Genomic DNA, 118,175 nt, shown 5'->3' with positions numbered 1-118,175 from the left:
CACAAGCACCGTGCCTGTTTGCATAAGGCGTCTGTCGAGGGCATAGATGCCAGAAATGGTACAGAGTGGCAGTGGGACTTCCATCCTGCGGACGCACCCCACAGAAACGGGGCAGCCAAGGCAGCGGTTAAGCTCATTAAAAGAGCCCTCAACAGCCTCCGTGGAATGACTGGTGTTACACCTGGGGGGAGTTCCAGACCCTTCTATACTCGGCAGCTAACTTGACTAACGATCGACCCATTGACGCCAAGGCGCAAGAGGATGCAGTGGAGTACTTGACTCCCAACTCTCTTATCCTGGGACGCACTGGACAGGGAGGAGACATGCACGGGATCGACATGGAGACCTATCCTTGGCTGAGGCTAAGAGCTGTCCAGGCTGGAGTGGACAAGTTCTGGTCGAAGTGGAGCGAATTGGCAGGCCCAAACCTGTTCATCCGGCACAAGTGGCACAGAACAGAGAGAAGCGTCAAGGTTGGAGACGTGGTCTGGTTAGCAGATCAAAATGCTTTGAGGGGACAGTTTCGGCTCGGCCGAGTCGTCGCTACATATCCTGACAAGAGGGGGATCGTCCGTGACGTGGACTTGCATGGGTCTTCCTGGCCCTTTTGTGTCCAGTGTCCAGAGAGAGAACGCTGACTTACCTACAACCATTGTCCTTCGCAGGGATGTGCGGAGGCTGGTGGTCTTGATTCCAGTTGAGGACCAACAGAAGTAGTATAAGTCCTTGCTAGAGGTTACCTAAGAGACTGGACTGTTTAGTTAGTAGGTAACCTTGGGAGGCAACTGAGTGATTAGTGGGCAAACCTGCACTCAGTAGGAGGCAAGGTGGTGGTGCCTACCTCCTTAGTTAGCTTTGTGTTTATGTTGTCCTAAGTGGCAGAAACATTTGGACTCATGAAGAGTACCTTCCCTTGAAGGGCACTTTCTTTTGAAAGACACTGAGAGACTTTAACAACCGTTATGTTAATTGTGTCCTCTTTGGATCTTTGATCAATCGGCCAAGTGGGAGGTGTCAACACTTTAGTTATTTAATCTTTATTTGTGAATCTAACAATTTTATTTTAAGAGTTTGCACTCTGCTTTTATTTTGAAAAAGGCCGCATGACTTCCGGTGTTATCATTTATGGCAGTTGTATTGGGTATTCTGACAGAAGCACACGGCCCATTGGTAAGCTGTAGCTAAAGAAACAGCCTGCTAACAATGTGTAACATGTAAATATATTGTGTTGGCATTTATTTCATTGCTAGGCAGTCGTAGAAGAGTGATATGAGACTGTTGAGTGTGAGATAATGTGGTTGACTACTCCCGATTAGCGCCGCTCGCTCGCGGTTAGCATCGCCGGTTAGCATCGCCGGTTAGCATTTAAGCTAACGCTGTTAGCCTTCTAAGCTAGCATTTGGCTGGCCGTTGTTAGCATTTAGCCTAAAATGTTAGTTGCTAATGTTTATACTGTGATTAATCGTTTGGGTTTGATGTGTGTATTTCAGTTCATGACTTTAATTCATAGAAGTATATTTGATTGATAAATATTAAAAAGTCTATGTTTGCTTCCGTTAAAAGGTATTAGTAAAAGGTAAAAAAAAAATAGTTATTTAAATAAATAAACACTGCCATATGTAACATGTTATTTTTGATTAACCATTCCAGGTTTATGACCTGTATTGCCTGTGACAATTGTGTCGCCTGAGGTCCCTTTGTAATAAAATAAAAGAAGACAAAGGATAACACGAGTTGTACCCACTGTGTGCTTCCTGTCAAGCCTTTTCGGAGGGCTAAGAACTTAAAAGTCCGAACACTGGGACAGTTAAGATGGAGCCTGACCATGTAGAGCTTTGTAAGTAAGGAGGAGGATTTTAAATTCAGTTCTGGATTTTACAGGGAGCCAGTGCAGAGAAGCTTAAACTGGAGAAATATGATCCCTTTTCTTGGTTCCTGTATACATGCATTAGCGTTCCGCACCAGTTGGAGAGACTTCAGAGATTTGTTGGGGAAACTGGATAATAGGGAGTTACAGTAATCCAGCCTAGAAATAACAAATGTGTGTACTAATTTTTTTGTGTCTGTTTAAGATAGGATACGTCTAATTTTTGCAATGTTATGCAAGTGAAAGAAAGCAGTCCTTGAAGTTTGTTTTATATGGGAGGCAAAAGATAAATCTTGATCGAATATAACTCCGAGGTTCCTTACAGTTGTGCTAGAGCAGTGGTTCTCAAATGGGGGTACGCGTACCCCTGGGGGTACGTGGAGGTACTGCAGGGGGTACGTGAAGCTTTTCAAAATATCTTTAAAAAATCAGTAGGCTCATCCTAATAATAAGTCTTGGGGAAAATTATTTTGTAAAAAGTACGATAAAATATAAAATATATTCAGTATTTAGTTTCAATATCCTTTAAAATAAAACTGACCCCCCCACCAAGTTAGTTTGACCCACTGACCCAGTGCACTCGTCAACGACCTGTCGTTACTGGATAACACTGTAACTATGGAGACGTGGCTAAAGCGCAGCAGCAATGCTGCTGAAAGTACAGATAAACAAGTGAAAAAGAAGGCAAAACCAGAGCTGACGAAGTACAGAAAGTACATGGAAGATCATGTTTTAATGGGATTTACGTCCACGAGCTCTGACCCACCCCAGGCACTGTGTTTTTTTTGCGGGGAGAAATTAGCCAACGCTAGCATGAAGCCGGCACATCTCCAGCGGCATCTCACCACAAAACATGGATGTCACGTTGGTAAGCCACCAGAGTTCTTCAGGAGAAAACTTTCTGACTTCAAGTCATCCCAAGCCACAATGCGAAAAGCCTCCACTACATCAGCCAAAGCCCTGGAGGCTTCTTACGCGGTGTCTTTGCTCGTTGCTAAAGCCAAAAAAACGTTCACCATAGCGGAAGACCTACTGCTCCCCGCCGCTGTTGTATTGGCCGAAACTATGCTGGACAAAAAATCAGCGGATACATTAAAAACTGTGCCTCTGTCTAATGACACCGTTTGCCGCAGAATAGATAACATGGGCACGGACATTGTCGAACAAGTTGTGGGGAAACTTGGCGACTCATTTTCACTGCAGCTGGATGAATCCACAGATGTGAGTGGAAATGCGCAACTTGTTGCATTTGTAAGATACGTTGACACGGACGACATCTGTGAACAGGAGGAGCGAACAACCGGAGAGGACATTTTTAATGTCGTTAACATGTTTTTCACTGAAAACGCTATCAGCTGGAAATCCTGCAGCAGCGTCTGCACAGATGCGGCTGCATCAATAACGGGCAGCGTGAAAGGGCTCATAGCGCGGATTAAAAAAGAAAATCCCGACATCAAGTGGACGCACTGTGTGATACACAGGGAAGCGCTAGCGTCCAAGAAAATGAGCCCTGTGTTGCACGATGTTTTGAACGACAGCATTAAAGTTATAAACTTCATCAAGTCAAGGCCACTTAACGCACGTTTGTTCCGCAGCCTCTGTGAAAATACGGGAGCTGAACACACAGAACTGCTCCTGCATACTGAAGTGCGCTGGCTGTCTCGTGGAAGAATACTGAACAGGCTGTTTGAGTTGCGAGCTGAAGTGCACACCTTCCTGACAGAGCACGGATCTCCCCATGCCACCTTGTTTGAGAACACGGACTGGCTTGCAAAGCTTTGCTATCTGGCAGATATATTCAGGAAACTGAATGAACTGAATATGTCCCTGCAGGGCAAGGACACCAGCATCCTGAACCTGTATGACAAGGTGGGTGGTTTCCTGAAGAAAGCAGAGATGTGGAAAAGGGCATGTGATCAGGAGGATTTCACCTGCTTTCCTCAACTGGATGCTTTTCTCTCCAATGAGGATGTGGCGACAGCTCCGGTGAAGTTAGTCATAGTGGGACATTTGGCTAACTTGATCAGTGGTTTTCACTCCTACTTTGCTGACATGGATGAGAAATCTGCACAGCTGGATTGGGTGAGAAACCCATTTCTCTTGTATGAAGCAAACAGAAGCAAGCTTCCTGTCACTCATCAGGAAAAACTGATGGAAGTAGCATCTGACCGTGGCCTGCAGATGAAGTTTGGTGCATCCACTCTCACACAGTTTTGGGTGTGTGTGAGGCAGGAGCACCCTGAGCTGGGACAGAAAGCTTTGGAGCAGCTGCTACCCTTTGCATCCACATATTTATGTGAGGCCTCCTTGTCAGCAATGATGCTGATCAAAACAAAGCAAAGAAACAGACTGTGCCTGGAGAAGAGCTTGATCACTGCAGTTGCCTCCCTGCCACCAAGAATGACAAAGATCCTCAGTGAGGTGCAAGCCCATATTTCTCACTAAAATGTACTGAGTACATTTTTTTCCTGTTCATAAATCACTGCGTTACATGCTGTTCAAATCAAATCAAATATTCAATGCAAAGTGATTAAAGTGCAATCTTCTGTTTTTGATCCTAAAAGAGGTAACGTTAATTATTTTTTGTGAGCAAATCTTTATTTATTAAGTTAATTTATTTTTTAAACAAAATATTATTTATTTATAATTAAGTTATAGATGTATTTCTGTGAACACATTTTTGTTATTTATGTATATTTTTTATTTTGTACCATTACAGAGACCAATATAAATTAGCAGCATTTTGCATATTTGAGTTTTGACGGTGACCACCTTCCTGGTCTTCTGTTTTTCTTTTTTGTTTCTACATGCAATGTTTGCAATATGAATGTATTTGTCAGGTTCACTGACATAAGTTGTTTGGCTTTAATAAATCAGACACTGATTTTACAGCACTGTACCTCTTTTTTCTTCCAAAAATGTTTTGCTCATGTCAGGGGGTACTTGACTAAAAATATATTTCTAAGGGGGTACATCACTGAAAAAAGTTTGAGAACCACTGTGCTAGAGGCCAAGGTAATGCCATCAAGACAAATTACATCCTTAGAAAGGACTGGTCCAAGCACAGAACCTTGTGGTCAGCCTGATGAACCTGACAGGTCTATCTGGCTGACCAACAAAGAAAATAAACCAAAAGAACGAAAAACAAAACACATGCAAAAAGCCGAAAACAACCTCAAAGACATAGTGACCATACCATATATCCTGGGGATAACAGAACCAATACAAAGGGTCATGGAAAAACACGAGGGGGGCGTGGTCAGATTGATAGACCGGTCAGGTCCGTCAGGCTGACCACGCCTGGGAAGAACAGCTGATAAGGACACATCACAGCAGTCAGGTGTTGAAGACTGCAGTTGTTAGTCGAAACATGTCAAGGTAAAAAAACAACATCTCCTAAAATTTTTGAAACAGAACAAAAAATGAAAAACTGTCGATGAGCAGACAATACAACTATTGTTTTTTACAAAATACAGTTATGTTAAAAGCTATCAGTTGTCATGTTGCATTCTGTTCCGTATCAGTCTAACTTATTAAAAATGGGATATTTTTGCTTTGAAGGATAGGGTGAATGATTTGGTTGAAATATGTGGTTTTTCCACAAAAGTTGTCATATCTATAAAACTCAACCAATGAAATGGACCCAAAAGCAGACTCAGACAAGGCTGTGAAAGTTCAATTAATCAGTTCTTTTAATGAAAGCTAGGTAAGATCAGTCAGCTGGGCAGAGGTACAAAATCAGCACACCAAAATAAAAAAAAAAAAAGCAGCAGCATTGGTCAAAAACTTCATTCAGAAAAACTCACACAAATGCTAGGACGCTGTCACAGGGGAACAAGAAGAACATGAAGAGAACAAAGAGAATAAATACTCTAAAGGTGGGGAGACAACGAGATACAGGTGTAACACATTAGGGCGGGGCAGATAATCACACAGAAGGGAAACATTAAATGGCATGAAATGGAAGACCTTAAACAAGACAAGAGATGAGTATTTGGAAACCTTGGGTCCTGGAATTTACCTGGATGGTACCCCCTCATGACAACGATACTTCCTTATGGCAGTGGCTTCCCAGCAGGACAGTGCACAATATCATGCACGTGATGTTGGAGTATCTGTGGGATGTCCCCCCAGAAGTACCCCTGACCCTCTGTGGGGCCTGTCAAGGCATGGACGCAAGTCCTCTAGGGGTTTCCTGTGGTGTCTGGAACCCGAGGTGTTGGCAGTGAAGAGTCCTGTGGATTGCGAGGTTGGGTACTAGCACATTGCACAATTTCTCAGTCAGATTGAGATCTGGGTCATTTAGAGGCCAGGTCGATGCCTTGAACCCTTTGTCAGAGTCCTCAGGCCATTCAGGTATGGCATGACGCATTGGTCTGCTGGGGGGCTACTGCCATTAAGAAGTGCCAAAGCCATGGGGGGGTTGGGGTACTCAGTCTGCAACTGTGCTTGGGTGAGTAGAGTGCCTCAGGCGGCATCCACATAAATGCTAGGACCCAAGGTTTCCCAGCAGAATACTGCATTGTAGCAAGATGATCAGTGTTTCACATCATCTGTCGGTGGTGTTAATGTTTTGGCTGATTGGTGTATAAGGAGAACAAAAAAGGGAAGCTTCACGATAGTGAGACGTAACAGTATCATTATTGGGTATTAAAGTATGCAAAAATGAAGATGAAAAGGAAGACATAAATTTTATCCAATGATTGAAGAAATTAAAAAGAAATGTGATATTTGGTAATAGAGAGGTATAATTAAAACGTTGTGCGTTGTTATCAAAAAGTTAAGGTTCATCAAAGTTGGTATATATTGTAATTGTTTTTGGATGTTCCACAAGTGATAGTCAAACAGATTGACTCACATCTTTTCTATTTCTTTTGGAGAAATAAACCAGATTATTAATAAAAGTAGTTATAAAAGCCTCTATAGTACCAGCAGGTACAGTTGAGGCCTGCAGCTATGAGCAGGATGACCAGCAGGGTGATGAACAGGCCGAAGCCGATGATGGTGGCAGTGATGGCCCAGACTAATGTCCTCTTGGACATATCGATCAGGGGTGACTTAAGGGCCATCCGCACCCTTCGTGCCCGCCGACGGTCTTGAGGAGGGTACCGGGCCAGGTTGACACTCTCCATGCCCAGAGAGCGGACCAGGCACGCCCTCTGGTGGCTCAGTTGGTCAAAGGTGTGTTTACCGTGGTAGCGGCCCATACCACTCTGACCTGGAGGGGTCACAAACAATTCTGTAGTCAAGCATTTTCATTTTTAAAAAACTGCATGTTTGATATTCTACTATATGGGGAGACTGCTAATGTTCAGTACTCATAAGTGTAATATGTGTGAGTTCAAAACACATGGAGATACTCTTAGACAGGTACCTTATACATGCACTAATTGTGCATCAGATTGAATAAAGCTGCACTAATTAATGTTTTTTTTATATCAACTATGAGTAAGTCAGTAAGACAAGTTTTATTTAAGTAGCACAGGTGTCTCTTGTACTGATGGACAGACAGATAATTATCACCAACAATGCAGTTCCCTTGAGCTCTACAAAGCTTTTTAGTGCATTTTAGCTCATTCTTTTGCTTTTACAGCTGTTTTGGTCTAATCTCATTTCCAGCAGCAAGCAGCGTTTTTCATTAAAAAAGCTCTGTGCACCATCTGCTAGGTATAATGCAGAAACAAATTTAGAGACCAGAGTGTGAGCATAGTGAAGGATTTAGCCTCTATGAAAGCTTTTTATTCCTCAGGAGTTGAAGACCAAAAACAGAGCGAAAAGGAGAGGTAACAAAAATGTTTTTGTCAGTTGAAAACAAATGATAATATTGGTCTGTTTCTGCTGCTAAATAAACTTGACCCCCCCACCAAGTTAGGGTTAGGGTTAGGGTTAGGGTTGCTAAATAAACTGTTTTCTTATCTTGTCAATGTTATTTTTACAGATTATTCCACCCACATGAAATGGCAAAGCTTTAAAAAAAAAGGAATAACATTGTTATGAGCTGGTGTCATGGTGGGGGATCATGTTTTGAGGTTTTTCTGCACCCTAGTGGCCAGAAATCCATTAATGCAGCTTTGAGTGAATTTCTGAACAGTTGGACAGAAAACAAAAAGGCAAATCCATATGAGCTGACAATCTGCTCCCATCTACTACTGTTATGTAAATATTGTGAAATGGTTGCACGTTTGCTTAATCAAAACAGCGTGTAACTTTTATGCATCGTGCATTCGGTTATTGCCTCCCACCAACAGAATCCTGAGATGTGGAGCAGCTGGACTCAGGCAAAATGCCTTGAATAAAATAACATTGTGTTTACCGAATGGGCAGAAAAAAAGTCAAGTCAGTTCAATTTTAGTTATAAAGCCCATTATCACAAAACACAGTTTGCCTCAGAGGGCTTTACAGCATACCACATCCCTCTGCCTTAGACCCTTACATCACCTAAGGAAAAACTCTCACGGCAGAGGATGATGAGGGATCCCTCTTCCAGGATGGATAGATGTGCAATTGATGTCATAAATAACAATGGAATTACAATTATGACAAAAAAAAACTGTAAATCACATAATAAAACCAAGGATCCAACTAAGACCAATCATCTAGTCACCAAGCATCCACTAGAGTTTTGTTAAGCTTGTGTACAGTGAATGAAGAAGAATCCTAATCAATGACGCTCTGATACTACAATTCACCATGGCAACAGGTCATTAAAAGAGCCAGAGTAGGAGTGGGTAAAAACTTTAACACAATGAAGCTTCATTCAGTGTGGTCCACAATTTCATCATTTAGGCCATAGCTTAAATAACATTTTATGCATATTTATTTCAGCTTTAGTTTTGTTGCATTATCTTCAGTATCAGTCAAATTTTAGATATTAAAAACATGGGATCTTTTTGCTTTGAATGATAGGGTGAATGATTTGGTTTAAGTATGTGGTATTCCCATAAAAGATGTTGTGTCTGTAACACTGAACCAATGACCTGGACCCTTAAGCAAACTCAAACAAGACAGTAAAAGTTCAAACAATCAGTCCTTTTAATGAAAGCTAGGTAGGTACACAGGAGATCAGTCAGCAAGGGAGGGGTACAGTTCAGCACACAGGGTCAAAAAAGGCAGAAACTGGTCAGAAACTTAGAGTCAGAAAAACTTGCACAAAAGAGAGACTAAATACTTTAAGGGGGGGGGCAATGAGACAGGTGCAACACATTAGGGTTGGGCAGCTTATCATACAGGAGGGAAACATACAATGGCAGGAAATGGAAGACCTTAAACAAGAGAAGAGATGAGTATCAAAATAAAATGAAAGAACAAAGCAATAAATTACCAGGAAAACAAAAAAAGGGAACTTAACTATCCTGGACAAGACGTCACAGAATCATACTTTGGTATTAAAGTATGAAAAATGAAGATGAAAGGATGGACAATCCATTGATTGAAAAAAAATTAAAAAGAAATGTGATATTTGGTAATCAAGAGATTTATCGGTAAATGGTTGTTCTGTTTCATTTCTCCCTGACTTCCAATGGTAGTAAACAAAGTGGATCTGTTCCCTTTGAGCTACGTTAACAAGGCCATACAGCTGGAGGCATACCATCCCCCCCCACCCCGCCCCCCCTTAGATCCGAAAGGAGAGGGCCAATATATTGTGTCCAGTTCGGGCGTTGTGACTGTTCACGGCAGCAGCGCAGACCTTCAGACACTCAGAGCAGTTGTTTGTCTGCTTCAGCAGAAATAATAAGGGACTGTCCAAACAACAGCTCTCCCACTGGTTGGTTTAGACAGTGAAACAATTAAACAGGCGTATGAGGTAGCAGATTAACCTGCCCACTCCGATGTCATCTGTCACTCGAAAAGGGGTGCAGGGCTGAGCTGCAATGAGGGGAATGCCGCTGTCTGAAATTTCTGCAGCAGCATCCTGGATGGTGCCTTGTGCCTTCTCAAGGTTTTATAGCCTCAGTGTGGCTTCTGGATCCACACTGGCGCCAGCTTTAATGCCACTAGAATCTGCAATTTACAAGTAGGCAGGTGTCTGTTTCAATGTGACCCTGCTGGTAAGAGTCATCCACTTTATCAACTGCCATTGGCTGTCCAACCCGTTCTCACTCAGAACTTATCAAATATGTCCGCTCTGTCAATGCTTTCAGCGTTCGTGATACCAAAAGCCACTTTCTGCATCCATCCGGAACACGGCTGAATATTGTAGAGACAAAAATCATATATATGTGTGTGTGTGTGTGTGTGTGTGTGTGTGTGTGTGTGTATATTCACTTTATTGGGTTTATAGGCCTGAAGTTAACTTTTATCAGAATCATCTGACTAACTGTCCTTGGAAGTTTCATTTGTGTGTGAGAAAAAAGACAAATGTTCCTTGTTTCAGTACTCATCTCAGTTAACCTGCCTTAGTTTCCTAACACCGTGTTTCTTCTTGGTCAGACTCACGCAGTACGCTCTAGGTGTCTGTGTTCTGTCCTTTCAGCTGAAATAATCAACTCTGTTAAACCTACTTTTTTCAAAATTCTATTTTCTGACTTCATTAAATTACACAAAAGACAGCTACTTTTGTTTTATCATTATTTGTTCACTTCTCTGAATGGACATAAGATGATTTCCACCACAAGTAGCGTCAGATGAGAACGCGCTCAGATGGAACCAGTAGCATTGTTGTTATATGCCTGTGGATGGCCAGACAGCAATGGGCGTGTCCACATGCAATGTGCAGGGACAGCGTCACTTAAGAATCTGGCCGGATGAAACACTGACAGACAGCATCAGGTAGTAACACTGCCAGTAACAATGTTATATAAGGTGTGCAAGTGTGCTTATAGAGCAGGCGGGTGGAGAGGTGGATAGGTCCCACAAACAACCAACTGGTGGAAGTCCAGAGTTTGTTTCCATTGTGGAGTGAGTGAGTTTTTTTTATTTGCACTTACCATAAGCCTCTTTTGCCTAAACCTAACCATCCATGACTTTGTTGCCTAATCCTAACCATTGTGATGGTCTGCACTGGTTGCCAATGTGCTGTTATGTAAACATAATGACTGTGGAGTGTCATTCCACCAGCTGCATTTGTTTGGCATCCCAGTAACAGGCTTCATTATCCCACCTTGTGCATCTGTTGACATCATGGTAAGGATACCTAAAACATCATAAGTAGATGCAGAAAGTCACTGACAGAGCAGCACATTGTGATCAGTTGGGATGAGATTGTTAAGGCAGTCAGGAAGGAATGGGACAGCACGAAAGTTACAAAGTTAACAATGGTTCTGTGAATTCCTGTATGACTTCAGTTATGCCAGAAAGAAGATTATGAGAGGCCGAATGCAGGCTATATGTAATATTCATAGCAGGTAACTTACACGTCACTCACATGACTGTTTAGGTTAGGACCTTTGTGAAGTACAAGGAGACATATCCATTTTGTTTACTACCACTGGCAGTCATCCGGGAATTCACAGAACCATAGTTACTTTCATAACATCCGTGTGGTGTTCTCAAAATGTGAAGGGATATAACAGTTGGTATATACTGCAATGGTTTTTGGATGTTCAACAAGCAATAGTCAACAGATTGACACAAAGCTTTTTCGTTTCTGTTGGAGAAATAAGCCCTATAATTTATAAACATATTTATAAGTAGTAATAAAAGCCTCTTGAGTACCAGCAGGTACAGTTGAGGCCTGCAGCTATGAGCAGGATGACCAGCAGGGTGATGAACAGGCCGAAGCCGATGATGGTGGCAGTAATGGCCCAGACTAATGTCCTCTTGGACATGTCAATCAGGGGTGACTTAAGGGCCATCCGCACCTTGCGTGCCCGCCGGCGGTCCTGAGGAGGGTACCGGGCCAGGTTGACTCTCTCCATGCCCAGAGAGCGGACCAGGCACGCCCTTTGGTTGCTCAGTTGGTCAAAGGTGTGTTTACCGTGGTAGCAGCCCATACCACTCTGACCTGGAGGGGTCACAAACAACTGTGCAGTCAAGCCAGTGAAAAACCGTATGTTTAATATTTTTCTATATGGAGAGACTGCTAGTATACTGCAATATGTGTGTGAGTACATTTCTCACACAGTACACTCATGTCTTCTTCATACAAAAAGACAGCCTAAGAGAGAAGGCTAGAGATGTGAAAGACATACTCAGCATACATTTAGTTTGTTATGGGGTTTTTTACATTTAAGCGTTGATTTGTGACCCAACTTGAAACCAGTTTTATTTGGAATTTACAGCAGGTCTACATTCCTCTGTACTACAGTCCTTATTACTGTTAACTATAAAAACTTGGGTGGGGGCATTTGATGAGGGGAGAGAGGCAGGGACCTATAAGGCATTTGAACATGCAAGGACATGGTCATGCTGGATATCATTTGATTCCAGTGGACCTCAACATTCTATCTGGCTTAGCCACTTTCAACTAAACCACACAGTATTCACACTATTGCTTTGTAAAAGTTTCTACAACTTGCTGACACTCTCTAAACATTGTGCATGATTGCATAACAACACTGCAGATAACTTTTACTTCACACTATCCACCCAAACAATCCCTCAAAAAGCTTATGATTCCAGCAGTGTATCTCACAGCACTGTACAACTGTACTCATGGCGCAGATCATCAAAGTACCAAAAAACAAACTCCCCTTCTTACATTTGTAACAGCAGATTGTGTCTTACTTGCGCTGTTTTGTGGTAGAACTTGTGTCTGGTCACATAAAACTGCTAAAAATGATTAATCCACACTTCTTCGCCTCTTATCAGTCCATGCTGGTCAAAAACATTGTGCCTAAGCATGGAGAGCTGTGACATCATCATCTCTCTTATAGGGAGAAGCTGTGTATTTCCATCTGCTGGTTGAATCGGTTAAGTACATCCTTAGAGTGTATTGTGGCCTTGTGACTCCATTACAGGCTTACTCAGTGCATTTATTATGGTTATCTATGAGTGGAATCATGTATAGAGGTCTGATTAAATGATATTTCGAAATAAAGCCAAAAACTTGTTTTGATAGGCTCAATAATTTTAATGACATCGAAGTTAAAATGAGTTTTATTGTTTTCTGGGAGAAAAAAAGGGTGCACAAATGGACCTAAAAATGCCAATTTCAATATCTCGCCTCAGAATTTCTTTACTTAAGGCTCTCCATTGTGTCCTGCTACATTTTATAAGCATCTATCTCTGCACAGATGACTTTTGGGCAAATGCATCATACAGGGTTCCCAAGACCATGGAAAAGCTTGAGAAGTCACGAAATTGAACTGATTTAGAGATTTAGAGACCTGCTTGTGAGTATCGAAGAGCATTTAGTCACTAGGAAGCCTGATTTTTTTTTTGTGGTTTCTTGTCACTGTATTGCTGTTAAACCTCACTTTCACATCCTGCAGCTGCACCACCATCCTGCTCACTCAGAAATATTAAAATATAATCTCAATATTAAAGGAATTGCAGTTCGTTCCATTAAGGTTAAATGGTACAAGGTAGATTTATTGTCATATTTCTTAAACATGGTTTGAGAAAAAATGAAATTAAAGTGGCACCAGTCACATCATTAGTCATCTATTCATTGATCCAAACTTTTACACCAATTTTTACTATTTAAACTGAGATGACACATTATGTGCACCAAACATTTTGTGAATATGTAAATAGACTTGATGCTGTGTGATTTAAATGTGAGGTCAAAAAACACAGTTGAACCAACGACTGACAGTTCATAAAATTGAATTAAATGGTCCCAAGTAACAAACTAATATCCAACCGGGATTCTGATTCTGATAAACTGTAAACTTCCACTAATTAATACGCTTCAATACTGAATCAAAGAGGAAATGAAACAGAGTGTGGGTCTCTGACAGAGGGAGGAGACTGAGAGAAACTTAGAGTTTGTTGCAGAAAACCTGTAAGCGAGCATGCTTGGTTTACAGAGTATGTTGCCATGGTAACATGTTTCAGTTATTACAGTAACTGACCCAAAGCTTAAGTTACCCCTCTTTTTGGAACAGAAAATCCAAAATTTCCCTCATCTCAAAGATTTCACTAAACCCATTTTCTGAATGAACGCAGGTGGAGAAAAGGCCAGAGAAGCTCAGGTAAGGGAAAAGGGGGATTAGGTAGGAAGCTGATTGGCTGGAAAAAAACTGTGGAGCAGGGATGGACCAATTAGGCAGATGCAGGGCACAGAGGGGCTAATGAGGGAAAAGCAGCATAGAAACACAAGAGAGGAAAGCACACAGCAAACTGAACCCCAGAAATACAGAAAACACAATCCTCTTCATAATAAACCAACCCGAGTGAAAACAAAGATAGACTGCCTAATAAGGGCAACTGAAGTGATTCTAGAGTCAATTACAGATACAAGTCAGTTCAGCCTTCCTCCAAGTCTGAGGGCGTGAGGACACAGAGCAGACTGTGACAAAACCTTACTTACTTTTTTCTTTCTAACAGGATTTAATCTACACTGCTCCATGGTGAAGTCTACATGAGTAAATATACAGACAATAATATACTTTGAGTCAGTCTTACCAACACCGCCAAACGGGAGCGAGCTGAGTGTGTAGTGCATCATGACGTCATTGACTGTCACTCCTCCACTTGTGGTCTCCTCAATCATCCTTTTTGTTGCCTGTGAGAGACCAGAGGAGAGGAAACCAGAAAGATGAAGACCATTAAGAATTAAAACATGTTTATCAGTTCCTCCAGGATCCCGTGGGCAATTTTTGTTATTGTTGCCACCTGAAATGACTAATTACTCAACAGGTTTTCTTAAAAATTGCGATGCATGTCCTGGTCACTTTAAATGTTTTTTTCTGTCATGATAAGATTTTTTGTTAAGTTCTTATTATAATGAAATGTTATTATTCATTATAAAAAATTTAATATGTTATTATAAACTTGGATATGTATCATGATATATAAACACATTCTCATCCAAAGACGACACATGGCAACATGTGTCGTGTTTGGATGAGAATGTGTTTATTATATGTTAATTTTATGACACATGCCATGACACATGCTTCTTATATTACATTGTTACTGAGAGCGTTTTGACTTGACACCATTCTTCCACCTGTCATGCACACACAACACGTTCCGTCTGGCAGTGTTCTCAAGTGACACCCCGACCAATTCTGTGCAGGTTCTCAACTAATGCCTTCCAGCAACATTTCATGATCACGCGAAAGGTACCTTTTGGCATCACGCACTAAAGTGGCGGTATTTTACAAGTTTGGAATGAAATAGGCTGGACATGATGCATTTTCAGTCAATATTGGTGTAAAATAAAACAAATACTAAAAAAATCTTTGCTGATTGATTCAAAGTCTTATTTGTGATGTGTCAGAGTCAGTCAGAAATATTTAGAAGGCAACAGCAAGAACCGCAATGATGAAATGGGTTACCTAATTGGAAACACAGTGATTGACAGGAAGAATAGGTTCAATGACAGAGGAGGCAGACACCTCAGTAGTGTCTAGTGTTAGCATCAGATGAGAGAGAGACCATCGCCATGTAACACTAACAGTTAACCTGTCACTGTGAGTGACTCTGTCACAGGAGCAGTCTCATGATATACAAAGAGAGTGGAGGAGAGGGGCTGAGCGATCAATAGGCTGATGATAGCTCTACAATGAAATGAGATGTTACGCTTTTTAAATTGTTAAATTTGGAGTTAAGTTGTGGTGATTGGACAAAATTGCAAGGTCACACAAATATTGCAGGGATTGGCTTTATTTGCATTCATTGTTGCAATCACAATATCGCAAAATCCTGAAGGGACTGGTTTCTAAATCACCTCTTACCTTCTTATCAGAGCAGAAGATGTAGAGGGCCAGGGGTTTCTCTCTCTCATTGATGAAGCGGATAGCATCGTCCATGTCACTCACAGTCACTATGGGCAGCAGAGGGCCAAAAATTTCCTCCTGCATCAGCCTGGAGTGAGGGGGTGTGTCCTTCAGCACTGTTGGAGCTGCATGCCCAATGTCAGAAATATAAATTTCAACACAACACCGAGAGTATATTTCTTGACTGTATCACTGTTCCTTCTTACCAATGTAGCGCTGCGAAGCGTCACTCTGTCCTCCCACTACAGGGGTGTAACCCTCCATCAGACTCATGATTCTGTTGAAATGACGCTGGTTGATGATTCGGCCGTAGTCTGGAGAGCATTTGGGATCAGCACCATAAAATTCCTGGAATGGATTAAAAGGTATTGATGAAACTCCAAACTGTATAGTTTGATTGAATTAATGTAAACTCAGGCAGGTTTGAAGGATGGTACCAGTAGAGTTTGTCGGATGCATTCCACCACTCGACCCTGGATGCAGGGTTCACACAGGATGAAGTCTGGAGCAATGCACGTCTGACCACAGTTAACAAACTTCCCCCATGTTATACGACTGCAAACAAACCAGATATGGAAGAACACATTTACAGTGATGATCACTTTCATTTACACTTAAACAAATGAACAGTGTGTTTCAGGGTTTGAAGGCTTTAAGAAAGGTACATTAAGTTAACTTAGGCATGTGTAGCTAGGGTTGGGGAGTAGCTGAATACAAGGAATTAAGTACTGTCTTTAAAAATAGATTACTTGAAGGGATTACTTTATTTGCTTTGTTTATTTGCTATTCCATTGTGCCTGACTGAATGCAGCGAGCTTCAGTTTAAGCTTCCTGCTTTGCTTCAGTGCAGACGCTCTTCTTGCTTGCTCTCTGCTACGCTTTTATTTTTCCTAGTTTTTTCCTTTTTTTTCCTTCTTGTCACAAACTCCAAGGAGTTTAAGGAGGTTTCCTACAACAATTAAGCCATTTGGAGGATAATCTTTGCCGTTTTTGCATTGGGATTATCTACTCTTCATGTTGATTCAGAACAGAACTGCAGCTCTGTCTGTGTGTGAGTGAAAGAGGCAGTGAAACACACACTGGACACTATACAAGTTAACTCTGTACACTTGAAGCTGGAAGAGGAGTTTTCCTGCTCTGCTGGTTGCAAACTGGGACCTTTATAGAGGAGTACCGCTTATTTTAAAGCCGTTCACTCCGAGCTTCAAGATGCCTCCACTATCTGCAGACGACTACGCCAAACTTCTACAGAAAATTGCCGTGCTGGAGACTAAAATTCACCGCCTAGAAGTTAATGTGGAGGTAAACAGGCTAGGTGGGAATGACACCACCTTACCCCTGCCTCAAATCAGTGGACAGGAGCTAGCTAACACACGGCTAATGAGCACAGACAAAGCTACCGCGAAACAGGTAGGCTCTGTTCTGTTTAATAAATCTACAAGTAGTAGTCCTCCCTGGAACCACCTTGGAGCAAAGCCAAAGAACAAATCATTTCCCTGGGTAATGGGAGGACGTTTAACAGGCAGAGCACTGCGAGCTGAGGTGTGTGATGAGACCGGCTGGCCTGCACTCCCTCCCAGGCAAAGTGCCTCCTCAACCCCCGCACCTGGAAGGACACAGCTGTAGAAAACTGTAGAAGGGCGGATGAGCAACAAACCTCCGAAACAATCAAGCATTGAGCTGCGGAACAGATACGCTCCACTGATGAAGGACCCTGAATTTCTGTCAGACCGTCCATCCTCAGTCAGCGGGGTAAGGACTGATAGCATGTCGAACAGTAAAAGGCTACAGGGAAAGCTAAAGCCTGGGCCTCAAACTTTGATTGTGGGTGACAATGCTATTAGAGACTTACAGAGGGTGTGCAGTAAAAACACCAAAGTGATCTGCTTCCCCAAGGATGTGGTCTCCAACATGACAGAAAGGATTCTGAGTATTGTGGCTGAACACCCAACTGTGAGGAACATCATAATACACGTAGGGTGGAATGATGTTGCTAAACAACAGTCTGAAGTGTTAAAACAGGACTTCACCGAGCTGTTGAAAACAGTGAGCTCTGTGAAAGCAGATGTGTTTATCAGCGGACCTATACCACCGGTCAGATATGCAGAGGAGAGATTCAGTAGGCTGCGGGCTCTAAGTAAGTGGCTTTCTACTGCATGCACTGCCTATCCAGTAAATTTTATTGAACATTTCCACATCTTTTGTGAGCGAAGACACCTTTTCAAAGGGAATGGACTTTTCTTGAACAAGCCAGGAGTAAAATTGTTGGCCTCTAATCTATTTTACTTCCTGCGTCACCCATCAGTCGCCTCTGCCAAGGACTTTAAACAAGAGGAGCCAGCCAGGATGAAAGACAAAACAAGGCAGATTAAAAACCCAGAGGGAGAGCAACAGTCACCCCCACCCAAGGAGTGCTCTGAGCCAAAGAGGCATCAGAGTGAAGAAGAGGAGGGGTCTCCACAAGCCTCCATCCCCCTTCACAACCACAGCACCTTCGACGGTCCACCTGCCTCACCCCCTGAAACACCCACCAGGTCTCTCTCCTCCTTACCCTCCCTCTCTCCCTCCTCACCCCACCTGGAGTTCACTGACCAGATGAAGGAGCTGGTCAATGCTGGACTAAGATGTACCCCCCGTCCCTCTCCTATCTTCTCTCCCATAAGCACCACACTTCGACCACCACCACCTCCAACACAGGCTCCAAAGACTCGTCGCCCAGTCCTCCCCTCGAGCCATATTAGTAAATGTCTACAGGCCACCTAAATACTGTGCAGACTTTTTCGTTGATTTTAATGAACTGCTGTCGATAATCTGTATTGAATATGACTGTATAATCATTGTTGGTGATTTTAACATTCATGTTGACAGCCCCCAGGACAGAGGGGCTAAAGAACTGTACTGTACTCTTGACAGCTTTGGGCTGAGTCAGCATGTGTCAAAATCCACACATAACAGGGGGCACACTCTGGACCTGCTTATCTCCAAGGGTCTAAACATACACAAGGTTGTTGTGAGTGATGTGGCCCTGTCTGATCACTGTTGTGTTTTCTTTGAGAGCTCTATCTCTGTGCACAGGAGTAATCAGAAAGAAGTTATCAAGAAGCGATGCATTACCGAAAACACCAGTGAAATGTTTAATGTACTTTTTTCTTCTACAGCAACCCTGCCTTGTGGTTCAGTCAATGAGCTAGTGTACAACCTTAATTCTAAAATGTTAAATGTGATAGATGCCATCGCTCCAATTAAGTTGAAGGTTGTCTCTAGCAAGAAAAGATCTCCATGGAGAAATGCCATGGCAGTGAAAAATGAAAAAAGAGAGTGTCGGAAAGCTGAACGCAGGTGGCGAAAATCAAATCTACAGATTCATTTTGACATCTATAAAGAGAAACTTCACACTTATAATCTACAGCTGAGGAATGCAAGGCAGTCTTTCTTCTCAAACATTATCACCAGAAACAAAAATAATGCTCGAGCACTGTTTTCTACTGTTGAGAGACTAACAAACCCCCCTGTGTCAATAGCACCTGAACTTCACTCTGCCAGGGCCTGCAATGACTTTGCTTTTTTCTTTAGAGAGAAAATTCAGAATATTAGATAGGCTGTGAATTCTTCAACACCAGGTTCAGGATCTGTGCTGTGTCTGTCTAAAAACCATTTAAACACCATGATGCAGTTTAATCCAATCAATGACAAAAATCTGGAGGACATTCTACACCAACTGAGCTCTTCCTACTGCTGTCTGGATGTCTTACCCACAGATTTTTTCAAAAAAGTTTCACACGTCATGGTATCTGATCTCTTACAGATTGTAAACATGTCTCTAAGTTCAGGAGTCTTCCCACAGACCCTGAAAACAGCTGTTATTAAGCCCCTCTTAAAAAAGAACAATCTAGAAAAGACCTCAATGAACAACTACAGGCCGATATCAAATCTTCCTTTTTTAGGTAGAATCATTGAAAAGGCTGTGTTCCAACAGCTAAATTACTGTCAACAGCTGCTTTAACGTCTTTCAGTCAGGTTTTAGACCACATCACAGCACTGAGACAGCTCTGGTCAAAGTATTTAATGACATTCGCTTAAACACAGATCATGGCAGATCTTCAGTTTTAGTGTTATTGGACCTCAGTGCTGCATTCGACACAGTCGACCATGATATATTACTTGATCGACTGGAAAATTGGGTGGGACTATCTGGCACAGTTCTTGATTGGTGTGCATCCTACTTAAAGGGCAGGGATTATTTTGTGTCAATAGGTAACTTTAGATCGGAGCAGACCAAAATTACATGTGGAGTCCCCCAAGGCTCCATCCTGGGGCCTCTTCTGTTCAACATCTACATGCTTCCACTTGCTCAGATCATAGAAAAAAACAAAATAGATTACCATAACTATGCTGATGACACCCAGCTCTACATTTCAATGTCCCCAGGTGACCATAGCCCCATACAAGCACTGGGTAAATGCATGGAGCAAATATCTGAATGGATGTGCCATAACTTTCTTCAGTTAAACAAAGGAAAAACTGAGGTAGTTGTTTTTGGACCCAAGGAGGAACGTCTTAAAATCAGCATGCAGCTCCAGTCACTTCAGTTAAAAACCTCAGACCAGGCCAGGAATCTGGGTGTTGTCATGGATTCAGACCTGAATTTTAAAAAACACATACAAACAATTACAAAGCCAGCTTACTATCACCTCAAGAATATTTCTAGGATTAAAGGTCTGATGTCGCAGCAGGACCTTGAAAAACTTGTCCATGCATTTATCTTTAGTCGAGTTGACTACTGTAACAGTATCTTCTCTGGTCTGCCTAAAAAGTCAATCAGACAATTGCAGCTGATCCAGAACGCTGCTGCTCGAGTCCTTACTAAGACCAAGAGAGCGGACCACATCACTCCAGTTCTGAGGTCTCTACACTGGCTCCCTGTCTCTCAGAGAATAGACTTTAAAATTCTTTTGCTAGCATATAAAGCACTGAATGGTTTAGGCCCAAAATACATCAAAGACCTTCTAGTCCAGTATGAACCATCAAGACCACTCAGGTCATCTGGTGCAGGTCTGCTCTGTGCTCCAAAAGTCAGAACTAAACATGGAGAATCAGCATTCAGTTTCTATGCTCCGTATATCTGGAACAAACTACCAGAAAATATCAGGTCTGCTGAGAGTCTGAGTTCTTTTAAGTCAAGGTTAAAGACTCACCTGTTCACTGCTGCCTTTGACTAAAAGGCTTTTTACTTTTTAAATTTTATATTTTACTTCGAAACTCTGCACTGCAACTCTTATTTTAATATATGTGTTTTTATATTTTTGGGTTTTATCTGTTGTTTTCCCACTTGCTGTTTTTAATCACCTTTTACATGCCTCTTTTATAATGTTTTAAATGTGTTTCCTTTCCCCCTGTTGTTGTATTTCAATGTTCTGTGTGAAGCACCTTGAATTGCCTTATTGCTGAAACGTGCTATACAAATAAACTTGCCTTGCCTTGCCTTAATTGTATTGTTTTATATTGAAATGTTCCAACTGGCCACGAGCGATGCAGTGCTGCCGCTCTGAGCTGAATTTTTGTCAGACGCCATGCTTGTAATCATTCCTGTCGCTCGCTTTAAAAGCTCCATAGTGGACGGGAACAGCTGATTCACAAAGTTGAACACCTAGCCATTGTAGCAGATGATGAGGACAACTCTTGATAAGAAGATTTTCAAATGCCTACCCAAAACTTAAACTTCTTTTGGAGATTCCTTAGATGACCCTCAGGGTCATCTAATGGACCTAACTGCCTTGTTGAACTTAACGACTCAAGGAGATACAGGAGATCTCTACATCATAGAAACCGACAATTTATGTCTTTGTTGCACAACCAACACGTGAGACACATCGCCAGACTGTGAGAGAGGACCACACTGACTGATTTTCATATTCAAAGTAAAATGTATCTTGAAATGTTGTGTGGAGGTCTCATACCTACAGAGCTGGAACTTTGCTTACATGCCGATTTTGAGGCCAAACTCACAAACACAAGCTGTGCCTGTGTGTGTGTGGAGGGGTGTGACCTTTCGTAACCCCCTGCCAACAGCATGCTACACACTGAATGGTAAGACTCTTAGTACAAACTTGCATTTTGATATGCATCTCCTTTATCTGTACCTTAATTATCCTTCCTTTACACTGTTATTATGTTAGTATTACACTTACTTATTTTCACACATTTGTTATGTTTGTTAAACATGGTTAATACTGTTTTCCTTAGTTAATGATCTGCCAAATAATTATTTAGTTTTCTCCTAAGTGTTTGGTATTGATCAGCAGAGGAGAGCGTCATGGTTTCAAATATTAAAGATTTGAAGGCCTGTAGTGAACTTTATCAACACTTTAGGAAGAAATTAGATCTAGACAGTTAAAAAGTGATTGAAGGGAGGAGTGTATTTTTTTCCCACTTTGATGGTCAAGCACCACACCCCTTTGTCACGGGAGTTATAACCCCAGTGAAGTCGACAAACTTGGGTCTTTTGGCTCTATGATCTTTCGGGGTTTTTTGGCTCTTTTGGCAAAGGGGGGGGCTGCTTGTGCTGCAGCCCTGAGATGCTGTGAGCTGCTGTTTATCTACCTTGAAAGAGAGAACTTAGGAAACAGCCTGTGCTACACGTGTTCTAAATGACGATTTAGAACCAGAGGACTTTGCACGAGAGAGACTGTGAGACAGAGAGAGACTTCGAATGAGATGAAGCCTGATAAGCTGTAATTGTGATCTCATCTCAGCCACATGAGGTGTCAGAAGATGATCCAGCTGTTCATAGAGAGAGAGAGAGAGAGATGGAGGAAACAAACTCAAGCCGAGTTTGCAACGTTCAAACCGACCGAGGCCAGCCACTGGAAACGCACGAGCATAACCGAGCTGCCCGTCCAGTGTCCTCACAAAGGCCAACTTTCCAGAGTGAACCGTTTCCCCAGCATCGAGACTTCTGAGGAAGGTGAAACGATCTTTCCTGTGCTGTTATGGGGTTGATGCTCTTAAATGATAGGGTCACATATGGGTTATTCTCTGATCAGGACTCTTCTTTATCTTTTCCTCCTATGTTTTATGGGATAGGTTGCCTCTCTGCTGTTGAACGATGCTTGACATTGACTTTTCTTCAATCTTAACTTTTTATCTGCTTGATCATCTTGCACTATTTCAGTGCACCTGATCAAGTCCAGATGTCACACCTAATTCAGTTCCTCACTGGTTTTCATCTCCTAATTTTTATTGTTGCTTCATTTATTAGTTTGTTGTTCATTTAGTCATTTTTTTCACTTTGTTTCTTTGCTGTATTCACTGTTTCATCATTTATCCCTACTTATTCTGAAATTCACTCATTTGTAGTTTTCTAGGAGTAGTTTTGATGTGTAGACAGTAGTTTGATAAATCTTTCATTTATAAAGACACTTGATCTTATGGTGTGTGTGTGTGTGTGTGTGTGTGTGTGTGTAATGTCAGGTCCCTGTACACCTGGAAAAAGAACTCTGTAGCAAACTTCAAATCATGAGACTGAATTAATTTATAAGGCAAAATGGGATATCAACCTTTCTTTTTTAATGGGTGGTGCTCCGATATTTTTAAACTCTAATTTTTAATGTAAACTTATAGCCGAAGTTGAGTCCCATTACTCCACTTCATCTTTATACCAATTCATGTTTCTGAGTCATAATTTTGTATTATGAGTTATAGTTGCGGATTTTGGTATTGATTTATTAATTAATTCATAACTTTAATTAATTGATAATTAATTAATAAATCCCCTATTTAAACCGCTACATTATTCAACTGCAAAAATCTGAATAGGGTGGCAGCTGGCTGGAGAAATATTGCAAGGAAGCAAAATACTTTCTTGATGTTGGCTGTTGTCATTTCAGTTAAATATCACAATGTAAAAAATGCGTTTTATATTTAAAAAGTACAGATGGAGAATGATAGACAGAACTCACACATCTTTTAAGAGTTCATGTCTTCACTTAAGTGCACAGTTGATAAGTAGCCTTCCCCATTTTGACCAAGCAGTCTGGTTCATGTCATTTCAGTTTGGTATTTTTTGTGTTTCCATTATGAAAAGTTGTAGTTGGTATCAATGGTACCAAAAATGGTTCCTTAAAGTCCCCATTTTTCGCCCCCCCTCTGTTTTGGTACCAATGTTGTTTGTTTACTTGACATAACAGACACTCACTTGCTGTTATTAGTACATGCATTTGTCACCTCTAGGCTGGATTACTGTAATTCCCTATTATTTGGTTGCCCAAACAAATCTCTTAGGTCTCTCCAACTGGTGCAGAACGCTGCTGCTCGTGTTTTAACGGGAAGCAAGAAAAGGGATCATATTTCTCCTGTTTTAGCTTCTCTGCACTGGCTCCCTGTGAAATCCAGGATTGAACTTAAAATCCTCCTCCTTACTTACAAAGCTCTAAATGGTCAGGCTCCATCCTATCTGTCACAGCTCATAGTTCCTTACCAACCCTCAAGATCACTGCGCTCTGAAAACGCAGGGTTACTTGTGGTTCCCAAAATTTCCAAAATTAGGTTAGGAACCAGAGCCTTCAGCTACCACGCTCCTCTCCTATGGAACCATCTTCCATTTTCGGTCAGGGAGGCAGACACCGTTTCAACTTTTAAGGGTAGACTTAAGACCTTCCTCTTTGATAAAGCTTATAATTAGGGCTGGCTCAGGCTGCCTGGACCAGCCCATAGTTAGGCTGACATAGGTTTAACCTGCCGGGGGACTTCCTCTGATACGCTGAGCTCCTTTCCTTCTCTCAATGCCGCCATCAGAAATCATGCATGTCTGTTTACTGCATTGCCATGTGGAAGCTTAGCTTAGCTCTGTGATAGCCATGTGGTACTCTCACTACCTGGGGCTCGCGATTACAGAGCCTGGGTCTGTTGAACTGCACTACGCTAATCCTGTTGCCTCTCGGGAGCGTTCCTGCTCCCTTGTTTCCTAGTTTCCCTGGATCCTGGCCGTAACCTTGACTGTGCCTGACCGTGGTGATAGCTGTGCTGATGCCGCGACCCTGCCTTTGGTTGTGCTCGTGCTGTGGCTGTACTGATTCTGTGCGCTCGCCCTGATCGTGGTCTGGTCCTGGTTGCGCCGATGCTGTGATCTTGCCTTTGGACAACCCCCTTTCACATATGCACGAGACTGTTATCATCTCTATCAACATCATCATAGAGAGCAATTACTAATTTCACACCTACCATTATTGTAATATGACATGCATCTGTTTCTATTATTCTGTGCCCCCTCCCTCCCCTCCTCTCTCCCCTCTCCCCCTCTCTTTCTCTTTCCTTTTTTGCCATGATTGTATTTCACTTGCTATTTACGACATCTATTGCTCGTCTGTCCGTCCTGGTAGAGGGATCCCTCACTATCCTCTACCGCTCTTCCTGAGGTTTCTTCCTCTTTTTTTTCCCCGTTACAGGGGTTCTTTTTGGGGAGTTTTTCCTTGGGTGATGTGAGGGTCTAAGGGCAGAGGGATGTCGTACACTGTAAAGCCCTCTGAGGCAAACCGTGTTTTGTGATAATGGGCTATATAAATAAAACTGACTTGACTTGACTTGACTTGTTAGGACACAAAATTCATGGGAGGCATTTCCCATAAACTAATTTTTACAAAGTGTGTGCAGTGTAGGTTCCACACCACAATGTCAGAGGAGATGCAGCCAGGACACTGTTGTTTCTTTTTGCCATGAAAATATAAGACCCAGACCAATGAACTCAGCAAAAAAAATCTGAAGTATTTCAAAAGTAATCCAAAGTAATTATAAGTAATCTGTAGTGGAATACATTTTTAAAGTAACTCTCCCAACACTGTGTGTAGCTGTACGAAAAGAATAAACCAATTGCTAGCAAACTACAAAAGGAATCCATCCAAAGCTGAAAGGTTTATGCCAGTGGTTTGTTCCATCTTCTTAAACCACAGATGTGAATACATCTACATTCTCTTTCAACCCTTTTCCAAACCAGCGTTTAAGTTTTACAACAAATGTCAGAAACAAATGCCTGACAATAAGGTAAGAAATCAATCTTAAATCAAACGTATACTTAAAATTACATTACAGTAAAGTGTATGCCTTTTGTACAACCCCAATTCCAAAAGAGTTGGGATGCTGTGATAATATAAATAAAAAAACAGAGTGCAACGATTTGCAAATCTGTTTGGACCTATATGCAATTAAATATTGTACAAAGACAAGATATTTATTGTTCAAACTGTTACACTTTGTTTTTGTTGTTTGTTTGTTTGTTTTTTTGTAAATTAACACTGAATTTCATGCCTGCAACACATTTCAAAAGGGTTGGGACGGGGAACAAAAGACTGGAAAAGACTGGAAAAGTTGTGGAATATTAAAAAAAAAAAAACACCTGTTTGGAATATTTCTCCAGTAAATTTATTGGCAACAGATTAAAGAATCATGGATGGGTATAAATGGGCATCCAGGGAAGGCTCAGTCATTCACAAGAAGGGATGGCAACAAGTTCACTACTTTGTAAAAAGAAAAAACTGCATGGGCAAACAATCAATACACAATTGCAAAAAAACTAGAGATTTCACCATCTGCAATCCATAATATCACCAAAGATTCAGAGAGTCTGGAAAAAACCTCTGCATGTAATGGGTAAAGCTGAAAACCAGCGTTTAATGCTCTTGGCCTTCAATCCCTAAGGCTGCACTGCATTAAAAACCAATATGATTGTCTGAAGGATATTACTACATGGCCTCGGGAACACTTTCAAAAACAACTGTGAGTAAACACAGTTCATGGCTGCATCTACAAATGCAAGTTAGGACTCTACCATGCAAAGTGAAAGCCAGATATCAACAATATCCAGAACCACGGCTGACTTCTCTGAGTCCACGTTTCAAATTGTTTTTGGAAATCATGGACGTTGTGTCCATCGGGCTAAAGAGGAAAAGGATCATCCTGACTGTTACCAGCTCAAAGTTCAAAGCCAGCATCTGTCATCACAGATGCTGGTATGGGGGGCTGTTAGCATCCATGGCATCATGGGTAACTTCTCTCAACATCTGTGAAGGCACCACAACTGCTGGAAGGTACACACAGGTTTTGGAGCAACATATGCTGCCATCCAGATGATGTCTTTTTCAGGGACATCCCTGCTTATTCCAGTGAGACAATGAGACACATTCTGCATGTGTTCCAACAGCGTGGTTTCGTAGTAAAAGAGTGCAGCTACTAGACTGACCTGTCTGCAGTCCAAACCTGTCTCCCACTGTGTGGAGTACTATAAAGCACAAGATATGACAATGGAGACACAGACTGTTGAGATACTGAAGTTGTATAACAAGAAGGGGGAAGAACTTCACTTTAAAACTTCCACCATTAGTGTTCTCAGTTCTCAAACACATAATGACTGTTGCTAAATGAAACGTGATGTAAACGTGATGGTTAATATGCCCTTGATCCAATTTTGTTTTTATTGAATTGCAAGCATCAAATTTAGAATGAGTGTATATTTCCAAAAAAACAATAGTTTATCAGTTTGAACATTAAATGTCTTGTCTTTGTACTGTATTTAATTGAATATAGGTCAAAACAGATTTTCAAATCATTGCATTCTGTTTTTATTTATGCTTTACACAGCATCCCAACTTTTGTAGAGTTAGGTTTGTGTTAAATTGACTAAAATACAAAAAAAATCAGCATGGCCCTTTAAGTGCTGAAAAGTATAGACCCCAATATCAGCAATATGAATACGAGCACTTTATCATTATCACTTGGTGATAGATGGACTGTTCAGTGAGAGTAGTCTTCATGCTAACACTACACTTATACATGACTGTAGACAGACACACAGCAGCTGTATAGCTGTAATTCAATCTGCCACCTGTACGCCTCTGCAGGGTACCACACTCATCAAGTAAGAGGTGCATAAACCATGATTGCCCAAATAACAAGTGATGTTATGTTGCTCTCAGAGCCAACATGTCATTTGGCTCACTGTGTGACTGCTGGTGATAAGGGCTACTCTGATGGATGGTGTGTTACCGGCAGGCGATTCTGATGTCACAGTTCTTGTCGATGTAGCAGGGACTCTTCCCTCCCAGCTCCAGGGTCACTGGGGTAAGGTGGCGGGCTGCAGCCTCCATCACCACTTTACCCACTGTGCCGCTGCCTGTGTAGAAGATGTGGTCAAACCGGAGCCTCAGCAGCTCCTGAGTCTCTGACACTCCACCTGTTACCACTGGGTATAGATCCTGGAAATAAACAACAAAGTTTCACTGAGGATATCTTAAATTAATCGGCAAATACAAGGGGGAACTAACGGAAATATGAAGCATGTCATAATGGAGGGAGTCCCGTCACAGGGGGTACTTGGCCCTGCTGTTGTCAAACACATCACATGATACATTATTCCATCAACAATAGCAGCTGGTGTTCAGACCTTGTCCAGATAGCGAGGCAGCAGAGCCCGGAGGAGGAGGGATGAGTACTCGCTGAGCTCTGACGGCTTCACCACAGCTGCGTTGCCTGTGGAGAGAGAGCATGGGTTTCTGTGAATGGAATGAGATCACTGAGTGACAGAGAGCCAACAAGTTTGAGGCTGGGAAGAGAGGCAGGGCAGAGGATGCTATCAAACTGAAGGTCAAACCATAGTTTTTATTAAAACTTGTAGTGCTAAACGCAAGTTTGACGTGTGCAAAGTTAATGTATGACATTATTTACCCAAAAGAGTGACAATGGCTAAAAGTTATCTCAAACATACAAAACTGGGAATGTAGCTTCAGCCAAAGTGTTTTCCTAACATACATCACCCAGAGAGGAATAGTGATCCTAATTAATATATATCTATATCTGTACAGATATGACCATATATTCTGAAGAAAAAATGAAGAAATATGAAATCATTTATTGAGAAGAGGATTGAAGTAATCATGTAAAACTGTAATAGAAAACTGTAGAAGTACTAAGACTGTTTCTGTCATAAAACATTAAAGCCTGTTTGTCTCTTTTGTGTGTGTGTGTGTGTGTGTGTGTGTGTGTGCGCAGACCCGTGCCAGAAAAACATAACAAAAGGCTGAACTTCAACTGTAATATAATTTTTTTGTTACACCATTACACCTTTACGATTATGGTTGGTTGGACTACATTAGCAATAATGCACACGTGTACAGAACATTCCAAATCCATTTCAGACTGATAGTGTCACCACAAAAGATTGCAGGAGAATATCTCTACATTGGTTATGGAGGTCTTTATGATTACATTTGAATAAATTATAAAGAGTTAATGAGGGGCTGGACATGGAAAGATTCCCTACCAGCAGCAATAGCTCCAACCAGGGGCAAGAGGGTGACAGCCCAGGGGTAGTTCCAGGCCCCGATGATGAGCACCACTCCCAGAGGCTCCGGCTGGATGTAGACCTCATCTGATATGGTGAGGAGGTTCTTCTCAACCGACCTCGGAGCTGCCCAGTCTGCCAGCTTATCTATAGCCAACTTGATCTCATTCTCAATGCCAGCTAGCTCCAAGAGAGGCGTGTCATACTGGCTCTGCAGGAAACCCAGCATACTCAGCATATTACACAACATGACATGTTACATGCAGAAGCGTGTTGCGTCTCCACTCACCCTGTTGATGTCCTGTTTGAGAGCCGTGGAGATCTCAGTCTCTTTCTCTGTAATCATCCTCTGCAAGGCGTGAAGCTGCTGCAGTCTGAACTCTAGAGGGCGAGTCCTGCCGCTCAGGAAGGCCTCTCTGGCCCGCTGCAGCGCCTGCCTCTCCATACTCACAGCTGGAGGACCACAAAGAGCCTCTGGAACTGCACATACACATACAGCATCTGTCTAGAATATATAGCAGTGACACGCCATGCTCTTTGGAGCACAGTGAGAAGTGTCCTGGAAAAACTTTTTTCTGTACAATGGCTGAAGCCTTTTTGGAGCCCCCCTTTCTCACCACACAGTCATTCTGTCATTTCTTCCTTTAGTTATTTAGTTAGTTAGTTATTGGGATCTCCTTTAGCTGATGCCAATGGCTAAAATTTAGCACATAATATTTATCACACACATGCTGTACACAGGTGTGTGTGTGTGTGTGTGTGTTTGATGTACATCATATTCGTCATAAAAGACACTGTATACAACACAGCGCCTGTGCTACCCTACATTCATCTCATGTGCACCTCAAATTATATACTAAGTTGTCGTAGAAGTTCACTGAAGCATCCATACTGATACACATTCAACAACATTCACAGTGATTAGTCTGGTGATCAGTCCATAAATTACCCTTAAAGGCCATCACCAGAGAACAAGAACAAGTTGTGACCAACACTGGACCATTGATCAGCTGCTTCACAGGATGTGATACAATCCTAAATGAAATCGAAATTAAGATTTACTATTGGACTGGTAGATGTGAAAGGGGGCGTTCCAAATGTCCTTTTTTAAGGCATTAGATTTTGGGCAACATGATTTTGCCATCTGTTGCTGCTCTGATGAAATGATTGTGAAATGTACTTAATGTGGTAACAATTTGGTAGTTACCTACAGAAAAACTTACAGAAAAACATAAATGAGTGCTGATCAGTCTTATTTAAACTCATAAGTAACACCAAAAAATAACCCCAGTGGCCCAGTGCCCACACAACAAACCAGCCATTTAAAAAAGTTACTTGCTCTGTAACCTGGATTTAGATCTTCTATATCTTTGCTGACCTTCCTCTGAATGAATGCAAGTATGCCCGAACAAAAACATCTCAATGATCTTTATCAAAATGCTCAAATTCATATTCACACTTCTGTTTATAAAATGAAGGTAAAAACTATTATATTTGTTTGTTAGATGTCCAAGCAGTGATGTGTGCTGCTGGAGCCGTATTGTTTTTGTTCAGATTATTTTTTATTCCTTTCTTCCTCTTAATTTTCTCCGCTACAAGTGTAAGACAAAAACTCACCAAAATTGGCAGGCTGGTTGCAAATTCCACCCAGGTACAAACAAGGGACACTCAATGACCTCAACCTATTGCACTGGATGGGCAGAGCCATAAGTTCAAACTGAATGATGACATCAGCAGCAACATGCCTGAGCAACAGGATGGAATCTTCATAGTAGCTGGTGATTCTAATCAACTCCTCCTTCAACTCAAAAGATGTAGCAAGACCAAGGACAAAAGCATTTTATTTTTTAAACTTTGTGTAAAAAAATGACCAATAAATCTACCTTCTACTCATTACAATATATATGCATTTGTAGACATTTCACATTACAAACTTCAAAAAATCCCAATAAATCACCAGTTTGTCCTACAGAACTGAAATCTTTTCACAACATCCACTGAACTGTGACAGAAGTTTGCCTTACTGCAATGTATGACCAATTCAGAAGTTTTCTCTATATTTTTAAGAATATGCATAATAAAATCTATATCTCCACAAATCTTCATTCAAATGTTACCAAAGTAGATATTCTTTGGATACTAGTTGTCACTTGTTTCACATGGTGCACGGTGAGCCATCAGTGATATTCAATATGTTGTTTTAATTTGTACTGTATGCACAATCATACAATCATTTCATCTCATTTTTAACCAAATGCCACCAAAGTATTTGACAATACACTCGAAACCAGTAAAATGATGAGACTTTCTCAAAATTTTATCACCCATGCTTGACTCTAATAAGTACTTTAAGCTTAAAAAGAATGAAAAATACCCCAGATTTGCACATGCGACAACATAACCACAAGCAGTTAGACAGTGTAGAGGGAAAAGTTGAGATGTCGTATCCTTTACTACTTTATTAATATCCAGACTAAAACTCCCAGTCTCCAGTGACAAATCTCTAATATCCATCATATTCAATTCTAGTAAAAAAAAACTTCATTCATTTCATAACTCATCCTGTCAAAACCAACTATGACCAACAAGCATCAGCTGATTTGTTCACCATTTGAGTGGTAAGGTGGACATCTCTCAATGCAGAGGTTATGAGTTCTATTTCCACTTGTGCCAACAAGCAGGTGATTTCAATCTTTGTATATTCCATGATAACTTTTGACACTTTCACATAATGGCACAATTGATGTATAAATGGATGTTTAACAAAATCTTTAACAAAATAAGAAATTTCAGAACAAATGTAGTCATGTAACGCACGTTGTGTTTGTGAAAGTCGATTTATGTATGTCAAAAGAGCATCAGCATGTAGTGATGACCACAATGAACATCATACTTTGAATCATATAGTTTTGATGGCATACTATAGCATGTGTTCTTTAATGACATCCACCGTCCACATGGAGATGTTTTCTACGGGCAAATTGAACCTTTTCAACACCATTTGGATATTAGACTCCAGGAAAAGGCTACAGACAGGAAATCAAACCCACGATTCTTGGCCATCCCTGGCACCATACTGTGATGGTAAAATAACATGGGGATCTTTTCTCTGAGCAATCTCTGGTGATTATTTTTATTACCGATACATAAGTATTAAACCTGTTGTAGTTAATTTGCTTGTATCTTGTATTTTCTTAATTCTAGTTTATACACTAGTTTCAATGATTGATTGCTCTTTGCATCATGTATCTTTTATTAACTGTATTTGACTGAGCGGTACTGTGGCAGTGGCGGTACAGTGGTTCTCTTTGGCTGGACATGGCTGGAGTCAAACCTGCGGCCAGTGGTGGAATGTAACGGAGTACAAATACTTCGTTACAGTACTTAAGTACATTTTTCACGTATCTGTACTTTACTTAAGTAAAAAATATAGAGTATACTTTGACTTTTACTCCACTACATTTTACAGCTATTTTCTGTACTTTCTACTCCACTACATTTCCAAAATGCACCACGTTACATTTGATGGTTGATCAGTCACCAAAATGCTGTCTTCACAAAAAATATTGGTTGCGTTTCGGCCTCGGAAGTTTAAACCAATCAGGTGCTGCTATGCCGCCTCCAATGACAGCAGAGCGCGGCGTGCATTTAGAAGCGGCAGTGTGATTTGGACAACAGTCGATATGGACTCGGAGACTGAGACCCCTGAGCCGAGCCATCCTTGGCCATATTTAAAAGAGATGTTCATGTTTACGGGCTCCAGGAATGAATCATTTAAATTCCAGTGTCTCAACTGTCTTCCTCAAAAAAAGGAATTACTGGCTTTCAAGAATTCCCCGTCAAATCTGAAGAAACACATTGAGGTAAGCAGAGCTCTTGCTACGCTAAGTTATTTTCTCGGGCTTATCATGTTAGCCAAGGTTATATTATTTTTGTTTACTGACATCATGTTATAAATGCTCTAATCTAGCAGAGTACACGTTAATTTACAGAAATCGCCAGAAAAGAGTACAACGGTGTTTTCATTATTTAGCTAACCTACATAGGAACGTAAGGTGGTAAGCTAGGTTAGCTTGTAGCACATGCTAGCTCGACGTCATTTACAATGTAATATAGGGTCTTGTTGGGAAATTTGAATGAATGGACAAGTTTGCACTTACACATAGTAACAATTTGAACCTGTCGGTGGTAAAAACAAACACTTTAGTGAAAGTAATTTGTCACAGGCACAAGCTCGTTTGTTTTACTTTAGCCGTTTAGCGGTCGCGGTTACAACGTTCACGTTTAATATGGTCCGGTTCGGTTCCAAGAGTGTTGGTGGGGGGCTGTGAGTTTGCGGACCAACACTGTCCAGTCAATTAATGTAAAACAATGCTGTGCATTTTCTTTTTTTCTGAGTCTGAGCCCACAACTTTTAGCACCACTCCGCTCCGCCATTGGTTTTCCAGACAGACTAAAAGCCACAGCGCCATCTACAGTCTGTATCGGAGCATATAACATCGGCACTAACGGGGCACTTGGAATGAGATGCACAGCTCCAACAATAAAAAGTTATTATGTGGCAGAGAGCGTTTATAATGAATCTATGTGTATGTTTTAAGAAATATATATTTTCTCTTCGTTAGGATATGTTCTACTATATTGTTGATAGAGTGAAAAGAGGTAGAATCATATTTTCAGTGGAGTATTCCTGTAGTACAGGTACTACAGTCACAAAATAATTATACAATGATATATACAATGATATAAATCTTAGATAATATCGCCCAGCCCTAGAATTAAGATTAATTAATTAATTATCATTATTGTTGTTTTATTTTCAGAGAAGGCACAGATCACATCTCCAGCGTTACATGGACCTGACGGCAACGACTACTAAAAGGAAGGGAAGCTTGTCTGTTGGCGAAGGTCCTTCAACTAGTAAGCAGCAGAAACTGGTGGTGGCAGACACAAAGGCTTCTCAGAAGACCACAGATGTTGCAGTAATGAACTTTGTTGTTCAGGGTTTGCACCCTTTTGGAGTAGTGGAGCAACCTGGATTCATATCTTTAATGCAGCATATTCACCCAAATTACACAGTGATGTCACGGACAACTTTAAGAGACAGGATAGAAAAAAAAACAGTGCAAATGAAAGCAAAAGTGAAGAATGCTATGCAGAACATTAAATACATCTCAACAACCACAGATTGTTGGACGGCCCATCGTCAAAGCTTCATAGGTGTTACTGCCCACTGGATCGAGCCAGAAAGCCTGGAGAGATGTTCTGTTGCTCTGGCATGTCGAAGAATGAAAGGATCACATACCTATGATGTACTAGCTGAAGCCCTGAATGACATCCACATGGAATACAATATTCGGGAAAAGATTGTCAGAACTACAACTGACAATGCCTCCAATTTCATCAAGGCTTTTAGGGTTTATGGGTGTGATGAAGAAAGTGCTGCTGATGGGGGGTGTGAAGATGTGAATGATAGTGAGAAGGAAGAAGAAGCTCCAGAAGAAGATCCTGAAGTGGAGACAGAGGCTGTTGAAGTGGAAGCTTTAATGAATGAAGAAGATGACGAGTGTGCCGAATATCAGCTTCCAAAGCATCACCGTTGTGCTTGTCATCTCCTTAACTTGATCTCAACAGTTGATGCCCAAAATGCCAACTCCAACGACATCTACAAGAAAATAAGTCGTGCAGCATTTGCTAAGTGCTCATCACTTTGGAATAGGACCTCTCGCTCCTCTACAGCTGCAGAGGTCATTGAGAGGGAATGCAAGCTGCAACTCATTCGACCAGTTGACACTCGGTGGAATTCTTTCTTTCTTTCTGTTGAACGGATACTGCGAATAATTAGAGAGAGTGGAGAAGGAGCCATCAGAGCAGTGACCACTGCACTTAAAATCCCCATGTAAGTGTGGCTGGGAGCAGATACACATGTACGGGTTGAGTAATATTGTAGTTGACTTACCATCTACCCCTAGTTTCAGGGGCTGCTGTTAAAGTAACTATTATTAACTGCATTGAGATAATTTGGAACATTATCATCTTATCAACCATCTGTTTCATGTTTCTAGAACTAGATCTTAATTTGAGATAGTAGCATTTCATAAGTATAAGTATATTGCACAGCCAAACACATACTCTTATAAAAACATGATTGGTGACATTAATGTTGTTTTCAGATTTATGCTTATAGACTACATGTTGAAATGTTCAATATAGACTACTTTCTGATATCAAAAATGCCAAATCATAATTTCTGCAATATCAACTTGAGAATATTCTAATATACTTAGATTTTTTCAACTATTTTGATCTTTTATTGATATTCTACATTCTGGTGTTTCATCCATGTCTTACAGGTGCAGCCCTGCAGAACTTGCTTTCTTGACTGAATATGTTGCAACCATGGGCCCAATCTCCAAGGCACTGAACATATTGCAGGCAGAGAAGGATGTCCACATGGGATGGCTAGTGCCAACTATAACCCTCCTAAATGTGAAGCTTGACCGCCTGAAGACCTCATCTAGGTTCTGCCAGCCACTGATCACTGCCCTTCAAGAAGGAATACAGCGGCGATTTGGAGACATGCTTTCTGACCCTGAACTTGTTGCTGCTGCCATTTTGCTTCCAAAGTTTCGCACCTCATGGACAAGCAATGCAGACTTGCTGAAATCGGGTAAGTCACTGAGATGGTTCCTCAATTGCTGTTGTACAGGGAGGGTATTATTCATGTATTAAACCTTGTAAAAGGCAGATCCTGATCATAGTAAGATATAACACTGGATCAGAAAATGTGTTAATAGTCACTAAGGAGGAACAGCACAATGACCTAGTTATCATGATAGGCCGTTCTGTATAGTCTATGGTTATATAGTCCATGTTTATTGGTTTCACACATTTCCTTTATTCTGTCTGGAAATTGTTTTTTATAGGCATGGACTACATCAAGGCCCACTTGGATCTAGAGTCAGTCCCATCACCAGGCAGCCATTCAGGGTCAGAGGAGGAGGACTTCTTTGGTCTTATGAAGGGAAACGTTCAAGAAACCACAAGGCAGCTGGACACCTATCTGGCCAGTTCAACGACCTCCATGAATGTCCTCAAGTCAGTGCCCAATGTTCTCAACTTGTCCCTCAAAGTCAACACTCCGCTGCCTGCCTCCGCAGCATGTGAAAGACTTTTTAGCTCAGCCGGGCAGATTTTTTCTTCAAAAAGAGGCAGACTAGGCTCAAAAAACTTTGAAAACCAACTCTTGTTGAAACTGAACAAAAAGTTCTGGTAATGCAAATGACAATGAAACTGCCATTTTAAAACTGTTGTGCAGAGAAAAAAAAACATGTTTATAGATGAGCCTTGCCAGCATTAAGACTTGTTGAGTTCTCATGTTCATGACATGTCAGAAGTTAAAGAAAAGAAAGGTTTAAAAGAAAATTTCACAGTTGAATTGTTGTGTTGATCAGATGTTGATTAGAATAATTGTTGGCTGCATTATAGGACAAAAAATCTGATCAAATAGGCTAACTTATCGAAAGATTATTCAGAGTCTGTTTTGCTTTGAATAGATTTATAATAAAATAAATGATTTTAATATATAACCGTCTTCTTTATTGGTTTTACCTAATGACATTAGAAAATGCAGATGTTACTACTAGTAATTCTTATACCTCTGCAGATGCCATTAGTAATATTTACAAGCAACAACTTTTGTTTATTGTAAAGGTTAGCGTACTTGTGCTTACCCTCTGTGATTCATTTCACACTCTATTTTATAATTCTGTTGTTTATTGTTATCTAACAGGGTAATACAGCTCCATACTATGTTTTTATTGAAATATAGGCCTGAACATTAAGAGACAAAACATTGTGTAAGTACTTTTACTTTTAATACTTAAAGTACATTTAAAAGTAAGTACTTACTTACTTTTACTTAAGTAGGATTGTTATGTAGTACTTGTACTTTTACTTGAGTATATATTTTGCTGGTTATCTGTACTTTTACTTAAGTACTGAGTTTCAGTACTTCCTCCACCACTGCCTGCGGCCACTGCGGGAAGGACATATAACCTTTGTACATGTGATGCCCACTCTATCAGGTGAGCTACTTGGCAGCCTGTTTCACATACTGAATTGCCAGATAGCCTAATCCATAATCATAAACCATCATTTATTAGTTGACTCATATATTGTATGAATAACCTGAACCTACAAAATAACTTAGTAAAGCTGTCAGATCCATGTGGACAAGTAAAAAGTAGGCCTACAAGACTGTCTTCCAAAGTGAGGATGAATCAAAGTGAAAAAAAAATGCATAAAATTGAAATACTCCAATTAATTACAGTGTAAATTTGTACTAAGCCTTTGAAAACTGGAATGACATCACTTTTCTTGTGCTGAGTTCAGACGCCTTTCACAAGTATTAATCTATGAGCCCTGAACATATTGGTTTGAGTTCTTTTGAAAACGGGGAAAGGCAATAAGCTATTTTACAAATTGTCCTGCAATCTGTAAAAGAAAAAACAATAGGGAAAATGTCTTTGTCTGTGATCTTAATTATACATTTGAAATTATTCAAAAGACTTATTATAGTATATAATTTTAAGCCTTTTTTCAGATAATTTTGTCATGTCTCACATGATGGCAGCCCCTCCTTCTCCTCTGTGTGTCAGTTGATCCCGTCTGTCTTATCCTCATGTTTCTCTCCCCTATCTGTGTTCTGTGTGTGTGAGTGGCTTTTCTGTTGCAGGCAGTGCCAGGTGCAACTCATTCCCACAATCAAGACCTGTCCTATAAAGACTCTGGTTTTCCATCCACTCATTGCCAGATTGTTCCGTCAACCAGCATGTCCTGGCTTCTCCCATGTACCTGTGTCGCTGCCTGCCTGCTTGCCTGCCTGTTGCTCCAGCCTGTACTGTGCTCATGCCTGCTACGTTGCCTGCCTGCCTGTGTTCCTGACTGACCATCACCTGTTCCTACCGTGAGTTCCTCTTCATTTGGAAACGCTCTTGGTTGTGAGCCGGCCACATACTTATGCAGGTTCGCCGTTCCACAGGGTTGACACCCAATCAAAGAGACTTTGAACACTTGCCACTGTTGGAGCCTAGGATACCTCATCACCCCTCCCCCCTTGCTCTTTCATTGCTGTATCACAATAAATATTGTCTTAAATCTGCCTCTTGTGATCTGTGTGGTGCTCTTGGGTCCAGTCCCTGTTGAAACCATAACAGAAAAATCTGGCTAATAACATGGACCCACTCGACAGATCCAAGTCTGCAGGTAAAGAATCTCCAACACGCTGCAGCTAATCAGAGAATTATGCTTGACCAACATGACCAGACCCTCCGTGGGATAATGGATTCTCTGTCGGACCTGACTCCTCCACCAAGAACGGTCTCCAATCCCCCCCAGCAGTACCAGTGGGCACTTTTCATCTTGTGAGCCTTTTGTCCCAGCACCGGAATGTTACGAGGGTAATTTAGGCGACTGTAAGTCATTTTTGTTTCAGTGTTCTCTGGTGTTCAAACTGCAACCCTTGACCTACTTTAGCGACAGATCTAAGATAGCCTGCGTGTTAGGTCTGTTAATGGGGAGAGCTAGGTCTTGGGGGACCATTTTTTGGCAAAGCCCAGACACTGCTAATGTTACTTTTGTTGAATTTTCTACTGATATGATGTCTGTTTTTGACCACCCCATCTCCAGCAGTGACACTAGCAACTGTCTGCTTAGACTCCGGCAGGGTTCTCTTGGCGCTTCTAATTACTCGGTTGAATTCCATACTTTAGCTGCTGAGCTGGGGTGGTACGACAGGGCTCTGCAAAGCATTTTCATGAAGGGATTAAACGAAGCCAGGACTTAGTGGGGAGAGACCTGCAGAAGCTAATAGCTTTAGCTATCAAGGGCGATAACAGGTTGAGAGATAGACATAGGGAGAGGGGCAGGGTGCCCAAGCTAACTTCCCTGGTACTGCTGCCGCTACTGGGTCTTCCTACCGGTTTCCTGAGGCCAAACCCACCAGTGTCAGTTCTTCCACTGCACCCCCATGGACCAAGGAACCCATGCAGTTGGGACGGAACCGACTCACCCCCACTGAAAGAAACAGGCGATTTAAGGAAGGACTTCTATTGTGGTGAACCTGGACACCAACTGGATACCTGTCCCCAGCGTTTAAACCGAAGTCGTAACCAGTCACAAACAGGGTTCTGGTGAGTAGCACTGTAGTACAATATTTGCCCCGAAAATGCGTTAATATTGACGCCTGTGTCATGCTAAATAGTAACACGTTTAAACTTGAGGCCCTTGTTGATTTCGGCTCTGATTCTAATCTGCTTGACTCCAACTTTGTTAAACAGGCCCAAATTGCCACTGAACTCATTGACACCCCGCTTGAGGTTAACGCTCTCAGTGGTGACTTACTAGCTCATATTACAGAACAGACCAAGCTGTTACGCCTCCTGTTGGCTGGCAATCACCAGGAGAAGTTAGTGTTCCACGTCGTGCCTTTTACTCACGCACTTCTAGTGCTCGGCCTCCCCTGGCTTCAGATCCACAATCCCGTTATTGATTGGGCCACCGGAAAAATTGTTAGCTGGAGTAATTTCTGCCATTCCTCCTGTCTAAAGTCTGCTCAACCTCTGTGTTCCCTCAAAAAATGTGTTACTCCACCAGAACCCCCGATATCTCCTCTGTGCCTCCAGAGTATCACGACCTTGCTGATGTCTTCAGCAAGCACAGAGCCATGTCATTACCTCCTCACAGACCACATGACTGTTCCATTGACCTGTTGCCTTGGGCCTCTCTTCCCACCAGCAAACTCTACAACCTCTCAGCCCCAGAATGTGAAGCCATGGAGAGCTACATCACTGATCCCTGAACTCAGGTATCATTTGACCCTGTTCCTCACCACTAGGAGTGGGGTTTTTCTTTGTGGACAAGAAAGATAAGACCCCGAGACCGTGCATAGACTTCTGTGGCTTAAATGACATCACCATCAAGAACAAATATCCTCTGCCACTCATTAACTCTGCCTTTGAGCCTCTCCATGATGCTGCCATTTTTACTAAACTGGACCTACGGAACACCTATCATTTGGTCCACATCAGAGAAGGTGATGAGTGGAAAACAGCTTTCAACACCCCATTAGGCCACTTCATGTACCTGGTCATGCCCTTTGGACTCACCAACGCCCCAGCTGTTTTCCAGACATTAGTGATTGATGTATTGAGACTTTTGAACCATTCTGTGTTTGTTTATCTTGATGATATTTTGATTTTCTCCCACAACCTCGAAGAGCACATTGTACATGTGCGGCAGGTTCTTCAGAGGTTGTGTGAGAACAAACTGTTTGTTAAAAGTGAAAAGTGTGAGTTCTATGCCTCCTCAGTCACCTTCCTGGGCTACATTCTGGAGAGCAGGCCGGTGAGGACTGATCCTGCAAAGATCTAAGCAGTCACTGAGTGGCCGGAACCCACTTCACGGAAGAAGCTCCAGAGGTTCCTGGGGTTTGCCAAAATGTACAGATAGTTCTTGAGGAACTACAGCAAGGTAGTAGCACCCCTCACCAAACTAACTTCCCTGTCTGTTCCTTTTGTCTGGTCTCCAGCGGCAGTTGAGGTATTCTGTGAGGCATTCTGTGAGCTCAAGAGGCACTTTTCCACAGCTCCCAGCTGCAGCCTGATCCCCCTTGTCAGTTCGTCGTAGAGGTGGACACCTTTGATATTGGTGTTGGGGCTGTCCTTTTTCAAAGAGCTGCAGGAGACGACAAGCTTTATCCCTGTGCCTTCTTCTCCAAGAAGCTTTCACCTGCGGAAAGAAACTATGATGTCGGCCACAAGAAGTTGCTAGCATTGGAGGAGTGGCACCACTGGCTGGAGGGAGCAGAATCACCATTTACGGTATGGACTGACCACAAGAACCTTGCATACATTCAGAATGCCAAATGTCTCAACTCCCGTCAAGCTCGCTGGGCTCTGTTCTTTGGCCACTTTAAATTTAACCTGACCTATCGGCCAGGTAGTAAAAACACCAAACCCAATGCTCCCTCCAGGCAATTAAATCAGGACACTGACAGGCCCATAGTCCCAGACACCATACTTCCATCGTTGTGCCTCTCTGACATGGGAAATTGAGTCCTTGGTTAGGACATCCCTGCAAAATGACCAAGATCCTGGTGGTGGTCCACCGGATCATCTGTTTATGCCTGTCTCTGCCCGTCCTCAGGTCCTGAAGTGAGGTCACACATCTCGGTTTGCCTGTTACCCTGGGCCCACCATGACTCTTTATACCCGTGAGTATGTTAAGGCCTGTACGGTCTGAGCACGTGGAACACCTCAGGAAGAGCGTTTGCTATTCCCCTCAAACTCCCTCATTCTCTCAGGATACATCCTACTTTCCATGTCTCTCGGCTAGACCAGTCTCTACTAGCTCTCTCTGCCCCATTGCACCCCTGGCTCGATGATGGACACCCTACTTATACAGTCAGTCGGATCCTGAACATTCGCAGCAGGGGGCGGGGCTTCCAATATCTGGCCGACTGGGAGGTAGCGAGGGAGGTTATCCTGGACCCCTCTCTCCGGAGGTGGTTGTTGGGGGGGGGGGGGTACTGTCATGATTCACATCATGGCAGCCCCTCCTTCTCCTCTGTCTGTTGTCTGTTGATCCGTCTCTCATCCTTATGTTTTCCTACGCTGTGTGTGTGTGTGTGTGTATGTGGGCGTGGCTTTTCTGTTGCAGGCAGTGCCAGGTGCAATTCATTCCCACAATCAAGACTGTCCTATAGAGACTCTGGTTTTCCATCCACTCATCGCCAGATTGTTCTGTCAACCAGCATGAACTGGCCTCTCCCGTGTACCCGTGTCGCTGCCTGCCTGCCTGCTTGCCTGCCTGTGCCCACTGTGTCACAATAAATATTGTCTTAAATCTGCCCCTAATGATCTGTGTCATGCTCTTGGGTCCGGTCCCTGTTGAAACTGTATCAAATTTCTTTGTTTTGTTGTGATTTTTTTACTGTCCCATTTTTGTTTGCTTGTTTGGCTAATTTTCAGGGTTTTTTTTTTTTGTTTGTTTGTTTGTTTTTTTTTACTTTTTACTAATTTGGTAAAAAGGGGGTAAATCCTTAAATTGTTCATTGCCTTCTTCCCATGTTTTTTTTAATAAAGCTGAAAAGTTTGTTCAGGTTTCAAAGGGCTAAGTACAATACTTAGATACTAAATATACTTAGTTACATTCCATCACTAAATATTTTCAGAAGACTGGAATACCTCATTTTGTAGCCCAGTAAGCCTCAGTTTAATGTAATAATCTGTATTTGAATTACTTTAGGAATTCATGTCAACAGGAAAGTGATTCTGCTGAGTGATGATATTTGATATTAGTTCAAGCCAAAACTCTCCAAAGGTCATGATTACCATGTTGACAGTCAGCAGGTGTTAACATGAAGACATGTCTTTCAGTTCATATAGATGTCTGTGAGCCGGGCAGAGTGCAGGTCATACATTAACAAGTAGTCAAAATTCTGACAGCGGTGAACTCGTTTTATATGCTGACCTGAGAATCATCTGCGATCTGAACGCGCTTTTATCCAATATCAACATCTATGGCATTATCCGTTTATTCGTTTGATTCGGAAAAAGATAGGAAAGAAGAAAAATAGACTCACGTGTCTCCGGTCAAACACACATCCAGTGGATTCTGTATAAAATATGAGCGTATTAATCCGCCGGTGATCTGATGTGAGAGCAGCTCAGATGTCAGACACGCTGCAGGCTGACTGACTGACTGAGTCTCATTATACACTGTTTATCAGCCCGGCTGCTCTGGGATCAGATTAACCCCGCACGCACGCGCACATACACACAGACACGCGCGCGGTCCCACGTTTTAATCAGTAATTCCACCTCAGCTGTTGTAACTCACTTGGTATGTTTGTGTTTTACAGCCTTTTTATTCTCACTCATCATCACCACGGAGCTCAGTGGAACTTCAGCACAGCAGCATGTCATAAATTACGATAACCTTGGGATCTTGTTAATAATATACCGCTGTTAAGATTTATCAGACTCATAAATCTGTTATGTAAAAAAACACTTTATAAACCCAACAGCAAAACAATTTGAACTTTTTTGTTGATGTTTAATTGTATGAAATGTGGGACACTAAAAACAGAACTGGCATCATTAAAAACAGACATAAAAGAGACAGACATTATAGAATATTTTATAGTTTCAGAGTCTAAAAGTGGAATCTTCATTTTCCAGATTAACCCTTTGAAACCCGAAGCAACATTACTATTCTTTCAGATTTCTCTGAGCAAATTGATGAAATTTCTTTCCAAAATGTTAAGAAAAGGGCAATGAGCAAGCTGGTAAGAAATGTTCCACAAATTGCAAGAAAGTAGATTTAGAGAATTATTTTTTTAAAAGGATTTTAATTTAATTTCATTTAAAAAATCATAATTACATATTTAAAAGTATGTTACAGAATTATTAAGTTTTTTAAGCACTTTTTACAAGTTTTGTTTGCCTTGTTTTTTTGTTTTTCACTTTCTTTTTCTTTTATATTTTCTTTTGAGGTAATTTTTTTTGTACTTTTTACTAATGTCTTGGAAATTTTTGAGTCATTACTCCTTTCATTGCTTACTACATTCTCACCATGTTTTGAAAATAAGAAATAAAGCCAGTTTGCTTAGATTTCAAGGGGCTAGATATGAATATTAGAGCCTATATTGCTACCATACTGGTGTGAAACAATAATACTTCGATAGCAGCTTAACATAAAAACTGAAATGAAAAGGAGCGTCTACATGAGAAATGATATGGACCAGTGGATCACAGGAGTGCTGCAGTTCTCTGCAGGTCAGGAGTCCATGTCGGGACAGGATGGGGTTCAGCTCAGGCCATTGGTTTATGTTCAGTCTCAGCCTCACTGCAGGAACCTCTGCAAGAAGCAGCACACCATGATGGAGGTTAAAGAGACACATCCAAAGAGTGAGACACACGGGGCCAACAGCGAGTGAACTGTTGACAGAATCAAGTGTGGATGTCAACAAAGGTGGTGGGGTGGACCAAAACAAAAGGGGCCATTTATCAGCGGAGAGTAAAGCATGCTGGGTAATTAAAGGGGGGCTGAATAAGGGGGCTTTATGAGGTTAGATTTCCTGGACAACACCACACATTGTCTGCAGGAGACAAAGCCATTGTTGTATGACAGTTCAGGCCTGTGGGATTGTGGGTATGTGTGGGGGAGGAGCTCTCATGTCTGGTTGTCTTGGGAAACATATTTGTCATTATTTAATAAATGGCTGTACATAAAACAGCAAAGTTCAAAACAACAACACGTCCCTCTTCAAATGTGTTTTTTTTTTCATAAAACATAAACTATGCCATCAGTCATTCTGAAGTCACGCCAGCGCTGACCATCACTGTATACAGTCTACAGGTTTAACCTCTGAAAACTGGAACAACAGTTTTCTTGTGCTGCATTCAGATGCCTTTCACATGCATTTAAACATTTAAAACCCAGGCAAATTGGTGCAATTTCTTTTGATAACATGGCTAAAAAGGAAATAAGGACCTTGGCAAGAAATGTCCCACAAAGTGCAAAAACAGAGAGAGAGAGAGATACTGAGAAATTATTAGGAGTTAATAATTTGATCATCTTCTCCAGAGAGCAACATCACTTATCTGTTCTGATGGAAGGGGCCGAACAACAAACAACAAACACATCCTCACATATTGCATTTTTAACGTGTTATCACAGAGAATATTAGGTTCTACATGAAGCACTAATTTGTGCTTGTCATGTCAAAAACGTATTCCATACTGCAATTACATGAAACATGCTTTTCCAGCCTTAAGTGCTGATTCAAATAAATGTTTCTGAAAAATAAAAAAAAAATACAAAAGAAGCAGTCAAGTTAAAAGACAAGCACAAACACACACACATAGACTGAGTTTCATTCTCTGCCCTGTTACATTGGACTCAAACAATCATAGCCTACTTGTTAAAATATGAATGCAGAAAATAATTTTCTCTTTTGAATAGATACGGTTAATATCAGGACAGCACCTGATTTTAATTTTTTTAGTTTGCCACAGAGACAGGCGTGGGCCAGGTGCCCTTCTTCAGTGTGTATAATGGCAATATTGGAAACAAGTTATGCAGGTTGGGTTAAATTAAAAGTGCCATCAGCTAACACAACCAGTCCACCCCAGCAGAGGGAGCCAAAACCTTTCAAGGCACAGAATCTTATACATTAGAGCACAACATATGAAAAACAAATCAAATAGATTCACAGATATATACACTTGAAGGGATATTGACCTTACAAAAAAACAAGAAAATAAAATCTCATTCATCCCATGAAGAATGAAAGTCTCGAAGAAATGTATCAATATGCCTTCCCTTGGACGGTGTTGGTTGGTGATACTTATATTCAATCTCAGCTGCGTACTTCCTCTTTTTCTAATATTGCCAATATAAACATTGAAGGAGAGTATCTGGCCTGCAAGGTCTGTGTGGCAAAATTAAAAATTCAAATGGGCGTCCTTTCCAGATCCTTGCTTTACTGTTAGCCTGCTTCCATTAAGGACTCAGCACCCAGTCTAAGAAAAGTTTCAGCATGAGCGAGCATGTCTTCTTCTGAATTAATACAAATGAACAAAACTGTTTAAGTATCTTTGTGAACACAAAAAAGGACAAATTGCATCTCTAAGCTATTAGGTGATATTATAACCCAGACAGATTTTACTTACTGGGTTTTTCCAAGTGTTTTAGTGAACACAGATTTTCTACTGTATGTTGTTATCTTAGTGGGAGGAATAACACCTCTAATAAGCTGGAGACGTGCACTGAAATACGGTGTCAGTTGCAGCGCACAGCTGACACACGTTCATCAGGAAGATTTACATGTATTTCTTTATCATTTCCATACAGCACATGCATTGGCCTCTCTCTTTGTGCCACTCATGTTGTAACGTGCAGAAGGCGTGCATCCTGGCTGCTGCTTTGTGTGACTGTCAGAGAGGCAGAGGCCGCTACATTCAACTACAGATTGTCACAACACTCACACACGTTTCACACATCTCTAATTCAAAATAAAAGTATGCTATTCATTTAAGGAAGAATCTGAATACAGAATCTAAGAGCTTTTCAGAATCACATTGTTTGTGTACACTTGCATACACAGGACTTTTTTTGCAGTGCCCTCAATGTAACAACAAAAATGAAATGTCAGCTCTACATGCAACAAAAAGTATTTTCTAGATATTGTTATGTTCCCCCAAAAAACAAAATCTCAAGGACATGGGTCGTAGTTTGGGAGACAAACAAAACAATGTGTAGAGGGTACAAGAGGGTGAAGGCAAAATGGGGCCCTTTGGTTTCTAAAAGGTGGCGTGGGAATAAAACCCCTCACAGCTACCCACTGATTCTATCAAACTGATAGACAAACCAAAGAACTGGTCCCAAAACAGGAAGTGAGAGTCACTGATCGGGGGGAAGAAAATGTAGGCCCAAAAGAAGAATCATACTTTCAACATGCACTCAACTCAGATTTCAACTCAAAACAAAAAAAAAACAAACATTCATCAACTGAAGGTGATGAATCTCTATAGACACACAACCAACTGAGCACTCAGCCTCCCGATATAACCTCCCAGCCAGGTCGATTACTGCAGCTAAGGGAGAACATCACAGCTGCACCCAGTAGCTCCTGATTAGCAAGGAGACCTGGGACTTTTTGGATCTCTGTGGATATCCGGCCAGAACAATATAAACAAAGGTGGCACTTTTTTTCACAATTTTCATTCAGCTTTTGCCCCTGTGAGCCAGAAAAGAGCTGCCTGTACTCTGCCCAGTCTGCTCTGAGGGCTGGCGGTCAAATCTTACATACAGTGCTCAGCATAAATGAGTACACCCTAACAGATTTTCAAAGAACACATATCTCTCCTTAGAATAAATACCATCTATGAGATCCTATACACTAAAATATTCGCACTACTCTGGCTTATTGGTTTTAAATGAAATTACTCAGCAACAAAATTCAATTTGGAACTTTTCTAACAAAATGACTTAAGGCCATGGTGCAAAAATGAGTACACCCCAATGATTGTTGTAGGAATAAAACCTGATAAAATTCTAATTAACAGGAATTTATCAACAGATGAGTCTAATCAACCATCAGACGGGTGGCTGCCAGGTACTTGACAATTAAGGGTGATATTTAAGAGAGAGAATTCACTCCCACTCAATGCTGACAAACATGGCATCACATGGAAGAGAAATGTCACAAGACCTAAAAAAGAAGATAATTTCTTTACACAAAAGGCCATGGTTACAAGAAAATTAGCAAAGCATTGCTAATAAGTCAGAATACAATAGCAAAAGTGATCCAAAAATTCAAGAAGGATGGACTTGTGGGAAGCTCGCTTAAACGTCCAGGCCGTCCACAGAAGTTAACACCTTGATAAGAGCATTTTATGATGAGAAGAGTTGAAGAAAATCGGCATGTGAGTTCATCACAATTAGCCAAAACATTAGAGATTTAAACTGGGGTGAGTGTTTCCTGTGACACAATACGATGCACACTGTAGAGGAGCGGCATGCATGGGTGTGGTCCACGAAGGAAACCACTGCTGAAACCCATGCACAAAAAAGCCTATCTAGCATTTGCCAGGGCCAATGCGGACAAAGACGTGGAGTACTGGGTCTCTATACTATGGAGTGACGAGACAAAGATAAATCTTTTTGGCACTGATGGGTTCCACACTGTATGGTGTCAAAAGGGCGAGGAGTACAAGGACAAATGCACGGTACCCACAGTAAAGCAGGGTGGTGGCAGTTTTCTTCTGTGGGGTTGCATGAGTGCTGCAGGTGTCAGGGAGTTGCATTTCATCGATGGTATAATGAAATCACAAATCTACTGCAAAATACTGAAAGAGAAGACGCTACCATCCCTCTGTGAACTGGGTCGCCAGGCCGTCCTCCTACATGATAACGACCCAAAACATACAGCTAAGCTCACTGTTTCATTTCTGAGGAAGAACAGGGTGAAAGTGATTCAGTGGCCACGCATGTCACCAGACCTCAACCCAATAGAGCACTTGTGGGGAGTTCTGAAAAGACCAGGTGAGCATGAGATCTCCATCCAGCATCCAGGACCTGACAAAACTCATTCTCCAAGACTTGAGAAAGTTAGATGATGCAGTATGTTGCCAACTTGTTAATTCAATGTCTAGAAGAGTTGGTGCTGTGCTTAAAACTCAAGGAGGCCATACAAAATGTTGATTTAGGAGGATTTGTTGTAGGGTGTAATTATTTTTGCAACACCTCAGTTGAGTTAAATGTACTATTTTGACTATTTATTGATGGTGACCATCCGTCTATGTTGATACAATAGATGTCTAATGAAACTCAGTTTTGTTAAACTGAGTGAAGACAGTCTGGGATATGTCAGTGATTAGCAGCAACATTGATTGTGACAGTGCACCTAGTGAAAATAGCATGTATTTTCTAAAAATAATATGATTAAAAAAATCACAACAAAAATTATAAATTCAAAGGCAAAAGCCCAGAATGACACCCAGAAATAATACAGTGCATGTTTTTATGCTTTGATGGCTGAGGGATCAAAAACTGCAGTTTGAATGGGCTTCAGTGGAGCATTATTTGACCTTAACATTCTGAATGTAACTATTTCGTTTCCACCGTGTATTTTAGACTTATTGTAGGAACTAAGCTGGAAATTCCAAGATCAAACAAAAATACACAGTCTTGCCAAAATGTATGCCCTATGCATAAACAAACAAAGCCAAAATGATCAAAAAATGAAGAATGAAGTGTGTAAAATGCATCAGATAGTCCCTAAGGGTTAAACTGGATCATGTTCTCAGGGAATCTGGTGGCTTAGTGGATTAAGCAGGCACCCCATGTATATTGGCACTGTCTGTGCCATGGCAGTTGCAGGTTCAAGTCCAGCTCACAGCCCTTTGCTGCATGTCATCCCCTCTCTCTCCCCCTTTCACACTGCTGATCTGTCCTATCTAATAAAGGCAAAAATGCCAAAAAAAAAAAATCTGTAAACTGGATCATGTTTTTGATGTTCTGTCAGTTACTCTCATTTTCCCACATTTAAAACTTACTGACTCACAAGTACTTACTTGCTCAGTAATGTGTGCGTGCATGCATTCTGCATAAACGTCTGCTTGGTTAAGATATGAGCATCCTGATCTTGGATCAGCTGAAGTGAGCACTGAACCTTAAATGTGCATCTCTGGGTTCATACAGAGCTCCACTGGAGGGAAGCACTCCCCACATTTTATAAAGGTGGGTGTTTTGACTCAATACATAAAAAACAAAGGTAGAACAGTGCAGATGTTGCAGCAGGTCAAGCACACACAGGAACACTGCTGCTCACTCTGCTGCTCTTTATGTGGACAAATGTCATGAAAATGACTAAACCCTACAAAGAATTGATGTTAAGTATTGTTTTTATATCCTAAACTCCATGTGAATTAACACTGTGCCATACAGCTTTACTGCTGACTAAAAACACACCATGTGTTTCTCATCAAGGCTGGAAATAGTTATTAAAAATGTGCTGTTAACTTCGGTTTGCTGTTAAGTCGAATGTCCCGCTCTTTTAGAGAATTACTGAGCTTTTCAACAAAGTAACAATAATGTTAGGGCTGTCAGCGTTAACACCATAATCACAATGTGATTAAGGTCCGTACATGACGCATTTATTTTTATTGCTTTAATCGCCAGCATTTCTGTCTTGAAGAGGCAGTGCTGAATTGAGTTTTAGGGGCTGTTTACACAGCAATAGTTCTTGTATGAAACGTTCAACTTTTGTTGCAGTTTGGCCTTTCATTCAAATGACAATGGTAGCGCTATTCCATGCAGTAATTTGCTGTCATTTGATTCCTAATCAAGACAATCTGGTAAGAATTTCTTTACCATGTCAATATGGACTTCAAAAATTATTTATTTATTTTATTTTTTTCAAAATACTTAAATTGAAAACATGATTAAAAAATGCTATTCTCTGTTGAAACTCTGCAGTTTATCACAGTTAACTGTTTGACAGCCCTAGTAACAATATTTATGTATAAAATGTACTCCTGCAGCATGGGTGTAAGAGCCACACACAGAGGAGGGAGTCAGACAGTATTAAGAGACTCACACATTTCTGCTTTTTCCTTCGTCTTTAATACAGCCATGGTGTGGCCCTTGAAAGCAACAGTAGCAGCTGTTGGTGATCCTAATTTAAAAAATGATCAACAAAGCTTTACATTACTGTTGCTGTCTCTGGTGCTTGGTTTCGTTATTAACCAATGGAGTGAGAGAGAGGTTTTATCGTTGGACACTGCTGTGGGAATCTCGTTACACGATACAATGGCAAAACATTTTAAGGTTGAGTAATCTTAAACTATTAATGGATTTTCAATCTGCGTTTCATTATTTTCATACTCTTACAAAACCATAAAAACTAATTTATTGCATTGTATACATGTGTTTTAAAAATAGATTATGGTGATGTGTTATTTTACAGGTCATATTTTCCTTAAAAAAAGAACTGACTGTAGCTGTAAAAATCATGACATAACTTATAATTGGGTTTAAATGCTGATGATTCACAACTCACAGAAATGCCTCAGATATGTAATATTGCTGTTATTACAGTGGCACAAAATAGTTTTCTGGGAGACTTCTTAGGAAACTACAGACGTGTCAAAAAATATAATGCAGATACCAAAGCAAAACCTTTAATTCCTCTTTGGACTGGAGTATGTTTTGGTTCCTTTACCTGCACCACAAACGCTGCCAGGCCAGCCATGGCGGCCAGCAGCAGAGCCATGCGCCGCAGCCTGCTCACATTGACCTGTTTGAGCAGAAAAAATCGAGCCCATCCCAGCTTCTTGGCTGTGTGAGGCGGGTAACGCATGCTGTTCACGCCCTCCATCTTCAGCTGCTTGATCAGACAGCTGCGCAGGTGGCTGAGCTGGTCGAAGCTGTGGCGGCCATGGTAACAGCCCATACCACTGTTACCTGAGCAACAAGAGGGAGAAAAGGTCAGCTAGGAATGTGTGTCAGCTTTATTCCTCTGAATCTGCATGAGGGTAAATATCTGCAGGTTGGTCTGATTGTTAAACACTCACCGACTCCTCCGAAGGGCAGAGCGCTCACGGTAAAGTGTACCAGACAGTCGTTAGCCAGCAGGGCACCACTGGACGTCTCAGCGATCATCCTTTTGATCAGCTGTTTGTCAGACAGGAACGGTCTAATCAACATCACAGCATTTCAAAATCACAGAGACAACTACAATTACAACCACGGGCTTGTATGCCTCCACACAGCCGTAAAGTCGGCAGCACATAGGATCTCTACAAACTGCACAGTTTCAACATGTGCATCCAAGAAATGTGTCACCAAGTCAGTATGTGACTAAATGTGCTCTGATATCAATTACAGTCATGGCCAGAGAACTGTTGTTGCAGAACATTATAATGTCACAGTAAAGTTGACCTTTGACCTCTTGGATATAAAGTGTCACTTCATCATTATATCCTGTTAGACATTTGTGGGAAATTTGATTGTATGAATTCTTGAGTTATGGCCAAAAGCATGTTTTATAATGTCACAGTGACCTTCACCTTCGACTTTCAACCACCAGAATCTAATTTCTTCATTCTTGAGTCCAAGTGGGAGTTTGTGCCAAATTTAAGGAAACTTTCTCAAAGCCTTGAGTTCATGTGAAATGAGACTGATGCAAAGTCACAGTGACCATGACCTGTGACCACCAAATTCTAATCTCTTCATTGTTAATTCTAACTACATTTTGTGTCAAATTTGAAGAATTTCCCTCAAGGTATTCTTGAGATATCACATTCACAAGAATGAGACAGATCCAAGGTCACAGTGACCTGGACCTTTGACCTATGACTGCCAGAATCTAATCAGTTCATTCTTGACCCCAAGTGGATGTTTGTGCTAAATTTGAAGAAATTCGCTCAAGGCGTTCTTGAGAAACATGTTCAAGAGAATGAGTTGGACATATGAGCGGACAACCTAAAAAAAATGCCTCTGGCCAGAGCTATCACCAGTACAGAGGCATTATGTTTCCAGTTAATATCTAATTATTGACTTGAATAGAAAATGATCATGTTTGCCACTGAAATGTTTACCTTGTTGTCATGAGAGAAGACGTATATGACCAGTGGCTTTTCCCTCTTGTTAATAAATTGGATGGCCTCATCCACACCGCTGACAGTGATGATGGGCAGCAGCGGCCCAAAGATCTCCTCCTTCATCACTTTGGATTCTCCCGTCACATCCTTCAGCACAGTGGGAGCTGCAGGCAGACAGGAAGAGAAGGTTCACTCTGGGATGTACTGACACTGCTATTTATACTGCAGACAAACAGGTTATAGGTAGTGTAGTGTTGCAGTTTTTATTACCGTGGCAACAAATGAATTGCATATTCTATTAATGTTATGGAAACAGCTGCAACAAAAGCAACATTTCACACGGAGATGAGAGGGGGATTGAAGAAGGACTATCTTCACTGTCATTAGTTTACTGTCATGCAAATAGAGGTCATTTCTTGGGGTCTGTTAACCAAGCTTAAACAGGTTTGATTTATGCAAACCAGCTAAACCTGCATTTGTCATTATGTCACCTTATAATTTTAAAAGTAGCATCAGCCACAGCACTAAATCCAGTTTAAATTGCATTAGTATAAAGCAATATGACTGCATGATTAATATAATATCACGTGTTAACTTACTAATGGAGACACTAGTGTTATACAGGTTGTGTGTAATTTACTGCCGAGCCGAGGCGGCCAGTGTCGGCAACATGCGATCAAATTTCACAGGCTGCAGATGTGTGAGCTGAACTTTCGTTGGATGCTGTGTTTCTATTATTCCTGTCGCTCGCTTTGAAAGTAACTCATTGAAAGAGGACCAGCTGATTCGTGAAGTTTAAATGAGGAATGATTTACACAGAGCTCCTCTACAAAAACCTCAACACTAGAGGGAGATTGCTAGAAAGATGAAAAATTCTGCTGAGGTAAATGACCATCGCTAAAAACAAGCTAGGCTGACGTTACTTGCTGTTAGCTATTTTGTTTGTCATTTCCAGCTAATATTACAATACAAAAGATGTGTTTTCAGTTTTTTCTGCAGTCTGATCTCAAGCGCACAGCTGATAGCTACATGGTTTGTTTACATGAACAGAAGTGTATATTTGATAGATTCAGTGTGGACACAGAGCTCCAATGTTTCATGATATTATGAGTTTTTTTTTGAGGGGGGGTGCTTTTTAGGCCTTTAATGGATAAGACAGAGAAAGTGTGGAAGGGGTAGAGAGAGAGGGGGGCAACATGCAGCAAAGGGCAGAGGCCAGAATCGAACCTGCGGCTGCTGCAGTGAGGACACAGCCTCTGTGCATAGGACGCCTGCTCTGTCCACTGAGCCACAAGGCACCCCTCATGTGGGATAACTGGTAAAACTGGGTAAACAGGTCGTGTTTGGCTTAATATCAAACCACTTTGAAGGTTTCACACCAACCCAATCCTAGCTGAAAATCTATCAAAGGTTATGTTACCTGCGCCTGCACTCCTCAATTTAGCTAATGAGATTCAACAATTAAAAGGATAACACACTGAACTGCTCTCCTCATTATATGGAGCATTAGTAACGCAGACGAAATCCCTCTCACCTTGGACTGGTTTGGCTTCCAAAATAGACAAGACAAAGACAAGAAGCCAAAATATAATTGGATTAAATTTCTCCTCCTTACATGCAATCACCCATCTGCGCAATAACAATACAGTCTGAGCACAGCCTGGCAGTGGTTCCTCTGCACAGAGCATCAGCAGTTTGGTATTTAATCAATACTCCATCAATAACATGTTTGGGGGTAAAACACACACTGAGTGTACAGACAGTGAAGCAGCACATTATGCTGGATTACTTTCTCAGGACATTTTGCTGCAAAACTGGTTCTGAATCCCAGCTGACTACACTAGCACACACCCATAAGGAGACAAGTCCTCACACTTTCAGAGCAACAGCTGTTGCTGAGGATAGCAGCTAACCAAGCATTTAACCCTTAGGGACTGTTTGGCGCATTTTACGTGCTTTTCATTCTTCATTTTTGATAATTTTGGCTGTGTTCATGCATATGGCCTACATTTTGGCAAGACTGTGTATTTTTGTTTGTTCTTGGAATTTCCAGCTCAGTTCCTACAATACATCTCAAGTACACTGTTAAAGACACTGTTAAATGCAAAAAATACACCACTGAAACTCATTCAAACTGACATTTTTGAGCCCACAGCCATCAAAGCATAAAAACATGCATTGTATTATTTCTGGGTGTCATTCTGGGCTTTTACCTCGGAATTTGTCATTTTGATTATTTTCTACCCAATGACATCATTTTTACGAAAATGGCATTTGGAGAAAATACATACTATTTCCACTGGCTGCACTGTCACAATCAATGTTGCTGATAATCACTGACATATCTCAGACAGTCATCAGCAAATAAATAGACTTTGCCTGTATATTGTAGAATTTTTTTTCATCTTAAAACATAGTAGCAATGTGACAAAAGCTTGGCACTTGAAGGGTTAAGATTCTGAAAATTAATCAATATTTGATATTTATGATAAGGGCTGATGCTAGTTAAAACAGTTAACTCAAAGAACCTAGAAAATCATATTAATGTATAATATTTTATAGTCTGATTTTGAGAAGCGCGGAGGTGTGTGGAGCAGTACGAGTGTATGAGAATTTGACACTGCACAAAAATTAATAATGTATAAAATTCAATGTTGCTGTTAATCATTGATATATACAAGGCTGTGATAATCAAAATAATAAATGTACTTATCATGTAGTATACTGACAAAAATGTATTTTTTGTGGTTTTGTTATTCATTTAAAAACATAGTTGCATCATGACAAAATGCTGGCATTTAAAGAGTTAAAATTCAGAACATTCATGAATATTTGATATTTATGATTAGGACTGTTGGTAAAAAAAAATAAACTTAAAAGTAGAAAATAATATTAATGTATAAAAAAAATATTTAAAACTTGATTTTGAGAAGCACATTTTGTGTGCAGAGTGTGCATTATATTAAAGTAGGCCCTAAGGGTTAACCAACATCATGTGATGAATACCACCAATCAAATCTCAAGTAATCAACCACTTCCACAATCAGTTCACTTTACACTACTTTAGATGTTTGCCTAACAAACAGTATCATTTCTTTTTAGCAACCAGCTGCTCAAACACAGCATGTACCTATGTAGCACTGGGATGCATCACTGTCTCCTCCAACAGCCACTGTGCTCCCCTCCATCAGAGCCATGAGCCGCTTAAAGTGCCGCTGGTTAATAATGCGTCCGTAGTCCTCAAAAGTTTTGGGATGATCGGTGTAAAACTCCTGCAATGTGGGACATTTAAAAAAAGAACGGTTAGGCTCACATGACTTATTATTTCACTATTGAAGATCATTTACAGAGTATCAGAGGAAAGCACAGAAATTTTAATTTCCCAATACCTGTTTTCTCTTCCTGTGGTGGTGAACAATAGTTCCTATAGATCAAGCTGGTTTCTGCTGTTCACTTCTGGGAAATTCACTGTTTTATATTCCCACTATGTAAACCATATTGTGCTCTTGGTAATGTGCCACATCAAAAAATTGACGCGGGGGAGAGACACGAACAAACACGAACAAAGAACAAAGGTGCAAGATCAAAAATCAAACAAAGGTAGGAATCAAACAAAAGATCTGCACACTGCACTGAAAATGCCTGATGAAGATATCTGATTGAAACATTACAGAATTAAAATTGGGAGCTTTGAGTGCGGTGTGCAGACCTTTTGTTTGATTCTTACCAGGGGAAAGACACAAACATCTAAACATTATATGCAAAGCCTCACTAAATGCAGCTGCTGTTCTGCAGCTGTCAGGGGCTCACACAGCAGCAGTGTCAGAGGGATGTCTGGAGTTTGTAACTGTCTGAAATATCTTTGACAGCACATGGGGATGACAACAGTGTTTATCAGGATAACCAGCCTTAAAATTGTCATGTTTGCACTCTATTCCTTCCTGAAATTTCTTTAATGATCTCTCAGGTTCCCCTCTGAAAAGAACTGGCTGGCATGAGATCAGATTTTCCCCACACAGTTATTGTGGCCAAACTTAGTATTGCAATATCTATAGAAAATTTGAAGAGAAGGAAAATGAAATATACTTTAATGCCACTAAACAATATTTATATTTATGAAAATGAGCCTAATGTGAGTAACAGTCATAAGAGTGACTATTTTGATCAGATTTCACTTTCTCCATGGTCATCTCATCAACTGTGACAACTATAGAATTCTCATCTTAACCCTTTAGAACCTGGATCGACATCAGCTTTGTTGTGCTGTGTTCAGAACCCTTTAACAAGCAGTTAAAGCTGAGAAAACTGGTTCGATTTCTAATGAAAAAAAAGGCAATGAGCAACTTGGCAAGAAATGTCTGGTAAATTGCAAGAAAATGACTTGAAAATCAACTGTAGGGAGATCATTACATGTCAAAAAATGGGGAAAATGTTCAGAAACTATACCTGTGATTCTTGTAATGATGTATTCAAAATATGTTACAAATTTTTTTTTTCACACTCTCTTGGTAATTTTTCTTGTTTCTTTATAGATTTTACTTTTTTGTTGTTTTTTGGGGGGTAATTTTCTTGTAATTACTTTCTTACAAATTTTTGGGCCATTTCCTGTTAAGTTGCTTACAGCCTTCTTCCTGTGTTTTTTGAAAAGAAATCAAGCCAATTTGCTCAGGTTTCAAAGGGGTTATCATATCTTACAACCAAAATCATTCCAGATGGAGGAATGAAAGCAGAGTCTTATCAGATAGGGGTCTTTGCCCTTATGTGTATCAGTTTTGGGGTTGTTGACATGGAAAAGGGTTGAGAACCTGTGCTTTTGACCAACCTTGATGCACTTCTTGATCTCTTCCACCACTCGGCTCTGGATGCAGGGTTCACACAGGATGAAATCTGGAGCGATGCAGGTCTGGCCACAGTTGACAAACTTCCCCCATGTGATGCGACTGGATAGAGAGGAAAAATAATGCAGAAGCCTCAAACCTTGAAGAAACACTGTAGTGTGTTGTGGCAGCTCCCCAGCGGCTATGTGTCTAGTGCTTATTAGAGTTCCCACATCTGTGTGTTTCTATGTTTTATTTTTCAGTTGAGACTAACCGACATGCAACACTGATGTCACAGTTCTTGTCGATGTAGCAGGGGCTCTTCCCTCCCAGCTCCAGGGTGACCGGGGTTAGGTGGCGAGCTGCAGCCTCCATCACTAGTTTACCCACTGTGCTGTTTCCTGTGTAGAAGATGTGGTCGAATCTCTGCCTGAGCAGCTCCTGGGTCTCTGACACTCCACCTGTCACCACCGGGTACAGATCCTGAGGGGAGAATCAGTCATTAAAACTTGAATGTATGGAGAGTTAACAGATCATATGGACAAAGGAAGCTCACCTTGTCCAGATAGAGAGGGAGGAGCTCCTCCATGACCTTGGCAGAGTGAGAGCTGACCTCAGAGGGCTTTATCACTGTTGCATTACCTGACAGATGGAAGAGAGACACAATGGCAGGATGTGTGTGAAAAAGAAAAAGCCATTTTGCCAAAGAAAGGAAAACCTGCTGACAACAGCAGAGCAAGGGACACACAAAACATTTTCGGATAAAGTTCATCGTTTATGTACTTCTCGGTTTTTATTAGATTAATGTTCACTGGCTGGTTACTTTTTCTATTACTATGTTGTCATTTTTCTTTTGTTGTATTTTTCTGTAAAATGTTAATTTTGGGTTGTTTTTTTCTTTGTTTTTGTTTGATGTTTTCAAGTTGAGGGGGGGTCTATTACTATTGTTATATCAATTTATTGTTACTATCATTGTCGCTGTGCCTGTCTCTCTCTCTCCCTCCCTCTCTCTCTCTCTCTTTTTCCTATGTAACATTTTGTCATCTACTGTAATTGAATTTTTTACTACATCTATTGCACATCTGTCCGTCCTGGAAGAGGGATCCCTCCTCAGTCGCTCCTCCTGAGGTTTCTACCATTTTTCCCCTGTTAAAGGGTTTTTTGGGGAGTTTTTTCTTAGTCGCTGTGAGGGTCTAAGGGCAGAGGGATGTCACACGCTGTAAAACCCTCTGAGGCTTTACATATAAAATGTAAAATAACAAGACTGAAATCTGGGATATGACTGCTGTAGCCACACTACTCAGTTTAACCCTTTTTCTATCTTTAAGTTACTGTAACAAGTTAATTTCCCCAGTGAGGGATCAATAAAGTGTTATCTTATCTATCTTATCTTTGATACTTTGTCGATTTTCAAACAGCTTTGGTAGTATGTGTAGATGAACTGTGGTTCATTAAACACCTATCTACAAAAAATTATGATATGTGGGTGCATTTAGTACCAGCAGCAATGGCTCCCACCAGCGGCTGCAGGGTGACGGCCCAGGGATAGTTCCAGGCCCCGATGATGAGCACCACTCCCAGAGGCTCCGGCTGCACATAAACTTCATCTGCTATGGTGAGGAGGTTCTTCTCTACCGGCCGAGGAGCCGCCCACTCTGCCAGCTTCTCTAACGCCAGGTTGATCTCTCCCTCCAGCCCCAGTGTCTCAAACAGCTCTGTCCCATGTTCACTCTGAAAGCATGAGGAGAAAATTCGTGGTTCATTCATTCATTTGTTAAATGACATTTCTGATCTGTAAATGATTTTTAAAAAATGTATATACATTCAATAATGATGAAGATGAAGGCATGCAGTCTTTGGGTCAGAGAGTGCAGTAGTGCTGGCAGTAATGTGGGCTACACATGTGAAAGAAGAACACTCTGTGCATGCAGAGGGTTGTTATTTGACTGAATTTGTATTTAATAGAATGCTGGCACATGATGTGTGCATGTGATGGAAGAGCGCGCAGCTGAATGCAGTGTGCTTAAAGTCTCTCTAGAGACATCACCTGACCCACCTGAGGCTAAGAGGATGAATCAAGCAGTCCTGCCTGGGAGGGAGCCACCTCCCTCAGGTGCAATCATTTTCCTTTAATTAGAGTGTACATATGTTACTCCTCCCTTATTTGTTCTTCAGCACGACAGGCAGGATGTGTGCGTCACAGCGCAGAGCACACACCTACGAGTGGTGTAAAGAGCTGAAAGAAATCTGCTCGGCTCCAACTCAACACCTGCTGGCTGCATCTCCTTCCTTTGTCCAAATGCATTAAAGAAGTATTTCACCGACATAAAGACAGTCACATAAAACTAGGCCGTCTCTGCAGTACAAAGAAAGTGCTTTTGAAATTGGTGCTACATGACCAGAGAAAACAGAGAAAGGGGACTGTGGCATTCAGTTTTGCTCTAAAGGTAGAAAACCTACAGCTCAGAATGCATCTGCTGGGTGATGTAATGCATACTTGTCTGTTCAACACAAGGGCAGTCTGCCAGATCTCATATTTCAGTATAACAGTGAGCTAAACATGTTTCTGAAGACATTATAGGGGAGATATATGTCACTCAGTAACAAAATTTATAATGGTTTATAATGGATCGACGCTGCTTAGTTTTACTCTTTGACACCATTTTTTACTGCCTCCTTTTCACTACGCAGGAGTGAAACTGTTCACAAACTCTCGCCACTACAGCAAAACAGGGCATGAAAATATGTTTCTGAAAACATTTTAGGAGAGAAATAAGCTGTGCAGTAACATAATCTTGATTTTGATTTGATCAGAGCTGCCTAGTTTAACTGTTTGATAAGATTGCGGTCTCAGATTGAGGGACAAAGAGGGGCAGGTGTGTCTCTTGATGGCTGGTGGTGGGCGACACAAAAATGCAGAAGTACAGCCAGCAGTTCGAGCAACATTGGGGCCTCCGGTTTGATTTCAAGCCCTCTGCTGCATGTCATGCCCTCTCTCTCCCCCTTACACTCTATATGCTGTCCTGTCTAATAAAGGTTACAAAAAATACAAAAATAACTGAAACAAAATTAAAAAAAAAAATTAACTTCCCCTAGAATTGTTTGAAACCTCTGCAGTTTAAAGATGAGCTCTATGGTCTGATTAATAAAAATTTATTAGAATTTCAAATTTTCAGTTCCATACAGCTGTGAGTTCTACAAAATTACATTTAATCCTAATTTATCTAAAATAAGGTAAATACTCAATGGATTTTTGTGTAAAAATACTTGATGTCAATGATGTTCAAATACATGTTTCTACTCATTACAAAAATAATCTTTAATCTGAAAATAGTGAGATGCTATTTATTTTACTAATATTGTTATACTGAGATAAAACTGACTGAATATAAACTTGCCTGTATTTTAAAAGCGTGCATTACTCTTTAAAGGCCACAGGCAGCATTTAATTAGATGTGTGTTCATTTCACCAGGAGCAAAAAAGATAAAACAACATGTTCGCTGTGTTCAGTTTCCTCACATGCAAACCTCCACTTGTTTTCTGATCCAGTTGTTACCTTCATTCTGTCCTCTTTCCTTCCTGATGTGTTCATTGTTTTTCTAATGATGTGAAAACTAGCTGCTGCTGCACCACATTCACTGATAACAATAACCATCAGATCAGATTATAAGCAGAGCGTTTTGGTATGATGATGGAAAATGCATTCTATTATATATTCCTCTCCAGTGTTGGGGAGTAACTAGTTACGTGTAACTAATAACAGTAATTAAATTACAAAATAAATGTAATTGCTATCAGTTACAGGTATTAATATGTATTGAAATTACAGTTACTAATCAAAATGTTGTTGATTATAAAGGGCTTACATATGACAAAAATGTTTATATGTTGAATAAAACGTTCATTCTCCTGCTTTACATTTATAATCTTTCTGCCGTTCAGGAATGCGTTCCTTTGGCAGATTGTTGGACCTTCTCAACACTGTTCCTGTCTGACTGAGCCCAGACTCGGCTGGGAGTATCCAGTTTCATCACCATCACCAAATTCAAACATGTTGCTGGATTCAACCCTTAGAGACAGTTTGACGCATTTTACACACTTTTCATTCTTCACTTTTTGATAATTTTGGCTGTGTTCATGCATATGGCATACATTTTCCCCAGCTTTTGTATTTTTGTTTAATCTGTGAATTTCCAGCTCAGCTCCTACAATAAGCCTAAGTAAATTGAAACCCAATCAAATTGAAATTTTTTATCCCACAGCCATCAAAGTAGAAAAACATGCATTTTATTATTTCTGGGTGTCATTCTGGGCTTTTGACTTGGAATTTGTCATTTTTACTATTTTCCACCTGATGACGTCATTTTTACTATATTTAGCATACGGAGAAAATATATACTATTTCCACTAGGTGCACTGTCGCAGTCAGTGTTGCTGCTAATCATTGGCATATCCCAGACTGTGGTCATCAAAAAAAAATCTAGTTTTCATTTTGTGTTTTTTTTCCATCTAAAAATATAGTGGCATCGTGGCAAAAATAACAACAGGCACTTATAGGGTTGCATTTCTGAAAATTAATGAATATTTGATGATTATGATTAGGCCTGATATTGGTTAAAAAAATAACTCAATGAAAGTAAAAAATAGTATAGTATAAAAGTTTTTAAACTTAATTTTGAGAAGTGCATAGTATGTGCAGAGCAGTATGAGCGTAATTGACACTGCACAACAAATATTAATGTATAAAAATCAATGTTGCTGCTAATCATTGACATATCCCAGGTTGTGATAATGAAATAATAATAAGAATAATAATCTACTTAGCATGTGGTATATTGGAAATCATTATTTTTTGTTTATTTATAATTTTAATCTAAAAATATAGTGGCATCATGACAATAAAATGGCATTTAAAAGGTTAGAAGTCTGAAAATTAATGAATATTTGATATTTATGATAAGAACTGATATTGGTTAAAAATATATCTCAATGACAGTTATTTTATATTAAATTATACTAATGTATAATATTTTTTATAGCCTGATTTTGAAAAGCGCATTTTGTGCTTAGAGCTATACGAGCATGTGTAAATTTAAAGCCGGCCCTAAGGGTTTAAGGACCCACTGCCCCCCCCTGTCTCTCTGAGTGACCCACCTTCATGGATCTATTATAAATCTGGATACAGCCGTGGGGGCGGGGCCTCATTCATTCCTATGAGAGCTGCTCAGTGGCGCACGAAGATCCCAGTATATATATAATACATACTTTTGATGGTCTTGAAGATATGAAATGAATTTTTAGCTATCTATGTACTTTTTCTTGTGATTTAGTGGCTGAGTTCCCAGGCCACGCAATGATGCAAAATGTAAATAGTGGCCGAAAGTGGAATTACAGCGTCACGTGATGCACACTGGCCCTGAAAGACTTTTCCCCATTTGGATATTTTTTTTGAGACATATTGACTTTTCAGAACGATTTTTTAAATAGCCATCATTAAAAATATTAAGTCCTTAAAACGTTAAATGCGCCATTTTCCGAATTTGTGGAATGAACGAGGCCCCGCCCCCACGGCTGTATCCAGATTTATAAGAGATCCATGGCTTGCCCACCTTGCCGAGGTCTTTTTTGACAGCATCAGCTATGTCCCCCCTCCTCTCAGAGATGAAGCGGAGCAAACTCTTCAGCTGCTGGATTCTGTACTGCAGAGGTTTGCTCCTCCCTGTCTGGAAGGACCTCCTGGTCTCCTGGACCACCAGCTGTTCTCGGGACATCCTGCATAAAAAAACACACGTACAGTATGAGGGCCTGACGTCACCATCTGAAGTCCCTAGAAGCAAACTTTAACTCTCGTGCTCATTTAACTAAACTGCGGAGTCACTGTGTAGTGACTCGGAGTTGGGACGGCACAGTGTTGTCACTAACTGTCTCTACACCGTCAGTGTGTCCTCATTCCTGCTGCAGGTCCAGACTGGTTCAGCCTATCTAATTACTGCAGCAACAGCGCTACAAAGTGTGCTTAAAAACAAGCATATGGACGCATATAAACCATCATCGCCTGCACATCAGCAATCATTGCAAAATAAAGTTTTACCTCTGAACGCCAGCTGCACGCGCTCACCGTTTTGTTAACGCTGGTTAGCTAACTAGTTATAAAGTTATGACGTCGTGTCCGTAGCTCAGGCTTGGGTCTGGGTGTCCATCGGGGGAATAATTATTCGACCGCAGCCCTGTTGTTATGTTGAAAGGGCGGAATCACGGCGGAAGTCAAGCGAGCCCTCTGGGCTGCGGTCCTTTTAGCTGAGGAAGCTTCCCAACAGACTGCTGAAAGGTTATTGACTCAGTGAAATGACCCGGAAGTATCTCAGCGGCGAATTCCTTTAAATACCATGCCCAAATACTTAAGACAGGAGCTTCACTGCTTCCTTTGAATCTCCTTCAGCAGAGGAGACACTGGGGGTCCTTAATTTATGCCGTGCAGGGGGAAAAATATTTATACTGCACATTATGGCAGAAAATATGGAGAAATTAAAGTTTTTTTTCTTTGTTTCTGCTCAGAGGCAGAATAACGCAGCGCAGCAGCTGATGATGAAGCTGCTGCTGTGTGACAGAGAGGAGAGGAGGAGGTGGAGGAGAGAGAGGAGGAGGTGGTGGCACAATGTTGTTGTTGCTTTTTTAATTATTAATAAATTACTCAGAATCCTGCTCTGTCACTTTATGACCCACCTGCCCAAATTCTGCAGCAACATTTAAAGCAATCCACGATTAAAAAAAATAACTTCACTGTAATACATCCATGAAAGCAATACACTAGCTGTTCTTCTGTAACACCACACATCCACTGTTCAACAGCTGAGGACTCCTGCAGGTCAGGAGGGGAATTGCACTCTGCTTTACACTCGTTTTAAGAGTATGTCAAACGTTAAGTATAATTTGTTTACTGATCAGTCATTTTTATTATCATATATTTACTTTTTCAGTTCAACTTTTGTGATTCAAACTCCATGCCCCTGAGAAATCATTTACACAGAACAGAATGCCCCTAACCCCCAAGTTTTTGGGCTGACATCTTTTAATTGTACAGTGTCATATATAACAGATAACTGGTTCCGGACAATCTGTTGGTGATATCAGGCTGCTTTAACGGCTCTCTGGTTCTTCCCTTCACTTCACAACAAGCCCTCATGTTTGGCATTTTAAGAGAGTGGAGGTCAATTTATCCTCCCTGCATCATAAAAGTGGCTAAATAACATGGTTTCTTGTCTGCATCTCGAGGAAATTCTGTACACTCTGATTTCCATGCCAAGTTTAATAAGATTTGGGGTCCTTTCATAGAACATATTAGGAGGGAGAGATCACAATGGGGAACTGATCTTGGTGTCTTTTGCACTGGACTCTTCTTGTTCTGCATTCACAATCTGGGACTTTGCTGTCCTAATTCACAGTGGGCCTGCCTTGATCCCCTTTGGTTCTGGTCTCTCGATTTATGAGTGGACATTCTATGTCATCATATCAATGAGTTGACGTGTATATGTCCATTTTCTTTTCTTTATTTTGAGTGGGTGCTGGCAGTCTCTTTGTTTATTGTCCCTTTGTTTCGTTCTTTTTGTTGGTTTGTTTTTCATTTGTTTTATTCTGTCCACTGTATTTACTTGTGTCTGTGGCTGTGCCTGTATTGTGGGCCTTGGTTGCAACTGATGTCATGATCTTGCTCGACGCCATCTTCTATCGCCATTATTATTAGTCATGCCTCCACTATTAATATACACATAGGACTGTTATTGCCGCTTACAATATTTGCATGTAACATCACATGCTATCATACATTGCATTTATTAATTTTAGGTTTATTACTACTATTGTTATATGCTATGTTATTATTACCATTATTGCTGATGTGCATCTTTATCCCTCTCTTCCTCCCTCTCTCTCTCATCTCTCTTTCTTTTTCCTGTCATTTTTTCATCCACTGTAATTTAATTATTTTTCACAACGATTTTCACAATCTATTGCACGTCTGTCCTGGAAGAGGGATTCCTCCTCAGTCGCTCTTCCTGAGGTTTCTACCAATAATACAATATGTTTTCATAAAAAAATAAGATTGTTGATTTATGTACACAAGGAATAGTGTAGAACACTATATATGATATATACTTTTGGTGGTCTTGAAGATATGACATGGATTTTGAGCTATCTATGTACTTTTTCTTGTGATTTAGTGGCTGAGTTTCCAGGTATTTTATTTTCTTGACTATTGCAGAGATAAATCATGCAGAGCTACTGCATGTATTAGACGGTCTTTGAGTTTGTGTTGATTGTTGTGTGTTGTATTGGTGTTTTAATGTGTTTAGTTGTTCTGTTAGTATGACTGTTACGGATATGTATTCATGTAATCTAGTTAATAAAAGATTGTTTATAAAAATAATGGAGACCCAAGGAGGAGTAGCTACTGTTTAATATGGCTAAAAAAGGCTATAGAGTGCTTTCCCACTGCCAGTGGAGCACAGCCGTGTACATGGCTCTGCAGCAGAAGAATCTGCCTTTCTGTGTGTGGGTGGGTTGTTTTGGTGTGTCTGTTCAATGTCACCCAGATGTTCCCATCAATGGCGAGCAGAGCCAGAGGTGATAAATACCCGTGACTACTAGTCATTTGCCCCAGGTGTGAATGCCAACTGTATTAAAAAGCCAGATGGTAGCAGGTGTTAGCAGGAGCTTTGTGCAGAGGGAATGAGGCTAAATAAAAACAAACTTAGAATAAAACACGGCAAAACATTTTATTTTTGTCTCTTTTTAATAACAAAGACAGACAGCCCTGGTGAAGGGCACAAGTATAACATTAACATTTCTCTTTGAAAAATTGGTGCTTGGAAAGTGTTGCATTTTCAGGGTCATGAGTCTGATGGCAGATTTTTTTCAGAATGCATTCAGATCAAGCTGGAGAGGCGCAAAACAATGGTACATACAATCAAGGTTCTAAAGGTTCTACAGGGTAAAATGCAGACTTTGTACCCATGCTTCATCTAAACACAGTCCATGGACAGAACAGTACAGAGCAAACACTCCGGCGGCTTTCCATCAGCTTTATTCGTCCCTCCCTCGTCACTCTGTTAACAGTAAAAGGCTTTGTGTGGTTCAGAGTGCTCATGACAAGGACGAGAGAAACGGAAACCCCGATATGTTTTAAAAAAAGAACAGTACATGAGAGAAACAGGCCCAGAGAGCAGTGGGTGCCTGTGAATGCATTTATACATTTTTACAGAGAAAGAATGTATTCACACCTGTACACAGGAGGACGCCTTCGTGTGCTTTCACAAGATGGCTCCTCCTTTTCCATCATGAACTGTATACTACTGGCCTTAATGCACACCTGGCAAGCACACGCGTGTCTATATACACTCACACATACAGTACATACACCGTTGGGAGCACAGCAGATGAGTTGAGGGGAGGCAGAGGGACAGAGGGGATGTTAGGCAGTGCAGATTGTGATTGATCAAGCATCACAACATTTGGGAAATGGAGTATGAAATCTGAAGACATCACACTCATCTCAGAAGATTATTTGAACAAATGTGTTGATCTTAACAATGAACAGTCCTGGTAGAAAGAGTTCTCTGGAAAGTTTTGGAGCTGCCATGAGTTTTGGCACCCCTGTTGTGCCAAAATAGGTTTCCTTATCAAACCCTTGGCAGACATGAATAAAATGTATCAAAGTCATTTATGTACATAGAAAGATTTGTGCTCTTTGACTGGCAAGCAGGCCATCTGATGCTAGCATCAACGCCCCCTAAACTCAAACTGTGATCTCACACGCACTCACTCCCCTCCCAAAAAGAGGGCAAAGTAATCATCACATGCACTACACACAAATATGTACACATTTGCAAACATCAAGTTTTGTTAAAAATGAGCTACAGATACTGACAGAACATAAAAAGCTGTAGTATTTTAGTCAAATGAAACATATTAAGATAACTTGTCAAGTAATGTGACCATTCAGTTTCACTATTCACTCCACCAGGGTTTAGAGAGGTGATGTTAGCTCCTCTGCCCTGTCCTTCTGAGATTTGAAGTCTTTTTTTAAATAAAGTTGGTTTAATTTTTAAGAACACCTACATCTGTCATGTCAGTGGAAAAGAAAAGGTTAGCCTTAAAATGGGCTATGTGCAAATTATAGCCCATATAATAATTTTTCATATCCCAGATATACCTACTGTATCTGGAGTTTAAGGGATATTCCAACAATCACATTTGAAGCTACACAGGTTGATATATCCTTACTAGGGCTGTCAAACAATTCATTTTTAAATCAAAATTCATTGTAGAATTTCAATACTTAATTGCAATTAATCACATTTTTAAAATCATGTTTTCAAATCCATTATTTTGTGTTACAAAACAATTATGAAGTTCATATTGACAAGGTAAAGCAATTGTTGCAGATTGTCTTAAATAGGAATCAAATGACAGCAAAAATCTGCATAGGACTAGCATGAAGTGTCTATAAAGGGGTGACTCATGGGTAACCACAGACTCCATTTTCATTAAGCTACCTGGAGGTCAGAGGTCAAGGGACCCCTGTGAAGTGGCCATTCTGTTTTTAAATTGCCAAAACTTAGCCTAACTTTGGAGCTTTATTTATCCCCCTTCCTGAGAAGCTAGCATGACATGGTACAACCTGATTTATCGGGTCTTCTAGTTTCTCCAGTAGCTCTAAAACTCAGCCTGGTACAGCCTGTTAAAGACAGGAATGCCAGCTGGCAATTAACAAAATATTACATGTTGTGCACCTATATCGCACCGCTGACAGCCCTAATCCTTACTTAAATTTCTACTATGGGTCAAGATCCTAAAACACTCCAATAACCTCCATCTCTCATAATGCAACCTGATTTTATCTGCCATTCTACTTTTCTTTTGTGGTAACGCCTAGATTTTTCTAACTCCACACTGCCTGTTTATAACACTTTATACTTATCTGTTAAAAAAGTTGAAATCTTCAAGCCAAAATTAAGATGGCCGTCATGACATCATCTGAATGACACTCAGACTTCAGAAAGCTCCTGTCGGACTCACAGAGGATATTTTTTCAATTCACAGGCTGATGCGGCCTCCCTGTGTCAAGTAAACTGATTTTCAGCTGTAAAATCTGTGACATGCCCCTTCAAATATATTCATGTAAACCAGCTAACAAGAGAAAAGTGGTTCTGCTAAACATTTCGCTGATCAGGACTGAGGAGGCCCCACAAAGCTGGGCTGTAGCCAGCTGATTTTGGCTGACAGCACTGATTCCCAGACAAGTTTCCTTGCTTGCTCGCCTTGTGGGAAATGTATGCATTCGTTGGACTTGTTTATCATGCATACAGAGCACATGAGTTTTGAGGGCGGGAGCAGGAGTGATCAGGCTTCACATTTCTATCTTCAGAACTGGTACAGACACACGTCTCTTTCTCTCAGTCCGCAGTAAAGTGCTTGAGCTAACACAAGAAAAATAAAAAACAAGCAAATCTCCAGGTTCTGTTGCTCACATGGCTGTCTGATTTCTGTAACAAGAGTTTGTTTTGTGTAAAAATCCATGCTGCTGGATCTGTTACAGTGATTGGCCGTAAGCCTTTTGCTCAATTCTTCCATTTCTTTTCACTCCAATACTTGAGGTTCAAGATAGGCAGGAAAATCAAACATCCATGTTCTTCTGAACCAATAAATAAGATAATAACAACTTAAACACAGAGTAAATTACCACTGATATCATATAATAAGCAGGTTAAAAAAAACACGAACTGCTTCATGAGGAGTCTCTTAAAGACCACCACACTGTCTCATAGTCCTGTCCATCGTCCGTCTCTTCTGGTAAAAACACATGATATCCTGAAAGATGGACATTAGTTTGTTTTATTGTTGATCAGATGGTTTTCCACCATCATAGCGTTCAAGGAAAACGCACCTGAAAGTTCATGCATTACATCCACATCTGGTTTCAGCCTTTTGTTTCTGCATCCATTGTCGTCTTTGGTTGGAAGTTTGTGCATCAGTTGCTGGTCAGCATTCAGTCTGTGATGCAGCCCGGATGATGAGAAATACAGATGAAAGCTGTCAAGGTGCTGAAAAGTGCTTCAACTGCTACAGGAGGGAACAGCAGCTTTATGACGATGCTAGTCAATAGTTTTAGGACATGGTCCCTGTGGGGGTGGGTGTGTGTGTGTGTGTGTGCGTGCGTGTGCGTGTGGGCTGCTACTCATAGAGTGTGACAGTGCAGTAGCAGAGGGCGGAGATCCTGCGGTCTACGCTCGCCTTGTCTGTGGGAAGAACACAAAAAACAACAACATATTAATTCAAGTCATTTAAAGAAACAAATAAGTTTCTTTAAACCCTGGACTGGTTATCTGGCTTGTGCCAATTTCATTCTCAGTCTGGTCACATTAATGTTTTCTGCATGAGGTCTATTGAGAAGGACCATGTGTGGTGTGTGTGTGTGTGTGTGTGTGTGTGTGTGTGTGTGTGTGCATGTGTGTTTGACTTACACTTGACCACGTTCTCGATGTCAGTAGGGTCCTGTAGGATCTTGGACAGGCCGTCCAGCAGCATGGCGGCCTTGCTGTAGCGGTAGGCTATATCCTCTGTTTGCTTGAACATCTCATCCAGAGCTGCTGACTGAACCTAACACACACAAACACACAGACACACACAGACACACACAGACACACACACACACACAGCACCACATTAGGTTGAACAGTATAGATTACTGCTGCAATTTTTTAAACATGTTGTGTTGTGAAACCTGTACCAGACAAGTCAAGTTGTCTCTCTGCGCCCTGAACATGTTTTCCATCTGTATCTGAGACTCACCATCTCCACTGCATGGTTGTAGATGAGCTTCTCTGCAGTGACGCTGTTGATTTCATCTACAAAGCGCTGCTTATCGGAGAAGAAGTGGTTGAGTTTGTCGGTGAGCCGCCGGCAGAGGGAGATGCAGCTTTTGTAACGCTCATTCAGACTCTTCACCACTGAGAGGAGACAGAGACGTGGATTGGTATTTCTGCATAAACTTGTATTTGAAAGTCAAAAATTAGTCAACAGACAGTGAATAATACATTAATAAACACAAGTAAGTTTTACAGAACTACAGTGTCTCTGTGCTGCTGATGAAGTGGATGAAATCTCAGCCATAGTTTCCAGTTTGGCACACTAGTCACAGTTTAAGTCAAGTGATGGCAGATGAAATGTCCTCACCCTGTTTGACGGCAGTGGAAGGATTGAGCTTGGCTGATTTGATCTGAGCCTTGGCCAGATGGAGAGAGGAAGCCAGGAGCTGAGCTGCCTTCATGTAGAGCACCAATTGCTCCACCTGCCTGTAGGGGGCAGCACAACCATACCATTTATGATTTCCTGTATACATCAAATACAGTATAAAATACAGCAGCAGAGAACAAAGAGCCTCCTCAGACTGTGCGATATCATTAACTGTATGAGACTACCACAGAGCCAGTGCTTACCCCCACTCTTTGCTGAGCTGGCTGATCTGGTCCACAACCACACTGTCCTGCGGAGGGTAGAGGGAGGCAGCCGACACGCCGAGCTCCGTTCCTCCGGCTCGCACTGCTGCCATCTCCAGTACGCAGTCAGTGAATGACAGCATCATCCTGAGGTGCATCAGGGTGTCTGTGTGCTCCCGCTGGACCAGACAGGACAAAGAAGACGACGAAACAGAGTTCACCAGTGAGTCATGAAGGTGTCTGAGGGCCTGCGTCCACATAGCGTTTTTTCTGACCACTGGCACCTTTTATTAGAGCGCTCTGGCTTTTTTGTGTGGCCCCGATGATGTCACTGCCCACTTCTTTAGTGACTGTATGATCAGTCAGTCAGGAACCATCACAAAAAAGACAGGAAAAACTATCTGTGGGAGCAGATCGGCTGGAAGCTGAAAGTTGTTTCAGTGCTTTCATCAGTGTACACGTTGTAAGCTTATTGTTAAATGTGTAGTCGACACTCTGAACCCTTTAACATCTTGACTGACATCAGTTTTCTTCAGTAGCATTTAAATCTGATAAAATTAGTTTAAATTCTTTTAAAAAACACAGGAAAAAAACATGTAAACAAATGTCCCACAAACTGCAAAAACACAGTAAAACGTGACAAGGAAATGATCTGAAAGATAGCTGTGGGGATTATAAGATATGAATAAAACAAGAGGGAAAATGTACAGAAAACTATATTCATGGGCGTCTGGTGTCTCAGTGGATAGAGCAGGCACCCCATGTATGAAGGCAATGTCCTTGCTGCAGCGGCCGTGGGTTCGACTCCATCTCATGGCCCTTTGCTGCATGTCATCCCCTCTCTCTCCCCCTTTCAACTATCTCTCTACCCTGTCCAATAAAGGTAAAAATGCCCAAAACATAAAAATTATATTACAGAAAATACCATAAATATTAGATTTTTAAAGCACTTTCTTGAGGGTGATTTTAATGTTCCTACCATATATAATATTTTTTTCTTATTATTTTCAGGCAAGGTTTTCTTGTAACTTTTTACTTATTTCTTGCTATTTTTGGGGCCATATCTTGTACAGCTGCTTGTTGCCTTCACATGTTTTTGGATGAAAGGAAGCCAATTTGCTCAGGTATAAAGGGGTTCCCAGCCAAGAGGAAACGTTCCCACAACATTAAGTCAAGTCAAGTCAGTTTTATTTATATAGCCCATTATCACAAAACATGGTTTGCCTCAGAGGGCTTTACAGTGTACGACATCCCTCTGCCCTTAGACCCTCACATCACCCAAGGAAAAACTCCCCAAAAAGAAAGGTTACATTAGCTAATGTAACCTACAAGTTGCAATTAAAACATTTTAATTTAATGTTCAAAGAAGGTTTAAATGATGTTCATCATTTCACATAATGTCCCCGTAAGGTTAAATGCTGACTTAACACAACTTTATAATTGCAACATTCTGAGGATGGTTTGTTGATGGTTGTTAAGAGGTGACAGATCATACAAAACATTCCCACAATGTTACATGAGAACAAAGGAAGATCATTTTCAAAGCAATAATTAGAACATGTTACTAAGGCCTGAGATTACAGACTTTTTTTTGAAAATGTAATATAAAGTGATATGTTAAAAAGAACAACATTTTTAACATTTTTTGATGTTTATAGAGAATGTCTACCCAAACTTTAATTAGAACATCCAGGTAACCAAAACAAAAAAATGTTACTAGCTGAAAATATTAATGGAGCATTGCATTGGTTGCATTGCACCATCCTCAGAATGTTTTTCGAACAAAAAATTGGGTTAACATAGAGTTACTTTAACAACCTATCTAACATGAGCTAGTGTCCAGATATTGTTGTCATAGAACCTTTGTGTAACATGTCATTAACAGAAAAGCACCAGGATGAAACACTGCCTACACTTTTTTTTGCTGACGGAAAACACTATGTGGAAACACACTCTAACTGATCATTTTCTCTGTTAAATGGTGAGAAATAGACAGCAGACATTTGACCTCACACTTCCTCACCTCCATGAGAGTCTCCTCGGGCAGCTCAGGGGCCTCAAATGTGATGAATCCCTCTAAGCTGGGAGGGGAGGTCCCATAGGGAACATAGCGCAGGCTGCTGGGTGCCCCCTCAGTCCCAGGGACAACCTGCCCAGCCCCAAAACCTCCTGGAGGAGAGGAGCCCATAGCCATGCCTGGAGGAGAGCCGACATAGACCCGACCACTGGTGGAACACAGGGAGCCAGCTGAACTGTTGGAGCCCACTGAGAGAAAGACAGGGAGGATCATGGGATAAATACTCCAAACAAATATCTTCACTAAGAACCCCTCACAGCCCTCCTGCTTCTGACTGTGTCTGACAACAGACACAAGTTCAGCTCAGATGAAATGTCCTCACCCGAGGTGGTGCGTGGTCGTGTGCCCAGATGACTGCAGGTAGGAGGAGTGCTGTTGTTTGGCGGTGAACCCACGGTGAAAAGGACGGTACGAGGACTCGCTGAACCTCCGTGAACCAGCCCACTGGGACCTGCAGGGGCTTTGGAAGGAGAAATCTGATTGTTTCCATTCTCTCATACGGTTAAGGATGCAGCTTAAATAAAGTTAAGTTAGTCTTCATAGTTACAGAAAAAAAAACATTAAATGCACTGTCAATGAACAGTTTTATTCTGACATTTTGTTTATACAGAACTTTTTCAGTGAAAGAACACGACAAACACGACTTGTGTAATTCTATACTGACTAAATGACCAAATTGTGCAGCAGTGTGCTCATACCTGTGTCCATGGGTCGCTCTGCGTTCAGGCTGTCAGTGCTGCCCTGATAGGCCTGTCCACCCAAAGTGATTCTGATTGGCTGCTCAGACAGACGACCTGTACTCACAGACCTGCAGAGGAAACCACGGGTCACGTCAGCACAACTTTCAAAAGCACACAAAATTATGTTGTTTAACAACTGTTGATACAGTCTTCGGAGGTGCCTCCGAAGGAGTCGCCTCCGTAGACCGTGTAGGCTGGGTCCTCTGAAGGATGCAGACCCTGAATTGGGACACAGCTAATAGCTTAGCTGTTTGCGCTGTTCAGGGTATTTAGTGCGTGCCACACATTGATGACGCAGTGACATTTCTCTTTGACTAATTAGTGGTCTGCACTGTGTCCCCGTCACCTTTAAGTACCTCTTAGTACCCGCAGCTGCAGCAGCACAGACCACATCATAAGGTGAAGAAGTGGTGAATTTACAGATAACAGCAACTTCATATGACACAGTCTTGTTTTTTTTGTTCTTCGGTAAAAATGTTGTTGTGCATTTGCATTCTGTCGTTAGTGCCGTTAGCTTGATTACTATATTACATGGATGCCGCCGTCACACTTAACGTCCTGCTGAGCCCCGTTCAAACTTAAGATAAAATATTTGTATTGAACTGACGAATCCGATTCGTCTGGCATAATTCTGAGATGGGTACAGCCCTAAACATACATGACATGAGGAGCATCTGATTCAAACCTGGGAATTAACACATTTTCATATGTCATATAAAACCCAGTTACATAAAGCAAGCAGGTAAATAAAATCACATTTCCAGGAACTCTTGTATCGAGTCCAACATGTAGAATAAGCTTCATTCAGTTTAAAAGCTATGTTACTGATCAATTGTACTTTAAATACCTGAACAGCATCATGTCCGTCATAACAGTGAGTCAAAGTGAAGGCAGACTTTGGGCGAGCAGAGGGGACAGACAGAGGATGTGCTTTCAGTGAGTCCTACCTGCCGAAGGTCCTGCTGGCCTCGGGAGCAGCCGGGCGCCCACTGAGGTACGGGCTGCAATGGTGGGCACAGATATCCCGGGCGTCCGCCAACGTCTTGGTTGGCACAGGGCTGTCCGCCAGTGCCATCAAGTTACAGGATGCCTGTGTTTTGGGGATCTTAAACGGTGCCGAAATGGTCTGAAAGGACATTAATACATCAGGTAAACATTAACAACTGGTATTTATGTTTATGTGGAATTAATAATCTGCACACATAAAAATATCTGTAGTTAACCTTAGTCGGGGAGCCGATGATGGTTGGCAGTGGGGACTTCTGCAGCCAGTCTGACGTGCGGGGGGAGGAACCCAGGAGCTTGGTGGGGGAGGAGCCCAGGTTCACTGGTCGGCCGAGCTGAGGGGAATGATTGCAGGAGGAGGAGGAGGACGGCTGAACAGGGTCTGACAGCTGCTTGTGCAGTTTCTGCCTGGTCTGGTAAACCTCAGTCAGGGTGGGGGCGCTCTGGAGCCGGGCCCCCAGGAGCTGAGAAGATGGGACTGGGGAACCTAGAAATGGTAGAGAGACTCAATTAGAGTTTAGTTCAGGTTAATAAAGCATATAATGTATAGCAATATAATAAGCAGCCTGTGTAATATTGTGACTGATCGAGTCTGTCTGTCTGTCTGAGGTGTCATTTCAGACTGTACTACCCCTCTTTTAATAAAATGGTCACCACAACCGCAAACCTCTTTACACAAACAGAAGAAACTGTAACACATTGATACTATTAATATAACAGCATCATCAGACACTTTAAAAAGTGCACTTTGTCAATGATGAGGTCATGACACACAAAAGAGAATCAAAACAATGCCTAACTGCAGCTAATGCTAATACTGCATCTCATATTATTCTGGCCTTTAGGCAAGGGCTATATGTATTTATATCCTGTTCGGTTTAGCTTTTTTAACTGTAACCTACACTTTTCTTTTTGTGCATCCATATGGAACATCTTACACACCCCAGCTTTGACACTGTAGGTGTTTTGGGAGAGTTCAGATGTTTTAAAGTGGGGTTGTGTGGGATACTTATCCATGGACAATATATAACATAAAGTAGATGCTGGTCGATGCACCTCACCTTTAAAGAAGCAGTATTGAGACCAACAACAGCAGCAAAACATTTATTAGCCACCTTAAAAAATCCCACCTAAAATAATATGTATCAGTTTAGGTGTATGCTATATTAAGAGTATTTTCACTGCTTGACCTTAATGTCAGACAGTGAATTCCAATGGAAAAATGAAGCTGTTATATCGCTCTCTTAAAGCCAGACTCCATTGAGAAAAACAGTGTTTAAACATTACTGAACACAGCAGCTGCTGGTCTATCTCTGCCTTGATCAGATATTTTGTTTGGGTTCTTGTGTGACTTTGGCGTTTAAAGGTTTAGTACAGATTCACAAAAGACACAAATTAATTGATTGAAGCAGCAATAGACCAGCAGCTCCTGTGTTCAGAGAGCTAAAATGACTGTTTTTCTCAATGGAGTCAGGGGCTATAATGAGAGCAAAGATGGGGAACTGAAGCTGTTAACATCTTTCTGTTGGCAATGGGCTGTCTGACAGAAAGGTAAAGGTGAAAATACTTTCAATATGAAACACATAAACTGATTTTTTTAGGTGAGACTTTTCAGGTTGGTAACCTATGTTACAATGTTGCAATACATTGCTTTGTTTCCATGTTGGACCCCAGCCTGTTTCTCCAAACTGGGGGCATGCTGACTGACATCTACTGTGTGTAATACATAAGGCGGGTTTCCATTAACCCTCAAATTGCGCAAATTGAAATTCTGTTTATAAAATATGCCTAATGGAAAAACGTCAATTTCAAAAAAGCTCCAATTTATTGCAAAAAAGTTTTATGCTTGCATAAGTGGTATTTCAGGTTATTTGAAGAAGCAATATTTCACAGCACTGCAATGGAAACACTTTTTTGGCTTTTCTAGGTCACATGATGCTATGGCTATGTGCTTGTCAGTAGGAACTGGCTCTCTCAGGCATTATGCAGCAGGAGCTACAAGAGGTGTTCCTGCATCACATAACTCTTCAAAAGTTGAGTGGATCATCCGGAAGTTTTTATTCCACAATCGCATGTCCATTATCGCTCACATAACACACCTATTTGGCCTTAGATTGGAAATAATGACGGCTAGTGCGGTGGCTGCAATAGAAATAAAGCTGCTAGTGTTTTGAACATCCATCACCATGTTCTTAGAATGTTATCGCCAGAGGAGAAGTCTCATAACATCACTCAATGTTATGAGACTTAATTAGATGTGGGTTAACCCAGTGACCAAGCAATGTAGAGGAACTGACCTCCTGAGGAGCTGCGGCTACGAGGCTCATGGCTCTGCAGGTGACAGCAGCAGTGACCCAGCTGCTCGGGAATAGTGCCCACTACAAAAACAGTTATTTTCAGTATGAGCTGCTAGACAAGTTCGCTTCATGTCTGGAAGGTGTTATTAAAAGGATGATGTGCTTAGAGACATGTCTGGACATGTCCTTACCCAGAGGCGAGGGGGAGTAGGGACGGGAGCTGCCGGTGGAGAGGCGCCTGCCTACTGTCTGAGGAACATCTGCAGAGCTGGGGGACCCTGAGCCCACCTTGGGAAACCCCATAGGACTGGTGTTGGAGCGCCTCACTGTGCCAGACCTAGACAACACAAACACACATCACAAAAACACAAAGTAAAGATAGTGCAAGTAAAATTCAAGCCATTTTCAGAGATGTGAGGAAAAGGCTTTGTCTACACCAACACTGAACTAATTCAGAGGGTTAATGATACATGAGGGTAGTGCTTCATCAACGATTCAGGTATTCAGCTCTCTCAGGTGACGTCTTTTTTCTCCCTTAGGCTCATTTTAGCCAGTTTTGCCAGTTAGTAAACCCTTGTATGGCTGCTGAGAATAGTGTTACCTGCTGCTGCAAAGACTACACAAGACCTAATGAAACATGAAACAGTCAAATAAAGCAAATATCTTAAGTACAAACAGGACACACGAGAGAACCTTAACTCAAAACCACAGAGATTCAGTTAGAAACTAAAAAAATACTGAGAGCTGAACACACAGACAGGTTCAAAAGTTTTTCTCTTGAGGCACCAGCGGCTCGGGGGATAAAGCTAGAGGCTGAGTCCTCGCCGCAGTGGTTGCGGGTTCGGCTCTGGCCTCGGGTCTTTGCTGCATGCCATCTCCTCTCTCTCCCCCTTTCACACATACACTCTGTCCTATCAAATAAAGGCGAAAAAAGCCAAAAAAATATCTTACTTATATATTTCTTAATATCTTAATTTTTTCTCCCTCTCGTCACCCGCACAGACATCAGCTGAGTGTTGTAACACACGTCAGGGTCATCAGGGGTTGGCTGTAGTCAGCGAGACCTCACTGTGTCCGGCTTAGAGTAGAGCTGGTTGGGTGTCATTTTGGACCTGCTCTAGAGATTGTTGTTTTGGGACACAGCATGTTTAACCCTTTAACAACAGCCAGAGGTCATTGTTTGCATGATCTTGTTTGAATAGATCTTAAATCACCTTAATAGCAGGATCATTCTTTTTGCAGCAGAAAGTTATGGCTTCTGTCTTCCCTGTCATCAAGTCATGGCGTTATGTTACCTTACAATGTGATGCAAATGCAGTATTTTGCCGAAATTACATCAGAATTTCCCCGTAACAGCCAGTCATTGTTGTTTGCATAGATCAATACACTTTACAAAATAGCGAGAACATTCATTCTTTTTGTAGAAGCTAAGGCTTCTGTCTTCTGTGTCAACGTTGTATACTCGTAATGACATCACTGCGTTCAGTTACATGTGCTGAAAACAACACAAAAATTCAGTGTCATCAGATGAATGAATGATGAAAGCAGATCAAACTGCCTCACTGCACTCTGCTCATATTAATAAGCATATCTCAAAAACTACATAATGTACATGGTTCAAATAACTTTGGAGTTTTCAGAAATATTTTCTGTATAAAAAAATCTTTTGGATCAATGTTTTTATATTTTGTAAAATGTGATTTAAAACAACTGTCCAATTTTTGTATTATTATTTTTAATCACACTATTTCAATACTTTTTTTTAAAAAACAATGATGTTTTATGACCTACATAACCTTTTGGGTTGTGCAGATTTTAGGGATATGAGGCATTTGAAGATGCTCCAAGAAATTACATCACAATAAGCGTAAATAAAGCTTGAAGCACTGGTGGACCATTTCTACTGCAGAGTTCATGCGTTAAAACGACAGAGGGAACATAAACCGGTGCAGCCAAAAGTGCTGATGGAAATGCCCTATAGGGGTAAGGGACAGTACTCATCCTCTACATTCTCATTCGGACAAGCTGTTACTCCAAAAACACTGTGCAAATCTTCGTTTTCATAGCTACAATTACCACAGGAGGAATAGAACAATAAAATAAGCCCAATGAACACAAACCCACCCAGAAGCCAACACAATAAAACCTTTCACTAATAAACACATATACAGCTGATTGAGGCCGACAGTGCCTTGAGTATTCTCTGTTTCAGACCAAAAACTGTATTCTTCCTATGTAACAAGGTCTTCTCATAAAACCATCAACAAACCCTCCCAGCTGTGCAGGGAGATGCCTCAGACTCAGGCAGGTACACCCTAAATCTGATGTAATATCAGAGAAACTTTATGGCTGATGAAATAACAGTCTAGGCTTTCATTAGCTCATCAAAAAGTTCACTCATGGTCAGTGAGTGCAACATTAGTCACACAAGTTCACATCAACAAAGAGGCGCCCATTCCAGGTGTTTCAATACCAATCAGTAAAAAGGTAGATACAATGAAAGTGAAGTCAGGCTGCTTCCTTCACCCTCAGACCCCACAGAGGCTGCTCTTACCTCGGGGAGCTGTACAGCGTGGTTGTCGGACTGCTGGAGAGGTTCTGCTTGATGCGCTGGTAGTTGCGGATCTGGGTGGGAACAGGAATGGGGGTGGTCTCGGCCCGTGGGGACACCATGGATGTCTGTCCGGGGATGGGCTGCAGCTGCCTAGAGGGTAAGAACGGGGAGATGAAGGCAGTTAGCCAGTCCGCTCGATAGTGCTGCTGCCTCCATATCTGCCGGAGATCTTCAGGGGTATCAACACCCATAATAACTCCAATCTGCTTGTGTAATTAATAAAATATAAAGTAGGACAAATATAGAATGTAGGGATTTTTCTTCTACCGCTTAAAGTTCTGTGATTATTTTGGTGAGAAAGCAGTTTAAGGAACTTGAGTTTGGGCTGGCTGATCAGGAGGGCAGTCAGTTGGTAAAAAAAAAAAGGGCTCACATGTAAACACAAAGGCAGCACCAATCAGCTTGAAGCTGATTCTGCCGGGGGCAGGGCTAGAGGCAGGGCCGGCCAATAGCACGTGCAAGGCTCCTCCTCTGTGTTGAGCACACACAGGAGGGGAAGTGCAGAGCGGCACAGCTCATTTGCATTCTTTTGTTATTCCAGAGGAGACAAAATGTTCCCGAACATTGAGTCATGACCGTGTCACCCACAGAGGACCTTTACGTACATATAGAATACAAAAAAAGAGGAGGAGTGAAGAAAACGGCTGTTAGAGAGCGGCACCAGTCTGAAACCAGTATTATGTAATGATGTGGAGCCTGGGAGGGTCTATAGGGGGACAGAGGAGGAGGGCACGTGAGGCAATGACTAGTCCAGACAAAGAACCACAGAGGAGTTGCTTTGCTGGGTTTCCTCAATTCTAAAATATAAACCAGACCACGTGCTTTTCATCTCCACACACGAGAAGAAGACATTTTATACAGTAACCCATGATGAAGGCTTTCTATTTTTCCCCAGGTTGCTAAAAAAGCTTCGCAGATCCCAGTCGAGGCTTAATGTGGACAGAAATGCTGTGTGCTGTTGTTTCTTTGATAAAAAAAGGAGAAAGACAATATGTAGGTCAGTGAGAAGCTGCTTTTTAAAAGAGAAGAAAGAGGAGAGAGACTGGAGCTGAAAACACTCCACTGACCTGCTTTTTTGCCAAGTAACCCTGGAGAGGGGGATGGGATCAAACAATTTTAGCCTCTTTTTTTTAAATATATATATATCGTGTCACTTCTGTATTCACTCATCCACTCCTCCATGTCCTTATATTATCTCTTTCTTACATCCACCAACCTCTAGCTTTATTTACAACAATCATCTCTCGCAACACATCTCCCTCACTGCTCCATCTGCCCAAGAAAACACTGTGCTCCTCTCCCTCCATCTATGTTCTTCCTTCACTCCAATCAATTTAGGAGCTCAGAGGATAAACAGGGCTGTGATTTAGGAGGACAATTTAGTAACACCAGAAAAACCTGTGTCAATGGTTAACTAATTAATGTAAGCAGAAAACAGATGTCACTATAGAGGGAGCTGTAAAAGGACGGCAGAGAGAGTGAGTAAAGCTGGCAGCATGAACAGTTAGAGGGGGCTGAGAGAGAACAACAAAGACAGAACAGAGTGACTGCAAAGACAACGGGGACAGAGATGGGAGAGAACACTTTAGCTTAAGGGCCCTGACACACCAAGCCGACAGTGAGCATCCATTGCCTTGGTCGCTCCACTGTGTCCTGCACCGGTGGACGTTGTTGGGCCTTGTTAGCTTTTTGTCATCTGATTCAGTATGTGCTTTTGTAATTGCTGAATAAAATCACTCTGATTGGCAGTGCAGCTCAGCACACAAGAAGGGCAACAGAATTGAGGAAAGCAAGCAAAGAGTTAAAGTTCAGAGGGCGTAAAGTGGAAACAAACTTGTTCTTTAAGATAATACCCCTTTTCCACCCAAATTAGCATGCGAACACAGGTTTTTCAGACGATAAACAAAATATGGGAGATTGACTTTATTCCCACTTCCAGTGAACACATCGCCTCAGCACAGGAGTCTGCCTTTCTGTCACCTTTTGTGTGCATTTATGTGTATTGTTTTATTAGTGTGTCCGTGCAATGTCATGGACAGGCCGGAGAACAGGTAAACAGTAGACAGCAGCAGGAACAGAGGTCTTTCAAAACCCTACAGTGGTTTCTTCTTTTTATATATCACATACTTATTCAGTCTCTTTCAAACTCGGTGCAAATGTATTTGGATCAGTGTTTTAGTAGCTTAGGAGGAGTCAGAGGGTAATTAGTGACGGTTCATCTTGCCGGTTACGGAGCTCAAATTACTGTGTTCCCCCTGGTGTTGTGTTCCCATCAATGCCGATTAGAGCCGTCGTCAATAAAAACCCGTGTCTACCGCAGAGTAATTTGACGTAGGTGTGAATGCTGATCGTACACATTTCAGTTGCATTAAAAAGCCAGATGTTAGCAGGTGGGTATGCAGGTTTTTTGTGCAGTGGAAATGAGGCTTAAGATTTAGATCTTTAGTCCTGATGGATGGTGGTGTGGGTAAATATGCTTTGAGATGTTGCAGGATTTAGAATCACCTTAACATTTAATTTCTTCTTAAACTACATTTAAGAAAAATTACAATGAAGTTACCTTGTACCTTTTTTCAACATTGGATTGTGTTGTTAATGCGCTAATTGGCTGACTAGCGTCACAATGGTCTTCCAGTTTCCCTTTTTGAATGAAGACTAAAAATGACCATTGTCTGCTAGTAAGGAGTTATTTACTCTCACCCTAACACAAAAGTAAAAATAACTTTTTGGCCGAGGCACACATAATGTGAGGCCAAACAACAGTCTCCTTAGTCGCCTATAGCTCTTTGATGTCAGTTTGGTGTGTCAGGGCCTTAAGGCTGTTTTCACATGCAAGCAGGGAGATAAAGGAAGTGTGAAGCCATGTCTGACTGCAGGCAATTGACAGACTTTTTTAATGACACTTGGGAATACAAAGACCAATTTTACGTTATGTAAAATTTGAAGAAAAAAAAAAGAAGAACCAACATTATTACTTATACTTATAAAATGCCTTTTTTTGTTAAAGTTAAAAAGTTTGATGATCAACCTCGAATGCTGTGAATAATTACAATGTTCTAATGTGGAACAATGAAGTTATGTTATCATAAAAGTATCCTTTCATTATAAAAAGCTTTTTTTCATTTGATTGGATGTTGTTCATGTTGTTGGTTCCTCTATTCTTATACGCAAGACATTACTTTTTGTAAATAGAAAAATAAAAAAGATATTGCCAATTATTTTGAGATAGAAAAAAAAAAATCATAATATCCTACATCCTATATCTTAGCATTTTAAGACTTGTGAAAGATTGTTATACCAATTAAGGCCATATTTATAGGTTAATGAATTGAATGCCCTCTGAAACTTATTAAGGATCTGCAGGAATGCTGTGGTAATAAGATAAATATGGCAGCAGGATTTCTCCAAATTTCAGACAGTAAAATACATTAGCATTAGTTTTAGTATTAAATAGGGCTGCACCTAACAATTATTTATTTTTATTGATTAATGTATTGATTATTTTTTTCGATTAATCAATTAATCTATTGATTATTTTTTAAATTGATCTTACTATTATTTTTTTATTACTCAATAACTATAACAACTAATTTACTGAAAATAACATTTTAAAACTTGTCATACATTGCAGGGCATTATTCTCCGACAAAACATAGCCCTGCCCTAACTGGTAATCTGTGTTTTACAGTCTGATATAAAGTCTCTCCTAAATAAAATTAATGCAAGAGCTTGTTCCACTAAAGTAAAAAGAAAGTAGTGCAATCTACATTTAGTAATCCAACTTAATTCACTTAACAAAAGTTACTCTGTTATAGTAACAAACCTCAAATCTAGCAGTCCAACAAAACATCTTACAGTAAAATTAGTGCAATTTGCAACAGTGCAACACTATAACTTTTCTCTAAAAGAAATAATTATAACTAGTACATTCTTTCTGCACCAAAATAGTCCAGCCATAACTGGGGATTAAGGGATACCGCTGCCTGCTGATATGAGTGCCGTATTTTCAGATTTGTAAACACATAATCCACTCATTTATGAAATTATACAAATTCCTGCACAGCTGATAACCCAATCCTGAAGAGGTTTCAAAATAAAATGCATTGTAGCAGCAACTGATGGCATTCTGTCCACAGAGACACAGTCAGATAGCTTTTGTTTTGAAAGGGAAGCAAGGAAGTTGAGGTAAAACAAACATCTTTGTATTTCCTCATCTCCGTTACAGGGAGACATTTAAAACTGCAGTATAAAGTGGTATAGAGTTAAAAGGGTAGAAGGTGGAACAGTAAAATATAACTGCTGGAGATTATGCGTGTGTATTGGGTATGGAGAGAATCAGTAGGAAATGCTCCTAACTGGATTTAAAGGTGAAGAGAAAGAGGTCAGTAAGTGCTCTCATGTTGGGAACAGCATGTGTTTGCAGTACATGTGAGCATGTTTTGATCTTCCAACACACAGCTGAAGCACAGTGAGAACACTCACACTTTGTTATTGCAGGACATTTTTGGTGAGTGTGCGTGTCTATTCTTATCCTGCAGCCCTGGTGGGTCAGGTGCTTTATTTAGCGCAGCACCACCTTGTTTGGCTCCATGTCTGATTCATAACTTGCTCATCAAGCAGACTGGGAGGTGGGCACAGAAATTCACTCCTGACAAATGGACAGTGAGTGTGTGTGAGATGTGGTGTAAAGCTGAGAGGAGCTTGTTTTGCTGGTGGTCTGAGAGACAGAGATGGAAGAAACAAAGGAGGCCGCATGAAGAGGAGAAGAAATGACCTTACACACATACTAATGAACTCAGGGCTGTGTGTGGAATAGAATGACACAGCATCGTGTCACACTTCCATTGGATAGTCTGTCTATTTTATTCTCTGACTCTTGTCAACATCTAGTTTATCCTCTATGAACTGTGTATTGTGAAAGCAATGATGCCTCCAATAGCTGTACTGCTCACTGAAGAACGGTTCCTGTAAAGATTTGCTTTCTCTTTATAGAACTGAATGTTTTTGTTTATAGCTTTCAGCATGACATCATTATGAGTCATGCTGATCGAAAATACAGGATGACAGATGACGTTGTACATGTTCAAATACAAAACATTTGGATTTCTGTACAATATCTAAATCTATATGTGGGTAGCATTGTACTCACCCTCCACACATGAGGAACTCACTGGACGGCCGACGCCCCGCTCCAACTGGCTGGTCATCTGAGGAGGGAGAGAGAAGGGAAGAATAGAATGATGAAGGTGCATCAGGTTTTACTTCAATCTCACTCAGAAAGCCAGCTGACACACCAGAACACTCTGCACTCTGTTTACTGTTTGAGTGGAGGTCTAGCAGGTGGATAGATGTGTAGATGTGTGTGTGTGTGTGAGTGTGTGTGTGCGTGTGTGTGTGTCAGAGTGTGTCCCGACTGTTAGTGGGCTGACGTCTACAATTACAGCATGATATGGTTAGCAGCTGTCTAATTTACTGGCTGGGGATTTGGTGACGTGGTATGTGTGTGAGAGTGTGTGTGCTGTAGGTATCATTGGCAGGTAGTGAATATCACTTCACTACATGTGTTTAGAAGCCACGGCATGGTGTGTCTGTCAATGAGTACAATTTCAAGACATATGTGTGTTTCTATAGAGCAGATGTCTGGCACGTATTTCAGTGTCCATAGGTCACGTGTACTTCATACAGTATATACAGTGGAGTCTGGGAATATACTAACCCCACCCACCCACCCTACCCTGCCTCCTACTGCCGGCTATGGATGCTTCCACACAGTCTGGCCTTTACTGTGTACATCATCTGTCTGCAACTGTACACTATGTAAAAAGATAAGATAAAGCCTCACTGGCACACAATTTAGATGTTGTAGCAGCACAAAGACAGAAATAATAAGTACAGGGCAGTAAAAAAATAAAAATAAGAATAAATACAACAAAAGGTATATACAACTAGTATAAGAGAGTAAAAGTGTGTGGTCATTTTCAACATGCTGGCTGTTCAGTGAGGGAGTTAGTTCATCCACCTTGTTGGAGAGCGACCTCACGTTCAAATGTAACAATTAATATAAGAAAAGCTTTAAATATTTTGTCCTTCTTGATCCTGTCTGACTTTTACACTGGCTTTCTTGTCAATCGCATCGCCATATAGTAAATGGTGAACGGACGGGACTTGCATTGTGCTTTTCTAGTCTTTTGACCACTCAAAGTGTTACAACACTACATGTCACATTCACACACGTTCACACACTGGTGGCCGAGGCTACCGTATATGGTGTCACCTGCTACTCAGTAACCATACATACGAACTCACACTCTGATGGCACAGCGTTGGAAGAAATTTGGGGTTCTGAAGGATACTTCAACATGTTGCATGGAGGAGCTCGGGATCGAACCACTGACCTTCCAAAAACAGAACGACCCGCTCTACCTCTGAGCCACAGCCTCCCCATATCCCCTCTGGGATGTCTGCCAAAGGAACTCAGCTCCATCGCAGTGGCGCAGTTGCTTGTTGTGGGTCTTAGTGACCATTGTCCAAGTAATACCGGGTAAGTAAAATAAAAAAGCACACACAAAAATACAGAAAACTCTCTACCAGTGCAACGCAACTCAAATGTTGCAGTGATGCAAACCAAGTTAAAAAAGAGTAAACAAGATACACAAAGTGCAGAGCCATAAAAGCCCATAAAAGAAATAATATTGTGACAGCTGCTGCAACAGGCTGTCTCCCGCACGGAGCCCTTAAGTTAATTTGTTAAGGTTGATAAAATGCTTAAGCTTAGCGCTGATTATGTTTAAAGTTGGGCGCTGGGCATGACAGATTATTTTCTTCTTGAAACTTGAAAATATTCACCAAGGAACTACACAGGTTGGTAAAAACACTGGAAATGCCACTAAAAATAAGCAACAAACGCCTAACCCATTGCCAGTAGAGAAGAGCTGTGTACATGACTCTGATGAGCATGCCCATATGTTTTTTTTAGCTGTTGTCTGATGTTTGACATCACAGCTGGAACGAAATGTTACAGTGGGGTTTTTTTCCTCTATATATCTCTTTCTTATTCAGTCTTACTCTCAAACTTAGTGGAGACTACAATTTTCAATGATGTTAAAGTTCTGCTTGGGCGGAGATGGATGGTATTTTCTGGTAGTGAATCATTGCATCTCACTGGTATAGGGGCTAAAATATGCATGTTCACCCGGGTGTTGTATTTCCATCATTGCCAATCGGAGGCAATAAATACCTGTGACTACTGCAGAGACTACCTGGAAGTGAATACCCATTGGTACCTTTCCCATCAAATACAAAAGGCAGATGCTTGCAGGTTAGTTGGTGTTTTGTACAGTGGGAGAGGGGCTTCAGACAGGTGAGTTACACCTGTGACTGTATTCCGGGGAAATACAGCAGTGGGTTGGTGTATTTGCATCATGTGTGTTGTCACTTACAGCTGTCAGTGGAGATATGAGGCACCAGGACAAAGTCGTCAGTGTCACAGGACGAGTTTTTGCTGCTGGTGCTGCCTGCAGACTCTTTAGACAGCTGCAGGAAGTTGGGCGAGCCGAGCGGAGGGGATGAAAGACCATCTTCTGCTAGTGTCTGCATGTCTGGGAGAGACTGTGTGTTCATGGACAGAGAGAGGGGGAGAGAGGGAGAGAGTGAGAGAGAGAGAAAGAGAGAGAGAGAGAGAGAGAGGAGAAAAAGAGGATTAAGTTGTAGTGTTCCTTCTGAATGATGCAATTAAAGCTTCCAGACAGGGCAGTGCCGACTGTCAAACTAATGTAATCATATTGTTACAGAGAACACTGACATCCTGGGAAATGAACTTGCCCTGCGTTCCCATTGCTGCTGTGCATGGCAGTAGCAGTCGCTACAGTTGCTAAACCACCAGTATTTAGATTAGAATATAAATCAAAGGAGTAAAATGTGTCTTAGCAATTTGTATTATGAAATGAATATATATATTCTGATGAAGGGTGTGTTTATTTTCCGTTTTTAGGTACTATGTGTATGTTTTCAGGCACTGCTTGTACTGAAAGGGACAATCGAAGCACAGCATGAAGGCATGGTTAATATTTTATTACCTTTGTTACAGTATAAGTGTAATCCCTTTTAATGAGGATTTATGAAGTAATATCAGACTCACAGGAGGGGAGTTGTAGCGGATGCATGGGGAGCTACCACATGAGCTGTCCGTCACTGCGCTGGAGGTGCTGGGGACTGGCACCGGACACGCTGAGGGGAACAAATACACCATTAATCATGCTTTTCAGTTGGATGATGTGAAGGTATAGTACAGCTATATATCCTGCTTGGGAATTTGACCTTTGGGCTTACATTTTTTAATGGTGGATGAAGGCTCCAGGAATGGATGGCTGAAAAACGCATCTGCAGAGTGAAATCAAGACAAATGTAAAAATATGTCAAACCTCAACAATACATTTATCGTTACAGGTTTAAAGACATGACTCTTTACATGCCACTGACCAAAGTCCATCCTGTCTTTCTGATTCCTTTGCAGCAGCCCGAGCAAAAGGTCACCAAGTTGTTGGGATGTCTCCCTTGGGATGCTGGGTAATCAGAACATGGGGACATTACTACATTATTTTTTGCATGGTGCCTATAAAATGTACAAAATAACAACACAAGTTTGCTGCATGCCACAGTGTGCACGATGGATCTAATAAAGTCTTGGTTGCAATCTGTGTCAGACTGCACAACAATAATTATGAGGCGAGTCATATGATGCTATGAATGCTTGGAAACTGTAGCCCCACAGAGTAAATAGATTGAACACCCATACTCGTGGTTCTGTGAGGCTGGACTGAGGCACAGCGGAGCTAAATGCTAACCTCATGCTAATATGCTCATGACGACAATGCCAACATGCTGATGTTTACAGGGTTCATACAGACACTGCAAAATGAAATTCAAGGGCTTTTTGAAACATGTTTTCATTTCCGAGGACTTCATTAAAGTACCTAATTAATTGACAAAAAGATACATTTTTAATTTTAAATAAATGATGCAACCAATGTCTGTCTTTAATGAAAGGTGACTTGTCACATCCTTTTAAAGCAGAACTGTACAAAATCCTCAACAAAACATTTGAGGGGCATGACAGCTCTGGTGCTTATACTAGCAGTAATGGAATGTAACCAAGTACATTTACTTAAGAACTGTATTCAAGAACAGGTTTTTCATACTTGTACTTTACTTGAGTATTTCCATTTTATGCCTCTTTATAACTATACTCCACAATATTTTAGAGGCAAACATTACACATTTTACACTATTTTTTGATTACTTTAGAAACTAGTTACTTTGCAGATTGAGATTAATACAAAATATATATCAAATAAAAATTGCGATATATTACTATAGATTGAGTTACACATCGGTATATGAAGTAATAATAATAATAATAATAATAATTATTATTATAATCCAGTAATGTAAAATAGGCTGCATTATTCTGAAATAGGCCTCGTAATGAGTACTTTTACTTTTGGCAAGCTACTTTACGTACATATTGATACTTGAACTTTTGTAATGTTACTAGTACTATTTCATGACATGACAGTTATCTCTATCAGAGTATTCTTACACTTAAGTGTTGTTAATTGTACTCGAGTTAAATACCTGAGTACCTTTTCCATCACTGTACAATACTTTAATGCACCTTTTTCTCAGGCTTTGAAAAGTCCCAGTCGAGATAAAAGTTATCAAAGTTTGAGCAAAAAATAAAAAGTTGAGCAATATCAGATAACAAAACTGTTATCTGATATTGCTGATATTAAAACCACAGTTTTTTGTGGTTCATTTAAATCTCAAGGACTTTTTAGGCATGCAGTGAAAAAAAGACCTTTTTTCAAGGTATTCTAGTCCTTGATTTTTTTCTCCGAAAAAGCACTTTGAAGGCACTCTGTGCGAAGCCTGTGTTTATCAGGTACATTTGTTGCCAAAGTCACCGTGTTAGCAGAGCATGTTGACAGTTGCTAATCAGCAATAAACAGCAGAGGCTGATGGAAATGTCACTGATTTACAGGTAATTGGTCATAAACCAAAGCATTGATGAACACCTGATGAGGTTAGTAGGTGAAAAGTCAGAAAGTCACCAAAGTGATTATAGTTCAGCCTGACAGGAACATGACTGTGTGTGCCAAATTACATGACATCACATCCAAAAGTTGTTGAGATATTTCACTAAAAAAACAAAAATGTCCACCTGCTGCTGGACTAGAGGAGAAGTAAGGCCATCACAAGCATTAAGCTCTTTTACAGGCAGTGGGCTAAAAGGAAATGTAACGTGATAGCAATCACAATAATACTATCAAGTCCATAAAAACAAATAACTAGCGTCAGTGTCAGTCAAGAGTTAGAAACAGTAATAAAAACAGTAAAAGAAAAAAGTTTAATAAATAAACAAACTGCAGTGGTGAAAGATACATACGCATGTGGACAAAATTGTTGGTACCCTTCGGTTAATGAAAGAAAAACTCACAATGGTCACAGAAATAACTTGAATCTGACAAAAGTTATAATAAATAAGAATTCTATGAAATTTAACCAATTAAAGTCAGACATTGCTTTTCAACCATGCTTCAACAGAATTATTTAAAAAAATAAAATCATGAAACAGGCCTGGACAAAAATGATGGTACCCTTAACTTAATATTTTGTTGCACAACCTTTTGAGGCAATCACTGCAATCAAACGATTCCTGTAACTGTCAATGAGACTTCTGCACCTCTCAGCAGGTATTTTGGCCCACTCCTCATGAGCAAACTGCTCCAGTTGTCTCAGGTTTGAAGGGTGCCTTTTCCAGACGGCATGTTTCAGCTCTTTCCAAAGATGCTCAATAGGATTTAGGTGAGGGCTCATAGAAGGCCTCTTCAGAATAGTCCAATGTTTTCCTCTTAGCCATTCTTGGGTGTTTTTAGCTGTGTGTTTTGGGTCATTGTCCTGTTACAAGACCCATGACCTGTGACTGAGACCAAGCTTTCTGACACTGGCCAGCACATTTCTCTCTAGAATCCCTTGATAGTCTTGAGATTTCATTGTACCCTGCACAGATTCAAGACACCCTGTGCCAGATGCAGCAAAGCAGCCCCAGAACATAACAGGGCCTCCTCCATGTTTCACAGTAGGGACAGTGTTCTTTTCTTGATATGCTTCATTTTTGCGTCTGTGAACATAGAGCTGATGTGCCTTGGCAAAAAGTTCCATTTTTGTCTCATCTGTCCATAGGACATTCTCACAGAAGCTTTGTGGCTTGTCAACATGTAGTTTGGCAAATTCCAGTCTGGCTTTTTTATGATTTGTTTTCAACAATGGTGTCCTCCTTGGTCGTCTCCCATTAAGTCCACTTTGGCTCAAACAACGACGGATGGTGCGATCTGACACTGATGTTCCTTGAGCTTGAAGTTCACCTTTAATTTCTTTAGAAGTTTTTCTGAGCTCTTTTGTTACCATTCTTATTATCCGTCTCTTTGATTTGTCATCAATTTTCCTCCTGCGGCCACGTCCAGGGAGGTTGGCTACAGTCCCATGGATCTTAAATTTCTGAATAATATGTGCAACTGTAGTCACAGGAACATCAAGCTGCTTGGAGATGGTCTTATAGCCTTTACCTTTAACATGCTTGTCTATAATTTTCTTTCTAATCTCCTCAGACAACTCTTTCCTTTGCTTCCTCTGGTCCATGTTGATTGTGGTACACACCATGTCACCAAACAGCACAGTGACTACCTGTAGCCCTATATATAGGCCCACTGACTGATTACAAGATTGTAGACACCTGTGATGCTAATTAGTGGACACACCTTGGATTAACATGTCCCTTTGGTCACATTATTTTCAGTCTTTTCTAGGGGTACCATCATTTTTGTCCAGGCCTGTTTCATGAGTTTATTTTTTTAAATAATTCTGTTGAAGCATGGTTGAAAAGCAATGTCTGACTTTGATTGGTTAAATTTCATAGAATTTTTATTTATTATTACTTTTGTCAGATTCAAGTTATTTCTGTGACCATTGTGAGTTTTTCTTTCATTAACCAACGGGTACCAACAATTTTGTCCACGTGTGTAACAACAGCAAAGCAAAAGAAACAAAATAACACAAAAATGTGGAAAATAAAAACAATAAAAATGTCTGTAAATAAGCCAAAGCAGGAGCACTGTACAATAAACATATCATCTAGCATACAATTTAAATGATCGACTGGCACATACTGGTGTAATTTCAATATCTCTTGTAACTTGTTTTTGGTGAAAAGAAAACTAAAAGCAAATTAACTGAGCTGATATGAGGAGTTTCAAGGGATAAAATTTCATATAAGACTGTGATAAGAAATGGATTTGATTTTTTAAAAAGGAAGTGAGGTAAAAGGCCCTGAAAAACATATTTCAGTCAGGAACAAAGTTGTGGATTGCTTGCATCAGGCTAAAACACACGCAAGCATGGGCATGTTATCGCTGGCATCACCCATCTGCATAGCTCTTAGACATTTTACCACAGGTTTTCTCACAATTGTCACCTTTCATCTGGGACAGAAGGAGCCACACAACAAAAGACAAGAGGCTTTGCAACTTACACAGGTTGTAAATTCTTGTTCTTCTCGTAGAACATCCTCAGGTCTTGGGGACTATTGGCCTGAACATATTCATATAGAAATTGGTTACACAGACATTCACATCTACAAACATGTTTTTACTGTTTTCTTGTGTACAGAATTAACCTGGAAAGGTGGCTTGCCAACCAGACACTGGTAGATGACCGTCCCTATACTCCACAAGTCGGCTTTGGCATCATAGTTCTGGGACATGATGACCTCTGGGGCCTGATGGGGGAAAGGTCACGAGTACAGATCCAGAGCAGGGAGAGTTATACAACACACTGCTAAGAAAGCTGACAGGGCCATTTCAAATGACTGACCTCAGCTGGAGTTATACACACACACACACACACACACACACACACACACACACACACACACAAACAAAGATATGGGTAGAAAGACACTGACCATATACATAGGTGACCCACAGAGTGTGGCTGCCATCATGTTACTCTGGAGGTACCGTGCAAAGCCAAAGTCAGCTGCAGAACACAAGCGGGAAAGAGACCAGTCAGTACACATGTTTAATTATTACAAGCAACAGAAGCCACTATTGTTGGATTCTGGAGAATGCCTGGGAGACAAACACTGGGAACAGTCACACATGCAGAAAATTGTTTTACACTCAAACCAGAGCTGAGACAGTGATGGAAAATGCCATCAGTGTCGTCAGAAATGCCTTATTTACAACACTCCAGTTCCCAAAATAATATGTTTTGAGTTTGGATAGAATAGTAGGTTTTTTTTGTCAAGGTCGGTGCACTTTTGCCTTTTATTCCCTTCAGATTAAAAGTATTTCACATTAAAGACAAAGACAGCATGACAAAGAAACAGTTAAACAGTATATACTGTTTAACTGTTTCTGTGTCATGCTGTGTCATTTTTAGCCCTCTGGCACAGTCACAGCTTGATCAAGACACTGCAAAAACACTAGATGCATAAGTGTACTGATGTGAAATCCAGCATGTAAAAGTTTCTGAAAAAGTGTAGCTCCAAGTCACTATCTACTGGTTCTAAATTCCTGTGAAGAGAACGTATATCAGAGAGCAATAAAAGAGACCTCTTATCTAACTCTGTCACCTATTTTGATGCGGATGCCGCTAATGTTGGACTTCTTGCGACCCACATACGACAGCAGGATGTTCTGTGGTTTCAGGTCACGGTGGATGATTCCTTTGCTGTTGAGGATGCGCATGGCAGCAGCAATCTGCTGGAGGAAAACCCTTAATGTGTCTTCTCTTAGTGTCCCCTTGGCTAAAGAAGAGGAGAGACAAAGAAATGATGTAAACTGGATGTAAACAACTTTTGCTTGTTACAAGGAAACTCCCCACGCAAATCTGCTCATTAAGATGCACCTTCTTGCCATCATCGTTTTCCTGGATAACTGTTTTAGGGCTGACCTTTTGATCTCAATCAGGTGCTCCACATCATGGAGTCTCAAGATTTGATATAACAAAAGCATTAACTCAACACTCAGAAACTGCTTCAGCCTCTCTTAATTAAAGCTATGTAATAACGCTGAGATTAACTGTGTAAATTATGGCAGTGAAGGTCCGATCCAGGGTTTAGTAAACTGAGTCTATTCTGATGTTAGACCAGGGTCCTTCCTCTTTTTCCTCCCTCAATGGCTACAGTTACATGCACACCAACGCTCCCCTGTTAATCCAAATATGAGAATATTCTGACATAAACAGCATATTCTGTTTAAATATTCCATATGAGGCCATTTTCCAAATTTAACATTTTCCGATTAAGACGTGGGATATGCTGCCATCATTCTGGTTTTAGGAGCACATTTGGACATATATACAGCCAATTCCGAATATGCTTCTCAATAGTCGGTTTCACTACAGTTTGCGACACATGACCTCTTGTCTGTTTACATTTGGCTCTGTGTGTTGTCATGGATACATTGTATACAAACACATAGCCAACAGTATGCAAGGCAGAAAAGCCTTCATTTCTGATTGCAAGAGGAAACACAATGGCTTTTAAAAATTATGTCAGACTTGGATATCAACAGTTTTTTTTTTTAGAAATGCACAAATATCACAACACCAACCTTTTCAAGAAGGTGGTTGAAGGAAAGATTGCAGGAGACTAAGGTCGCTTGGTGCAAATGTCCTCCACTGGTAGGACATTGTAGGAAAAATCCTATTTTGATGCAAAAAGCAAAATAGCAAGCAGGTCCAGGTGTGCTACTTCCCCATATATTGATGTGATAAATGACATGTTCTTAAGTACATTTCATTTCATAAAATTACTTTTGATACTTAAGTACAGTGAATAGGGTCTGACCCTGACACACTCTGTAAAGTGGAGATGTGGAGCAGGTACAATATGCAGCAGTACAGTGATAAGGGAGCTGTTCAACCAATGCAATCAGTGCCTTTATGAAACATAAGTGGTTATATAACAGATGGACTGGCTAACTGCTTTTCCTTTGGAAGGATTCGAAGAAGCCCACATGACTATTAACTATTCACAGCAACTTAAATGTCCCATCATGTGTGTTCAGGAAGTTTTGTGATTCTCTTTAAACATTTATGTCAAATGTGGTGAGTTAATTGTTCAAATGCTGTGAGAGGAGAAAAACTGTTCAGTTTCGTGTCCGAATGAGAGAGGAGCATTAAAAAAAACACAGAGATTTTGTTAGTGTATGTTTAGCTACTGTATGTGTGAAAGCTGTTATTGACAATTTAGGGCTGCAACAACAAATCAATAAAAATTTATTATCATCGATTATATAATGTATTGGCAACAAATAAAATTATCAATTCGTTGTGTCCCATTATTATTACTCACCGTTTCTCTAGCAGCGCTTGTCAGGAGCGTCTCCACTGCATGTCAGCTGCAGCACATCTAGAGAAACGGTGGCTCGCCGAATTTTTACGCAACAGTGAATATGGTGTTTTGATGATTATATTGACTCTATACCACCTTTTACGGCAGTTTAAAAGTCTCTCTCTGTCACAGAGATGAGGAAATACAAAGACGGCTGTTTTACTCCAACTTCCCTGCTTCCCTTTCAAAACAAAAGCCTTCTGACAGCATCTCTGTGGACAGAATCCCATCAGTTGCTGATACAAGGCATTTTATTTTGAAACATTTACAGGACCATGTTGTTGGCTGTGCGGGAGCTTGCAAGACTTGCACGAAATTAGTGGAATTTGTACTTGTAAATGTGGAAATACAGTACTAATATCTGCGGGCCGTGACGCAGCAGCGACTTCGCTGCATGTGTGAACACCAAAAGCATGAAACGCGCTGCTGCTCGGCGAGGCTGAAGTCAAACTGAACATACGTCGTTTTTTGTCAACTCACAGTAAAAAACGTAACGGTATGTTGTGAAAGCTGTCAACACTTAGTTTTTGAATTGTTTCATGTTTGATTTTGTAGTTATTTATTATTTATAATTTATTTATTTTGACAGCTCAGGGATGTTCAAGCAATCCCCTGTTGTTTTTAACAAAGTGATGGGAGAAAAAAAATGCTTATTTTATTATTATTTTTATTTTTATCTTTTTTAAATCCGATTGATCAATTAATCTGAAAAATGATCAATGATCGATCGAATGTTCAAGCAGACTGTTTATGCACTGCACCTTTTTCTCTGTTGTCAATGAGAATCTGTTTTTGAGCAAAGTGACAGGAGAAAAAATGCTTCTTTTATTATCATTTCCATTTTTATTTTTTTTTAAATCCGATTCACTGATTAATCGAGAAAATAATCGACCGATTAATCGATTATCAAAATAATCGTTAGTTGCAGCCCAACATCAATTATAAATATTTGACAGAAAAAATATTTCATTCAAAGTCCACTCACCAGATTTCCTCCAAAGCTTTTGTCATGTGTAATGTGGCTGGCAAGGGCTAAAGGCTGTTGAAGATCTCTAGTAAGTGGATCCTGAGTAAAGATTTTTGAGTCTTACTTCATTTCTGAGGTTAAGAATGAACCTTTAAGCTCAGTTATGGTGATACATGTACTCTCTTCAGCAATTTTCTTGAATCAGTGCTTGTTTAATGTCTTTCATATGGTCTACTTCCTGTGTCTGATGAAGAGACACTACTTCAGGTTAATCCTGGGTATTTCCTAAATCAGGATTGTATTTCATTCAGAGACATGGATTTATTAACTGTCTGTTATCTACATTTCAAAAGTATAAGCATGAAACTTGACATTCTCGTTTCCTCACTTGCAACTTTACAGCCATCCTACACCATAATGGCGTGGACAACACAAAGGTGGCGACACCCCCAAGTCAGAACCAGTGGTTAAAGTAATGGTGGCCATCACTAAGAGTGAGATTGTCTCTTATTTATTTTTTGTTTTTGTTTGTAGTCATGTCAGACTTTGGCCAGGAGGAGGACTGTATTGTTGGCTAAGTGCACACCCATATGTCCACATCTGGATTGTTTTATGTTCTTCAGTTTTACTTTCTAGTATTTCGAGCCTCTGAAACATGTGAAACAGAACGTTCACTGTCCATTTTGTGTAATTTCAGCTTCAGATGACATATTTCTCTATGACTAGAAATGCTGACCTTTGTTATAAACTATCACAGAGGCATAGACACTGTGCTGACTGCCCCTGAACTACAGAACGAACCCTTTGTACAAAGCTGTAGTGCCCCCACCCACCCCCCACCCACCCACACACTCCCAACCCAGAACACATGTATACATTCACTCACTCACTGACACACACTTAGACACACACACACACACACACACACACACACACACACACACACACACAGTTGCAATATTGCACTATCCATCACAAAGAGAAAATCAATACACAATCACATGCACACATTTCCACACCACACTCACAACAGCTGCATTTACATGACTTTTCCGTCACTGCTGCATAACTAGTTTTGTTTTGATGAACAATAATGTGTGTGTGTGTGTGTGTGTGTGTGTTTGTGTGTGTGTGTGTGTGTACGCGCGCGCGCACGTGTGTGTAGCAGTAGACACAGGTTCTTACCTTGCAGATAGTCGGCAAGATCCCCTCCATTACAGTACTGTGTTTAGGGACACAAACAATCACTGTCAATAATAATTCAGGCTCGACCCTGTCAAGCTGAGAAGAACATTTTGGTATTTGATTATATATGTTCAGATAATATCAAGTTCAACATTAATCTGACTGACTGATAAAGACTGCATCTTTATCTGTGCTGACAGTCTCTGCAGGAGTCCCGTTAGCTCTCAAGAGGAACAAGATCAGACAGATGAGGTTAGTGTGGTGGGTTACAGAACTCAACTGCTGAGTGGATCAGAAAAGACAAGTTGGACTGAAAAAAACTACAGTCCACCTTCACAGAATAGGAATCCGCAGTCTGACCCTGCTTACTTCATCCAGCTCTCTGGTTCTGAGGTGAACTCCATGTACAGATGGATGACGTATCCAAGAAAAACCAACATAAAGCCCACCATGGGATGCATAGATTCTCTAAACTCTAATGGAGGGATGAACAGCGTCCGTCCAAAATATATGAACTGATTAACTGATTGAAGCAACTCCTGCAACTCGGTTAGTGTGCTTAAATTAATGTTTTTCCTCAATGGAGTCTGGTGGCTTTGATGAGAGCATAGATTGGGAAGTGAAGTCAGAACAGTCTGTCTGATGGAAAGTAAAAATTATGAGAATATTGTCAATACAGCATACATTTAAACTGAAGGGTTTTTTTTTAGGTGGGACTTTTTTAGGTGGCTAAAATACATTTTGTTGCTGACCCCTCCACAGCAGTACATTGCTTAGCTTCTGTGTCTGCTTCTCGAAAGTGGGCCATCCCAGACTGCAGTGTTGGAAATTAGTGCTAGCCACCAGCCAAATGCTGGTAAAATATGCTGCTAGATTTGCTTCACTTACCAGCCAATAAAACAAAGGTGATCTAATGAGACACTACTAAATTTTGGAGTCCACCAGTCACAGAGGCAGATGGACAAAATGTTAATATCCAATCCTGCCAGACCGCCATCTACTGTAGGTAATGCACTGACTTTGGATAAGTAACGCAAACTACCTGATAAAGCTGAACTAACTCTGGCCTTTTTTTGATCACCATTCAACTGCTGTGTATTCATGCTCTGGTTAACTACCCTTAATACAAAGAACTTTGAAGAAGCTTAGCAGAGCTTCACACTTAAATGATGACAGAATTTAAAGGCGGTGTTAGATTTATACTGAATATACATAACTACGAAAAGCCGTTTATCTACCGCGACTAATTTCGCATCTAGTATTTCATCTGTTAGCTCTGAAAACAACCTAATGAACAAACCTGATGATGTAAATGAATGTAACCTTGCCCTATGATAGTTGATCCAGACACGTATCATTCCAGAGGATTATTAACAGTGTATACTGTAGAGCTGTCTAAACATAGATGAAAACAAGATTTGAAGCAAAGGCTTTCGGAGAATATGATTCCTAGAAAACACAGGGGTGTGTTTCCAGTGAGCAACCTGAGATGCAGTCAGGGTTTGTTTTCTACCCTGCAGCCAGCTGAGTGCTGCAAAACCAGTGGAGAAATTTGGGCGGGATGCAGAAAGAAAAACAAAAAAGGGAAAGGCAAGAGAGCACACTGACAGGGAGGGAGCAGTGAAGCCAGTGAAAAGGGGAATAACACATGCAGACAGCCAGTGCTGGGGGTAAACCATTACATCATGTATGTTCTCACATATGCTACTTTAATGAATAAAGACTTGTTACGTAAGTAATTATTTTTAGAGTAAGTAATAAAACAACAAATAACACTGAAAACAAACTCTGAACATGAGTGCCAACAGATGAAAATATGAGCCATGACTCATCAAATGTCCACACAGTCACGTTTCTATACATACCTCCATGACCAGGAAAACGTAGTTGGGTGTTTCCTGGAAGAGAGGAGACACTGAATCAGTTACAGAAGCCATTTACCCCGAAGCAGCTGTCAGCTCAACCAAACATCCACAAGGAAACAGCCACAATACATCACACCAGCACCTGCTATCTCTGAACATGGATTTTGTCTCATGAGATGTCTTTTTAATGCTTGTGACACAGTAGTCCTCAGCAGTTTCAGGAGTATTATATAGTATTGTATTGTTCTGCACTTGAGGAGAACAAACATGTTCATCTATTATGAACACATTATCTGTAGCCTAATAAACAGCACCAAATTAAGCATTATACATTGTAAAGTTAATGGTGCTAATAATCAGGTTAAACATGGTAACATTTTACAACATTTAAAAAGGAACACATGTAAAAACATGTAAAAGGGAGTCAGTTGCTGAGGTATTCAGTGCTGGAATGTCTCCAAAGGGCTGGGGTGATGTGATAATTAACAAGGAATAACATTCAAAAGTTAAAAATTTATCAAGAGAGCCATCAGGAAGATATATCTGTATCAATGGTTCCTTTGAGTCAAACAATATTACTCTGGAAAATGTATATGCACCTCACAAGGAAAACCCATCACTACTCAATACACATTAGAGCAAATAACAAATTTTGGATCTCAATAATTATTCCAGGAGCAGATCCAAGTGTAGCATTAAACCAACAAGTAGGTAAAATTGGGAGGATAAGTTAACCGAAAAAAAAACCCTGATTTCCACTGTTGAAGTTACTGCAGACCCTCAGTCTCTTGGACATCTAGAGAATGCTACATTGTGATGTCAGAGGTTATAACTTCTCATGCAACAGACCAACTATTTTTAAACTCAAGTAGTAAGTACTATGGCTGCCCTTGCAAAGTATGCACTGTTGCATGCAGTATGCACACAATCAGGACATACTACTACTTCTTCATAATACTGCACCCTGAACTTTGTCCCTCTTTTTCATATAACTGTTACCATGAAGATAAAACAAATCGCCATTCACCAAACTCAACAGAGACGGAGGTCAACCCGGAGAGCTCTGCTATTGTTACTTAACGTTTAACTTTAAAATTATAACTGCATACATTGTGGATTCTAACATTATATGTTCATTTTATTAGCCTACATATGCAATTTTCTATCATTGTTATTTTCATTCATTCTTGTTGGTGGTTATCTGTATGATTTGTTTTGTTCACTTAAACAATATACATTGCTATTATTACCATGTGACTGGTCATCAGTCCCTTGAATGCACTGGCATTCATCTTTGCGGCTTCTGTCAGCTTTCACCCAGCTGTCAAGATGTAACGAAGCTGCAGCTGCGCAGAGGATTGTGGGTAAGAAAAGCCAGAAAAGCATGATGGCTTGCACACTGCAAAATGCGGCCGGATGTAGTAGGACATCCTGGTATTTTTGGCATACTGCATTTCACATACTTCGTATTGGGACATACTAAATCTTTTTCTGCCATACTAAATAGTATGGTAGTATGGGTAGTGGAACGCAGGATCATATTGAACTGTTGGTTACAAGGCTTTTGGTTCGGTAAACGTTACAGACAATGCTTTGAACTATCCTGTAACATCTGGAAAATAAGATAGAGCTGAAATTGTGCGAAACATCATGTTCTCAGTGCCACTGTGTTCAACAAGGCAACACACACTCTGTAACAACAGTACAGAACAGGCAGCATGCTGTCTGCCCCTCCAACCCCCAAACCAAAACACTCTAGCGCTGCTTTTCTACAGTCCTGGGCTTGGCTTGGCTTGGCTTGGCTAGGTTTATTGGTTTGGTTTGGTATATCAGCTCATTTGCATTTCCATTTCAACAGTGCTATTCCTCTTTTAATTTTGTGTGGGTGTTCTGTGTGTTTTTCCATCACACAGCAGACAGGTAAAAGAAGCTCACCTGTCAGAGGTGAGCTGTGTGCAGAGTTGCAGTGAGAGTTTGCAGCTCTTCATCTAAATCTCATTGAGGCTGTTTCTGCTTTTACTTTCCTCCCTGCCGTATTAGGAGACTTTTTTTGAAGAAGAAGAAAAGCTGTTATAAAGTTACGCGAATTTGGTGATAAAAACATTTCATTATTATTTTGTCATTTAAAAGCTTTTGTTGTGAAGCAGCAAAGTAAGGAAATGTTGGGTTTTCAGTAGCAACTTAAAAGACTCCTGTAGGCTATATGGCTGAAAGCGAACATGAAACAGTAAAATAAAGTCTTAAGTACAAGCAGGACACAGGAGAGAAACTAAACCACAGATATTTATTTAAAAGCTACAAAAGCACTGAGAGCTGAACGCACAGAGACTTTAAAAAAAGCGCCTTTCTCTCTGTTCTCCTGCACAGATAAAAGCCTCATTCCCACGGCACAAAAATCCCACCAACACCCACTAACATCTGGCTTTTTATTGCAATGAAAATGCATATGATCAGCATTCACACCCAGATCAAATGACCCTGCAGTAGACAGTAATTTCAGCTCCTTTACCAATGAGATGCAATAATGCGTCAATAATTACTGTTGGTCTCCTCTTAAGCAGCGCTCAAACATTATTCCAAGTTAGTCTGCACTGAGTTTGAAAGAGAGACTGAATAAGTAAGAGATAAGAAAAAATAAAGCAAATTAACCCCTGAAAAGTTCTCAAAGACCTCTGTCCCTGCTGCTGTCACCTGTTTACCTGTTCTCTGGCCTGTCCGCGACATCACAAGGACACACCAACAAAACAACTTCTGATGCAATGGTGTGTTCACTGGCAGTGGAAACGCAGTCTATTGCCTTTATCGAGCAGGTTTTCCTGTATCTGAAAAACCTGTGTGCACACGCTAATTTTGGTGGGAAAGGGGTAAAAGATGACTCTTACAACACACAGACATTTGTCTCAGGGGGAGAAGGGGCCTTTTGGGGTTGGCTGCAGTCGATGGGATGTCACTGCTACCCACTTGAGGGCGGGCATTTTCGCTTTTGGAACTACTCTGGAGAAAGTCCAACTCACGTGCAGTTTGGCATGGCACAGCGCATCTAAACTGATGATGGAAATGCAAGTGTGCAGCATAGTTGACTTGGTACAGCCAAAAGTGGTGATGGAAAAACAGCATACCAGTGAGACTGGGAGACATGCTACGCAAAAATAACTATTTTTAGTACTGTAAATTTATCTAGGAGATGGCAAGAGAGTGGTAGATTAAAAAAAAAACCAACAGCATGTCACATCTGCCACACAACAGTAGGTCACATCAGTGGTAATACTTCAAACATGTCAACTCATTTACACTGACTTCACCCCAGTGTGTCAATCGGATGAACCAGATGAACCAGACAAGGAGCAACATAACGTTATCCCTGCAGCATTTAGGCAGCCATCACAAACTGATCCAAACAGGGCAAAAGAAATCAGGTGACTGTTACATTTAGCCACAGTTGTGAAACACAGGGTTTATGAAAATGGTTAACCCTTTGCCACCTGAACAAATCTTCTTGATTTCTTTAAATAACATGGGAGGAGGGCAATGAACAATGAAAAATTACCCAAAAACAGTTATAAAGGTTACAAAACATTACCTGAAAAATAGCAACAGAAAAACCCCCACAGTACAGTAAAATAAAATAAAATAAAATAAAATAAAAATAAACAAGGAAATGACATGAAAAAATTTGCAACTGATATACATATTTTCAATATATAATTTGAATAATCTTAAATATATATTTTGAAAATGTTCCTCTTTCTTTCTCTCGCTGTCTCTCTCTCTTTTTTTTTAACATTTTCAGGTTATTTCTCATCACCTTTTACCAATGTCTTGCGATTTGCTCCTTTTTCCATGTTTTTGAAGAGAATTAAATCTTTTTGCTCGTGTCTTTAAGGTTTAAATACTTGTAAAATGCATCTAAATGCAGCACAAGAAAAACTGATGTCAATCCAGGTTTATCCAAGCCCATCTACAATATCATATCAATATATTAATATTATTAATTGTTCCACTTTCTTATTGTATCGCCTTTTCACTGTTTCTACTGCTGCTTTATAATTGTCATGTTTCCAGACTGCAGCTGGTTTGTGACCTGGAAATTTATGGCATCCTGGATGGATCTGGTAATCTACGATTCCTGACTGTGGACTGATTTAACTGTAGTTTTGCGTACTTTTGCTTCTATTGTTTTAAAACTAAATCCATCACAGACTGAATGAGTTCACTGATGTCATCAGTGAGGTTGACAGTGATGTCCCAAAACTTGCTCCAGACTGGCCATTTCCTGACCTCAAGCATAACTGGGGGCAAAGGGGCAGGTATGGTCACTCTTTCTGAGGTGAGCAGGAACAAGAGTCCTTAATTGCAGAATCAGCATAAATATTAGCTGATGGAGGGCGACTGTTCTGGTCTGCACATTATAGGAGGGGTGGCAGTAAAGTGTCACAAAACAAACAGACACAAGGACGTAGATGCCAATGACGTTGGCACTCATCACCGACTAATATTCTTGTACAATCACAAACTCAAGTGTACCCTACCCAATGTCAACAAATAGCAGAGCCTGAGTATTTCTAAGAAAAGCTGCTGGCTGAATTTTTTCAGTGTGTTTCAGCACTTCTCTGTGTTGCTGTCTCTGGCTGCCGCAGTTGGCTCATATTGGTTTGTTGCCTAATTGCTAAGAAGTGAGATGAATTTAAAGAGGCAGGTGGTGACAGCAGCACATAGTGCAGCCTTTGTTTGTGACGCTGTATAGGAAGTAGTGGCTCACAGTTAGGAAAGCAATGACAACTTGAACTGTTTACAAAAACAAATGTTTTCTACAAGGTACTGTTCACACATTGGCTGCATCTCAAATAAATATAAGTGGACTTTGGACCTGATGGCTCGCTGCCAGATGAGGGCTGGGCTCCAAAACATTCCCTTCCAGCACAAAATATTCCAAAACAACTCTGATATAAATAGCCTCTTTGTCATCATAACCTTGTCACACTCATGTTACGTTAGAAGCTGTTTCACAAGGAACCCACTCTGCAGGCTGCAGGATGAAAGTAATTTATTATTCTGAGATATGAAAACTGACAAAACAATGCACACAAAAATACTCTGAACTACCAAGAGTCCATGTGAGCCAAATCAGCACTGTGTCTGGTTAGTGGTTCAGTTATTGCATCACACTACAGCTCCAGGAGTGGTTATGTAACAATATGGGGGATGGGATATGGCCAAACTAGAGAGGCCGACAGTGGAGAGGAGAGAGCGTGTGAGCGTGTGTGTGAGCGTGTGTGTGTGTGTGTGTGTGTGTGCCTGTGCACTGGGGAGGGGGGGAGGTTAAGCATTTGTGGTGAGCCAGTGTGCTTTTGTCACGCAAGCAACTAGCGTAATCAAGGGTATTCTGGGTAAACTGGTGTTTGGGAGCCCAGTCTGTGGCCAAGAGAATGACAGATGACTGTGTCAGTGACAGCAGCAAGAAAACAGTAACGACCTGCTGAGGACAAAAGGTCAGGATTGCTTTTTGTTTTTCAGTGTGACTCAGTCTTGGATAAAGAGGGGAGGAGTTATATTATTTTGCAGCCAGGTATACAATTTGTTATTACACAGGTATGCTGGTATGGCCACTTACAGTACACACACAGAACACTGTGCATAGAAAGGAACACAACATCCCATAAAAGTGCACTTGCATGCCAGAATGTAATGCGACACAGCAATGATGCACTTTGATATGAAGCGCCAAGACACTCAGTGTGTTTACATGATGTCAGATTAAGTCGAATTATTGTGTTAGTCCGACTGAAACTGGACTTTAAAAATTAAGTTAAAATTAAAGTAATTATTTCATCTGTATTTAATTTTTTTTAAGGCCTAGAGTTGAATTTAAGTCCACAGAAACATTTATTATGCAAGAGAGACACATGGTCTGAAAATCATGTGAGTGCGTTTGCTCATGCATATGTCCTGATCAAACATGTTAGACACTGAGTACTCCGTGTGTGTGTGTGTGTGTGTGTGTGTGTGTGTGTTTGTGTGTGTTTGTGTGTGTGTGCGTGCGCGCGCGCATGCACGCCTCAGTGAGCAGTAACAGTGTTTTTCTGGTCCTGGCCAGTTAAATGTCTGGAAAGCAAAGCTGTGTAAAGGTATGTGGAGAGAGGCCAGGAAGGTCCATACTGCAGGCTTTCTAAGAAAAAGAGCTTCAAAAGTCCCCTCTGAAAGTACACAAGAACATCTAATGTCCCTCCTTTTCTTTTTAGCCCTCTTCATGGAAGTCCTGCCTCAGTGCCTTGTGTAATTAGGACACACACACACACACACACACACACACACACACACACACACACACACACACACACACACACAGAGGGGTAACAAATCAAAACACTTGATGTAAACAGAGCTCCAAAACTACAGATAGATACAGATCTTATGATGGTATCACTACAAACACATCTCCTGTTATCTCTGCTGCCAGTTTAAAAAAATCTGAAACCACAGAGCTGTACTGAAGAGCAGGAAAGAGGAAAGAGAGAGCACTGAACACCTTATAATTAAAGCTGTCTACCTCACACTGCTGCCGCTTCCTTAACATTAACATCTCCATGAAGGAGGACTGGGAGCTGCTCAGCTGTGTGCTTAAGGCAGTCATTTAAAGCAGCTAACAAGCAGAGCTTCTCCAAACTAAAGCCAGAGTAAGGATTTTTCACGGTTGCACACTTACTCCCACATGTAGCCCTGCGTACTTTGTCAATGCACAGCCATTGTGAGAGGCAGACAGGTAGCTGGTACTTCCTCACCCACTGAAGCAGCTTGTGATTCACATACAGGTAGCCAGAGGTTTACTGCATTTAGAAAAGGTGTCAGGAGGCTATACAGGTGTACATGATTTAGTTTTATAAAATTTTTAACATTTCAAAATATTCTTAATGCTTTTATCAACTGGTCGAATCTTCTGATCAAACAACACATTCAACTCTGAAGACCCACACAAACTCTAATCACTTTGCACACAAAATGCACTTTTCAAATCAAGCTTTAAAAAATATTGTACATTAATATGATTTTATACTTTAATTGACTTTATATTTTTAAACCAACATCAGCCCTAATCATAAATGTCAAATTATTCAAATTTTGACCCTTTAACTGCCACGTTTTTGTCATGATGTCAGTAACACATTTTTAAAAAATTTTTTTATCATTACAGCCTAGGTTATGACATTAATTAGCAGCAACATTGATTGTGACAGTGCACCTGGTAGAATAGCATGTATTTTCTCCATATGCCAAATATAGTTAAAATGGCATCAAAAGGTGGAAAATAGTAAAAAAAAGACAAATTTAAAGGCAAAAACCCAGAATTAATGCCAATGCATGTTTTATGCCTTAATAGTCTTGCCACTTGGGGTAATCTTACCAAAATGTATGCCATATGCATGAACACAGCCACAAATATCAGAAAGTGAAAAATGAAAAGCGCATACATACGCAAAATAGTCCCTAAGGGTTAAAGGCACTTGCCTAATCAGTTTGCCTTACATTTGAGACCTAACCTCAGCCAAATAAAACCAATTTTAAACTCATAGATCCTACATACACTGAAAATCTGAGGTCCTGTGAAAGACTGTGGTTGTATAACTTCCTTGTACCACTGTAAGAGTTTTAAAAAATTTTCTCTGCACTACACAAACGTATGGTGGATGCCAATCTCCTCCAGTCAGGTCACAAAGTCTCAGAAGCATCGGTGTGGTGCTGTCTGAGCACCACTTCGTTTCTCCAAGTGAGGAAATAGAGTAATTGCAACAGGGTTGAAATTCATATACATCTTTTTAAGAATTAAAGATTCAATCATCACTAAAGTCTATGTCATGCAAGACAGCCAACAAAAACAAGAGTAATCATATTGACATTTGAGACGTGTTGATGGAACTCATACGTTGTGTAACATGCAAGAAAACATATCAGCTCTGACAGAACGTGGCACTCATCTGATGTTACAAAAAATGATATGGAAGATCTAGGAATCAGTGATTGTTGGAGATCCAGGAACCCATTTCACCACAAAATTTGTTTATATGCAGATGACTTCCTGTTATACTTAACAAATCCTCAACAGCCCCCCGTCCAATTATTCAATAAATTGGACAAACTCTAAAATTTCTAAAACTGCTATTTCTTAAAACCTCCCTCTGACAATAACAATGGGTAACATTAAATCCTTTGATATCAACATCTTCACCTAGCTGTTAGAGCTTTTACCTCTGAATTACGCACCACTACTAAAAAGCACTGTGGACTTCACCCACCTGAAAAACCGCCCATTCTCACCAACTGGACGAATAGCAGCTGTAAAAATGGCCTGATACCTATGACCCTGCTACAACCTAAATCCTATTGGTTCAACACCTTAGAATCTATCATAACTAAATTCTACTGGAGACAATAATACAGTGACTGAGTTCACTATTGATGGTAATGCCCTTATTTGGTGGAAATAAGTATTTTAAGCAAATTTCTCACAATGCCCATTTAATTTTATTCTCGGTATGAAATAACCTGTCAGAAACTTATATTTTCATGACTTGCATCTTGTCTGTCCTTTCCACTATCATCTCTAAAAACATATAAAAATGCATAGGCTGTCTCTAATCTGAACCACTGTAGTTTTCTCTTAACTTACTAACTTGTGTGCTTGGTAAAGAACTCACTGCAAATGAACACATTCTTTAAGGTTATGGACTCTTTTTTTCTTCTTCAATAGCACTTAAGGAACAAAAACAGCTGATTTAGTTGAATATAAAAATCAAGAGCCAGCTTTTAAAATTCCATTTATACTGTATGTTTCTCCTCACAGATGGAAACTACCTATTGTACTGTATCCTGCCTGCTGAGCTACATGAGCAGGCTGATGAAGGGATGAGGAGATGGGGAGAGGAGTGAAAGGATGGTTGGAGTGATCAGCAGGGTCCCTGTAGGAGGCTTACACAAACACAGGAAGTACCACTACTATGTGGAAAGTGCTTCATCATTAATCGTCAACTGCCTCACTCCCCATTTATCCCTCTGAATCTCCTTACTGGGAGAACACTCAAATGTAAGGGGTTTCATAGCCAATTCTGGACATCATATCAAACACTGCATTTCCACTCTGTCTTTTGGTAATGACTTTTGTGACAGAAAATTTGAACAGAACAGCAGTCTGAAGAAGGGAGACATTATGATTTTTCAGCACTTTTAACAGAACCACAGGTATTTTAATGTGTCCACACAGTAAGAAAAATAGCTTAAATTCAAAGTGAATCCAATAACTGACTGCTGGTTGCAGTGTTTCAAAGATGATTTGAAAACAACAAATACAAAATTATGTTTAACCCTTTCAAACATGGAATGACATCAGTTTTCTTGTGCATTCAGACGCCTTTCACATGCATTTAAACCTTTGAAACCGAAGCAAATTGGTTTGATTTCTTTAAAAACATGGCTAAAACAGCATTGAGCAACATGGAAAGAGATGTCCCCAAAAATAATAAGAAATTAGGAAAAGGTGACAGGCAAATGACCTGAAAATTAGTTTTTTCCAAAAGGGGAGAGAAAGAGAAAATATTAGCAGTTAATAATAATTTAAAAATTGAAAAAATGTCCAGAAAACTATTTTTTCATTATTGTTATTACAAGTGTTATCAGCTGTTTAAACTGTAACTTTAATTTATATATATATATATATATATATATATATATATATATATATATATATATATATATATATATATATATATATATATATATATATATATATATTCACTGTATTTCTTTTTGTTTCTTGTTTCTTCTTACTTTTTTTGTAACCTTTCTTTTTTTGTGCTAACCTTCAGGTAATTTTCTAGCAACTCATAACTTGTGACTTCTTCCTGTGTTTTTGAAAGAAATCAAGCTCAGGTTTGCTCAATTTGCTCAGGTTTCAAAGGGTTAAACTTTGTGGCTGCCAACAACTGTATAAAAGCATTCAGTCTCCCACACCCACCATAATCAAGAACGAGCAACCCAACAACACACAGTGCAACATCATTAATGCACTACAAACAGCATACACGGCACCAGTGATAAATGCTACAAATAGTAAACTGAAAAATACACTAATTCTGCCTCCAGCAATGACTGTTTATTTTTACAAAATATTTTTTTTAATCCAGTAGCATGTGAAAGTGGATGTGTCAGGAATATGTGATATGGGATGCCAAGCTCCCAGCCAGAGGACAAAGGGGATTTGATCAGTGCTCATCTAATATCTGAACATGGGCCTGTCAGACAGTGTGCTGTGGCCAAAAACAGTACAACAGGTTTGTCTGAGTGAAGAAGTCTTGTTCTGAGAATGGTACAATGCAACCAGTGCAATGTTTTAATAATGTTTTGTTTTTGTTTTTTAGTTTCCGGAACATTCTTCTTTAAGTTCAGTTAACATCCTCTGTATACAAAAAAATATTCATTTGTTTTTGTTTTGTTTTTTGTTAACATATCACATGACATTACATTTTCATATCAAATGTTCTGTAATGTCAGGCCTAAATAACATGTTCTGAATGTTGCTTTGAAATGTCCTTTGTTCTCATGTAACATTGTGGGAATGTTTTAGAAAGGACACTATGATCTGTCGCCTCTCTCAACATCACCAAAACAGCCTCAGAATGTTGCAGTTGCAGTTAAAACATTACATTTTAGTCAGCATTCAACATTTCAGGAACATGATTTAAAATAATAAACATCCTTAGAACATTCTTTGAACATTAGATTAAAATGTTTTCCTAAAACATTATTGCAACTTGTAGGGAACATTCCCACAACACTGGCTAACGTTAGCCAGTGTTGTGGGAATGTTCCCTGCTAGCTGGGATTTCAGCCCCTTGGTGTTTGTTTGTTTTTGTTTGCTCAGAGAAAACAAAGGGAAATTCCTACACATAAAATTCATCTCCATAATTCCTTTTTAAAATATCAGGGCAGTACTTATGGTGCACTTACACACACACACATAAACACAAACATAAACACACACAAATGCTGTGTATACACTAGCAATGTGACTGAGGAGGAATAACCAATGTGGATCTTTCAGATCAATTAGAGAAGTGGCTATGGTTTGCATGCTTTATATTTCTATTTTTAGCAAAAGTGTATAATGCAGTGTGGGACTCAAACTAATCTTGTCTTGACTTTAACCAAATAAACCCCTCAACTCTTGTCTTGTCTTGGTTTTGATTTACTCTAGTCTTGGTTGACTTGGTTGACTTGGTCTCAGCTGAGGTGGTCTTGAATGCAACACTGCAAATCAGTGTGGGGCTTCATCACATGAGCACTATACTGTAGAGCATGATGGCACTGAATCACAGTGCAATAGTAAGTCCCCAAATAACCCAGCTGAACCCTCACTAAAGCAGTGAACTGAACTCGGTACTATGCAGTATCACGGCTTAGGGCAATAATAATATAATCCTGCTTGAACTGTGCAATACACTAACAGTGCAATATCTATTTATTGCACTGTTGTTACAGTTTAGTTTGTATGAGTTGTTGGGTCAATCATTTTAATCGTTTTTTATCCATTCCCTTTATACCACTGAGAGAACTGCCACTTAACTTTCATTGTATAATGACAATAAAGGCATTCTATTCTATTCTAAGTCACGAGAGACAGAGGGTAGCCTCATTCAGCATTAAAGTGAAGGACGAGCCATAGCAACATTGATCCTCCTCAACCATTTAACTCAAGTTTTTCTTACACTGGCTCCAGACACTGGAGCAGACCAGCTCTCAGAAAACCTGCTCGTCTGCTCCTCAAAGATCCACAGCGCAAACATCACTCAGTGGAGATTAATACTGAAATACTATTGAATACATCATTCTCCATTAGGTGATAACAATTTGATGCAAAACAAGAAAAGAGAAAAAAAAAACGTACCTGGACATCGTAAAGTGCCACAATGTTTTCATGTTGCAGCTCCTGAGTGAAAACAGGACAGAAAAATACATACATGCGTTAGCAGGAGCGTGCACACTACAGCAGTTAATGGAACCACTCATATTTCTATCAGGGACATCGAGGCACCTTCCTGTTAAAGGTCCAGACTCACACAAGGTCAGTGTCAGATCATTCTTTAAATACACTGAGGAGATAAGTGAGAGGCAATTAGTGTCATGCTGACCTTCAGGATTTTGATTTCTTTGCCAAGAAGGATCTGGGACTTGGACAGGTTCTTCTTATTAATGCTCTTGATGGCAACCTCCCAATCGGTCTTCTGTGGAACAAAGAAAGCAGGATGGAAAGGAAAAACGATTAAACAGCAGCTTCATCCCACTGTTCCTGTAACATGTCCCCTTAACTAATATCAAAGATATATGAAACTTATGTCCACCGCAACCATTCTTTTACAGATATTTAGTCTGGCATGCAACTAGTTGATTTTTTTGTTTGTTTTTTAACTGTAATATCTAATAGTAATTACCCCTACGGCACCCATTTGATCTCCTTTTTTGTTTTTTGGTAATCACAAAATATATGACTATACTTGACCAAAGGAAATACCTCCCCATAGGAGGTTGTAGTGCTTCTTCAATATTATTTTTTTATTCAAAAAATTGTTTCTTTTTAATACTTCCATGTAATGTGACCCACCTCAGTGTGACTCACATTAAATATCAAAATGTATCACTTCATAGAGCTCACCTCATCATAAGGGATTTCAGTGTTTTTTCAATTTTTTACAAATATTTTGGGAAAAAAATGTTTTTTCTTTTTATAAAATTTTCTTTTAAAATAACTTCTAATGTCACAATTAGTTTAATTCATATTCAAAAACAGCATTGAACAGCTGTTGTAATTATAAGAAGTCAGTAGATGAAGTGTGAAGGTCATTATTCAGTCAGTAATTTCAATTAAGGAATTAATATGAATAAATATTCATAAAAATAGAAGACAAGAATTCACCAAAGGCAGAAAGTCCTAATATTTTCTTTAAATAATTCCGTATTAAGTTTGCTGAGTGCTCAAAATGTTCCCATGACCATAAAAATCTGAAGTAGTTAACTGTACATTACTGTAACTTTTAGGGCCGTCAGCATTAAAGTGATGATCGCGATGCAATGAAGGTCCTTAATTAACATGTTAATTTTTTAAATCTTGTTAATCGCCGGCCAACATTTCTGTCTTTAAGAGGCTGTACCGGGCTGAGTTTTAAAGCTCAAGTGATAGTACTGGAATCTTAACTAGAAGACCTGAGGAATCCAGAGGAACAGTGCTTCAAAGTTTCAAAGAAAAACAGCATGGTCATTTCACAGGGGTCCCTTGACTTCTGACCTCAAGATATCTGAATGAACATGGGATCCATGAGTACTGTTGGAATGCAAAATAATGGAATGAAAAACATGCAATTATAAAATAGGATTGTTTGCCATTACCTATAGAAAATCTGTCTTTAATCGCAACTTTTACAATGAATTGTTTGACAGCCCTAGTAACTTTGGTTGGATCCGGCCATGATCACGGTGGAATTACAGATAAAGAGGGAGAAATACACCAAATGGTGCAGTAAAAAATGTGCAGGTAAAAAATGGTGCATGTAATTTCACAGTTTTAAAAGTTAGATGCACCAGTGCATACAGTGCATGTACACAAAAAAAGTATTTCAAGCCCTGCTAGAAGGACAGAAGAAATTCTAGCCGTGCCAGTAACACCAGGCCACTTGGGTTTCTGACAGCTAGGCCAGCCTGGTGCGCTGAATGACACGTTGAATGACGAGGCACTCAGATGACAGCTAGAGCGGGAGCCAACCTACTTCCACTAAAAGCTAAAAGAGAGGAGAGGGGCCTATTTTTTCACAAGGCTGAAATAATGTTTTCAGATGAGCTTGTGGAGCAGGTATAAAAAGACTTGCAGCTCACGTGAGCTTAGAGGCTCTCAGCACATGTGCTGCACACGCAAATACCCAACTAAGGACACCGATATAGACCCAGGGAGGACTGTTTGTCTCTGCGACCTTGAAACAAACACGCAGACAGTATGGACAAATACAATCAATATGGTAAGTTAGGCAGGATCCCAGGAAAGGAATCCTCTCAATAAAAATACATGCTTTCCAAATGAATCTAGGTTAAAAGGAGATATTCTTGTTCAGCAGAGCACTCCGCCTAATGCCTGTCATAGAATCTAGCACACAAGCCCTCGACATGAGTCTGTGTGTGTGTGACACACTGCCAACAGAGCTGCATCCATACCCCGCTCACTGACAGCCTGCCCAGCCAAGTGTGACTGAGCTGCCGACACTACACCCATAGAAAAAAAATGTGACCCCGCTGGCCCCTCATGTAATGCTGCAGGAGGAGGAGGTGTGTGTGTGTGTGGGGGGGGGCTGAGATATTCTATCAAACCAAACTGATGGCTCGCTAGTGCACAGCGTAATGGAGAGTTAAGCAGTGCAGAGTAAGCAGTTATCCTCTGCTCAGAGTCATGCTGTAAAGACACAAGCATGATTTCATTTTCCAGAATAATGCATAATCTCATTTATGAATCACAGCCGATTACAAAGGTGTGAGCAACACAGAGATTAACGTCAGCACGGCTACATCCAGACACTGGCCCAAGGTGGAGGATGAGACGGAGCAGAAGGCTATCACACCAAAAGAATATCAACATACTTTATATCTTATTTGGGCAATTTCAGAAATTGTGATTTTTAGCAAATATGATCCCCAAAATGTGGAAATATACTTGTCCATACAGAAAGCATGTCGTTTCATACAGAGTAGATATGAGATATGAGTGGGTGGCTTCAGCTAACTAACATTTATAACAGAGTTGGAAGAAGACAAGCAAGTTTGGCTGTAACTTAATAACTGGTATTTGACATTAAACCCTTAAAACTGGAGCAAATTGGTTTTATTTTATTTTAAAAACAAGGGGAAAAGGTGATGAGCAGCTTAACAAGAACTGGCCCAAAAATTTGCAAGAAATTAGTAAAAAGTACTGGAAAATTAATTGAAATTAGTTTAAAAATAAATAAATAAATAAAAAGAAACAAACAAACAAAAAAAGTTAAAAAAAAAAAAAAGAAAATGTGTTAATATTTTGATTAGAAATATATTTTTTTCCCTAGATGGTTTTCCCTCAATATTTTAAATAACACTTTCAATTTACTAATTTCTTGTGATTTGTGGAATTTTTCTTACCAAAGCTGCTCGTTGCCTTTTTCTCCATGTTTTTGAAAGAAATCTCACCAGGTGGTGATCTCAGAGATGATTTCAGTCTAGGTTGATTTGGCATAACTGCAGTTACTGGTGGTAACAGTAAATGCAGTTTAACTCTACAATAACTATGAATTGTTGTTTTAATATAGAAGTCAGGCAATAACTGGGATTTTTTTCATCATTCTGTGAGCTGATGCTACACAGTGCCTGACTTTGCAGACAGCAGTGCACAGTGAAATTTGGAGATGTGTGCAGCTCACTGTGGCTGCTGCTCACTGCTCCATTACTACCTGCAAGATTTCAAACTGATCTGATGTCAAATATGGTGAAAATGACTGCAGTGCTAGCAAAGGTGCTCATCTCACCCACAAACACATAACATTTCCTGTGACAACTTCATAATAAAAGTCAACTAATTTTTTACCAGTAAAATGCTTTTAATGTGAAGCTGCAGCAGCAGGAAATGTTTGGGTTGAATTAGCAGTAACTTATACAGTATTTTTTCCAAAACCATTGCCCCGACACCCAAAACTGCAATATATATTTCTGTCTGATTGGTCCTCTCACAATTTCATTAAAGCTTTGAGGAGGAAGAGATCTAAGTATCTGATATATCTGGTATATATATATATATATATATATATATATATATATATATATATATATATATATAATAATTGGGTGCTTCTATGAATTTATTTTGGGATAATCACTGCCTATACTGAAGCAGAGGCTTGGCAAAAATCAGTGTGGTAAGAAGGAAAAACTTGAAGAGTTTGATAAAGTTTATTATCCATTGTTCTTATCTAGAAAGAAAATTGTAAATTTATAAATACTTTACAAAGTTGCAGATGGTCAAGATCTTGCAATAAATAGTGTGTTATAAATAAATGTTTATGATACTTACATGTTTTGTTTGGCAAGATAATGTTCACAAATAAGCACTACTTTTAGGATTTTTGAAGCATAAATGCAACCACTAGAAGTAAAAAGCTCACATCAGGCTATAAGCAAAGTACACTACAGATGCATGATCTAACGTCACCACCACAGCATGGCTGTAAAGCTGTGTTTGGCATTCTGTAGTCTCATTTAGCCACCTGATAGCAACCTTCTTTTTAAAACACATAAAAGCTTCAGATTTCATAGTGGGGTAATTACAGACGTTTTATGTTGTAGAACAAAACATGAGAGTCTCTTCAGCTTGTGTTAACCACAGACCTTATTTCAGACTTCTAACCAAAAACACATAAAAAAAAAAAAAACAGACTTTGAGACAAGGGAACTGGAGGTGCTCAAAGGCTAACTCACTTCTTAGTTTAAGGACTCATTCCTGGGGCACTCTATAATCTGTGAGATCAGTTTTCAAATTATGTAAATCAGGGCAGTAGACTAGAAACCCAATAAATAAACATTGTTTTTGGTTGGTGGCTGTTGCTAATATTCAACAATGAAATTGGATTTGGGCATAAAATTCCATCTTATTGAGTATTTTTGGCATTTCTTGTTAAATCTGTGTACTGGAAACACCTCACAAAGTCAAGAACACAACTGCTGCTGCAATTAGCTGATTGTCTTGCCTTATCTCTGATAATATTTGCATATAAGTCTTGATATTACATTGTAACAGGAGCGCCTCTATGTAAAATCCAACTCTGCCCCAGCAATGACACAATCCATCACATCTGGTGCAAGTAGGTGGCTCTAACCTTCATGTTACTCCAAAATGGAAATACTCCTATAAGTAGACTGAATGGCATACAGCTGATAGGACTTATATGCAATTACGGCATGCCAGGACCATTTTAACAATACATGAAGGCATGTGGGCAGTTGACTGATGTGCTAGATGCACAGATTCCAGTGGCGACTGACTGACTGTTTGCAGGGCTACATTCAGCTCAGTTTTCAGGCTTTGAGCTAGTTATAGACTGCTGCTCTGCCCAGGCTCCAGCAGGGAGTGTGGGGATGCTCGGAAATTCATTGAGGAATTTGGAGCCATCTGTTTCACACCAGTTGCAATGGGGACAATGTGATGTCATCTCCTGCCTCTCTGTCACACATACACAAACAAACTCCCCATTCCATGTGACAAATAACACACTCCAATCAAATGTTATGACAAAATTCAATTTCTGAGCATTATGTTAATAGTGTAACAGGTTCCAGTGCTTCAGTATGGATGAACCTTATGCAGCTCTTACATAAGAGAGGCTTGTTCCTTAAAAAGGCAAAGGCAAAACACTGCACCCAATCCTCCCTCCTGCCTCAGTACGTCAGCAAGTCATTCACTGCTGCCTGACTCATCCTTTCATGAATGAACCAAGCAGCATAAATACATACAACTAACATCAGGCTGATAAAGGAACACTGACATCAAATGCATGTCTTTACAGTGCATCGCATTGGATCTAGTCAAAAAAGTGGCGACATATTACCACCACTGTCAGTAGCTGATTATTACAGAGCAATAATAAGCCACTGATAGGCCACATATGCTGCTGCAGATCTGCAGTCTGCACTGCCACTCACTGACCCAGATTTTTAAATGAAGCTGCCCCATTTTATCCTGCAAAAGAGGAGAGAGAGGCAAGACAACACCGCAGCCAAGTGATGGATTTACCTTCCTGTGTCTCCCTTTGAACACCACAGCAAAGGCTCCATGTCCAACCAGGTCTTTCCTGCTGTACTCAAAATCTCCCACAGTCTCCATTATGACGGGCTGGTGGTCCAGCTGATGTCAAACGTTGTTGGTCTCTTCAGAAAATAATCCCAGAGCAGATGATGCTGTCGGTCCTGGTAATGCTGCTTCCTGCACTACGGATTTACTTCATGACAGGCTGCTCTGATGTTCCTTATTGCATAAAGACGAGATGCAGTGAGGACATGATGCATTCACGTGCCTTCTAAACAAGTTGTTTGTAATGTCACACTGGACAGACGGCTCTGAGCATGGCCAACGACAATCCTGAGCTGAACTGTATGGGTGCCAGCTGTCAGTCTTTGACCCAGTTGGATAGCTGCAATCCAGCTTTACGTTACCCTCCGCTACCACACTGTGTGTCCCCGGTCACCTAACCTGTTCAGAGGGACAGTTTAACGTTACATGATTCCACCCGAGCTGGACATGACCATGCAAAGACAGGAAGCGTCTGCAGACAGCGAGCTATCTGTTAGCCTGACAGTGACATAACCCTGCGGCTACACCGAGCGTCATAGCTGCTGCCCACGGGAGCTCTCTGCTAACATCTTAACGATAATATGCAAATCACTTATACCTTGTTTAGTGATGCTAAAAGTAAATTTATCTTCGTCTATCTAAAATACAAGCTGTAGCGACCTATGAAGCTAGCCAACATCCGTCCACAGCCACTGTTAGCATAAAATATCCAAAGGATGCAACGCAAATGTCAACACAGAGCTGTTGTTTATCACGAGTCCTTGTTTTGTGTCTTCTTCGACGAGACGTCCGAGTCCACGAGACACATTTCTGTCCTCTTGAAAAACACTGCCGTTCCCCCAGTGAGCACTGATTTCATCCGTGAAACATAAAGAACACTTGGTTGTTTCCTTCGTCGTCAGCTCTGACAGGGTAGCTAACGGTAATGTTAGCTCGCTGGTTAGCCGTCACCTTCAGTTACATTCAGTTCCACATGAAGCTACTGTACGTTAACCTGCTAAAATAAACAGTCATGTATTTAATCTGTATGCAGTAACATTATGACAGAGCGAGGCTCCTGCCGTCCGGACGGTCACTGAAACAATCATGGAAATTAGTGCCATGTTCTCGCTTTAAATCCTATCCTTCCGCGGAGACCAGAGTTATCCTTCCGCAGCGAGGGGTAGTCCCTCTGCTGAACCCGCCTGAGGACGCCTTTATTTTATGTGTTGTGTTTCATTGTTTTGTACTGTATTGTATTTTTTTGTTCGTTTGTTTTGTTTTTAACCGCATTTTCTACATTATCTTCATTTTTGTGCATTTTTGGACGGTCAGAATTATTAAAACGATGTGTGCAAAGTGTCTTGGGATGCCCACAAGTTGTCAAGGGCTTTAGTTAGTGAAGAAGCATCTGATAATATCTGTGGTGTATTATGTATATTTCAGACATTTACTTCTCTGTTTTTGCATTTTTATACCTTTTGCAACAAAAAGAACTTGGGGGGAATAGGAAATAACCCCAAAATTAGCAAAAACTTAGTAAATGTTGGCCTACAAGACAATTGCCGAAAAATAAAAAGCGCTGTATATT

General features: G+C 40.5%; 5 protein-coding genes and 1 long non-coding RNA gene across 11 annotated transcripts; 3 read left to right on the top strand and 3 right to left on the bottom strand.

The window, feature by feature from the left end:
- Positions 1–2,680: 2,680 nt before the first annotated feature.
- On the top strand, positions 2,681–4,312 carry LOC121942861 (SCAN domain-containing protein 3-like). Its single transcript, XM_042486151.2, has one exon. It carries the CDS (start codon positions 2,681–2,683, stop codon positions 4,310–4,312), a length of 1,632 nt encoding a protein of 543 aa, XP_042342085.2.
- A 1,229-nt stretch (positions 4,313–5,541) lies between these two features.
- Positions 5,542–42,985, bottom strand: LOC121943398 (aldehyde dehydrogenase, dimeric NADP-preferring-like). 3 transcript variants are annotated; one of them, XM_088079384.1, is made up of 10 exons: positions 42,669–42,985; positions 29,313–29,503; positions 29,003–29,234; positions 28,127–28,212; positions 27,730–27,938; positions 16,134–16,251; positions 15,903–16,044; positions 15,655–15,821; positions 14,378–14,477; positions 5,542–7,085 (listed from the first exon to the last, which is right to left on the bottom strand). In XM_088079384.1, exons 2-10 carry the CDS (start codon positions 29,466–29,468, stop codon positions 6,763–6,765), a joined length of 1,533 nt encoding a protein of 510 aa, XP_087935510.1. In that variant the 5' UTR covers positions 29,469–29,503; positions 42,669–42,985; the 3' UTR covers positions 5,542–6,762. The 3 variants fall into 3 exon arrangements, with proteins under 3 accessions (XP_087935510.1, XP_087935511.1, XP_042342857.1); XM_088079385.1 differs by having other exon boundaries at positions 29,313–29,476; XM_042486923.2 differs by lacking the exon at positions 5,542–7,085 and adding an exon at positions 8,876–11,810.
- On the top strand, positions 32,188–37,845 carry LOC121945146 (zinc finger BED domain-containing protein 4-like). The gene is made up of 4 exons (XM_042489175.2): positions 32,188–32,886; positions 33,847–34,922; positions 35,377–35,693; positions 35,950–37,845. The coding sequence occupies exons 1-4, from the start codon at positions 32,569–32,571 to the stop codon at positions 36,297–36,299; spliced, it is 2,061 nt and encodes a 686-aa protein (XP_042345109.1). The 5' UTR covers positions 32,188–32,568; the 3' UTR covers positions 36,300–37,845.
- On the top strand, positions 37,852–42,651 carry LOC121943400 (uncharacterized). 2 transcript variants are annotated; one of them, XR_015776865.1, is made up of 5 exons: positions 37,852–37,991; positions 40,395–40,555; positions 40,671–40,905; positions 41,231–41,297; positions 41,744–42,651. It is a non-coding gene; the product is annotated as an uncharacterized LOC121943400 (long non-coding RNA). The 2 variants fall into 2 exon arrangements; XR_006105848.2 differs by lacking the exons at positions 41,231–41,297; positions 41,744–42,651 and having other exon boundaries at positions 40,395–40,524; positions 40,614–40,750.
- Positions 42,986–43,120: 135 nt separating the features above from the next.
- Positions 43,121–63,364, bottom strand: aldh3a2a (aldehyde dehydrogenase 3 family, member A2a). Of its 3 annotated transcripts, XM_042486817.2 has the most exons (11): positions 63,107–63,364; positions 62,625–62,787; positions 58,514–58,745; positions 57,571–57,656; positions 57,289–57,497; positions 57,020–57,137; positions 55,328–55,469; positions 52,195–52,361; positions 51,169–51,268; positions 50,817–51,058; positions 43,121–43,945 (listed from the first exon to the last, which is right to left on the bottom strand). In XM_042486817.2, exons 2-11 carry the CDS (start codon positions 62,784–62,786, stop codon positions 43,931–43,933), a joined length of 1,473 nt encoding a protein of 490 aa, XP_042342751.1. In that variant the 5' UTR covers position 62,787; positions 63,107–63,364; the 3' UTR covers positions 43,121–43,930. The 3 variants fall into 3 exon arrangements, with proteins under 3 accessions (XP_042342751.1, XP_042342749.1, XP_042342750.1); XM_042486815.2 differs by lacking the exon at positions 43,121–43,945 and having other exon boundaries at positions 50,196–51,058; XM_042486816.2 differs by lacking the exon at positions 43,121–43,945 and having other exon boundaries at positions 50,196–51,058; positions 63,134–63,364.
- A 2,408-nt stretch (positions 63,365–65,772) lies between these two features.
- Positions 65,773–117,685, bottom strand: ulk2 (unc-51 like autophagy activating kinase 2). The gene is made up of 27 exons (XM_042486259.2): positions 116,549–117,685; positions 110,889–110,981; positions 110,645–110,686; positions 98,713–98,745; positions 96,848–96,884; positions 92,932–93,105; positions 92,260–92,333; positions 91,972–92,073; positions 91,828–91,886; positions 87,720–87,802; positions 87,570–87,620; positions 87,379–87,467; positions 86,681–86,849; positions 84,391–84,448; positions 79,182–79,331; positions 76,819–76,964; positions 76,628–76,708; positions 74,549–74,817; positions 74,273–74,451; positions 73,284–73,393; positions 72,908–73,045; positions 72,532–72,773; positions 70,509–70,687; positions 70,246–70,364; positions 69,862–70,019; positions 69,534–69,669; positions 65,773–69,308 (listed from the first exon to the last, which is right to left on the bottom strand). The coding sequence occupies exons 1-27, from the start codon at positions 116,636–116,638 to the stop codon at positions 69,244–69,246; spliced, it is 3,126 nt and encodes a 1,041-aa protein (XP_042342193.2). The 5' UTR covers positions 116,639–117,685; the 3' UTR covers positions 65,773–69,243.
- Positions 117,686–118,175: the final 490 nt, after the last annotated feature.

Source organism: Plectropomus leopardus, chromosome 6 (assembly GCF_026936395.1).
Source record: "Plectropomus leopardus strain MGB_pleo_1.0 chromosome 6, ASM2693639v1, whole genome shotgun sequence".
Classification (NCBI taxonomy): domain Eukaryota; kingdom Metazoa; phylum Chordata; class Actinopteri; order Perciformes; family Serranidae; genus Plectropomus; species Plectropomus leopardus.
The sequence above is the reverse complement of the archived record's forward strand: the minus strand, read 5'-3'. Positions and strand labels throughout refer to the sequence as shown.

Excerpts from the sequence above, each read along its gene's own strand:
- LOC121942861 (XM_042486151.2), top strand. The coding sequence starts at position 2,681 with ATGAAGCCGGCACATCTCCAGCGGCATCTCACCACAAAACATGGATGT.
- LOC121943398 (XM_088079384.1), bottom strand. The coding sequence starts at position 29,468 with ATGGAGAGGCAGGCGCTGCAGCGGGCCAGAGAGGCCTTCCTGAGCGGC. Across the intron at positions 29,235-29,312 it reads TCAAACAGGACATCAACAGG|AGCCAGTATGACACGCCTCT; the intron begins GTGAGTGGAGAC and ends GGTTTCCTGCAG. Across the intron at positions 14,478-15,654 it reads TCTTCTGCTCTGATAAGAAG|GCAACAAAAAGGATGATTGA; the intron begins GTAAGAGGTGAT and ends GGTCTCTCACAG.
- LOC121945146 (XM_042489175.2), top strand. The coding sequence starts at position 32,569 with ATGCTGTCTTCACAAAAAATATTGGTTGCGTTTCGGCCTCGGAAGTTT. Across the intron at positions 32,887-33,846 it reads ATCTGAAGAAACACATTGAG|AGAAGGCACAGATCACATCT; the intron begins GTAAGCAGAGCT and ends TTTTATTTTCAG. Across the intron at positions 35,694-35,949 it reads TGCAGACTTGCTGAAATCGG|GCATGGACTACATCAAGGCC; the intron begins GTAAGTCACTGA and ends TGTTTTTTATAG.
- aldh3a2a (XM_042486815.2), bottom strand. The coding sequence starts at position 62,786 with ATGTCCCGAGAACAGCTGGTGGTCCAGGAGACCAGGAGGTCCTTCCAG. Across the intron at positions 57,657-58,513 it reads GGTGGGAGCCATTGCTGCTG|GTAATGCAACAGTGATAAAG; the intron begins GTACTAAATGCA and ends TCCATCTGTCAG. Across the intron at positions 51,059-51,168 it reads TCTGCCCTTCGGAGGAGTCG|GTAACAGTGGTATGGGCTGT; the intron begins GTGAGTGTTTAA and ends CTTGTTGCTCAG.
- ulk2 (XM_042486259.2), bottom strand. The coding sequence starts at position 116,638 with ATGGAGACTGTGGGAGATTTTGAGTACAGCAGGAAAGACCTGGTTGGA. Across the intron at positions 87,621-87,719 it reads GAAAGACAGGATGGACTTTG|ATGCGTTTTTCAGCCATCCA; the intron begins GTCAGTGGCATG and ends TTCACTCTGCAG. Across the intron at positions 74,818-76,627 it reads TAGCCGCAGCTCCTCAGGAG|GTTCCCCAGTCCCATCTTCT; the intron begins GTCAGTTCCTCT and ends TACCATTTCTAG.